Raw genomic sequence first — 104,325 nt, forward strand, 5'->3', positions numbered from 1 at the left:
GCCGCGGCTGGCGCGCTGAGGCCAGTGCACCGCGCTGATCCAAAGCCAGGAGCCAGGTGCTTCTCCTGGTCTCCCATGCAGGTGCAGGGCCCAAGGACCTGGGCCATCCTCTACTGCACTCCCTGGCCACAGCAGAGAGCTGGCCTGGAAGAGGGGCAACCAGGACAGAATCCGGCGCCCCAACAGGGACTAGAACCCGGTGTGCTGGCGCTGCTAGGCGGAGGATTAGCCTGTTGAGTCACGGCACCGGCGCACAGCTCTGCCTTGTGTCGCTGGAGCCCAGCAGATCTGGCTCTGAGTCTGCCTAGGCCTGCAAGTCACACAGGCTTCCAGGATCAGCACCAGCTTGGGCAGTCCCCTGACTGCTCACATCCTGCGGTCCCTGTCCCCACTGGATGGGAGGAACGCTACCTCTTTTTAGGTAGGAGCTGAGGACGGAAGGCAGAGCGAGTGGCACACGTGGACCCCAGGGAAAACAAACTGTTGTTCCTGTAGTGGGCCAGAAGTCAGCTGACACATCACTCAGGGGTGACCCCTGACTCTGTTGCACCTGTTCCACCATGCAGGAGATCACCCAGGGGTGAGTGGGGTTGCCAGATTCAGAAACTGAAAACATAGGGTGCTCGGTTGCAGGGAAGCTCATCCCAACAATGAGAAGTGTTTCAGTGTGGTATGTCCCAACGAGTGCACCCACTGTACCAACACACTGTAACTGGACATCTGAAATGAATTTTTTCCTAGGCACCCTGAATTTTATCCTGGCTTGGAGGATTGGCTCCCACAGTCAGAGTCTCCTTCCCTTGCCCGGGATATTTCCCACAGGGACTTGTTTTTCAACTCCATGAATGAGAACTTCTATTTTGCACCTGTTTGAGGCCAATAGCAAAGAAATGGGTTTCACTCATCTGAGTTCACTGGATTACCAACTATAGTCAGTGCTAAAATACGAACTGTGGACAAATTAAACCTAGCAGAGTTTCACTGAAGAATGGCTCATGGATTGGGCAGTGCTAAGAATCAGGAGAGGCTCAGAGCACTCTGCCCAGCCACATGGGCAGGCAGTGTTGATAGGAAAAGGAAGTCACGCACACAAATTGCTTGATGGGATACAGCTCAGCATTTGCCTTCTTGTTTTTTGTTTTTAAAGATTTGTCTATTTTATTCAAAAGACAGAGTTATAGAGAGAGGGGGACAGAGTGATCTGTTGGTTCGCTCCCCAAATGGATGCAACAGCCAGAACTGGGGCGATCCAAAGCCAGGACCCAGCAGCTTCTTCCAGGTCTCCCATAGGGGTGCAGAGGCCTAGGGACTTGGGCCATCCTCTGCTGCTTTCCCAGGTGCATTAGCAGGGAGCTGGATCAGAAGTGGAGCAGCCAGGACTCGAACCGGCACCCATAGGGGATGCTGGCACCACAGATGGCAGCTTAACCTGCTGTACCACAAGGCTGGCCCCAGGATTTGCCTTCTATGGGTATGGTCTGATTGGTTGGTAGCCGTGATGAGCTGAATCTCAGCTGCTGTGATTGGCTGAGATTTAGCTATCAGTTACGAGACTATACTATTAAGTGAGGTTGTAGTTTATTACTACTAAGTTATAGTTCACAGTATAGGAGTGCAAAGTAAGGAAGCAAGTTTAGGCAATTATTTATTTATTCCAGATTTATTTATTTATTTGAGAGAGTTATAGAGAGAGGGGAGACACACACACACGCACACACAGAGAGAAAGAGAGAGAGAGAAAGAGAGAGAGAGAGAGAGAGTGAGCTTCTATCCACTGGTTCACTCTAAAATGGCCAAGGCTGGGCCAGGCCAAAGCCAAGAGCTTCCTCTGGGTCTCCCAAGTGGGTGCAGGGGCCCAATGGCCATCTTCCACTGCTTTCCCAGGCCATTAGCAGGGAGCTAGATTGGAAGTGGAGCATCTGGGACAGAAACCAGTGCCTATATGGGATGCTGGCTGAACGGGCGGTGGCTTTACTGACTTCGCCACAATGCCAGCCCCCATGTTTAGGCTATTTTTTAAGCTAATTATTTTTTCCTTGAAAAGCAGAGAGACAGATACAGATAGAGAGACAAACAGACAGACAGACATAAATGCACAGATTTTCAATCCGCTGGTTTACTTCCCAAATGCCTGCAACAGCTGCGGCTGGATCAGGTGGAAGCCAGGACTCAATGTGGATCTCACACATGAATAGCAGGGACCCAAGTACTTGAGCAATTGTCTGCTGCCTCCCCTGGTGCACATTAGCAGGAAGCTGGATGAGAAGTGGAGCTGGGACTTGAACCCAGGAACTTTGAGATGGGACACGGGCACCTCCAGTGGTGTCTGAACCATCGTACCAATCACCTGCTCCCTAGGCCAACTTAATTTAACATGAGTGGCAACAAAGACCTGGTCTTCAATTACATATAATTGTCTATGTATGTGAAGGGGCCGGTGCTGTGGCACAGTGGGTTAAAAGCCCTGGCCTGTGGCAATGGCATCCCATATGGGCACCAGTTAGAGTTCCAGCTGCTCCATTTCCAATTCAGCTCTCTGCTCTGGCCTGGTAAAACAGTGGAAGATGGCCCAAGTCCTTGGGCCCCTGCACCTGCCTGGGAGACCCAGAAGAAGCTCCTGGCTCCTGGCTTCAGATCAGCCCAACTTTGGCCATTGTGGCCATTTAGGGAGTGAATCAGAGGATGGAAGATCTCTCTCTCTCTCTCTCTCTTTCAAACAAATCTTTAAAAAAATACATAGTATGTGAGAAGCTGCCTTAGATAGGCTGCGGCTGGTATCTTGTCTCTGAAGAGTTTGGGTTTCTGATGCAAAAACAAATGGCAGAAAAATGGTGGAATCAGCGAGTTCATGAGGAGTGTTTTCAAAAGGGCGCATCCGTGGGGTCTGATGCCAGCTGTTAAATCCAAGCATGTGCACTTATTCTGTGTCTCACCCGTTTCTGTGCGAAGCACCTGGTCTAGCTGAGGGCTCCCCCTCTACCCCGCTATTTCTTGGCACTGTGAGGAGGAGCTGTCCCCAAGGCTCAGGACCCCTGAGGGTCTGGGCCCCCTGGGTCTCGCACACAGGTACAGTTTTCCTCTGGAGTCTGTGTGTTCGGGCTCTCTGCCCCTGGCCGGTCCCTGAGTTGGGAATCTGGTGGGAGAAGTCCCGCTCTGCCATAGGTAGAAGGCAGCTGGTAGCTGAGAAGGTTGGGGTGCACCTTGCAGTGCTTCTCAGGTGGGAAGAAGCGGCCTGGGGGCACCCAGCACCCCAGGTGCCTCCCACCCAGGGTCACATCAGGTCCTCCAGGCATGGGCTTCCCAAAATCCAGCTCCATGGAGCCAGACCAGCTTGGACAAGGTTGAGAAGCGCTCAGCATCCCGGCCCCACTGTACCCCACCCACACTGCCAGGGCATTCAGAAGGACCCCCAAGCCTCCTTCCTTTCTGAAGAGGTCCTGCTCCCCCAGGCCAGGACAGGGTGTCACGTGTGCCCCTTTGATGTTTAAAGACAATCTCTTTGGATGAACAGGCTCAGGTAAATGTGCTGGCCTCCCCGCCCTCCCTCCCCCAGGGAGACGGTGCTTAGGCTGTGCCTGGCAGATGTGGTGGTGTCCTGTGGATGGCCACCAGCCGGGCGCTCCTGGAAATGTCAACCGTGGTCTCCCGTGGCATTTCCTGGTCCCCTGGTGCCACTTGTGGGTGAAAGGGAAGGGCTGATGGAGTCCCGGACTAACTGATTCTGAAGATATATAAAAATATATATATGAAGGTACTTCAACAGTGTGTGGAGAAAATGGAATCAAAAAAAATTTTTTTTGCTGCAAAAATGTTTGGTCTATGCATAGTTTTCACATAATGTGCATTTTCCACAGACCTTTTGAAGACCCGACATATGCATGGATTTCAATTTTTTTGCACCAAAATGAATTGATCTTTTAATTCCATTTCCTGTAAAAAATTTTAAGTCCTCTTGTGTGTGTATACACATGAATGTGTATTTGCATAGCTGTATGCATGTACTTAAATCTATTTTACATATACTTATACATATAAAGAGCAAGTGAAGAGAACACATCCAGATACAGCAGGATAACTATGGGTTGTTATAACCAAACCGAGATGCGTCAGCCTGAGCGGCCTGTGCCTGTGGACAGGGTCGAGGTGACAAACACAGCCGAAAGCCTCGCTGCTCACTGAACCGTGTTCGGCAGAACTCCTGGCCACTTTGCAAGCGCCTCTGCCCCACGTGCTCCTGGGAGTTCCCAGAGGGCCATTCTTCAGTGGTTTGCACACCGTTCTGCCAGCTCCAGGCACTTCACGGTGGCCCTCGCCAGTGCTGCTCTTCTGAAGTGGTCACCAAAGCAAAGTGGGCTATGCTGGTTCTGTGCCCCAGGCACCACAACCCCCAAAAGACCCCGGGAAACAGTCGTCAGCACCTGGCTCTCAGTCTGTCCTCACAGAGACTCAGGCCTTGCTCAGGATTGGTTCCAGCCGTGGACCTTGCACCAAGAATCTTCCAACACGGGGCCAGCGCTGGGGTGCATTGGGTTAAGCCACTGCCTGCAATACTGGCATCCTGTATGGGCACCAGTTCAAGTCCCATCTGTTCCACTTCCAATCCAGCTTCCTGCTAATGCGCCTGGGAAAGCAGCAGCAGATGGCTCAAATACTTGGACCCCTGCACCCAGGTGGGAGATCCAGATGAAGCTCCTGGCTCCTAGCTTCAGCTTGGCCCAGGTTGGGGTCGTTTGGGCAGTGAACCAGTGGATGGAAGATCTCTCTCTCTTGCTGTCTCTCCCTATCTCTCTCTCTTTCAAATCAATCAATAATTTTTTTTGAAAGAAGCTTCCAACAGTTCCATTATACTCATGACATTTTATTTTTCAAAAGAAAAGTCATTGTTCAATTAAAATATATATGCATCATCCACGTTTCATTTTTTTCCTCTAGAGAACTTTAATTGCAAACATGCCAGGATGTAAAGGGGTCTAAGGGGCTGCTGTGAGCGTGGAGATGAAGGGGAGGAGCTGGCCTCTCGGTAGCTGTCACTCTAGAATCAGGTATGCGCTGAGGGCTTTGCTCCTCATAGTCTTCACCTCCTCCAGTACCCTTTCTCCCAGCTTCTCTGCTGGCTGCGCTTGGTCCTTTACCTCTCTGTGTATCAAAGAGCACAGGGCTGCATGAAGGCACTGAGTAGAACATGCAAGCTGGGGAGGGCACTGCAGCGCTGTGGGTTAAGAGGCTACTGGAGATGCCGGCATCCCATATCTGAGTGCCAGTTCCAGCTCAGCTTCCGATGCAGCTGGGAAGGCAGCAGAGGATGGCCTAAGTCCTTGGGCTCCTGCCACCCACATGGAGCTCCTGGTTCCTGGCTGCAGCCTGGGCCAGCCCAAGCTGTTGTGGCCATTTGAGGGGAGGGAAGCAGAGGATGGATCTCTGTCTATCTCTCTCTTTGTCACTCTGCCTTTCAAATAAATACATAAATAAATCTTTATTTAAAAAAAGAACATGCAAGTCACTCACCAATGCCCAGTACAGCCAGTGAAAACTGGAGGAGTTCACTCCCCAAATGCCTGCAACAGTGGGGCTTGGGGCAGGCCAAAGCCAGGTCTTGGAACTCCATCTGGATCTCCCAGGTGGGTGGCAGGGGCCCAAGCACTTGAGCCATCACGTGCTTCATGTTAGCAGGAAGCTGGGTTGGAAGCAGACTAGCCGGGACTCGAACTGGCACTTGGATACAGGATGCGGGCATCCCACGGTGCCACAATGCTCCGAACTGCACGTCGCTGGACAAATCTGACCCCAGGCCACCTTTCAAGGAGGAGACACAAGGCCGAGCACTTACTTCTCCTTCTTGGTGTCCTTGTGGTCCAGCAAAGGGAATTCTGCCTTGATCATTTCCGGAGTCAGCATAACCTCGATGTTCTGTTCACAGAGCTCGCTGAAAAACAACAGAGGAAGTGTAGTGGGAGCTGCCCTCCTTCCCAATGCAAAAAGAGAAGTTAATGCTGTGATCACTAAGCAGTTATGCAATCTTCGTGGCTTTCAACACTCGTTCCATCTCCTTTTGTTAAGTCTGTGTTCAAAGAAACGTAAGACTGATAAATTGCTTTCTTCCAAGAAGCAACAGCATCAATGGTTATTTATAGCCAGAGGAGAAAAAAAATTTTTTAAAAATGGGGTTACTGATTTCATGTTCAAGCACAGAGGGAACATTGCCCAAAACTGACCACATCTTGGGCCGTAGAGAAAGCCTGAGTTATTTCCAAAGCTGGAGACCACTCACGGGACGTTCTCTTGCCAAAGTGGAACTAGGGTGGAAATCAATAGCCAGCAACAACAGAGAATCTACGCTGGCTTTAAAAGGAAGCAATCAACATATGTCTAAATACTCTCTGGAGACGATTTTTGTCTTTCTGCACATTTCTATTAGAACGAGCGTCAGCAGTCTTTGTTCTCTGCAGACCCCGTGGGCCCTGTGGTCTCTGTTAGGACACTCAGCCCTGCTGTGGCGGTGTGAAGCAACCACAGAAGATACATAAATGAGCGGGAGTGGCTGTGGGCCTCGGTTGGCCAACCTGCGGCCTGGAGCTTCGCTGTTGGGTGGCTAAGGCTGGGTCACTGCCTCTTTGGATCTTTTGGATCTCTCCAGGAGCAAAGTGCAGGGGGGGCGGGGCGGGAAGAGTGTGCAGGGCACAGATGTGGCTGCTTAGAAGAGTCCTAGGCTCAGGAGATCTCTCTCGTGTGTTAACATCCCAAGCCAACAGGATGACTTAACTGCAAGGGAGGCTGGGACATTTAAACTCTGGTTGCAACAACTCTATGTTCTTTAAAAGGAAAAGGCAATGTATTTTTTTAAAAAAGAAAGATTTATTGAGAAAGAGAGATAGAGAGACACAGAGGCATCTCCCATCTGCTGGTTCAATCTGCCAATGACCACAACAGCTGGGGCGGGTCCAGGCCAAAGCTAGGAACTTGGAACTCCATCCAGGTCTCTCTTATGAGTGGCAGGGTCCAAGCACTTGGGCCATCTTCCACTGCTTTCCCAGGCCATAGCAGAAAGTTAGATTGGAAGTGGAACAGCTAGGGCTTGAATTGGCATAATAACATGGGGTGCTGGGGCTGCAGGTGGCAGCTTCACCCTCTGCATCACCACACTTGCCGGCAGCAGTCTGCCACACTCACTTAACCGGATACGCTTCCAGGACGGACCAAGGCAAGAGCGCTTCAGGGGGGTGAGATGAGGCTGCGCTCCCATCCTCCCCATGAGCATCATTTTCCTCCTTCGTTCTGACAGCTCCTTATACGTTACTGTTCCTGGTGGGCTGGGCCACCTGGGACTTGTTCCCTGGGAACCTGAAGCCAGTGTGTTCCACACCACCCACCCCCTTGCGGAAACACCCTCGGGCAGCTGGTGTGAGAAGGCACTTCCTTTCCAGAGCTGGACTCCAAGCTTTAGACACTCAAGTGCCACCGTAGTGGGCAGGTCATGAAGAACTGGACATAACGGCTTGGATAGTTGAGATTTCATTCATTGCTTATATGCATGGAAAAATGTGCTAAGAGTAGGTGTGAGAGGAAGCAATGGACACAGGGAGCCACAAATACTGGGGTTTCCCCGGACGCAGCCTGGAAGACCCCGCAGCCTGGCCAGGCAAGCCATAGACCAGGTCTTGCGATCACTCAGCCGGCGGGCGGGGGTCTTCACCTAACTGTCACCAGTGCCTAGGCTCTCAGGACCGCTTTGCTCCATTGCACCTGATGGTGCAACTTAGAACATGGAAGTCTGGAATGCTTGAGAACGGGAACGTTTTCAACTAACGAGGCCAGGAGTGCGAACTAGCAAGCAGGCTGCCAGAGAGGCCAGGTCCCTAGATGGCCTTGACCGAGCTGGCCCTTCCCCCTCTTGTTTGCCACCCTTGGGCAGGAGGCAGCAGGAGTGCCACCACCTGAGCTAAGAAGGAAGCGTCCAGAGCCACCGGGCCGTGTCCTTGGCACTGCCAGGACAGTGAGCCACGTGACGCCCAGGGTGTGAAACCTGCAGCAGAGTGCTTTCAGGGGCCCTCGGCTGCAGTGTGATGCCGACGTCCAGCCAAGACTGCACCCATCCCGGGGCTTCCCTGGGCCTTGGGGCCCAGCCCCTGCTGAGCCCTAAGCTTCTGTTTATTCTTGATGCCTGTCTGCGCTTTGCCTGATTCACCGAGCCTGAGTTCCATCTCACAGACTGCACCGAAGAACCCCTGCAGATGTCACAGAAGGGGTGCCGCATGGGGTCCTATAAAAAGCGACAGGACCTAAATCACCTGGCCACAGACAGACGGGGCAGCACTTCCTCTTCCTCATGCCCAGGCAAAGCAAGGCTCTGTAACTGCCCAATGGGGCAGGAGGCAGAACCAGACGCAGGGACGAGTGGGCAGGCCGGGGACGAGGTGCCTGGCCCGAATGGTGATCAGAGACCAGGCTCTTCCAGGCTGACTGAGTGGTCCTCCCCCCCCCCCCCTCCACCATTGCCATCCCCAGGCCTCGCTGGGTGCTCAGCCAAAACAGCAGCCCAAATCAGCCCCCTTTCCTTCGAGAGTAGCTCGTCTTAGCTATGTCCTTGTGGTACCGAAAGGCTGACTACCACAGTGGGGTTTCAGGGTTCTCGGGTCATTGCTCATGGCCCCACGCCCTCGCTACTTGATGGGAGCCAGACTGCACACGGTGCACTGATTCACTCCTTTGCCTTCACAGTCCCCCATGAGATGTGTCCTGGGGCTATTCTGTTTTAGAAGGGGGGATACGGAGGCATTGAGAGGTGACGTCACCTGCTCGGGTATACTGACAGTGAGTGGCAGGATGGGGGTTTGAACCTGCAGCCTGAACCCCTTCTCACTACACTGCACAGCATCTCCAGTTCTCCACAGTCATTCTCACAGGATCTAATTTTGTAAAAAGATTTGCTATTTGAAAGGCAGAGCATCAGAGAGAGAAAGAGATAGAGAGAGATCTTTCATCTACTGGTTCACTCCTCAGTTGTGGGCCAGGCTGAAGCCAGGAGCCAGGAACTCCATCCTGGCCTCCCACATGGGTGACAGCTGCCCAAGCACTTGAGTGGTCTTCCCCTGTCTTCCCAGGCGCATTAGCAGGGGGCTGGATCAGAAGTGGAGCAGCCGGGACTTGAACCAACACTCCAGTAAGGGAAGTCAGCGTCAATTGGTGGCTTAACCTGCTGTGTCACAATGCCTGCCCCATCACAATCTGGTTTGAATGAAAGATGGAGATGTGGAAAACAATGTTATATTGGCTAATTAAACTAGAAAGGTGGGTGTTACTTTTGTCTGGTGGTAAGTATGGCGCATTGTCAAAAAACCGGAGAAACAGAATTAAAAGTCAAGTGAGATCCATGCACAGGTTTTTCAAATGAATTTTCCATGAACTTCTTGAAGACCTCTGGAACCTTCACTGGCTCATGGATGCTGCTTTGTAAACTCAAATCTAAGGGGCTTATTTTGGGGCTTATATTTCTTTTAAGATTTCTTTTTATGTATTTGAAAGGCAGAGAGAGAGAGAGAGGAAGAGAGAGAGAGAGAGACTCTTTCATTTCTCAAATAGTTGTAACAGACCAGGCTGGGCCAGGCCAAAGCTAGAGCCTGGAATATAATTAGGATCTCCCGCACAAGTGACAGGGACCCCAGCACTTTGGGCCATCGTCTGCTGTTTTCCCAGGCACATTAGCAGGGAGCTGGATCAGAAGCGGAGCAGCCGGCACTCTGATGTGGGAATGCTGCAAGTGGTGGCTTAAGCCACTTTGCCACAGTGTGAGTCCGTGGGCTCCTCTTTCTTTTTGCCTGTCCAAACCCTCCCCACCCCAGTGCACGCAACCTCGGAAACCTCCCAAGCCCATTAGCACCACCTCTGCTCTTCCTTCCCTGGAGCTCCTGGGGCACTTAAGGGAGCCAGCGGCAGCCTTGGGGACTGCCCGACCTCCATCGGGAATTTAACCAGGGCGTGGTGTGGCTGGATGGCCGGCTCAGGCATTTCCGAACCCGCTCATGGCCGGGTGCATCATTTTGGAAAGAGATCACGGTAGAGGATAGAGGCAAAAGCCCTACCGCTCGCCAGTCTCCAGTCTGTCTTCATCTGGTAACGTGTCCAGCGGGGTGGGGACATCCACAGGGAGCATCACCGAATTGAAGGCGTCGGAGCTGTGGGAGAGTCACACAAGCAGCCCAGCATGAACGACCACCTTAGCCATCCTGACGTCTTTACGTAAGGTGCTTTGTAAAAAATTATTAGAGACACAGAGAGCGAGTGAGAGCCTGTTTCACTGCTCAAATGCCTGCAATGGCTGGGACTGGACCAGGCCCAAACCGGAAGCCAGGAACTCCATCTAGGGGTCCCTTGTCGGGGGCTGCGACTCAGGCCACTTGAGCCATCATTTCTGCCTCCCGGGGTCGGTGCTAGCAGGAGGCTGGAGCCAGGAGCTGGAGCTGGGACTGGTCCTCTGCTATGGGGCACGGGCAGACGCTCGGCCAATTGCCCAGCCCCTATAGAATCTTCCAGAGCATTCTTATGCTGCCACTGGTGGGGCCTCTCTGGCTCTGTCTTCCCTGCCCCCTGAAGCCCACCCCTGCTTCCTGAGAGGCATGGGCAGAGGCTGCGCCAGGCGCCCCACAACCCCAGGAGAAGGGGGCTGGATGAGACCTCTTCTGGGGTGTAGAAACAGAACCTGCAGCTGGTAGTGCCAAACATTTCATTTCCTGGTGGGGCGATTTAGGTGGTTACATCTTGGCTCTCAGAATTCTTTCCCCCACCTTTCTGCTCTTCTGAGTCATGTTGTTCCTCCCATGCCCTTACATGCTGTTTGTTGTTATAACTTTAGAGCTTTAGTGTGAGAGCTCCTGGGTATTAAATGAGCTGAGATCGGGAGAGAAAACATTCCTATAGCAAAAGCCAGCAGCAGGCTGTTTAAAGATGGAATGAGCATTGCTCTCCTGGTGCCAACTGCTTCCTCAGAGGCCTTCCAAGTGAGATGAAAGGAATACAGAACGGACTTGTGCAACGGCGAAGAGAACAGGACAAAGGATCTCAGTGGATAAGCATTTCCAACAGGGCTACGGGAGAAATCTCTAGAAGCCTGGGAGATCCAGAGTGCTGTCTCACAGCAGAGCAAGGGCGAGACCCCGGGCACCCATGGAGGGAGCTGGCCTTCGTGCCGAGCATGATGGCTGCAGGCCGGGGCAGGGATTGGGAACCCGGAGTCACCGGGGGCTCTGTTGCCTGTGCTTTGAGTGGAGACTCTTACCTTTGTTTTGTTCTTGTGCCAAAAAGCACTTGTTCAGGGCTGCTACTGTGGCGCAGCAGGTAAAGCCGCCGCTTGCCATGTCAGCATCCCATAGGAGTGCCTGCTTGCGTCCCAGCTGCTCCACTTCTGATCCAGCTCCCTGCTAATGCACCTGGGAAAGCAGTGGGAGATGGCCCCAGTACTTGCGCCCCTGCCACTCACATGGAAGACCCAGATGGAGCTCCAGGCTCCGGGCTTCAGCCTGGCTCAGCTCTGGTTGTTGCAGCCATTTGGGGAGTGAACCTGCAGATGGAAGTGCTCCCTCCCCACCCCCTTTTTCTTCTTCCTCCTCCTCCTCCTCTTCCTCTTCTTCTTCTAACTCTGCCTTCCTAATAAATAAATAAATCTTTTTTTAAAAATGCACCTGTTGGTCGCTTATGGAGATTGGCTGAAAAGTCTGGCACCATGGTGTTTGCAGATGGACTAAAACAGGGGGAACACAGGTGTGAAATGACAGAGTGATGAAAGGAGATATCACCGGGTGAACAAGCAAAAACAGAAAAGCCTCTCCACAGTGTCACATTTTGTACAAGAAAGAAGGGGAAAGAAGAAAAATCCACTGATTCTGCTAAGCTCCACAAAGAGAGACACGGCAAAGGCAAATTAGCAGATGCGGCCAGTTACCTACAAGAGCGAGAGGGGAGGGAGTTGGGGGAGAGAGCGAGCTGCTTCCCCAGGGGTGTCTTTTTGTGTAGTTCTGCGTTTGGGAAACTAGCGAGTGTCTGATATTTTATAAAGATCAAATTAAACCAGTGAGGAAGGAAACCAAATCAGAAGGTGAATTCAAATGGAAACAAATCGTATTTGGCCCAGACTCCATAATTACAGCGATAGGAGAAGAAAGAGAAGCAGAGAGTGAGACAGGAGGGAGGGAGGGAGGACAGACCGGGGTGGGTGGGAGGGAGGAGGGAGGGAGGGAGGGCAACAGTAGGGGAGGAAGGGAAGGAAAGGAAGAACCCAAGTGAGTCAGCTGGCCGCTGGCTAACGGGCTGGCTCTGTGTGGGGCCACAGCTCACTCTCTTGCTACAGTGCTACTGATTCTGGAGGTTTCAGATTCTGGAGATGCACTAAGAACAGGCTGGGTTTATTCTGAGGTGGAATCGCTTCTCGGCCTTTTGGCTAAGATCAAGTGTATTCTGAGGTGGAGCAGGTGAACAAGGCATAGATGAACTATTAAGAAAGGAGCTAGCCGGCGCTGTGGCTCAACAGGCCAATCCTCTGCCTAGCGGCGCTGGCACATCGGGTTCTAGTCCCGGTTGGGGCCGGATTCTGTCCTGGTTGCCCCTCTTCCAGTCCAGCTCTCTGCTGTGGCCCGGGAGTGCAGTGGAGGATGGCCCAAGTGCTTGGGCCCTGCACCCGCATGGGAGAGCAGGAGAGGCACCTGGCTCCTGCCTTAAAAAGAAAGGAGCTAATATGTTTGAGGGCCCATCATGTCCCAAATCCCATGTGCATATTTGAGCTTTTTTTTTTAATGTATTGATTTATTTGAGAAACAGTGAGGCAACAGGGAGAAACATTATCTATCTATCTATCTATCTTTCCATCCATCCATCCACCCACCCACCCATCCACCCATCCACCCATCCACCCATCCACCCCATCTGCTGGTTCACTCCCTAAATGCCTATACCGGGCTGGGGTGTGGGACAGACAAGCGTGTCCTTATCAGTGTCTTCCCTACTAGGCAAAATGCCCACCTTATATGCTGGGTGCTTTTTGTTGTTGTTGTTTTAAGATTTACTTATTTACTTGAAAGGCAGAGTGATAGAGAGAGAGTGAGAGGTCTTCCATCTGCTGGTTTAGTCCCCAAATGGCTGCAATGGCCAGGTCTGCGTCAGGCTGAAGCAGAGCCAGAAATTACATCTGAGTCTCCCACAGGGTGGCAGGGATCCAAACACGTGGGCCACCTTCCACAGCTTTCCCAGGCTCGTTAGCAGGGAGCTGGATTGGAAGTGGAGCAGCCGGCTGGGACTCCAACTGGCACTCATGTGGGATGCCAGCATCGCAGACAGCGGCTTAGCCCACTGCACCACAATGCTGGCCCCACCAGATGCTTTTTCTCTCCTGCGAACCTCTAGGCAAAGGAGGGTGGCAGAGCAGCACTAAGGAAATGACCCCAAAAGGAATATCACATGGAGAAGTTTCTGGAAGAACAGGTTGCACTCGGCCTCATTTTGGAAGTTTTCCCTGCTGGCACTGACCAAGTGAGAAGAAGGCTCCAGGGTCCCAAAGTGGGTGCCACCTGTCTCCTGTCAAACACCTGGGGAGAGGCAGGTGGCCGGGGAGGGGAGTGTGCCTGGGGTAGTTTTCGTACTGCTACTAAAATGAAATGTCACATCTGAGCAGCCCGGGCACAACATGCCCAATCCCCAGTGACAAGGGGACAGGCATGGATGGGCGACTGAGCAGCTCTGCCGAGGTCACACGGCCCTGCAGGGCGTGCGGTGGGCGTCCTTAAGTGGGTCTCCTGGTGAGAGCCTCGCGTTCCTGAGTCAGGCACGCAGGTGCACTAGTGGGAGTTGGGGCAGGGGAACAGTTACAGCAGCACCCACTCCCCCTCTGATTCTGGCTGGCGGCAGGGCTCAGGTTTCCTGGCTGCTCTTGGCCCTGCAACTGGGCTCAGACCCCACTCTGGGCCAGAAGATATGCACTCAAGGTGACAGCTGATGACAATTTGTTGTGGGACGCTAGCCTTGTTTGCTCGCCAGCTAATCAGCTGTACGAGAGCACTTCAACAAGTTGGTGGGAAAATGGAACTGAAAGAAAAGTTTGTTTGGGTGCAAACGATTTTTGAAGTCTATGTATTTTTTGGTAATATGCATTTTTTTCATGGACTTTTGCAAGTAGCTGCATGGTTATATGGCCACTGAATGCAAGGAACCCCCATGGGTCAGGAGCTGGCTAAATGAATGGCTCTGGGCTGTTCGATGCCTTAGGGCTCTGGAGGGATCTTAAGCAGGCAAAGCGGCAGAAGCAGGGCCACTCCAAGAGTCCTCTTGTCCCCCAGTTTTCTCGCGCACTTGCTCTGTGTCTCAGGGTGGCCGCAAGCCCACAGCCAACCACAGGCTTGGTCTGAGAAGCCCTTGGAATTGGACATGGAGAGCGCAGAGGGCTAATGTTGGAAATTCAGAAAATCTAAAAATTGACCCTGACCATTTCAGTGGAATTAACCAGATTGGTTGCCAGCTTTTACTGGGGAATTGCCAATTAGCCACGGGGGACGTTACTTTTGTGAGAAGCACTTCCATTAAGGTAAATTCAGAATAGGGAAGTCAGTTCCACATCATCCTATTTTCTGAAGAGCAAACCGCCCTCATGCTCAGAGACAGAGACAGAAAGACAGAGAGAGAGAGATCTTTCATTCCCTGGTTCCCTCTCCAAATGTCTGAAACAGCCAGGGCTGGGCCAGGTCAAAGCCAGGAGCTCAGAAGTCAATCCAGGCTCCCGCACGGCTGGCAGGGACCCAACCACTTGAGCCATCACCTGCTGCCTCCCGGGATACGCAGTAATGGGAAGCTGGAACGGGACGAGGAGCTGGGACTTGAACCCACACTCCAATACAAGATGTGGGCATCCTACCCAGTGGCTTAGCTACTACACCAGACATCCGCCATCTCCCCCTCCCCCGCCAAGCTTTACAGGCATGACTTGACATGTTGGCATCTGCCTCTGTGAGCCGGTAACCCCCGCCCCCTCTGGGAGACAGCCGGGCCTCAGCTTACCTCTGCGTCACCTCCAGCTTAGACCCATCCAGAAGGGAAGGGAGCACCAGCAGCGGGGACTGGAACTTCTTCCAGTGCATGACTCCGGGAATGATGTCCTGCAATGGAAGCCAGCACAAAGGCGCTGCACGGGCAGGAACTGCGGGCTGAGGTCAACGTTCGGGGGAGAGTTCCCTGTTGGGCAAATGGCGCCTCCTCAAGGTGTGCTCCAAAACGCACAAGGTCATTGTGCTTGAATTTTTCCAAAGCCAAAGGCCACTGACCAATGCAGAACAAAGGGAGGCAAGGTGGTCGGGCCCACCTGAATGAACACAGCTGGAATGAGTGCAGGGCCCGCGGGGCAAGCCAGGGAGCCCGGAGCCGCTCCCGCAGCAGCAGGCAGCCACCCAGGGTTTCCAGCACAAGATCAGATCTGTGTCGGAGGCCGAGGGCGACCCTCAAGTGGCTAGAATGTGAACAAAGGGCATTGGGCAGGGCCTTCCAGGGGAATGAGTGACACAGGCAGCCGGGAGCCCGAGAGGTGGGGATGGGTGGGATGCAAGTGGTGGTGAGCGTTTGGCTGAGGCGTGGGAACACTCGAAGTTGCTATGGCTATTCTTGCACAAGTCTTGCCCAGCCGTGCCCCTTTAGGGCTGGTCGTTGTCACCATTGGTGTCCTCGGTTCTGACCCGCCCCCTGACCTTGCCCCCTGCCTGCAGCCCAGGGCTGCCTGGAGAGGGCATTACCGTATGGTGGAGAAACTGCTTTTGGGTGAGAGGAATGCTGGACCCGTCGTGGGACTCCTTGGTGAACTTGTACTTGGGGTGACAGCAGAGATGGTAATCTATGAGCGTCTCCACGTAGCTCAGAGGGTGCATGACGGCAAACAATCCAGGGCTGGGGTTCTGCAGGGGAGGAAGTAAAAGATTCTTTTCTGCATAGTGGTTCCTAAGCCAGGCCCGACTCTGCAGCTCCCACTGGCACTAATGCTCCCGGTCGGCTCATAGGGGAGACAGAGGCAGGACGGCAAGATGGCAGTGCTTGGAGGTGTCACTTCCCGTGTCAGTGCCAGGTTTCTGGCTTCAGAGCTTCACACACACCGAGTGGGTTCACTAAACCTACATGGGAACACACAGGACCCACAGCGCAGCTTAAAATGGCCCAGAGCGTCTGTTTTTTCCAGCAGTGACGAGTTAGCAGGAACTATTAAGCAAGCATACTGGTTTTAAAGAGCAAACAAGCTTCTGGTTTTGAGAAAGAAAATAGCTTCTTCGGAACTACTTAAGAGAAGACAAAGGGGACAGTGACATCTGACATCAGGAAATGTCAACATTTAACTTTGTTTGGGTAATGCTTTTTAATTCAGGAAGGTTCCATTCGGATGTGGTGTCTGGTTTTAAGGGAGATGCCTTTTTTCAACTAATTTTCCAGCAGAGCTAATGGAGGCACAGAACAATTATATCAAAATATTAAAACAGAGAGCTTGCGCACCAAATACAAGTACTCTTGCCCCAAGCAACATAGCTTTCTCCCCACACACTCATTTGATCTTGAATGGTGAAGAACCACCAAGCTGAGACTTTGTTGTTTGAATGTTTGAGATTATTTTTTAAAGTTTATTTATTTGAGAGGCACACAGGGAGCGAGAGAGACAGACAGACATTTGGTGCAGACTTAGCCCTGAGAGTTTCACAGTGGGGATGCCCCTGCTCAGTGACGGGGACTGTACAACTTCAGTTTCAGATTGCTGCTGGTACAGGGATGGTATCCTGTGTCCTGCAATCTCATTAAACTCACGAGTTTTAGTGGATTTTTTTTTTATATGTTCCATTGTATGAGGGTATGTCAAAAAGTCTGTGGGAAGATGGAATTAAAGGAGTTTATTTTGGTGCGAAAATGCCTTACTGGGAAGGAATTCAGTCATCTGCCACTCAGTTTGATGTTAGCTCTAAGGCTTTAAAATAATATTCGTATTTACTGATTCGCTTTATTTAAAAGGCAGAGGGAGAGAAACAGAGGGGGTGAGGGGCCCTTGTATCTGTCCACTCCCCAAATGCCCACAATAGTGGTGCTGGGCCAGGCTGAAGCCAGGAGACAGACACTAAATTGGGGTCTCTCACATGGGTGGCGGGGACCCAACTACTTGAGCCATCACCTGCGTTGTCCAGGATACGTTAGCAGGAACAGGAGTGGAGCTGGGACTTGAACCCAGGTACTCTGATTTGGGATTCGGGTGTCTTAACAGCAGTTTCTTAACCCTTGCTCCAGCTCTAGCATTTGGATAAATGCCCTTTGCCAGGTTGAGAAAGGTCCCTTCTGCCCCTCACCGGCTGGGAGAGTTGGTCAGGAACAGATGTCAGAGATAATTTTCCTGTACCTACTAATATGATCCTACTGCTTTTCCTGTTTGGTCTGTTAATATGGGAACGGCACTGTCGGGGGTAGGGGGGGCTTTGAATGCTAACTTAATCTTGGAGTCTTGGCACAAGCCTTGGTTTGCTTATGATACATTGTTCTATTATCTGTTATGATGGACTTGACTTGTTAATACTTTGTTACAAACTTTTCATCTGTGTTTATGCAGGACACCGGAGTGTCCTTCCTTTTCCGGTCATGTCTCTGTCTGGCTTTGACAGCAGAGTAATTGTGGCTTCGAGAATGAGCTGGGAAGTCGTTTCTCTTCCATTTTCTGGACGAGTTTGTGTGGTCTTGGTATTATTTCTTCCTTAAATGTTTGGCAGAATTCTCCAGGAAAGTCCTGAAAATTTCTTGGTTGGAAGGTTTTCAACTACAAATTCAATTTCTTTAATAGACAGAGGGCTATTATTTGGATTATTTATCTCCTCTTGAGATTTCAGGATTTGTGCTTTTTATGGACTTTGTGCATTTATGCTGGTGAACTTACTGGCATCAAGGTTTTCACAATGGAAATTGTCTTTCGAATTTCTGCAGAATTTGTGGTGCCAACCGTCTTTCTCATTCCTAATATTGGCAATCTCTGTCTTTTACCCCGTTTTCCCCCTGATTAGTTAGGTTAAAGGGTTATCCATTTATTGATCTTCTCAAATAACCAGTTTTTTTCTCTACTGCTTTCTTGCATTTTCTATTTCACTGGTTTTCAATCTGATCTTTATTATTTATCTTCTCTGCTTAGTTTGGGTTTCATCTGCTCTCTTTCCTCATTTCTAAACTCTTTTAGAAACTCTTTAGCTTAGGACGTTAATTTGAGATCTTCTTGTCTAATGTAGGCATATGGTGTTTCACGGAGGCACTACAGAAAGTTCATGGAAAATGTAATTAAAAGATAACGATAAAAAAACACAAACTTTGTTTCTCAACATCAGCTCCATCCAGTCCAAGACGCTTTTGCAGGTGATGATATCAGCCACTCACACCATCCCAAAAGAACTGAGGGTCCTGGGAATTTAACATGTTGATGTAGCCTTATTCTTCTTTTTTTTTTTTAAAGATTAATTTGTTTGAGAAACAGAGAGGGAGGGAGGAGGGAGGGGGGTATGAGGAAGAGAGAGAGAGAGAGAGAGAATTGAGAGAATTGATTCTTCCCAAATGGCTACAATGGCTGAGGCTCGGCCAGGCTGAAGCCAGGAGCCTGGAACTCCATCTGAGGCTCCCATGTGGGTGGCAGGAGCCCAAGCACTTGGGCCATCTTCTGCTGCTTTCCCAGGTGCATTAGCAGGGAGCTGGATCAGAAGCGGAGTAGCCAGAACTTGAACGGGCGCCCATACAGGCTGCCGGCACTGCAGGTGCAGGCTTACCCTTCTGTGCCACAGTGCTGACCCTGTTGTGTCCTTAACGTCTAAGACTAGAATATGTTCAACTATGTTATAATGGGTTAGGAAGAGTTCATTTTAGTGCAGAAAACCAAGTCTGAAATCCATGCATAGATTTTTTTCATAGGAGACGTTTTCCCTAAACTTGTTGAAGAACCTATTGTAAATTCACCACAAATTTTGATTTGCCTTTATTTTCATTCAGTTAAGACCATTTACTCATTTCTCTTTTGATTTCTGCCTTGGCCTATATGTGCATATTATATATAATTAGAAAAGATCACACAGCTTTTGTCATAAAAACAAATGCTGAAATTGTTCAGAGACAGAAACATTGATATCTTCCAAACAATAGATATTGGCAAGCCATTTCCAAGGAGAAGCAACACTTAAAGCCTGCAATTCCAAAGGAAGGCATGTTCCCAGGGAAGGCTTCTGTTTCTTATAGAGTACCTGACAAAACAGGGGAGCACAGCCCACCAGGCCCTGGCCAGGCGCTACTTACAAACACGTAAAGTGGGTCATACTCCACGGACACGGCTAAGGCCTCGGGCGGCTTCATGCTCAGGACTGAGGGCGTGCCGGAGGGCGTGGCCGCACTGTCCTTCTTGGGAAGGGCTATGATGGTGGTGGCTTCGTCCTGCACGGGGACCAAGAGCGGCGTGTTGACCCCGGGGCAGGAAGGCAGGGCGGGAGCGGGTCTGGGTGCTGGGGGACCCCTCCTACCTCAGCTCCTTGCTTCAGGGCCCGCGCGAGCTTCTGAGACCTGTAGCTTGTGTAAGACTTGTGGACAGAGAACGGCTGGTAGCCTTTAATTTTGTAGAGTTGAGGAACCTGCGGGCCGAAGAAGATACGGGGTGTCTTTGAAAGCCTGGCTTCTACTTCTCAACCATGGCCTTCTGGGAGCTGTCTGGCGGTAAGAGTGCAGCACGGGCATGTTGGCAGTGGCGCTGGGCAGATCTCAGTGCCAGCCCTGAGCCCTGTTCTGGGGCCGCCCACACATCTGTGTTCATGGCTCCCCTCCCTCACCGGACAGCTTAGCTGGAGAAATACTTTCATTTAAGAAACCAGAAGTGCTCATGGACCTCAAGAAAGGCTGACTCTTGTTCACTTCCCCCTGGGTTTTTCTTGACGAGTCTAAGTGTGTTGCTCAGACAGCTTAATGCGTGTGCAAAATCTGACAGGTGCCCAGAGTAGAGATCCTGGATTCCATAAGCCACAATGGGAAAACGGAGTCGGCTGCACCTCCCACATTCCATAAAATAACAGTGCGCGTGCGCACACACACACACACACACACATGACCACGCAATCCAAGTTCAAGATTGCTCCCTTCGTAGGAAATCCAAGTAATTAATACTATGCAACAAGCCTGACCTGCAAATCGAAGAAGGAGTAACTCTGCTTGATTTGAATATCTGAGGACTTAATTGGGACCGGTCCAAGGCCATCAGGAGCCTACAATGTGCAAGTTGAAAGAAAAATCAAAAGGGGGCAGATGATCAACACGGGGCAAGGGCGGCCAGGCACCTGTTCCCGTTACGTTTTGAAACATTCAGGGAGCAGTTGTCTGCCAGCCGCCCGCAGGTGGCCTGGAGGCAGCCCCGCAGCCACACCCGCATGCCCTTTAGTGCATGTGAGTCTTGTTTTTTATTTTCTATGGCTGCGAACTTGGCAATGTGTCACCCAGAGCGCCCTGCAGGCTCAAAGGACTTGGTCCCCCAGCCGCCAGGGGTCCGCTTGTTAGAAAGAGCTCTCTCCAGGGGCTGCACAAGGTCATGGGCCCCTCCCAGGCAGACAGCAGTCAAGGTGCAAATGCTGGCTCTTCTCACGCTGTGCCAGCCTCACAGCGCCCCTGGGCTCAGCGGAGACCTTCGCCGAGATGGCTGCAACACTGCTTCTCTCTCTTGTCCATCCCACTCCCTCTGCTTGCTTCTAGCACCCTTCCCCAAGATGCTCCCTGCAAGCTAAGCTGCCTCTGACACCCAGGGCACCTGGCATAGGAGGGGCCCTCAATCCACACAGTACCCCACTGAGTGTGTGACATCACCATTCGGTTACTACGGGGCAAGGTCAGTTCTAAGTTCAGCTTCAAAGATGCTGAATGTAGAAGACCGTGCATCTTAGCAGTTATCACAGAAGTCAGCAGCTCCCCCCAACCCTGACCAGTGGGGGTGTCTCAGCGGTGCTAAGTGAAACACCGCGTGAAATGTGTCGGCTTCGCCCTATGCAGAAATACCGAGGCGGCCCCGGCAGCACAGTGGAGAGCTTCGCCCGTCACCCCCGGCTCCCTCCTCATTACCGAGTGTCAGACACTTAATCCTGCTGGGAAACCACAGGCTCACTAGTCCCCAGGGTCGGAATATTCTGGATGTCTTTACATAATTTAATTACTGAGAGCAGAAAACACACGCAATTTCTGAATTTGGGCCCGTGATTTCTGAATGGAGTAAACTGACATGCTTCACAAATACGGTAGGACGTGAACGGCAAGTTTATTCTTTGAAGTTAGCAAACTCGTTTTGCTTGCAGTCATGATTTAAGCTGACTGGGTGCACTGAGTGATACTTTGGTATTACCGCCTTTTTGGCCTTGTGCCTCAGTTTCCCTATCAGTGAAAGAGTAAACCTTCTTACTGGCTTATTGAAGACTAAATGGGATGATGCAAGGCGCTGCCTGCTTTATGGTAAATGCAATGTGAGGGTTCATTATTATTTTTATTAGCATGCGCCCTAAAGCACATAAGGATGAGCTGTTACATGGAGAGAGAGAGAGAGAGAGAGAGAGAGAGAGAGAGAGAGAGAGAGGTGGAACTGTGAACCCGATGGGTCAGGTAGTCAGATTCTGGGGCGCACTCCTTCCCTCATAGGTCCTGAGGAGCTCTGAAGATGGCACGGTGTGAGAAGAGTCTGCATTTGCACCTTGACTGCCATCGGTCACTGGGGTCGGGCTGCCTGGGGGGGCCCGTGACTTTGAGGTCCTGTGCCACCTGGAGAGGGCTGTATCTAACAAGGGGACTCTTCCCGGCTGGGGGCCAGGCAGCAGAAGGCCCAGCGGAGCAGCGCCTGTTTGCTGCCTGCCAGCGGCCAGCCCAGCCCTCTGGGTTCACCTCTTTGCCCTTCTGTTCTCAGGCACAGCTGCAGAGTGAGGGATGGGGCTCAGCACTCGGGCTGGCCCAGGCTGGAAAGGGCCCAGCCCAGGCTGCCAGGGAGTCCCACACAGGTGTGCAGCAGGTGCAAGGCAGGTGGAAGAGATGAGCTCTGGCTTCCCACCCTCATAATTCCCTCGGCCCAGGACTCTCCTGGGAGTCTCTAGGAGGAGGTGGGGACACTGAGTAATACTTCCAACAGCCCCATGCTGGCGCCCAGCCCCGCCCCACAGCCTGGCGGCACCCACCAACTCATTGGAGTCCTGAGCAGGGCTGTAGGCCGGGAAGGCGAAGGGCAGCACCTGGTGTGGCGACACCGAGAACCGGCTGCAGTAATCGTCCTGGCCCAACCCGGGCAGGGACTTGGGGGGAGTCCTGTCTTTGGGAGAAAAACGAAACAGTATTTTAGGAGGCTTGTCAGGGATTTTTATGTAAAAATGCCATCTTTAGTTGCAGGTCTGCCTCATGTCAAGTCAAAAACAATATTCATCTTCACACACACACTGGAGCTTCAAAAGGTTCACGGGAAAATCACATTAAAAATAAGTTTATTGGGGCCGGCGCTGTGGCACAGTGGGTTGAAACCCCAGCCTGCAGCGTCAGCATCCTATACGGGCGCTGGTTCATGTCCTAGCTGCTCCACTTCCAACCCAGTTGCTTGCTAATGAGCCTGGGAAAGCAGTAGAGGATGGCCCAAGTGCTTGGGCTCCTGCACCCACATGGCAGATCCGGAGGAAGCACCTGGCTCCTGGCTTTGGATCGGCTCAGGTTTGGCTATTATGGCCATGTGGGGAGTGAGTCAGCAGATGGAAGACCCTTCTCTCTACCTCTCTCTGTAACTCAAATAAATTTAAAAAATTGTTTAAAAAATTAGCTTATTTTGGTGCAAGAAATGTTGAAATCATGCATTTGAGGGGTCTTCAAAAAAAACTCACAATAAACACTTCTGAAGAAGTTATGCCTGGATTTCAATTTTTTGCACCAAAATAAATGTACCTTTCAATTCTATTTTCCATGAGCTCTTTGAAATACCCCATTCCCATATTTAGATATATATCTCTATTTTTTAGTTTCTTACCTCAATCCCTTCTCCAGTTTTTTTCCCCCCAAAGGTTTTCTTTATTTGACAGGCAAAATGACAGAAAGAGAAAGGGAGAGAAAGAGATGTTCTGTTCCCTGGTTCACTCCATAAATGCCCACAACAGTCAGGTGCAGTCCAGCTGACGCCAGGAGGCGGGAGCTCCATCTGGGTCTCCCACATGGGTGGCAGAGACCCAAGCACTCAGATCTTTCTCTGCTGCCTTCCCAGGTGCAATAGCAGGGAGTTGGACCAGAAGCTGAGCAGCTGGGACTCAAACCGGAGCTCCAACGTGGGATCTTGCCACCTCAAGGGGCAATTTAACCTGTTACATCACAATGCTTGCCCCCTTGTCCAGTTTTGAAAATTTTGTTTCCTTTTTGCCTCTGAAAAGTTATAATTCCTAATTCAAACACTGCTGATGAATTCAGCAAAGGCAAAGGTTGACTGAAAGGAGCCAATGAAGATGCTAGAAATGTTCTGGAAAAAACAGGTGGGGGAGGGGCAGAGGGAGTGCGGGTGTTGCTTGGGCAGGTGCTGGCTCAGAGGCTCAGCCAGGGAGGGAGGCTGGGCCCCAGGGGTGAGGCTCGCCTGGGGACCTGCATACACGCCTGCAATGGGAGAGGAGGAAGACACGGCTTTGAGGCTCCTGGAAGCTTCCAAAGGCCCCGGCCAACCTGGGGGACTGGAAGTCTGGGATTTCTTCCAACAGTGAGGTCAGTGCGAGATGAAAAAGTGTCCCCATCCCCCTAGCCAGAACCTGTGACAAGGACTTGGCAGGTGTGGCTAGGTCATGGGGAGATGGCTCTGGGTTGTCCAGGTGGGCCCAGTGGGGTCACAGGGTCCCCATAAGAGACGGAGAGGGGGGACTTGGAGTCAGGAGGGAGATGTGTCTGGGGGCTTGAACCTCGGGATTGCAGTGATGTGAGGGAGGGGCCACCAGCCAAGGAGCACCGGCTGCCTCTGTCCCCCAGCTGCCCGCACCCAGGCAGAGGTCAAGACCTTTGACCTGTAACTGTGAGACAGACATTAGTGTTGGTTTAGGCCATGACCAAGTGTGATCGGGTCCTGCAGTACCAGGAAGCTGAGGCATGCGATCTGTGAGGATGTTTTACTTCTCCCCTGCTAACTTCCTTATAAAAGACCCCCGTGTCAGGGTCAGGGCTGGTCCCAACCCCGCTGCCCTTCCCAGCCGGCTGTTACCTTTGTCTAGGGAAGCTTTTTTATCGCTGAGTTTTCTTATGATGCTCTCCTTGTCCATTTCACGAACAGCGGTCAGCATGCAAAGCAGTCGTCGCTGAACCATGACCTGCGGGTGCACGGGAGAAGGACTTCCGGTCATGGGCTGGTATAGGCTTAGTTGGGCCATCCCTCTTATTCTGTCCCCACCCTTTGGCCCCTACAAAGGGTTGAGACCACCGCTCTAAGAATTCACAAGGCGGCTGGCATGCTGCCTGAGAGCCAGCCTCAGAATAATAATAATAATAATAATGATGAGACCAGGTTGTCATCTGGCCTTGTCCCCACCCAACTATGAACCCTGCTTTTCTCCTATTTCTGGAACAGAGCAATCTGTTCTACGCGTGTTCTTCTGGATCTCTGAGGAGCAGTCCTGTTACCGCTGTGCCATTTCAGGGGCTGAAGGACAAGCAACAAGGGCTGTGGACCACGGGCAGTGCCAATGCACACCATTGAGCTTGGCGCTCATGGCGACAGGACCCCAGGTGAGTGCCACGGGTACACAGGGCTGCGGCTGAGGGCCTCATTCGCTATGGGAGTCACATCCTTCTCCACGGAACAATGGGTAGGGGCTTAAAAAAAGACTTCACGGCAAAATGGAATTCAAACGTTTATTTTGGTGTGCGAACCTTTGGAAATCCACGCCTCGTTGGTGTTTCATAGCGTGCATGTTCCACGCCCTCGGTGAAGACCCCGTTTGCACTATGAAGTGGCTCCCCTGGGCTCAGTGCTGGGCGGGACGCTGCACACACAGAGTGCGGAGCAGACACGCACCCTGCCCGCAGCAAGCACCCAAACGAGTAAACAAGGCAGACTGTGTGAAGAAACAAGGGCAGAATAAAGGCACGGGGGCAGGGCGGAATGGGCTAGAACTGCCCACCTCTGCAAGGAGGAAGAGCGAAGGCTCTGAGTGGTGAGCTCCGACCTGGACACCGAGTGGTGAGGCGCCAGGTCGATGATGGAAAGGTCTTGGGTGGAGACTTTCAAAGACCCTGGGGCAGGAGTGAAGGGGGTGTGCTCACGGCAAAGAGGAAGGCAGCGCCCTAGCAGCAGATCTGTGCCTTTTGCCATCAAAAACCTTTGGAAGGTTCCAGACTTCAAAAAAGTGTGTGGAAAGTGGGAGTCAAGCTAAGCTTATTTGGTTGCAAAAAAATGCTTGAAATCTACGTGTGCTTCCCCCCCCCCCCCCCATAATACATACACATTTTTCATGCGATTTTGAAGACCCCTTGTGGGCATGGATTTCAACCATTTTTTGGCCAAACAAAATAAACATCTTTAATTCTCTCTCCCAGGACATTGTTGAAGTCCCCTCGTGTGGACACACAGGACGGACAGCCCTTGCCGTGGCATATGAGGAAGGGGCGGGGCCGTTGCTCAGAACCACGCCCATAATTGCTGACAACGCTTGCTCCTGGCTGCAGGGTTCGCCTGCCCATGACTGCACGTTGTCAACAGCTGTGCCTTCCTCCCTTGGAACGCAGCTTTGTGCCACCTCCTTCACCTCGTTCACCCCTACCCTGAGCATCTTGGGGCTGCCCCGCCCTGCCCATCACCAGACCATGGGGGCAGAACCTCAGGAGGGGCACTGGGGGGTGGTGAGAAGGAAGCCCCCAGGTGCAGTGGCCTTGGATGGTGCAGGCTGGGAGGGCTGCTTGAGGCGTAACCTGGACCCCACACCTCTGCTCACTCGCTCGCTCTTCACAACAGCCCTAGCCGACAGCTCTTATCGGTCCCTCTCAGTGCCAGACAGCCAACTACAGCACGGGGGCTACGTCACTGCCCAAGAGCGGAAGGGTCGTAAGAAGCCTTCTCAGCGCAGAGGGCAGCATCTGGGGAGCCACACTCGGGCAGAGACGAGAGATCGGCAGGCGGCATGGGGCGACAAGGGCTTCGAGGAGACCCCCGGAGCACTACAGCCGACAGGGATGGTTTCCTGGGGGAATGGGAGCCTTGAGCCAGTGCACGGGACAGGTGTGGACCCAGGGAGCAGAAATGGTGGGAGGGCAGCAGTTGGAGGGCGAGGAGCAGGAACACAGGGTCATGGTAGGAAGCGAGTATGACATGTTTAGGAGACGACAAGGGTTGGGACAACCTCCAGGACAGTGGGCAGCTGGGGAGGCAGGGCCGAAGCTGGTCCAGGGGGTCACCGTGCCCTTTACTGGCACATGAGGCCCAGGAGTCTTCATCGGATCCTGCGGTCACCAGGCCTGGGATGGTATGGGCGGGAGAGCAGGGGGGCAGCGCCTCCAAGAATGGAGCCACGAGCCCCCAGGAAGCCTCAGCATCTGTCTCTGGCAAGAACTGAGCAAAATCCCCTGGCCTGGGAGGGAGCCTGTGACCCAGCAATCCCGCTCCTCGGTACACACTCCCAAGGGAATTGCAAACTTGGGTACCAGCACTCACAGCCAAAAGATGCAAGTGGATGCAAGTGATGTGTAGATAAAGCCAACGTAACACATCCAACAACGGAATCTCAGCCGGCCATCAGAGGGAACAGGGGATGGATGCAGGCTGCCATGCGGATGGACCGGGAGAATTTGTGACGTGAAAGAAGCTGGGTGTTGCATGATTGCATTTTATATGAAATACCCAGAATAGGCAAACCCTCAGACACACCACGTGGAGTGCTGGCTGCCGGGGTCTCGGGGGAGGAGGGAACGAGGAGTGAGCGCTGATGGGAACCGAGTTTCCTCATGAGGGGTCATGGTGGCACCGCTCTGTGAAGACCCTGAAGATGACCGGACTGTGCGTGTCACAAGGGCGTGTCGTGTGAACTGTTTCTCAAGAAAGACGTTGCTTCAAATGCCCTGCTTATCGGATTTGCTTGTGCTGATAGCTAGAGAAATCCAGACTTCGGCCTGCAGCGGAGACTCACCTTGCGTGCTGCCTGCTGAAAGCGTCTCCGTGCCCGGAACCTGTTGGCCCAAGTATTATTAATGAGCGGATCGAAATTGGGATGGAATTCCTTGGCTTTCTGTGGATACAAAACACAGGCACATCACGCACTGACACATTAACCTCTGGCATCACCGTTTAATAAAGGCCCGTTATGCTTTCATCCCTAATGAAGCCAGCATTTATTTGTTCTGCTGTTTAGTGAGCACTTACTAAGCACGTTTAGTGTACCTGGTGTTATAAGGCATGTTTCTTGAGTTGGGGAACGGAAGTGAGAGATGCCAGTGTTGGGGCAGTGCTGTGGCGTAGAAGGTTAAGCCTCTGCCTGCAGTGTCGGAATCCCACAGGCTTTCCCTGCTAATGCACGTGGGAAAGCAGCAGAAGATGGCCCAAGTGCATGAGCCCCTGCACCCACGTGGGAGGCCTGGATGAAGCTCCTGGCTCCTGGCTTTAGCCTGGCCCAGCCCTGGCTGTTGCAGCCATTTGGGGGAGTGAACCAGCGGATGGAATCTCTCTCTACCCCCCCCCCCTTCTCTCTGTATCTCTGTCTTTCAAATAAATGAATGTTTAGGGGAGAGGGGCAGGGGAGTGGGAAGGCTGCCCCAAGGTGCAGGCTCTGTGGGATGTTGGGCATGGGAGGGGCGTGAAGAAGCAGGGGTCAGAAATGAGTCAGGCTCACGGCGGCCCGCGCAGGGGGCCAAGGGGAAGGGAAAAGGAGACCAAGGGAGAGGATGCAGAGGGGGAGAAAGGAGGAGGCAGGGGCCAGCGCTGTGGTGTAGTGAGCTAAGCCTCTGCCTGTGGCACTGGCATCCCATATGGGTGCTCATTGGTGTCCCAGCTGCTCCTCTTCCCATCTAGCTCTCTGCTATGGCCTGGGAGAAGACCAGAGGATGGCCCAAGTGCTTGGGCCCCTGCACTCACGTGGGAGACCTGGAAGAAGCTGCTGGCTCCTGGCTTCAGATGGGCCCATCTGGGGAGTGAACCAGTGTATGGAAGACCGACCTCTCTCTCTCTCTCTCTCTCTCCCTCCCTCTAACTCTACTTCTCAAATAAATCTTAAAAAAAAAAAAAAAAGAAAGGGGGAGCCAGTGAACGAGACATTCTCAATTTCCAGAGGCACACTGTGAGTTTCAAATATACAATAAAAAACAAACCAAACCGTTCTGAAAATGTAAGCATACTGCAAACTATTGGTTATCTCTTGGCAAAAAGATTTCTATAAAAATTTTTAGCATTAGAAAAATAAGCACTGAAAGAGCTGCCAATAACAGGATTCCCAACAAAGCCAAGTCACCCACCTCTTGTAGATTGTGCACCACCCGTCTCGGGCTCACTTCCGTCTTGAGTCGCTGGAATTCCTCGTCCAAAACGGGATCTCCTCTATCTAGCTGAGGTTTCAAATCATCAAAAGCATTAGAGTTGAATACAAAGGCATCGAACTTTCTCTTTAGAACTGGTAGAGAGCCGCGGAGCAGGTGTGCAAGCTGCCGACAGGGTTCCGGCCGTGAGCAGGGCACGTAGGCAGGGCACGTAGGCAGTACAGGTAGCCCAGCAAGCTCAGGTGATGCTCAGCACGCTGCCTGCTTACACACAGGGCCTTGCGTGGCAGCACCGACCCCACGTCCACTTTTTCTAACTAGAGGATGGAGTACATGGAAACCATTTTCAAGGCATTTAAAATCCACAGACAGGATTTTAGGGTGCCAAGAAACTATAGCAGTCTAAAGAGATAGGTTTCATTGGGAAGGAATTTAATGTCCCCCAGGGAAGCTCTGCCCAGGGTTGGTCATCTGAGCGTCAGGTGGTGATTCCTCCCCACCTCCTGGAGAGGCTGTGGGGTCTTTGGGGCCTGGAAGGCAATCTGTCCCTTCCCTGGAGAAAGTGTCCCCAGTGCCCTCCTTCCCCAGCCGATGCCCCCCGGGGTTCCCTTCCCTCTTCCCAGGAGCCACTGAGAAGCTGTTCTGGATTTAACATTATCGGCTGAATCCCTTCTGAAAAAAGCACGTCATTCTCAAGGCTTCGAAAGGTTTGTGCAACAAAAATGGAATTAAAAGATCAGTGTATTCTGCTGCAGACATTTTTGAAACCCAGGTGCAGTTCTTTCATAAAACTGCATCTTCTGTGCACTTCTGGTAGACCCCTGGTCTGCAAGGATTTCCCAATGTGGGGCAGCAAAATAAACTAAGTTCCTCGCATATTCTGAGGGCTATCTTCCCGTAACAGGGACCGGCTCTTTCCCTCTGTCCCCAGCTCCGTCTCTCAGCTTCCGGCCCCGGGCCTCATGCCTCTCGGGTGCTCCTTGCCACTGTGTCACCTGCTCAGACTCAGCCACCGGGGAAGTCCCCTGGACACACAGATGAGGGTCCCTGCAACCTGTGACTGCCCCTGTCACCCAAGTGCTGCTACCACAGCCCCCACGCTCACGTGGACCTGGTCCTGGGCATGTGCACGGCCACTCCATCTTCAGAAAGTTAGGAAATAGCATTCCATGGTGGGATGGACAGAAAGTTCTTGATACTCTGGTCTTTAGGTAACCTGCAAAGAATCTGAGCCCACTAAATCTAAGCAGCAACCTGACACCTGCCTTTTCCTAAAAGCAAAATTACCAACATAATGACCTCACATTCTTTGGTTTGACTTATGGAAGACAAACAAAAAGGAGACCGATTTATTCAAGTTTTTGGTTTGGGCTAGAAGGAAGAAAACTGTATCCCACGTGCGAAACACTCCTCTCTGAGGATTCTGCTTCCATCCAGCGCCCCCTCCGCACACAGCTCCTAATGAAGCCGAGAGACCTGTGGGATGGGCTGAAATGTGTCTGCCCCCAGCCCAGGCATTCAAACGTGGAAGCCCCACACCCCAGTACCTGTCTCGGAGTGGAGACAGGATCTTTACAACGGTGAGCAAGTTAAAAAGACAGTGTTCCAGTGGGTTCTAATCCCATGTGACAGCTGTCCTGAGCCTAACAGGAAATTTGGATTCCGAGACACACACACACACACACACGTAAGAAAGCGGTCATCTGGAAGCCAAGAGTCCAGCCTTGGAAGAAACCAACACTGCCCACCACCTGCTGACCTCTGAAATTGTGAGATTACTAAGTGCGAGCTGTTTAAGCCTCCTGGCCAGGGTGTTTGCTGCAGCAGCCCGTGCTGACTCCAGTGTGATGATTCTGCACGTTGTTGTCCAAACGCCCAAGACGCTGAGTCCTGGCGCTGTCCTAGCTCCTCAGCTCCTACATGTCTCGTGCTTCGGCCTCTACAGACTTGGCCCTGGTGCCCTCTGCCCTAGCCCTGCCCGAAAACATCCATCAGCCCTCAAGCCAGGGCCAGGCCATGGGGTTGCTCAGTGCCACAGTTCCCAGCCCCGAGCCTGCAGGTGCTGCCACGGTGTCCCAGGGCCAGCCCGCCTTCCCCTGCTCGGCTCAGCCCCTTGGAATGTCTCTGACACGGGACTGGGGCTCCCATCTCTCTTCACTTCACATTCAGCAGACAGTGGGGCAGCAGCACAGCCATTCCAGAATCCCAGCGGGAATCTGAGCCACTCCCCGGGCGTGAATGCTCTCTTCCTCTTTACGACTTTCCCCATCACTTCAGGGGCTCCTTGCTGGCTTCTGGGTCCTCAGGATGCCGAGCACAAGTCTCAGCCTTGACTTGTGGGTGGCGACTGCAATTCTCATGGCCGCCTCCCCTCCCAACTTACCTCCAAGCTTTCTCTCTCCTGATCTCGCATTTTGCCTATCTTAAATATTTAGATAAGTAGGTGGCAATTCTTACCTTATATTTGTTGTACGCTCTCTGCCGCTCCTCAGTAAGCTCTTTTCTAAATTTAAAAGACATATGATCTTTCCCAAGGTGCACCTGCCTGGGGAGAAAAAAGAAAAAAGCGACTTGCAGAAGCCATGGGAATACCACCGTTCACTTTGTCTCCACAACCTAAGAGGGACGCTGAGATGAGAAGGGACTTCCAAAAGTTCATGGGAAAATGGAATGAACAGCTACACTTAATTTGCTGCTAAGAGTTTTGAAATTCATGCACTGTTTTTTCCCATAATACTCATTTTCCATCAACTCTTTGAAGACTCTTCCTGTGGGAGGAAACACGATGAGGGAAATTGTGGAGACTTCAGAGAGATACCTAAGACGGGCCATGTGCCCCTCAAGACGAAGCTTAACTTCCAGGGGTACACGTAAAAACATTTTAAAGATTTATTTATTTATTTGAAAGTCAGAGTTACACAGAGAGAGGAGAGGCAGAGACAGAGAGGTCTTCCATCTTCTGGTTCACTCCCCAATTGGCTGCAATGGCCGGAGCTGTGCCTATCTGAAGCCAGGAGCCAGGAGCTTCTTCCGGGTCTCCCCGTGGGTGTAGGGGCCCAAGGACTTGGGGCATCTTCTACTGCTTTCCCAGGCCATAGCAGAGAGCTGGATCAGAAGTGGAGCAGCGGGGACTCAAATTGGCGCCCATATGGGATGTCGCACAGTAGGCAGTGGCTTTTTTCACAGCACCAGCCCCGCCAAAATGTTTACAAACAAAAATATCTGGATGCACAGCACCATCGGACATTAGGGGAAAGCACCAAATAAAACGTCACACCTACTAGGTAGGCTGTGATGATGATGATGATGATGAAGATGATAGTAACAGAGACTAAGAGGCACTGCTGAGGGTGTAGAGAAATGAAAACCCCCACATATGCTACTGCTAGGCAGGTAAAACGGTGCAGCCACCAGGAAAGACAATTTAACGGCTCCTGCAAAAGTCAGAGTTTCCCATGGCCCAGTGATCCCACTTCTATACGTAAACCCGAGAGAACTGAAAAGACAGGGTCCACAAAAACCTGTCTCCACATGTTCACAGCAGCACTGCTCATAGAAGCCAAACAAGTGGATTCTACCCAACGTCCATCAGCTGATGAGTGAATAAACCAAATGTGGTCCATCCACACAGTGGAATATTATTCAGGAACAGAGGACAGCTGGCCCTCGGCACCCACTGGGGACTGGTTCGAGGACCCCCTGATATACCAAAATGCAAGGCCGCTCAAGCGCCCTAGTTGCAGGCAACCCCTGCACGTCTTCCTGCATATGTTCAATCATCTCTACTGGCTTACAAGGCCTCAGCCAACGTACCTGCCACATGAGCAGCCATGAGACTGCACTATTTAGGGCAGAGTTTCAAGAACAAGTCCGGACAGCTTCAGGGCTGATGGACTCTCTTTTTCTCTGAATGTTTTCTGGTTGTATCTGCACCTGAGAAACCCCCGGGTGTGGAGGGCTGACTGTACTAGGATTAGGGTATTCATGGAAAATGGACTCAAAAGGTAAGTTTCTTTTGTTGGAGGATCTTAAGATCTGTGCACAGTTTTTTTGTAAGATGTCCTGTGGAGCTTGCGAAGGCCCCTTGTCCATGCTATGACGTGGGTGCGTGCAAACATGGTAAGGGAAAGAGGTCAGCCACGGAGACCGTGCATACACACTTCCGTTCTTATGACACATCTGGAATAGGCGAATCCATGGTGACAGCAAGGACATGCGTGGTTGCCAGGGCCTCTGGGGAGCAGGGAACAGTGGGTGACTGTGGGTGGGTCTGAGGTTTCTTTGTAATGAGGATGGTGTTCAGGAATTCGGAGGTAGTAAGAGTTGCACACACTGTGAACACACCAAAAACTCTGCACTACACACTTCAAGTTGGGTAAAACAGTGAATTTTAACAGAATCTTAAAAAGAATCTGCTATGAACGTATCCCTCATGGAACCCAGCTCATGTCCCAAGTAAACAGTAGCTGTGACATTAAAAGTGGGCAGTGTGTGTGTCCGGAGAACCACTTTAGATGACAGGAGACTCAAGAGACAGAAAAACCAAGTACAAACTGCAGGATACTTCATCCGACCCTGGTCCCTGGGTCTTAGCAAACCAAAAACCTCAGGGTACAAAAGACATTCTCACACACCTGGGTAAATCTGCGTGTTGACTGGCTCAGTGTGACATCTCATGGCAGTGAGGACGGTAACACCAGACAATGTCCTTGTCCTTAAGAGCCACATGCTTAAGTGCTTGGGGGTGAAGCTTCCTGACATCCCCGGCTTGCCTTCCAGGGGCTCAGGAAGGGTGTACATGCATGTGTGCACACATATGTGTATATCCATGTATACATGGGTGTATGTATTTGTGTATGTATGTTTGCCCGTATGTATATGCGTGTGTTCGTGCAAGCATGTGTATGTGTATGTATGTTTGTTTCCCGAGTAAGCAGAAGCACCTGGGGCCTAGTGTTAAGTGGTGAACCTAGGTCCACCATATAAGGGAGTTATTGCAGGTTTAAAATCTTTCAACATGAAAAGGAAAAGATACTCAGTGAACACCATTACATTCAGAATGGGATTTAGGAGGCGATTCGGAGTACGTTACAAAGAGAATGCAGGAAAGACACCAAGTTAACAGGGGGTCACTGCGGAGTGCTGGCATCGCAGTGCTGTCTGTCCTCCTGCTCTGTGCTTGAAAAGCTATCATCATGGCCGGCGCCGTGGCTCAACAGGCTAATCCTCCACCTTGCGGCGCCGACACATCAGGTTCTAGCCCCGGTCGGGGCACCGGATTCTGTCCCAGTTGCCCCTCTTCCAGGCCAGCTCTCTGCTGTGGCCAGCTGCGGCGGCCATTGGAGGGTGAACCAACGGCAAAAAGGAAGACCTTCCTCTCTGTCTCTCTCACTGTCCACTCTGCCTGTCAAAAAAAAAAAAAAAAAAAAAAAAAAGCTATCTTCTCAGGTTTCCTGCAATGGCAATGGATCGGTTTTTCATGAGGGCAAAGGCAATTCTAGAATCTTCAGTTCCTTGCATGACTTCTCACTTACCAGAGGCCAGACCAGGAACACACAGAGGTGAGCCGACATGGAACTGTTCTGTGCCACAAACACAGCCCGTCTCCCCAGTGGCACAGGGCAGCACGAGGTGGCCCTGCTTGGGAGCCCTCCAAGATGAGGCCGGGCCGTACCCTGGTGTGCCTAGGAAGTGTGGACAGAGGGCACAGAGCAGGCGGCTGCCAGGGACACTCTCCATAAGCATGTTTTGCAGCTCAGCAGGGGGCTGCACACACGTTTACACCTGCTGTGTCCTGGCTAAGAATGAAATTATGCAAAGGGTTCCATGTTGATCCCAGAAGCACGTTTGAGTCTGAACACCTTCGCTGGGAGGCCTCTGGGGCCGACAGAACAGGCCATGGAGGCTCACGGTGGGGTGAGAGGGGCAGGGGTGTGTGAACCTCTCAGATCTGCCCGGCCTCAGGTACATCAGAGGCAAGCAGAATGCGGGGGTCTGGGTTCTGCACTGTCTGGCTGTGCTTAGGAAAGAGTACGGCTCGGTCATATTTGCTTATTCCTATCAGGAACCTCATTCTGAAATAGAAATCCGACTCTCCAAAGGGCCTAAGTTATTACATTGCATTAAGAACAGCCGCCCTGTGTCTCGCTGCTGACCGCTCCAAACTTACCACTTCAGGTGGTTTTCCATCTCTTCGTAAGCGTCCTGTCTCACTTTCTGCTCGAAGAGTGCCTCCTTCATCTGTCTGGTTTTTGAAATATCAGTGCCTTGGTCCAGAACTGAAAGCAAGAGCAAACCGTGATTATACTCGGTAATCCAATCAGAGTCGCCGGCCGAGAGAAAAACACATTCCTCATGGCAGAGCACAACCTCCATCTAAATGAGTTTTGTGCGACGTAAACAGTAACACGACAGCAGTCATCTTTCATGTCCTGCCCGGGGCTGGCCTGAGGTCTGTGGTGGCTCGGTTACCTTCTCTTAATTCTTTGATCTTCAGCTTCCCTGGTTCCTGGTTTAATACAGTTGCCACCGCAAACGGATTTGACAAATCTACTGGAAATCTCAAGTTCTGGTACTCGATTTCCTGGGAGAGAAATGAGCAGGGGGTTTCGTTAGCTTGCTGCTCTGTTGTTCCGTCTGGCACGTGGGGGACACTGCCCGTTTACCTTGATCTTCTGAGGCTGCTTCTTTGCGGGGAGTCGACAAAAATGTCTATGCATGTTGGCTTTTTCTGGAGGAGCGTTCACCTTCTTGGAAAGGGTATTCAATCTTTCAAACTCTTCCAATCTATAGTTTAAAACAGATATTAAATTAGTAGGTAAGCCAATAATTTAAGGTTCCTATTTTTTTTAAGATTTATTTATTTGAAAGACAGAGTTACAGGGAGAAGTAGAGACAGAGAGAGCAAGGTCTTCCATCCGCTGGTTCACTCCTCAAATGGCTGCAACAGCCAGAGCTGGGGCGATCCAAAGCCAGGAGCTTCTTCCGGGTCTCCCACATGGATTCAGGGGTCCAAGCACTTGGGCCATCCTCTACTGCTTTCCCAGGCACATTAGCAGGGAGTTGAGTTGGAAGCGGAGCAGCCTAGACTCAAAGTGGCACCCATATGGGATGCCGGCACTGTAGGTTGAGCTTTAACCTGCCGTGCCACAGTGCCGGCCCCAAGATTCCTATTTTTATGTTCTTTCTGATCATCTCCTGATTTTCAGTACGTTTTTATATCTACACTGAAAATAAATCTGTGTGTCATAACAGTATCTACTAAAATAAATACAGCATCATATTTTATAGTATATTCAAGTATAGTCATATATATACACACACACACACATATATATACAGAGAGAGAGAGAGAGACCAATAGTTGTTCTTCCTTGCATTCTTAAAGAACATAATGAGTGATACTCTGAAAAATTCTAGACCAGGAAAGCATTGCTAGCTCGTTGGTTTTCAATGGCTAAATTTACTACATTTAACAAACGTAAATGATGTTCTTTCTAGTTAAAGAGTGATTGAGGGCAGTAGGCTAAGCCACACCTGCAATGCTGGCACCCCATTTCAGAGCACCAGCTCTGCTTCAGATCCCTCTCCCTGCTAATGCACCTGGGAAAGAAGAGGGCTCAACTGCTTGGATCCCTTGTTACCCATGTGGGAGAGCTGTATGTGGTTCTTGGTTCCTGGCTTTGGTCTGGCCCAGCCCCAACCATTGCAGCCATTTGGGGAGTGAACCAGCAGATGGAAGATCTCTTTCTTTCTTGCTCCCTAGTTCTGCCTTCAAATAAATAAATCTTTAAAAAAAATGATTATGCCAACTGCTTGTAGCAAGCTCTTTCAAAAACAAATCTACACCAGGGTCTGGAATATTCTCTGTAACTGAAAACTGCCTCTGGCCATGGGGAGGTAGAGACCATGCAGCTAAAAGCTGGCGGAAGCTTTCCAGGTTATCTGATTGAGATGTAGTACGGCTGTGGCATATTCAGCAACGCTACCTATGAAGCACTGCATTAAGAAACAGTGAGGGCACGCTTGTTCTACATGGTGCTCCCTTGTTTTCTAGGATGTTTCAGGAAAAACGTAAGAATACAGTAATATCTTTGCTGTGTGACAGTCAACATGCATTAGCTGAGCACCTGCTGGACGGGCCAGATGCGTGACCTGGAACATGTGCTAGCAATCGCAAAGTTAACAAGGTTAACAGCCAGCTCTGCATGAGCACCCATAGAGGCCCATGGCATGGTACAACCTGGCCTCTGGTGAGACACACTGGCTGACTGCTCTCATGTGCAAGACCTACCCTCTAATTTTTTTTTTTAATTTGAATAGCAGAGTGGAGATAGATAGACACACACACAGAGAGATTTTGGGAGATCTTCTGTCTGCTGGTTCACTCCCCTGGCTCTCAAGGTTGAGCCAGGCTGAAGCCAGGAGCGCTATCCTCGTCTCTCATGTTGGGGGGCAGGGACTCAAGTACTTGAGCCATCATCTGCTGCTTTCCAGGCGCATTAGCAGTGAGCTGGACTAGAAGCAGAGTAGCAGGACTTGAACCGGCACTCTGATGTCGGGTGCCAGCATCCCAAGTGGTGGCTTAACCTGCTGTGCCACAATGTCCACCCCCACCATCCACTTCTTATAAGAGTCTTTGTACCCTTGCTGTAAATATTAGAGAACAAAAAATTCTCGGAGACGAGGTGCTAGAAACGTCTCCTGAAGAACACTAATGGTTCTTGTGGGGAATGGAAATGAAGAAGTCTAAGAAAATTGTAAACTGGGGCCAGTGCTGTGGCGCAGTGGGTTAAAAGCCCTGGCCTGCAGTGATGGCATCCCACATGGGTGTCTGTTAGAGTCCCAGCTGCTCTACTTCCAATCCAGTTCTCTGCTATTGCATGGGGATACAGTAGAGGATGGCCCAAGTCCTTGGGCTCCTGCACCCATGTTGGAGACTCGGAAGAAGCTCCTGGCTCCTGGCTTCAGATTGGCACAGCTCTGGCCGTTGAGGCCATTTGGGGAGTGAACCAGTGGATGGAAGACCTCTCTCTCTCTCTCTCTCTCTGCCTTTCCTCTCTCTGTGTGTAACTCCAAAATCTTTTTTTTTTTTTTTTAAAAAAGGAAAGTGTAAACTAAAGCCTTACACATGCAGTTTGGCCATGCCAAATTTAGGACAGGAGTCAGTCTCTCACAAAGAAAGCAATGGAAACAAAACTTCAGAAAGCCCTTCCTTTGTGGTGGAATTCAAATATGTTACTGTACTATTTGTAGCTTGGGAAGACTTGCAGGTCTTGAGACATATTCTCTCAAAGGGGCGAGAGGGCAGTAAAGAAGGCACTGGGGGGGGGGGGTGGCAGTGCTGTGGCACAGTGGGTTAAAGCCCTGGCCTGAAGTGCCGGCATCTCATATGGGTGCTGGTTCTAGTCCTGGCTGCTCCTCTTCCAATCCAGCTCTCTGCCATGGCCTGGGAAAGCAGTAGAAGGTGACCCAAGTCCTTGGGCCCCTGCACTCATGTGGGAGACCCAGAAGAAGCTCCTGGCTTTGGAATGGTGCAGCTCCAGCCATTGTGGCCATCTGGGGAGTGAACCAGAGGATAGAGACCTCTCTCTCTCTCTATCTCTTTCTCTCTCTCTGTGTGTGTATGTGTGTGTGTGTGTGTGCAACTCTGACTTTCAAATAAATAAATAAATCTTTAAAAAAAAAGAAGGCACTGGGACAGAGATGGCCATCTTCCACATGTTGGATGCCCTCATTAGCTGAGGCTGGGCCAGGCCAAAGCCAGGAGCCTGGAACTCAATCTGGGTCTCACACGTGAGGCAGGGACCCAGATGCGTGAGCCCTCACCTGTTGCCTCCCAGGGTCTGCAATAACCAGAAGCTGCAATCGGAAGCAGAGCTGGGACTGAAAGCCAGGCACTCTGATTTGGGGATGTGAACATCTCAGCCAGCGCCCTAACCACTGCACCAAACATCTACCCCTTAAATAACTTTCTGCTGGGGTTCTACATTACCACGCAGAGAGAGAGAGGAGAGAGAGAGAGAGAGAGAGAGAGAGAGAGAGAGAGAGAGAGAGAGAATGGAAGAAAGACTCGGATGCTTGAAAACGTGTTTCGGATAAATGAGGCCATTCCAAGGGAGGCATACGGCAAGGCCATGTTGGGGTAGCAGGTTCCGGTGAAGACACACTGGTACGGCTGAGAGTTGAACTGTGAAATCCACAGCTGCATTTTCACTTGGGCGGTCCCGTACTGGAAGGGTGTGAACTTGACCGTCACATTCATCTTCCCGTTAGCTGGAATTATTCCTGGGAGGGGAGAAACGAGAAAAATGGATACTCTCCCTTCCTGCCACCCCGGTCCAAGAGGCGGTCAGCTGCATGGACACACGCTTCCCACCGCAAGCAGGGGTCCTTCTGCCATTCTCACGCAGGCTTTCATCAAACACACCTGAATCAACCTCCTGCGGGTTCACACTCATCTTGGTTATCAGCTACGACACTAAGCCTTTAGAATAATTCTTTGGTTGTGTCAGGTGCATAAATATGCACACGTCGATCTGCATTAGCAGCTCAGGGAATTCATGACCTGTAAGCCACGCTTACCACGATTACCAGATGTCAACACCTTCGCTGTAAGCAGCAAAGAAGAGCAGTCTCTCTCTCTCTCTCTCTCTCTCTCTCTCTCACACACACACACACACACACACACACACGTTTGTGCCTGAATAATTCCGTTCCTTATATGTTTGTGTAAACTGGATTCTCTCTTTGGCTCTAACGCCAACCAGCACCTGGTACCTTATTCTTCCTTTGTGCCTCTGGTGCCGGGGGGCTCAGAACATAGAAAGTGCTCCACAAATGTGGAAAGAAGGGCAGTGGAGAGGGAGGGTGGGTGGGTCGGTGTGGTCAGGGCAAGTGTTCTCTTTCACTAATGACTCTTTGGTTTGCTTTCCAGACAAGACCTTCTACCCCGGGGTACTTGGTCTTTCTGTTGTCCCTGCAGAGGCCTTGCCCAGTACCCCTCCGGTGTGCCCTGCACATCCTCCTCCCCATGTGCCCCTCTTCTGACCCCCCCCCCCCCGCCGTGTGCTCAACCACACACATTGTTCATTCACGCAGACGTCCAAGCATCTACCGAGCACCCACTGTGTGCCAGCCGCTGTTTTCAGCAGTGAACACAAGCACTTCCCGGATCTCCCAGAGCTTGCATTCTGGTGAGGGATGGCAAACAGAAAGGAACGAACAAATGAATATCACCCATGAAGTCAAGTCGTCACTACGCACAAGAGACACTAAGTGGGACATGGGGAAGCAGGTGGTGCGCGATGTGCCAGCTCAGACAGGATGGATGGGAAGGCCCCCTGGTGGAGCCACAGGTTGGAGGGGAGGACTTTTGCTCCTGTCCCCAAACGCTGGCTCCTGCTGCCTCGGGGTCTTGGTACTTGCTGTTCCCTAGGCCTGGAAAGTTCGCTCCTGATATTGTAGCTGCCTTCCTACTGCTCACTGAAATGAGCCTACTGTTAGTAAGGAACCCAAACTGGCGAGTCCACATCAACCTATGCACTGCATGAAACTCCTTGCCTTTGCACCTGCTGTGGCAGGACTACTTGGTCCTCAAATGCAGATAGGAGTTTAAACTCCAGAGGCAAGAGTTGATGGCACTAGGAGCCTAGAAAATTCATCCAGTTCTGGTGGACAGAGGTGGGGCCTTTGGAAGTGATCGGACTGGGTTTCAGCAATTGGATGTGGCAGCTTTGTAAGGAAAGAGATGGACACGGAGACACAGGTGCTCCCACCGTGATGGGGTGCAGCCCAGCAGGACCTCACCAGAGCCTGTGTCATGCCGTTCCAACTTGGAACCCCAGGACACTGAGTGCTAACAAACCTTTTCTTCTCCTTGTAAGTTAGCTGCCTCAGTATACCAAAGCTGCCCTGAGCCCCAGGACCATGCACTACCTGAATTGCTACCTTGCAAAGTTTACTGTAAGTCCCGTAGCTTGTTTACCTTCCTGGGTATTTGTCAATTTCCAGAGACCGGAAGTCACAGTCTTTCTGAGGCACCTGCTCAAGCCCGCTGCTGGGAAGAGTGAGTGGGCAGGGAGCTGGGGTCCAGCAGCCCACTTAAGGTCCGCTGAACAGAAACCCTGATTCCCCACGAGGCAGTGGGCTCCAACACCTTGCCCACCCACTTGGTTTGACCCCATAGTTCAGGAAGGGCTTTAGATGAACATTCTGTTGCTTCTGTTCCGGTTCATTAACTTAAAATAAGAGCAAGCTCTGGAGCCAGGATCCCTGTTTGCCTTGATCTTTGACCTGGCTGGTTTATGTTCCAGTGTCCAGGGCTAATACAGAAGGTGCCCTGTGGAGGTGCAGTCTGGCAGCCAGAGTGAACCTCCGGTCCCCTGAACGGGGATCCCAGCTGACATCACTGTTAACAGAGCAAGGGCTGCAGCAGGTGGAAACACCCACAGCTGTCCCAGGGCTGCTGGGCACTCACAGCCCACTGCTTGGCAAAACTAATAGTGATGCCCGGGAGAGGATGCCCCACATTTTAAAAGAGAGAATAGCACCTGGAAAAAGACTACTTTATAAAAAAGAAAAAAAAAAAAGCCCAAACCATTTTTCTGTGGCCTCAGTAGAATTTTCTGTGGGATCAATGTCAGATCATTACCTTCAACATAACCGGGGAAAACATTAAAGCCCAGGGCAAGGAGGGGTGGTGGTGAGCAGGAGGTAGGGAGGAGAACAGAACGTAAAGAGAAACTAACGTCTAAGAACATTCTAGTTTGTCAGTAGAATGTGGATCCTGAGGACACGTCTCAATGCTGAAAACCACTCTAGTGGTAAGTGAAGTCAGCCTAGATTTTACGAGGATGCAAGACGTGCTTAATGATGAGCGGCCTCTGTAAGGAGATGGAAGAATCAAAGCACATTGGGGACAGAAAGGTTCAGGATGGGCACGATTTAAAAACATTTCTTCTTTCCCACATGTGGGTACAATGCGCCTACAATATTGTCAGAATGTGTCAAAGTTTTACTTTACTTTAGTCGACACATAGTAATCGCACAGATGGATAGGGTGCCATGCGATGTTTCCGTGCGTGGATCAGATCCGAGCAACTGACGCATCCTTTTTTTATATGAAGACACTCAAAATCCTCTTCTAGCTACGCTGAGATAGGCATTGCTGTCAACTACAGCACCTCCCTGTGCAACAGAACGCCAGAACTCACCCTTCCACCGGGACTGCAACCTGCCCCCAGCCACCGGCCATGCCCGCCTCTCTCTGCCACTCCCCAGCCTCCGCACCCACCATCCCACCTCAGGGCCCAGCTTCTCCAGATTTCACAGATGGCTGGGATCATCCCTGTCGTCCTAACTTTGAAGCAGCCTTTTCTCTAAACAGCTCAGAAGGTGGAGTTCATTCCCCCCGAAATGGTCACTGAGCCATTTAACCGACGCGCCGGCAGTGTGAGTGAGGACTAGCTTTAATCTTCCAGGATTGAGGGTTCCACGAACTGCGCAGCTTTGGGTAAGCTGCTTAAATCCCATCTAAGCTTCAGCAGGGGAACGAGAAGCCTCACAGTTTAAAAATTACTCTTGCCAAATCCTAACAATGCTTCTGCTTTGCCAGACTGCAGAAGGGAGGGTGACCATACACTCACAGCGGCAACAACCACCAGGCGTCTGCCCAGGGGTGAGGGCGAGAGAAAGGCCTCGACCTACAGACCATGACTCACACCCCTGTCTGTCACACAGGGCTCAGTGCCTTACCCGAGCCTTGGTTTTCTCATCTGTCAAATGGGAGAAGGTTTAAAGGAGAAAACAACAGACAAGGTCCGGGACGATGCTTGGTGTGTAACAGTATGTGTCCTACATGTGTGGCCTGTCCACTGTTCGTCCTACACAAAAGCAAGGGATAACTTGCTGTGTCTTAAATTCTCATTCAAAAGTCTGAAAGAGGGAACCATCTATACGATAAACTTACACTTGACCCACTTGAGTTCTTGGGGCAACTGCCTCCCCGGCTGAGCCCAAAGGCCAGGTCTTCACAGAAGAGCCAAGTGCAGGTGACAGGACAGGTCAGGGAACCAGGCCTGCAGCCCTTCTGTGAAGTGAGATGGGAGCCCTGAGGCTCACTGCTGGCTTTGCCAGGCAGAAGGGATTTCTGTCCAGCCACAGCAGGTGGAGGCTCGTGGGCTACGGGCTGTAAACCCCAGCACTCACTTCAATCTCCAATCCTACTCTCCCTTCAGCAAGTTTGACTGGAACTGGAAATAAGTGGTCAAACTCATTATTTTGGAATGGAACACCTTTCCTTTTTGACCCTGTGCATCAAACATCGCAGACATCAGGAGCAAGACCGGGGCAGCCTGGGGGGCTCTGGCTGAGCTACAGGGCGGTCGAGGAGAAGGAGTGAGGAGAGAGGGTGCTGGGGGGAGCATGCCAGGTCAGCAATTCGATTTCCGGCAAGCACTTGACCTGCTGGCCAGGCATGTATGCAGCACACACACGCTCTGTGTCCACTGCGCCAGGCACTGTGCCTAGCCCTGCAGAACTCCTGGGGAGGGCGGGTGACTGCAGGAAGCACAGGGTGGGGCACGCCTGCCATCCACTGCCCAAGCTGGAACAGGCCAGCCTCACCAGACCTTCAGCAAGGCTCATCCACTCCAGCACATGCCCCTCACCATGGCCAAGGCCACTGACTGTCCAAGCCAACTTGAGCTCCCTTCTTCACTTCAGGGTGCTGCCTGCTTCCACCCTGTGTTCCTCCAACCCACTCTCCCTTCAGGAGCCACAGAGCTCTTTAAAAACATACATTAGGCCGGACCACCTCCTGGGTCAAAGCCTGCATGGGCTCCCACCCTACTCAGACTCCCATTGGGCCTCTCCAGCTGGAGCTTGCACCCTTCTTCCCTAGCTGCACCCTCTAGCCATGCTGGGCAAGGAAGCTGTGTTGGAACACACAGGAAGGAGCTGAAAAGAGCTGGGGAAACAATGGAAACAAATGATTGGAGACAAGAGATGGAACCATCACCAAGGTAGACACTGTATCAGGAGGAGCAACAAAAAACTCATACTTATACATGCATACACATACCACACACGTGCACACACAGACACATACATCGCAAACACAAGTGTGCATGTAGCAGGCAGAAGTAGGGATTCCACACAGAGTGACACTGCTTTTTAAAAAGATAACAGATGTTGGCCGGCGCCGTGGCTCAACAGGCTAATCCTCCACCTTGCGGAGCCGGCACACCAGGTTCTAGTTCCGGTTGGGGCGCTGGATTCTATCCCAGTTGCCCCTCTTCCAGGCCAGCTCTCTGCTATGGCCCGGGAAGGCAGTGGAGGATGGCCCAAGTCCTTGGGCCCTGCACCCCATGGGAGACCAGGAGAAGCACCTGGCTCCTGGCTTCAGATCAGTGTGATGCGCCAGCCGCAGCGGCCATTGGAGGGTGAACCAACGGCAAAAAGGAAGCCCTTTCTCTCTGTCTCTCTCTCTCTCACTATCCACTCTGCCTGCCAAAAAAAAAAAAAAAAAAAAGAAAGAAAGAAAAAAAAAGATAACAGATGTTATGAGCAAAGGACAGCCAATATGACCAATATTCCTAAGGATATGCCTGAGGTTTTAATAATAGTTTCCTAAAATAATGGAAGTCATTTTGTCCCAGATCAAAAGGACATGTTCTTTTCTTGGGGGGGGGGGTAGAATGAGAAAGAATTGGGCCGGTGTTGTGGCACAAGGGGTTAAGCCACCACCTGCGGTGCCAGCATTCCTCATGGGCACTGGTTTGTATTCCAGCTGCTCCATATTCCATCCAGCTCCCTGCTAAGGTGCCTGGGAAAAAAAGCGGAAGATGGCCCAAGTGCTTGGACTCCTGCACCCATGTGGAAGACCCAGATGAAGCTCCTGGCTCCTGGCTTTGGCCTGGCCCAGCCCTGGCTGTTGTGGCCACGTGGGGAGTGAACCAGCAGATGGAAGATTCTCTTTCTCGAACTCTGCCTTTCAAATAAATAATTTTTTTTTTTAAAGATAAAGAACAACACCAATCCATATGCTGGTGAATTACTTAACTTCAAGACTGAAAAACAAATCCAGAGGCACCCAGAATTCACCTTTGATGGGAAACTACTCATTCCAGTCTCTGAATTCCTAGGAAACTGAAGCCAGAGGACAATCCACAGTGGGCACAGGGTTCTGAGGGAGGTGGAGGTGCAAACCGAGACTTTTATAACCAGCCGAGCTGTCCTTCAAGATCGCAGGCAGCAGGGGGCCATTCTCCGGCAGGCAGCACGCGGCCCCTAGGCCTGCTGGGAAAAGAACTGCAACACTGCAGACACTGCAACAAAGAACTGGCGCATGCAGAGATCTTCGCATGGAAGCAAAGGCTTTGGCTCCACTCTAACAGGTACTAAGTAACTGTGGTATTCATGGTCACGCACCAGAACATCTACCCAAAGACCCAGCCAACAGAAAATAATGTAACGGAACTGGGAGTTGTTGGGGGCGTGCCTGTTAGCTGTTTCTCCCATCTTCTGCTGCCAAGGCACTGGCATGAGTGCAAGCATGCAGTTAAAGATGTGGCTCTGGCCCCTTAATGCTTCCAGGGTATCTTTTCTTAATTTTCGCAGTAAATTCTGCAGATGAATTTTGCTTGTATCAAAGCAGCTTTCCTATTCATTCAGCTTCACTCACTTATCTTCAGTCACTATCAAAGAACAACACAATATTTTTACGTATTTTGTGATCCCATTTTCTCCCAATAGTTACACTTGTGTTCACATCATTGCACATGTCCGGCCCCACCCTTCCTTCTTTGCACAGAGGTGAGTCTGTGACATGGAGGTGAGTCTGTGACAAAGTTCCTGATGGTTACTCCTGGGTTGCTGAGATTCTGGGTACTGTTTTCTCCACTCGGACTTTGAACTTTCTTAAGTATTTCCATTTCTTATAATGAACTTGTTTCACTTTAGTAAAGCTATTTTTAAACAAACGTTTATGTTTGCTTGACCCATTTTCCCCCACCAGTGTGTATACCCAGAGCAACTCACTTTTTCCTCTATTGTTGGTGTTGCCTGTTTGAAGGTATAACGTCTGCCCCAGACCATCCGTAGGGGACCCACAGAAAGGGCTCTCTCCTGAAATCACGGCCAGCTTTCTCTTCTGCTCCCCTGGAAGACAGATGTTCCCAGCAGGGAGAAGGACTGGGACAAGCCATTCCCACCTCCTCCCTGGGCCTCTCTGGGACCAAGCCCTCCAGGATGGACAGCAGAGGCATGAGTTTGGTCAAGGTCGGCCACTGTGTTCTGGGTTAAGCTCACTGATCACTGCTATGGTGGATGCCACTCAACCAGTCCAGACTGGTTCCTCACCAAATGGTCTTCTTGGATGGGAAGCACCTAGGTCCCCGGAAAATGAGAAGAAACATGAGATTTGCTTAAGAGCCATTGCTGATTTCTGTTCCCTCACAAGACAGAATTTTCCTGAACTCTGTGTCTGGGAAACTATTCTGTTTGTTCCTCTTCCCTAGATCTTTTTTTAAAAAATGATTTTATTCATTTACTTATTTTTAGGGGGGCAGATCTTCCATCTCAAGTTTCACTCCTTCACTGCCTACAACAGCTGGGGCTAGGCCAGGCCAAACCAGGAGCCAGGAACTCCATCTGGGTGTCCCAAGTGGGTGCCCAAGCACTTGAGCCATCACCTGCTGCCTCCTGGGTGCAATAGCAGGAAGCTGGATCTGCAGCACAGAATAGTCGGGTCTTGAGCCAGGCACAGTGATAGCAGATGCAGGCAGCCCAAACGATGGCTTAACCCACTTGCACTACAATGCCCGCACCCCTTCTCTCCTGTATCAAGGCATCCTGGTAGCATCACTTCACAGTGTGGCATCGTGGTTGAGGGTTTGAGCCTGGAACCACACAGACCCTGCTGTCTGGCAGAGGTCACCTGTCCTCCCCAAGCACTCACGGGCCCCTCCCTCCAGGGTTTCGGGGTTAAATGAGACAGGGCGTGTGATGTGCTGAGTGCAGCAGCCAGCATGGGGCCATCCCTCAGCAGACAGAGGCAGTTGTTGACATTATGCCAGCCACATTGTGTGCAAGCCCTGCCTCCCTCCTACCCAGGATACACCGAGTGCCAAGTAAGACGGGCCAGTGTGCCGCTGCGACGGAGCTGCTCTACAGTCTGTGCACAGAGAACTGCTACTCTCCCGTCTAGTTTTTCCTGCTTCTTCTATGTGCTGTTACAAGTCAGTTAAACCCAGGAAACTCACTCCCATCTAGTACACGTGAACTGTCTCTCATTGTTCTTCCTGCCTTAGGTGTGGTGCTTTAGGAAATTTTTTTAAAGTTTCATCTCTTGTTTTTGCTTCTCATGAGCACTCTCTTCCAACTGGGCCCCTGGCCCCTGGTTATTTCCCACCTATGGGGCTTATGAGTCAAGCCGGATGCCTGAGAAATCAGGAAAACCAATTAGCTCAGAGCCCATCCAAGCTGCCTCTGGTCACTGGTCACCGGCTTTGGAATCGCAGGTGACACGAGGTGGTCATACAATGCTACAGACCCCAGAGTACAGCAGCCAAAGGTACTCTGGGGTCTGTACAACAAGGTGGGGGAACCAACGCAGCAACATTCCAGAGATCAGCAAATCCAGAGATGCTTGAAGCCTCATAAAATAACTACCAGGAAAACAGAAGGCTCCAGCCCACGAGCTGGGTGGGAAAAGCCAGGCCAGCAACGCCGTCCATGGAGTGCAGATCACTTAAAACAGCCAAGGAGGGGTGCACAACCCCCAGGAGCCCTGGCTTGCCTTTAACTGCTCGCTCACTCTCGCACACCCTCTCTCGCAGCACACTCTCCTGATGTTCCTCCTGGGTCTCTGTCCCTTAGCCATGTTCTGAGTGTATGAGTGCTAGGGGCTCGGTCCTTCGTCCACTTCTCATCTGTGTCCAAGCAGCCTTCCTGGGTGACCTCATCTCCTTCCCCTGGCTGTCCACTCCACCTGTACCCACGTGATGCCTACATTGCCAACCCTCTCTCTCACCTCCCTCTCGACTCCAAATGATACTGCCATTTAATTTCAGTCTAAGGAAGAATTTAAAACACGAGCAAGGAACCAAGCACCAGAACACCACAGAAAACTGTCCAGTGGATCAGACCAGACACTTCACGTGTCATGCGTGTGTCCAAATATGCTGACTACAATTTATCATCTGAGTACTTAGGGAGAGTACTTTTTAAAGTACTTCATGGATGCTGTTAGTGAAATCTGCCTATCTTTACTGTGCCCGGGATTTGAACAGGGCATGTTTCAAAATCCCTTTGTTAGACCGGTGCTGTTTATCACAGGACGCAGGTTTCCGCAGAGGCATGGCCAGGCCATCCACTCTCCAGCTTCTCTGCTTTTCCTTGCTGTGGACACCGGCTCTGTGCGAGTTCTCAAGGCCTGCATTGCTTCGTTCCAACGCCATGGTTTCCTGGCCTGCTGTCCCTACCTACCCTGGCTACCCCTGCACAATGCAAGCTATGTGGACCTGCCCACAGAATAGCACCTGTCAGAGCTGCATAGAAATCTTTTAATTAATTAATTAATTTTATTGAACAGGTAGAGTTACATAGTGAGAGAGAAAGACAGAGAGAAAGGTCTTCCTTCCGTTGGTTCATTCCCCAGATGGCTGCTATGGCTGGTGCTGCGCCATTCTGAAGCCATGCAGGTGCAGAGGCCCAAGCACCTGGGCCATCCTCCACTGCACTCCTGGACCACAGCAGAGAGCTGGCCTGGAAGAGGAGCAACCGGGACTAGAACCGGCACCCAAATGGGATGCCGGCGCCGCAGGTGGAGGATTAACCAAGTGAGCCATGGTGCCGACCCTGCATGTAAATGTTAACAGTTCCCTTCTGTCCCTGGAACTTCACAGAGTTACAGGTCATTGGGTGGGCGGGACCCACGATCAAAGCAGCCTTGTGCTACCCAAATGCTGCTCCGAGGAATGTCCCCATGAGAACCACTATTCAAAGTACAGGCAACCAGGCCCTTCCCAGACTTGCTAACTCCCAGCCACCAGGGATGGGCCCCTGGGCTTTTTTGCTTTCCCAGTTGTTCAACATCTTGGGGCGCTGAGCCAGTCTCACCCCCTGTCTGGTGCCAGACTCCTCCTTGCTAAATTCCCACCAGTCTTCAGCGGTGGTGAACTAGCTCCTTAAGCAGCCAAGCTCACCTGCGGGCGTCTCTGCCTATGTGTGGGTCCTAGCTCTTCCCTTTGGCCCCACGTCCACTCCTTCGCCACGCCACAGGACCCGAGTGCTGCCCCCATGCCTTTCTCTGTTCGAGGCCTAGCATCCCCGACCCTTTGCTGACCTTCACCACGTCCATTCATGAGGACTTATCTGGATCAGTCTTGGAGATCAAATCCCAGACCTCCAGGGAGGACAGGAGGGCATGATGGGGCAGGAGTGCCTCCACTTTCTTGCAAGGTCTCTATTTCCCCAGACAGAGCCTTGGCGAAGACCAAAGAGCCAGCTCGTGCTTCCCCCACACCGTGTAGCACCCATCTCTACAACCTCCTCCGAGCCAAGCTGGAAACTCGATTTGTGCTTTATGCAGTGGTGCAGAGGCTTTGAAGCCAGGGTGGGTTCGAGTCCCGCCTTTGCCATGTACAATGGCATGACCCGAGACAGAGAGGTAAGCCTTCTGTGGCTCACTTCTATGTCAGCGAGATGGAAACAATCACTGTGCCTCCTGCTGCGGTTGTGGTGCAGATTAGGGTGCATGTATCCCACGTAGAAGAGGGGCTGGTGTACGACAACCTCTAAGTTTTATTCTCATTATTACAGCGAAAAGTCTATTGTGAGAATACCAACTACTCTTAAAGTCTGAAATATTATCTTGTTCAGTACAATTTTAGTAACCACTTATGTTCCCTTCTTTGTAAGCCCCAAACACCTGAAAATAATAAACCTCTTCTCTCTGGAAAGAAAATGAAGCCCTATTTTTTTTTTTTTTGGCAATATAAATAGTGGTTACCTTCTATTGAAAAAAATCTCAGTAGAGCTCCTGGTTCTCCAGAAAACAGTCTCTCTGCATTTCACAAGCTAGAATTAATTCAAAATTTCTGCTTTGAACATTTGTTTGGCAAAAATATGTACTCGCAAAGATGTGAGAGTTATCAATAAATGAATATCTAGACTTAAAACACAACAAAACTGCTTTCGCATCCACTGTGGATATTTAAATATATTTCAATATAGATATTTAAATTTGAATCCCAGACCTAAATATCAAGAGACTGTAACTGGGAGGCAGAAATCAGTTCAGGTGTACAATTTCACTTTCAAATGCAAAGGGACCCACTTTGAAACCCCAGGGACCTGTGTGTCCTACACTGTGCAGGAGACAAACTCACTAGAAACACCACTGAGATTCTGAAAGCTGGGGAAGGAAGGATATTTCTATTATCTCTGAGACGGAATTAAAAGGCAAAAGAAAAACCAAGGACACAATCAGGAGCCCAAATTAGAACAAGACTAGATTAATTTCTCATTCCAAGTTTTGACCTTGGAAGAAACTTACCTGGACATTATTATAAATGATCTGCACGATCCAAATGATTCCGAAGTACCCTTATCCCCAAGTGTCCAATTCCAATTCACATTACGTCAGATATGTAAGACTCGCTATGCTTATACATTCCAAAACACAGCAATGCAGTCAAATGTGGCTTACTCTTTCTTTAGGACTTGAGACCTACTTTCCCATCCTCTCTGTGATCCGAGAAGTGACAACACCTGAGGCGCTGCCTCTCCTTACCTGACGTTGGCTCGATCACAAAGGCTTGATGAGACTCGAGCAAGGTGATGTGGAACTCAAAATCCACCGGGCAGCTGCACTGCAAAGGAATAACATAGGTTTTGCTGCAAAAGACACAAACAACAACAACAAGAAAAAACAAACAAAAAAAGTATTATTTTTCTTTATAACTAGCTCCTTTCACTAGCAAGGAACAGAGACTCAAGTTCTATAATGAACAAAAAGGGGCAGCATCCACCTTGGACCCAGCACTTGCTGTGTGCCAGGACTGTTTCCTCCGCATCTCTAACTGTTTGACGCCTATGAGGTGGTAGAATGCTCATCCCCACTTACAGAACTGAGGCCCCAGAGAGGGTAAGTGTCTCACACAAGTGGCTGGTTAGTGGCAGAACTGAGACTTCATGCAAGTTGGCCATCGTTGGTGTCTCTGTTACCACACTAGGGGATCTTCGTTGCGGCCTCTTCAGCATTGGTAGGTTTATTCTGGAGAGACTCATGGTGATAAGGAAGAGGTAATCCCTACCACACAAGTAAGCCTCCGAGGTCCTAGGAGATGCTGATCGACCAGGCCTGGGAAAGCCGTGGACTTCACGGAGCTTGGAATGGGACAGTGTAGAGGAAGCCACACTCTGGGCTGTGTGTGACTGAAACACGCCGGAGACCGTCTTTGGTTGGAAGCCCAGCAAGCATGAGAGAACCAGATGGTGTCTGTGTGTTCAGCAGGCCTGGGTGGCCCTCAAGGCCACGCCAACTTCCAAGCAGGCTGGAGGCTGTCACTCCTGGCACTGCGAGGCTCCTGCAGCGGGAGCACTTTTTGGAGAGTCCCATGCTTGTTCCATCTATCAAGGCAAGCCCAGGCCGGCCAGAGTCTGTAGGATGAGCGAGGCCTGGAGCAGTGGAGCTCTCCAGCCATCACTCGGCGTCCTCCACTGCACCTCACGCAGGATTTCTGGCTCCCCGTCAGCAGGGGGAAGTGGAGCCCCTTTCTAGTGATGCGGCCACTCCCTGCACCTGCCTCGCGTCCTTCCCCTCTGGCCACAGCTGGCTTCTTCATCGTCCCCCTGTATTTCTTCTCTACTCTGTAACTCCCGTGCCCCCATGGACCACCACAGCCCATCTCTGCCCTCCTGCCTCATGGCTGGTGGTCTCCCTGCCAACTTCTCATCCCCTCCCATCCCCCTTCCGCTTCTCACTCCTGGGAGAACCCAGCTGTCATCTGGTTTGAGCAGAGCTGCCAGCCCAGCCAGTCTCCACCATCCAGGGCCCCCTACCCTGCCCTGACCATGGACTTCTCCCATCAGGGCAGGCTTCCTTACCTGCCTGGCATCCCTGGGGGACTCTGAGCTCAGCAAAGGCCAACTCAGAATTCACATGGGCGTGGGTCTCCAGCATGGCCTCAGCACAGACTGAACGTTCAGCAAGTATTTGCTGGAACAAAGTACAATACCTTTTTTGTTCCAGTAACAGATACAGTGTAGTTCAAATGGGATTTTAAAATAATGCCCAAAGCATGTTTATTTCACTTTAAAATTTGCTTTTGGGACCAACGTTGTAAGTACAGTGGGCTAAGCTGAGGCCTACGATGCTAGCAACCCACACTGGACCACCAACTCAAGTTCTGGATTCTTCACTTCTTATCCAGCTTCCTGCTAACAGGCCTGGGAAGGCAGCAGGAGATGGCCCAAGTGCTTGGGCCCCTGCCACCATGTGGGAGACCAGGATGGAGTTCTTGGCTCCTTGCTTCAGTCTAGCCCAGCCCTGGCTGCTCCAGGCATTTGGGGAGTGAACCAGTCTTTGGAATCTCTCTCTCTGTGTTTCTTTCCTTCTCTCTCTCTCAGTCTGCCTTTCAGATAAATAAACAAATCTTTAAAAAATTCATTACCTTAAAAAATGTGAAATATTTTATATTTAAAGAAAAACATAAAACAAAAATTCCTTTATCTACTATGACGCTGTAGCAAATCTTTTGCTTTGGGTACATCAGTGTTATAGTTCATCCTCTTTTTAGTTTTGAGAGGTAGAGAGACAGAAACAGAGAGAGAGAAAGAGATCTCCCATTCTCTGGCTCACTTTCCAAATGCCCACAACGGTTGGCACTGGGCCAGCAGGGAGCTGGGAGCTGGGAATGAATCCAGGTCTCCCTTGTGGGTAGCAGAAATCCAATCCCTTGAGCCATCAGCACTGCCTCCCAGAATCAGCATTAGTAGGAAGCTGCAGTCAGGGGCCAGAGCTGGGATTTGAACCCAGGCGCTCTGATATGGGATGTGGGTGTCTTAACCAGTGCCTCAACCCCTAGCCCAAATGCTCGCCCCAACCAGAGCTGTATTTTTAAAGAAACAAAGCATAGCAGAAGACTTGAAGCTCCCCTTTCATCACTCCCCCACCCTCCATCCATCATTCCTTCCTCCCCAGGGTGACTCCTTTCTTGTATTTCCTGTCTCTCACAGCTATGCAACTTAATATCATTTGCATATTTATGTACTCATGAAATACATGTATCCGGCAACTTGAGTCTGCAACTTGCTAATTCTTGATTGACACTATGCTTATGTGATTTATCCGATTTATTCACGACGACACGTAAAGTTCTGTCCTTTCATTTTAACTGGGGGACAGCACCCCACAGCTCCACCACACTGCGTGCACCTTCTCTCTTGCTGACGGGCACTTAGGTTGTTGGTGCTTTTTCACTACTTCGATGTGGCCAGGAACACACTTGTGCACCTGTCACAGTGCTGCTCTCCAGATACAAGAGACATGTGGAATGGCTGGGTAATGGCAAAGTAAAATGACAACTTTACCGTCTATCAGCCAAGGGATCTTGAAAGCCCTTCCCCTGGCACCCTAGAAGAGTTTCTGCTGATCACCAGCACTGAGGATTTTCAGACACGTTGACCTGTCCCAGCCTCATGGGGGTTAACACAGCATCTTATTTTATTTCAGCGCCCTGTTCTTACAGGTTGAGCTTCTATTCCCGGGTATTCATTTGGGTTTCTTCTATGAATTGCCTGTGCATATCGACTGCCCATTTTCTATTGGGTTGCTTTATTCTCTAACTCATTAGTCAATTTTAATATCAATTTTGCCATTCTATGCATCGCAACAATCTTTTCTAACCATAATTTATCTTTTGATTTACTTATAGTGTTGTTGGTTGAATCAAAGTTTTACATTTTAAAAGTCAGCTTCGTCAATCTTTATTTTGGAGACAACTGGAGTCTGTTTCAAGCTTACAAACATGACATGTCTCTAAGTTATTCACGTTTAATTTTACACCCTTCAATCAAATTTTCTAAGTTTCTGCATAATAAGCTTACACTTTTTGGTTGCTTTTCTCCCCGCTGCGTGGCTTGGTATGTCTGGGCTGCTCTAGCAGGATAACCCAGTAGCTTACAAACAGCAGAGGGGTTGGAAGTCCAAGATCATGGTGCTGGCTGGTGAAGGCTCACTTCCTGGGTTGCAGACAGCTGTCTCCAGGGAGCTATTTTAGGCATCTTTGATAAGGACACTGCCACTCCCACTCAGAGTGTGTTCCACCCCAGGCCTAATCACCTCCCAAGGGCTCCACCCCCTAACACCACTGCCTTGGAGGTTAGACTTCAACATTGAATTTGGGGTGCAGAGTGGGGAGCTAAACATTCAGACCGAAGCACCAGATATCTTATAGCTTCTGTTACTAATGTGAATAGGATTTTTTTCTTTTATAATTCATTACTTACTAGTGTGTTGCAATGCTATTTTTTGGAGGTTGATCTAAAGCCATGTTAAAGTCTCTCAAGGGTTGTAAGAGCTTATCTTTAATGGGCTGGCGTTGTGGCTAAGCCTCTACACTACAGTGCTGGCATCCCATGTGGGCTCTGATTTGAATCTCAGCTGCTCCTCTTGTGACCCATCTCTCTGCTAATGGCCTGGGAAGGCAGCAGAAGGTGGCCCAAGTGCCCCCAAGCACTTGAACCCCTGCACTCACGTTGAAGACCCAGCATTTATGACCACTGTGGCCATCTGGGGAGTGAACCAGTGGATGGAAGATTTCATTCTCTCTCTGTTTTTCTGTAACTCTGCCTTTCAAGTAAATAAATACAATCTTTAAAAAAATTTTTTAAAAAGAGCTTTTCTGTAGATTTTCTTAGATTTTTTTATAGGTAAAAAATGTTACAGTCTGAAAAAGGCAAAGGACCCTTTCCTGTTTACTTTTCTAGCCCATGGCTCATATATTCCTTCCTGGTCGTTGCACTGGTGAGGGTTCCAGGATGATGCCGAATGGAAGTGGTAACAGAGGGCGCCCTCTTCATGTTATGATTCTGTTGGGAACACTTGAATGCCTTACCACCAAGAATGATGGTTCTGGGGTTTCTGACAATCTTTCTCAGGTCAGGGAAATTGCCTTCTATCTCTAGGCTGCTTTTTTTTTTTTTTCCCCATGCAATCATGACTGAGTTTTCTTTTTGTTACAATTTGCCTGGTATTTATAATTCTTCTATTGCTTCATTTTCAAATTTTCTGGTAAGTTTTATGTTATGTGTGTTTCTGGGAAGCACTGAATAGTTGCATTTTTAAAAAGACAAGTTGATAATCATTTCTTTTTACTGGGTGAGTTTAATCAATTTCCATTTGCTGTGATGAATGGTAGATATATTTAAAAATTGTTTCTGCTACCTTATTTTGTGTTTTCTAAAAATCACCTTTGCTTTTTTTTTTCAGCTTTTACTGAACTGGTTGCTTGTATTTGTGTACTTTTTTTCTCTGCTATGATTTGACAGCTATTATTTTAATTATTACTCTTAAATTTAAAAAATCACTAACTAGAAAATTTCCAAGAAAATCTAATGTATAGTATTTCTACTCCCATTCCAAACAGTCTGTGTGCCTTATGGGCCCACTGAAGACTGTCACCCCTCTGTCTGTATATTACTCTGAGTTTTAGTTTTAATTTATCTTACAGTTGAGTTAAACCAACAGTTAATCACTAATTAAATTTTCCAACCTATAGACTCAGTTTTGGTGTCTACCATGGCCATGGCCTGGGTAGTTTCTTCTTGGAATATGTCTTTTAAAATTTGTTTCAGTGTAAGAGTCAACATAGGTAATGATAATGTGCTGTGTATTATTTTTAAAAGCCAGAAGAGAGGATTTTGAATGTCTTTACTAAAAAGAAAAGATGAATGTCTGCGGAGAAAGGTGTGCTTACTCTTCTTGAACATTACACAATGCATGCACGTTTTAAACATCACATGGTGCCCCATAAATATATTGGTTATGTCAATAAAAAATAAACAGGAAATTTCATAAAAAGGGCTGTGTGTGGTAAATTTTTGTTCAGTAAGATTTTTTTATTTTCTTCCTTGGACATTTTTTAGCTGGGAGAAGCTTTAGGGTGACTATTTTCCTTCAGCATTTTGAAAATATTTATGCCAATATTTATGCTTGGGTGAGATCTGGCCCCTGAAACTCTTGCAGATACATAACCCCAAAGTCACAAGTCAGTGCTATCAAGAGGGTGGACATGCAATCCAGTGATGGTATTGAGAGGGGGACTTGGAGGGTATTAGGTTACTGGGGCAGGTGTGTGGGCGCGCATGCACTCAGACGGTCATTCCACAGAGGGGTGGTTATGAAGGCCTCAGGTGGGCCCAGCCGTCCACTCTGCTTCCTGACTCACCATGGGCTCTCTCCCCAGCAAATGCTCTACCACAGCTATCCACCGCCCCCCTCAGACACCCAATCCATGAGGCTTGGACTTGAACTTCCAGAGCTGTCAGTCAAAATAAACCTCCTTCCTGTCTCGGGCATTTCACCGTAGGGATGCCAAGCTGGCCAATGTACTCCTAATTGTTGATGACGAAGAACTTACCACTTCCGGCTACTTATTCTTTTCTCTCTGGTAGCTGTTAAGGATTTCTCTTTGTCCTGATGTTCTGCAGCTTGACTCCTCTGTGTCCAGGCAGGAATTTATCTTCATTTGGCTGGATATTTGAAGGCACTTAAAGCTTTACTTTATTTATTTATCTTTAATTCTGGAAAATGCTCAGCTATTAACTCTTCAAATATTGCTTCTCAGGTATTTCCTCTACCCTCTTCTGGCCAAACCCTTATTAGATCCATGTTGGAATCTTTTGGTTTAGCATCCTGCCTCCTCCTAATTTCAATTCCTTCTAAATGTAACCTCTCTATGATATATTCAGGGTGAACTCCTAAGTATTATTTTCCAATTTACTAATTTCTTCTTCACCTGTGTCCAGTGTGGCTTTCTTATCAATTGAGATTTAAAATTTCAACATTTATGTCTTGATTCTTTTTAAAAATACAGAGTAAACATTTTTAAGAAAAGTTTATTTATTTATTCCCATTTGATTCTAAGGCAGAACAAGAGAGAAAGAGAGAAATATTTTCCATCTGCTGGTTCATTCTCCCAAATGCCCAGAGCAGCCAGGGCTGGGCCAGACTGAAGCCAGGAGCCCAGAACTTCATCCAGGTCCCTATGTGGGTGGCAGAGAACCAAGTAGTTGAACCATCATCGGATACCTCCCAGGATGCAACAGCAGAAAGCTAGATCAAAAGTGGAGTAGCCAGGACTCAAACTGGCACTCCAACATGGGACACAGGAGTCCCAAGCAGCAGTGGAACCTGCTGCACCACGCTGCCTGCCCCCTAACTGGTTCTCATCTACTGCACCATTGTTTAATTTATGCCCACTTTTGTTTCATAAAGTGCAATTTTAAATAGAAATTTGCTTACTTTATCTCATTGAGGGTCTTAAGTCTATCTATTTTAAAGTCTTTATCCAAATGTCCTAAAAAATCCATTTCACTCAATTATATTCTGATGGATGGGTTTTAGTTGTCTTCTTAGCATAACATTTATTCATGTGTTTTGAAATTTGGATTTTCAAGCTCATTTTGAATAAAATTATTTAATCTGTATTGTATTTGTTTGTTTTGAGAGGTAGAAAGACAATGAGAGACAGACAGGCAAAGAGCTCCCACATGCCGGTCACTCCCCAGATGCCTGCAATGGCCATGGCTGGGGCTGGAGGTCAGTTCGGGTCTCCCAGTGGGAGGCGGGGGTCCAACCACTTGAGCCAGCACTGCTGCCTCCGAGGGCTGCATCAGCAGGAAGCTGGAACTGGAGCGGAGCTGTGGCTCGAACCCAGGCACTCCAGTAGGGGAAGTGGGTGTCCAAAGCAGCACCGTGGCCACTGTGCCCAGTGCGCCCCTGGTACTGAGTGAAGGTGGAGCCATGGAACTGTCGAGGGCTCGCGTCCTCAGTCACAGGCGTGGCAGGTGACGTGGTTCATCGCTTTGTCCGATTCGGCCAGGACTGCCTTCTTTCCTGCTGTCCACACGGGGCTCAGTGCCCAGGCCCAGCTAGCGGGTCATAGAAGTTTTCCAGCTTCCCTTCACATTGAGTGTAGACGCACAGCAGCTCCCCTGGCTGCAAGCCCAGGCAGGTGCCAACGCCCTCAGTTACTGCGACACTGGGGTCTCCTTTCCCTGGGGAGTGAACGCCACCCCACCCTCACCCCCACTGCCTGTTTCAGAACGGGAGCCTGCAGACACCTGGCTTCCCCTGCTCGTCGCTCCGCAGTTCCGTCTGTTCCTGCCCCACGGAGATGCTCGCCTGTTTCCGAGGCCGGCTGTGTGCATGTGCGAGTCTCTGTTCCTGGGTTATCTGTCACAGGCAGGAGGTCAGGGCAGAAGAGAGGCCCTGCAGGCTGGATCAGTGCTTCGTCTTCACCACGTTCCTCAAGGCACAGAGCTCCCGAGGCCTGCCACGTGGTGCCCTAGCTCTCACTTGTTTTCACAGGTCCTTGTAGTTAAAGCCTCGCTCCTTGCTGTCATGGTCTTTGTGGGAGGAAGAGGCTGTTCTGTCAGCGCACACAGACCTGCCCGGACTTCACACAGGCTGCCCCGGGCCTGCCTGCCTTCCTCCCTTCCCTCCCCCTCCCTCTCTCCTCCCGTCCTTTTATTGGAAAGGTGCTGGGACAGAGACCTCCCATCTACTGGTTCACAGTGCAAACGCCCACAGCAGACCTCAATCCAGGTCTCCTGCATGGGTGAAATGGGCCCAGCTACTTGAGACATCACAATGATCATTCATTCTCTCAAAAACTCCTTGGAAAAGGACCTGAAAGGACCAGAATGATCTTGCTTCCCAGGCTGTATGTTAACAAGAAGCTGGAATTGGGAGCGGAGTCAGAACTGAAACCCAGGCACCCCAATGTGTGTCTTAAGCAGTGTCCTAACCTCTAGGCCAAACACCCACCCCTGGCTCCATGCTTCTGATATACATCCTGGCTAAGGGCCACACCCCACAGAGCAATCCCTTCAGCCAATAGTGAGTCAGCGACTGTATGGGTTTTTCTACTAAATGCATAAAGCTGTCCCACATCGGGTTCTGCTTGAGGTAGCTGGTCCACCTCAGTCTGGGATGCTTCCTCATTTTCTTCATGAGGGGCCATCAGGTCATCAGCGCAATGCAAGCTAACAGACACGTGGGCCTCTGAGCATGAGCTGCCACCATGCATGAGCTGGCATGTCAAACTAAGATTATACTTTCCATAGGCACACCAGCTGCACACGCCCCCTAGGCTGTGAGCCAGCGCGGGTGACGCTCAATGTGAAGAGTTTAACTGTCCAGACAGGGCCTCATAGGCTGACCACGTGGGCCGGGCTGCTCTCAGGCCAGAAAGCCCAGGGGTCTTCTCAGAGCTGTCCCAGAGAGGCACGGCCTGCCGCTCAGGGCTCTTCCACTAATTGTCTGCATTTTCCTGAACTCAAACAAACAAAACCCACCTGGGGCTTGGCCTATTGGTCACACATACTGAGTTTTCAACTCGGCTCACGGCTCTGATAATTCCCATAGAAAAAGTGCCAGGATATTTGTTTAGTGGTGATTACATGAAGCCGACTTCCTGATGAATTAACCAACCTGGAAAAGTACACAATCCACTAAGGGCAAAGGATTCCCAGTACGGGGACTGGGAAGAGCCAGCAGAACCAGTGACAGAGACCTAGGTGCTCACTCTGTGACCCCATCTCCTAAGTCCACAACGGTCTCCATGAGTTTGGATCAAATTTAGCTAATACAAAATTTGGTTTGTTTAGAAGTTTTGCGTCATTGGAGAGCAGAATCCCACTGGCTTCTAAGTTGAATTAAAAGTGCTAAGCTAAATTCCCATTGCTAACAACCACTAGAGCTGAAATAGGATGAAGACACACGGGTGAATGTGCATATCTGATGCTTGCCCTTCCTCAGAGGCGAGCAGGAACTGCAGTCAGAGTTCTTCCATAAAACCTAACAGACAATTAGAACAGCAACGCAAGCGCAAGTTGGTACTTTTAGAGGAGATCACCACTTTTAATAGGCTTCATGTTACTTAAACATTTTTAAAGATATATTTACTTATTTGAAAGGGAGAAAGAAAGAGAGAGAGAGAAATAGCTTCCATCCACAGGTCCACTCTCCAAGGCTAGACCAAAGCCAGGAACCTGGAACTCCATCCGGGTCTCCCAGGGGTGGCAGGGGCCCAGGTACTTGAGCCACCACCTGCTGCCTTCCCAGGTGTATTGGCAGGCAGCCCGCTCAAAAGCAGAGCAAGCAGCTGGTGCTTGACCTGGAGCTCTGGTGTGGCATGCCAGTATGGCAAGTGGTGGCTTAACCCACTGCGCCACAATGCTAGACCCATTGTTCAAGCATTTTAGCCATTATGCTAAGGCCAGGTATAAACTTTTCATGAGTTACTTTTAAAAATTATTCCCTATTTTTAAATAAAACCAAAATCAACACCTTTTAAACACTGAACTTTTATATTATGAACATGCATAAATTGCATGCATTTAGAAGAAAGCACACATTTTCTTGCAGGAAGTAAATAAAATAAAATAATAATACAACCTAAAATTTCTTTCTGGTCCTTTTCCAAGGAGTTTTTGAGAAAATGAATGATCTTGGGAGCTTTCTGTAGATGACACAAAATCAAATATATTCTATCATTTAAAAATCTCAATACCCATGCCACTCTACCACACACAGGTTTGGTTTCTTTGTCTGGAGAAGGAAGTTTGATTGACAAGAAGCACTACAAATTTCTGGAATCCAAAGGCACAAGGAACACACCCTTGGTGAACGTGTTTATTGAAAATCCAAGGCAAGGGCTGGTGCTGTGGTGTAGTGGGTAAAGCTGCTGCCTGCAGCGCCGGCATCCCATATGGGCGCTGGTTCGTGTCCTGGCTGCTCCACTTCCCATCCAGCTCTCTGCTATGGCCTGGGAAAGCAGTGGAAGATGGCCCAAGTCCTTGGGTCCCTGCACCCGTGTGGGAGACCCAGAGGAAGCTCCTGGCTCCTGGATTTGGATCAGTGCAGCTCCAGCCATTGCTGCCACCTGGGAAGTGAACCAGTGGATGCAAGACCTCTCTCTCTCTCTCTCTCTCTCTCTCTCTCTCTCTCACTCTTTCTCCCTCTGGCTCTGCCTCTCTATAACTCTGCCTTTCAAATAAATAAATAAATCTTAAAAAGAAAGAAAGAAAGAAAGAAAGAAAGAAAGAGAGAGAGAGAGAGAGAGAGAGAAAGAAAGAAAGAAAGAAAGAAAGAAAGAAAGAAAGAAAGAAAGAAAGAAAGAAAGAAAATAAAGAAAAAGAATTCCGAGGCAAACACCGTCAGGATCAAGGGACGCCTTCTCCCAGAGGTGGGTGGGTAAGGCCCACTCTAACACAGGCAGTAGTGGGTGGTGGTCCTCACGCCAAGCGCAGCCTGGGATTAGTGGCCCAATCATCTCATTTTAGGATTAAGAACACTTAGGAGGAGTCTTCCTTTGCCAAGTACTCATTCACATGGGAATTGTTTCTAGATCAAAAAGTGTGGACGACCATGACGAATCTGTGCATCACTGTGTCCCTCCATAGGTAGGGAAGGGGGCTCAACAATCAACCCTGGGTGTGGGCAGGCTTTGGGGTAATGCACCCTGGCAGCTCCCCATCGAGAGGTGGGACCTTCGTCTCCTACTGCACAGGCAGAATACAGTGGAAACGTTGCCGCATCGGATTTTTAAGGCCAAGGTCTAAGAAGCGGACACTGGGGCAGGCACTGTGGTAAGCTTCCTCTTGGGACTCCCTCTTCAGAGTGCTGGTTTGAGTCCCAGCACTTCCGCGTCTGCTCCAGCTTTCTGCTAATGCATCCTGGGGGCAACCTGTGATGGCTCAGGTGCTAGGGCCCCTGCCACCCATGTGGGAGACCCGGATGGAGCTCTGGGCCCCAGCTGCTGTGGCCATTTGGGGAATAAATTGGCAAATGGAGGATTTTGTTCTCTGTCTCTCAGTCACTCTGCCTTTCAAGGAGATGAAAAGAAACAAAGACAAGACACGACACTGGTGTCTTCTGCTTCTCCGGGAATACTCACTCTGGCACCTCGACGCCACGTTATTAGGAAGCCCAAGCAGCTGTTGAGAGACTACAGGGAAAGAACTCAGGCTCCCGGCCCTTAGGTAACAGCCAGCATGCGCATGTACCACCTTGGAAATGGATCGTTCAGCCCCCAGGCCGGCACTGCCGGCTGACTCCCCGTGCAGCCGCCATGAGCCTTACCCATGAAGCTGTGCTCCTGGGGTAGATTTGTGAGCTAAATGAAAGGTGACTGCTATTTTAAGTCACCACTTTTTTAGGGGGCCTGTGACACAGGAACATACCCCATTTCTGGGTACGATCTTACTTTGGCAAATGTAAAGGTTTTTTTTTTTTTTTTTTTTTTTGTAGTATCCTTTAATGCCTATCAATGACCAGGCTTATTATATCTCAGCGAATCCTATGAAGTAAGAGTGATGACTATTCCCATTTTATGGATAAGCTGACCGACAGAGAGGGCCAAAGCCACAGAGCTAATAAAGGGCGAGGTGGGGTCTAAAGCCAGGTGCCCAGAGCCGCAGCTCCTGACTGCTGTGCTGGGTTCTCTCCTAGGTCTACTGCCGGGGGACGGCTGACGGCAGCCCCCCGTTTGCAGTTCTCCTCTCCATTCACACCGTCTTTGACACGGATCCCTTTCCGCTTTATTTGTTGAGCAGTTTCATGGGCATTTCCTTCAACCTGCTGCCATCAAAAAGGCCTCGGAAACCCGCTATGGCTGTTAGTGTCTCTCTGGCCCCATCTGTCGCAGATCTGATTCCTGTGATGCGGGTGGGGACCTTGGCAGGCAGTGAGGTCTAGTCTTGATGGCATTCGTCTTTAGAAGAGGATGGGGCTGGAGCCCCCTCCTCCCACCCCTCCTGTGCGAGGGAGCTCAGCCAGCCCTTGCCAGCAGCAGACCGAGTCGGCACGGTGATCTCAATGGTGTTGAAGCCATCCAGCCTGCGGTAATTTGTTCTAGCGGCTTGAGCTCAGAGAGATCCTAGGACAATTCCTCAGATGTCACCAACCTGCCCTCCAGTCCTGGCGCGCACAGAGAGGAAGGAGGAGATGTGCACCCTGGCCGGTTATCTTCAGGGAAGCTTTAGATGTCAGTGCAGAGTGTAACCAACCAAACACAGCAGGGGCTAAGACACAGCATTCGTTGCCTGATAAGCCAGACTCCCTGTCCCTCCAAAGAGATGGGCAAAAATTTCAAAAGACATAAAGAGCAGAGCGTAGCATTTGCTTCCAATGTCAAAGAAGGCTCCCTCATCTCAGATAACGTAGGTTCCTTGGAGCGTCCCTACGTGGCTTGTCTTGTTCCAGAAGCACTCCAGACCCATGACTCTTAATGAGGCAGTCAATACAGATAAAAGCAGACTGACATATGGCCGCTCAAGTCACAGGCATGGAATCCATTTTTTGCACTAGAGAACCAAACGCCACCCTTGTTTAACACTAGAATTAGACCCACGTGCGAGGCACAGGGACCAGAGCCTCAGGGAGCTCCATGGGCTTCCCTCTCCGGGGCCTCACCTGAGCTGTCCCCTCGCCCTTAATTCAGTCCCTCCTTCAGCCTCACTCAGTCCTCCCTGTTGGTGCAGCTGCCTCCCCTCGGCCCATAACCCCTGCCCCAGGAGTTGATGAAAACACCAGAGAACGTGTGTTAAATGAGGTCACTTCTCCAGACTTGGCGTGAGAAATTCAGGCATCTCTCCGGGGACTGGAGAGATACCGAATTCAGGAAAACTTAACGACATGATATTGTCACCTGGAGGGACACACATACGAGGGGTTCCTGGGTTCGAGTCCTTGCTACACTTCCTGTTCCAACTTCCTGATAACACCCTAGGAGGCAGCAGGTGTTGGCATAAGTGGCTGGGTGCCTGGTGCCCACATGGGAGACCTGGAGTAAGATCCAGCCTCGGGCTGGCGCTGCAGCACAGTGGGCTAAGCTTCTGCCTGCAGCGCTGGCATCCCATATGGGCGCCGGTGTGGGTCCCAGCTGCGGGTCCCAGCTGCTCCTCTCCTGATCCAGCCTCCTGGTTGCAGCCTGACGCAGTCCTGGTAAATGACAAGCATTTGGGGAGTGAACTAATGGATGTAAAATCTGTCCGTGTGTATGAAGAGTCTTGGGAAATTTCATGAAAAATGTCTACTATGAAACAGCTGTGCATGGATTTCAAAAACATTTTTGCACCAAAATAAACTAGTTGTTGAATTCCATTCTTCCACGAATTTCTAAGTACTCTCATTATTCTATTCATATTTCAAAAATGCCCTTTTAAGAAAATAGTAGTACAAAACACATAACATAAAAATGACTGCCATAACATTTTAAGCGTACAGTTTGGCGGCATTCAGCATAATCAGACTGTTGGGGAACCATCACCCTATGCAGCCATAGAGCTTTGCACAGCTGGCAAGACTGATGCTCCTGCCCATTAAACCCCGCCCCCGCCCCCTAGCCCCTGCACCCACCATTGCACTTCCTGCATCTGTGAATCTGACCACCCCAGGTGCCTTGCACGAGTGAACCACACAGTAAAGCATACCTTTTAGGAATTAAATAGTAGATTCACTTGAAATGAGACTATCAATATAAATAGTAAATGTGACGGACAAAAGCTCCTTACGGCTCCCCAGAGTGGTAGATAATGTGGGGTAAAGGATACAATTTGGGGTGGCTCGGTGCTGGTGGGCTGGGGAACAGAGCCTGCGGCTGGAGCCCAGCTGGCAGCAGGGAGGAGAGCCAGTCACGGGCAAAGCAGCAGCTCAGTTGGATGTCAAGGGAGATAAAAAGCCCCCTGCAGACTGATTGTGTTTTCTGTTGAGAAAAGCATTTATTGGGAGTCTCTTTTTGTCACAGAATAGGGGGTAGGAGACGCCACATGCTGACTGTATGCAGGCCACATTTCCGCCAAGCTAAATGATCTGCTATTATGATTGGCCAGAAAAGCCAGTGAGACACCCAGCTGTCAAGTGTACAGTTCCCCATAGCTTTCCACCAGCTCTGTGAAAACCGAAGCTCACCAAGCAGCGGAATCAGAAATGAATATTTTAAAGCAAAGCAATTTATGTTCACATCATTTTGGTCTTGGCATTGCCACATATTAAGAATTTGAGAAGTCTGGGACGTATGCACTTAACAGAAAACTCTTCAAGTAGTTACAGCCACAATTCAGTTGGCTGGTTGCTAGTTACACCCCTGTGAAAGTTGACAAGAATTCAGTAATTATCTTCTATAAACCAACTGAAAGTGTGTGTGCATGTGCCTATGTGCAAATGCGTGTGCATGTGCCTATGTGCAAATGCGTGTGCAGGTACCACAAATCTGCGATGCTGTAGCAGCCGCAGTGTGTACAGGGTTCAGTATGGGATCTGACAGCCATATACACAAAAAAGCAGGAGGGGCACCCAGAAAGTTCTCTCAATTTAGGGGACTGCACAATCCTACTTTCTGTTGCCATGTACAAAATCCTTGAGGCTGGGCACGTAATAAAGAAGCGAGGCCTATTTAGCTCAGAGTTTTCGAGTTCAAGAGCCTGGTGCCAGTATCTCCTTGGCTCTGGGGAAGGCCCCGTGGCTGTGTCACCACAGGGTGTGTTAGAGGCAGAGATCACACAGCGAGACAGGAGGTCAGAGAGACTCAGGGGTTAGGCTTGCTCTTTTATTGCAATGCACCCTCCCAGGAACAAACTGGGGTCCAAAGAGAACTGCACTAACCCCTTCCAAGGGCAGTGCCCCCGATGGCCTAAGTAACTCCCACTGGGCTCCACCTCCCACAGGTTCCAGTGCCCGTCAACGTGGCCACACTGAAGACCTAGCTTCCGGAACACCAGGCTTTAGGGGACATCCTCAAACCGTGACTAAATCTGTGCAGGGTGAGCCTCAGCGAATGACAACTATCCATCATTTTTGCAGTCGGTGCTTGGGGTAGACATTAAAGTTCATTATGTTATATTCTTAAATATTAAAGTTGGGGATTCATCCATGAATAACTTCTTTTCCTTGAAAAATTTATTTATTTACTTGAAAAACAGAGTTCCAGAGAGACAGGGAGAGACAAAGAGAGAAATCTTCCATCCCTTGGTTCACTCTCCAAATGGCCACAATGGCTGGGGCTGGGCCAGGCTGAAGCCAGGAGCCAGGAGCTTCTTCTAGATCTCCCACCTAGGTGCAGGAGCCCAACCACTTGGGCCATCCTCTGCTGCTTTCCCAGGTGCATTAGTAGGGATCTGGATTGGAAGTGGAGCAGCCAGGACATGAACCGGCGCCCATCAGGGATCCAGCATTGCAGGTGGCGGCTTCACCCACTACACTACAATGTTGCCTCCATGAATATCTTTTCTAACAACAGTGTGAAGTCTCCTGTTGCTTGTCCTTGTTAGTAACTTGGTAACTTCATATAAGCCACAAAATTTGTATGCTCTTGAAGGTAATGAGTTTATACAGACTAGAAGACCACGAATGAGAAAAATGTCCCCCCTTTCACTACTGCCCCTGATCCAAACATTCATTTGCTCCAGATGCTGATCATGAACTTGGGCTGCTCTACCCCAAAAGGGCAATATTGCCTCCCCTGAAATTGACACTTTGAGGTGCAATGACATTGAACAGCCCTTGTCTCCATTGTTGAAGAACAGTTTATTTTTTTTTTCATACTATTTGTTGAACTCTGTACTTAGCATAGAGTTAATCTTATGTGTGTAGAGTTAACTGAAATTAGATCTTAGTAAAAAATAAGAATGGGAATGGGAAGGAAGAGGAAGAGGGTGGGAGGGTGGGTATGATGGGAAGAACAGCCATGTTCCTAAAGCTGCACTTATGAAATGCATGAAGTTGGTGTATCTTAAATAAAAGGTTTCTGGGAAAAAAAAGAAATATTGCTTTCCCCATTTTTATGTTTTTCAGTCTTTTCACAACTTTATCCAGGAGCCAGAAGTCCAGAATTTAATATCTTGTGAAAAAAAAAAAATACACAGTAAACACGAACTCAGACCTTCCATGGAAAGTTCCCTTTGTTGACTATTCACATTGGTACCCACTTGTGCTAAATGAGAGGGAGGAACTGATGCCCTCTCATTATTATGAATGCAGATTCTCATAGTTTAGAGTTGGATAACTGTTCTTTCCTGTTGATATTCATAAAAGAACTGGCTCACAATGAGTAGCTATATTGTTAATAAGTCAGCATTGGGGTGTCAGGTTGTGGCACTGGCTGCTCCTCTTCTTGTCCAGCTCCCTGTTAATGTGCCTGGGAAAAGCAGTGGAAGATGACCCAAGTGCTTGGGCCCCTGCACCTGGGAGACCCAGATGGAGTTCCTGTCTCCTGGCTTTGGCCTGGACTAGCTTTGATTTTTGCAGCCATTTGGGGAGTGGATGGAAGATCTCTCTCTCTCTCGGTCTTTCCCTTGCTCTGTCACTCTGCCTTTCAAATAAACAAAAAGACTCCTAAAAAAATAAGTCATCAGTGGGATATTAAATGAAAGAAATTTTTAACTACAAAGTATGGGATAAGTTTTTGTATACAAAAAATTCAGGCTTTTGGTAAACGAAGGTGATTATTTTATCCAAACATCAATTTTAAAATATAGGCTCATTCAATATACCCAGGTAGGGGCTGATGTGAAGAATAAGGATGTTGGCAAGTACATGGCACTCTTGCCAGCTTGTTTCCATAAGATTCTGCTGCTCTTTCAAACCAACTGCGAATTTGGGAAGCATGAAATGAGTCCCTAGCCTAAGTACAGCACCTGCTTCTCCTGATGTTCTCAAAGATGCAGGGGGAGGCGGGGGGGGGGGCTCTCTTCAAGCCAGGGGCTTCAAAGAATCCTCCTCAAGATCAACTTTTAAACTAAATAATTAATTAATTTGAGAGACAAACAGAGCTCCCATCTACAGGTTCACTTCCGGAATGCCTGGGACAGCTGGGGCCCTGGGCCAAGGTCGAGGCTTTGAACTGGGAACTCCACCCCAGTCTCCCATGCACATGGCAGGAACCCAAGTACTTGAGCCATCACCACTGCCTCCCAGGGTCTGCGCTGGCAGGAAGCTGCAGTCAGGAACCAAAGCCAGGCACTCTGATGTCTAAACCCAACCAGACCAAGTGCCTGCCCCTGAAGATCAATTTTGTGGTGTCATCCTGACACCCTGACTTAGGTCCAGCTGATATGGAGTCTCTTTATCGGCACAAGTCAGGACTGGGCTAGTTTGTTGTGGATGTCGGGGCGAACTCCCAGCACCAGTCTTCCTTCCCGGTGCTGGTGTAAGAACACACATTCTCATGTGGCCAGGCACTTTAAGACCCGGGAGCGGTGAGAGGACTTGATAGCATTCAGACGTCCCACTCTGACCCTGGTTATCCTCACGCTTTCTAAAATCAGCCAGGAGGGTAAATTCTAAAAACGGGCATCCTTGGGTGAATTCCTAAACATAGGACTTAAATGCTCCAGAAGCGCCAACATCCTGGCTCTGTCCCTGGGTGTATACTTCAGACATCCTGCCTGCTCCTGTCCCTGTTGCTAACATGACCCTGTGGTGCACGGAGCCTTGGCAGCCCTGAGACAGGCGTGTGGCCCACTTGCTGTGGGAGCCCACTGCTGCATGGCCCACAGGACCACGTCCAGAATAAATGCTCTCTGCATTTCCCATTACTTCTCCTGGTGACTTTTTTTAAAAATATATTTATTTTCATTTTATTTGAAAGAGAGAATGAGAGACAGAAAGACAAAGATCTTCCATCTGCTGGTTCACTCCCCACATGCTCACAACAGCGAGGGCTGGGCCAGGCTGAAGCCAGGAGCCCAGAGCCCTATCCTTCACTGCCTAGGAGTTATCCCTTAATAAACCCTGTGCAATGAATCTTGGTTTGGGCTTCGGAGGAATCTGACCTAAGACCCTGCTGCTACACGTGCTGGCAATTCCGGCCTATTGTGGAAGTGTCCTGGGCCCTCCCGCCTTGTACTGGCCCATGGAGGCAGTCTTGGCACCCCCGCCCTTCTAACTTTACACAGCTCCTCAAATGCACACGGGCCTGCACCATTTCTCGGCTCCACTCTTGCAGGGGTGGTCTCGGGGCAAAGGCGTACCTCCCACAACGTCAGCGATGCCTTTCTCACTCAGCTCTGCCACAGCCCTTAGCAACTGGTGCAAATGACGACACAGTCCCGGTCCTGGTCTTGCTTTCACCCTGGGTGGTGTTCACCAGGCATCCTACATTCAGAGTGGGCAGAAAGCTACAGCCCAGGCCCTGCAGATGCCCCTTCGCCCCCCAGACTGCTAGGTATTAACGGCTTAGTTGCTGAAGTCACTGAGAGGGGGTGGTAAGGGAGGGGCCCGGCAGGTGGCCTGGGGGGTGGCAGACTCAGGCTCATCTACATTTTCCAGCCGGTACAGAAGGATTCCAGTCTGTGACAACCGGCACGGCAGCTCTAGGCTGGTATCTGGCTGCTCAGCATCCACCTTCTTTATACCCCCGGGGACAGCCAAGCCTGGTACGTGGCATTCGATAAGTATTTACAGAAAGAACACGGCTTATCATACAGGACAACTGGAGTCATGAACCACTTTCCCAACAAGAACAAGGGGAGAATCTGAGGTTTGGCTCCCATAAGTGAATTTCTGTTGTCTTTGCCTTCCCTTCATCCAAAAGCAGACTGGCTAACGGATGGGTGTGGGGTCCGCGTCAGTCCAGTAAGACTCAGCCCTGGGAGTAGCTGGACATGCCCAGCCCCTGCAGCCCTGCAGTCACCCCCACTGCCAGGCTGTGGCACTCTGGGCAGCTCTCTTGTCCCTGAGGGGGAGGCTGCCGACCGGGAAACACAGGGCAGCAGAGCCAAGACATGCAGAAAACCCAATTCCTGCAGCTTGATTGCAACCCCTAGACTGAGCTCTGTCTATAGACAAAGATTGGCTCCCCCCTTTAGTTAAATGATCCCAATAAATTGTCTTGCCTGTTCTATTTATAAAAAGATTTATTTACTTGAAAAGCAGGGTGACAGAGAAGGAGAGGAGAGGAGAGGAGAAGAGAGGGGAGGGGAGGGGAGACAGGGAGAAAGACAGAGATCTTCCCATCTGTTGGTTCACTCCCTTAATGCATGCAACAGCAGGGTTGGGCCAGGCCAAAGCCAGGACCCAGGGACTCCCTCTGGGTCTGTCATGTGGCTGGCAGGAACCCAAGCACTTGGGCCATCACCGGCTGCCTCCCAGGCGCATTAGCAGAAACCTGGGGTGGAATTGAGGACTGCCCAGCACTGGGGCCAGGCAGCCCGACATGGGAATGTGGGCGACCCACATGGAAGCTTAACCCTCTGCACCACAACACCTGCCTGCTTAAGATATTCTGATAGGGGTTTGTTTGCTTTTTTCAACTCTAAGTCTTGTCTAACCCAGGTGGAAAGATAAACTTCCATTAGGAAAAACACAAGCCTACGTGTTAATATATGTGATTATCTCTAAACTTTTCACATTGAATGACATTTTACTTATTCATTTTGGCAACTCACCTTTCACCAAGTAGAACGTTTGATAGATTTATAAATTTGGGAAAGTCCAGTGAGTTCATGACAGGATAGGCATGGATGGGAACAAGCAAAGTCTCATCTCCCTAAAAGTGATGAGAAAAAAAGTCATTTCACCTTCTGAAGATATAATCTCTAAAGAGGAACTTGTAGGTGCTTTTTTTATTATCCTAGTCTCTATCATTAAACTTTTTCTTTTTAAAAAATATTTATTATGGGCTGGCACTGTGGTATAGAAGGTAAAGCCACTGCCTGCAATGCCAGCATCCCATATGGGCGCTGGTTCGTGTCCTGGCTGCTCTCTGCTATGGCCTGGGAAAGCAGTAGAAGATGGCCCAAGTCCTTGGGCCCTTGCACCCTCGTGGGAGACCTGGAGGAAGCTCTTGGCTTCTAGCTTTGGATTGGCCCAGCTCTGGCCATTGAGGCCATTTGGGGAGTGAACCGGTAGATGAAAGACTTCTCTCTCTCTGCCTCTGCCTCTCTGTAACTCTGCCTTTCCAATAAACAAATATTAAAAAATAATTATTTGAGAGGCATAGTGACAGAACAAGTAGGAGAGTAAGAGGGAGAATGAGAGAGTAAGAGAGAGCATGCAAGAGAACACGTGTGAGAGAGAGCTTCCATCTACTGGTTCACTCTGCAAGTAGCTGCAACAGCTGGGGCTGGGCCAGGTTGAAGCCAGGAGACAGGAGTTTCACCTGGGTCTTCCACATGGGTGGGAGGTTCCCAGGCGCATCAGCAGGGAGCTGGATTGGAAGTGGAGCAGCTGGGACTCTCTGGCACTCCAATATGGGTTACTGGTGTCCCCGGGAGTGGCTTGACCTGCTGTGCAGTAGAATTTTTAATATTTTAATAAATAAATGATATTTAATAAAATTTTGTTTAAAATAATTTCTTATGAACTTTTTTCTTAAGTACTACATTAGAAACACTGAATTTTCTTAGCATAAACAAAATATAGAAAATGTTAAGTACACTTGAGTGAAATAGCATTTATTGTTACCCACAGAAACTACAGATAATGGTGCCTTCACACGGACACAGAGAGAATAATCTATCTGGCTCTATTTCGAAAAAACTGTGAGGAACGATCTTTGGTGGCCCAAGGGAAGAGACACCAGTATTAAGTCATGTGATTAAGACAGCATGGAGGACTAAACAATTAAGGGCAACAGGGCACAGACTTCTGCTTATAGTCCTATATGATGTGCGACCTTTAACCTCTCCAGGCCTGGCTTCTTCCTTTGCAAGGTGGAGATAATCATGCCTTTCCTTAAAGCTGTTTTAAGAATTAATGCAGATGATGGGCTTAAACTGTCAAAGGTTCCGCATAGGGGTGAGGGTTTGGCCTGGTGCTGGGGATGCTCACTGGGACACCTACATTCCATACTGGACCAGGTTCAAGTCCCATCTCTGCTGCTGGCTACAGGTTCCTGCTAATGCACACCCTGGGAGGCAGCAGGTGGTGGCTCAAGTACTTAGGACCCTGCCACCCACGTGGGCAACTTGGACTGGACTCCTGCATCCCGGCTTTGGCCTGGCCCAGCAAGCATTTTTTGGGAATGAACCAGTGGATGGGAGCTGTCTGTCTGTCTGTCTCTTTTTCTCTGACTCTCAAGCAATTCATTAAAAACAATTTTAAATACTGCACAAATGTGGAGTATTGTTATTAGTGTTACCACTAAATAACAGGAAACATACCTGGCACTCTACACAATGCCTGTTCTAGGGATTTTTCTTCTGATTAGTATAGCATGTTCTTTATTTTTCACTTTTTTAGAGATTTATTTATTTATCTGAAAATTCAGAGCAACAAACAGAGAAATAGAGCACTCCACCCGCTAGTGCACTCCTAAAATGGCCGCAGCCAGGTTGGGGCCAAGCTAAAGCCAGGACCTAGGAACTCCATCTGGGTCTTCCACACAGGCACAGCAGCAGGAAGCAGGATTGGAAGTGGAGCAGTCGGGACTGGAACCAGCGCTCTGATATGGGTGCAGGCAGAACCTGCTTCACCACAATACCAGTGCAAGAATATTCCTTCTGAAAGTAAAATTCTGGTTTTATTTTCAGACTTTTCAAAAATAAGGCTGTTTCCCTCCCCTTGCGGGCAAGAAGCTCTAATATGATAATGTGAAATAATAAGAAGAAAATGTATATTTAAAAAATCAGGTTTGTAAAACTTTAGAGCTTTTTCTATAAAAAGAAAATCAAAGTGTAAAGTCTTCAGGATAAATCACCTTAATGTATAGACTGTAAGTAATGAAAACACTTTTGAAAAAAAATTAAAAAGGAAATGAGTTTGTTAATAAATAATACTATTCCATTTTAGTTGTATTTTTCATATTTGTGAGAGAGAGAGAGCTCTCCCCATCCACTGGTTCACTCCCCAAATGCCCACAACAGGCAGGGCTGGGCTGAGCTGATGCTGGGAACCAGGAACTCCTTCTAGATCATCCATGTGGGTGGCAGGAGCTCAATGACTTGAACCATCACCACTGCCTCGCAGGGTCTGTCCTGGCAGGAAACCAATCAGGAATTGGAACTGAGAATTTAACAGGCACTCCACTATGAGGTGCAGGCATCCTAAACAGCATTCTTTTTTTTTTTTTAAGTTTATTCATTTTTATTTATTTTAAAGGTGGTGAAACAGAGAGAGAGAGATCAGATCTTCCATCTGGGGGTTCGCTCTCAGATGCCCGTAGCCAGGGCTGGGCTAGGCTGAAGCTAGGAGTCAGGAGCTCCATGCAGCTCTCCCACATGGGTGACAGGAGTCCAAGGACCAGGGCCGTGCTCTGCTGCCCCAGGCACAGGAAGCTGGATGGGGAGGCAGAGGTGGGACTGCACTCCAGGCACACGGATCAGGAATGCACGGCAATGATGTGGCCCCTACCTGGCCACATGCCAGGCCAAACGCCTGTCCCCTCCATCTAGTTTTGAAACTCTGAATTTAGCTAAGCTTAAGGCTGCTGGATTGGGCCTGGAATGTGGGGCAAAGGGGGGTGGATGTGACAGGTTTCAGGGGATTGACAACACCTGGCGTCGATTCTGACCCAGGGCAGAGGGTGAATCAGCTGACCTAGAAGAGGCTCACGAGAGCTCAAGGTGCACAGTGCCCGGGTCAGGCTGCCAGAGGTCTTCAGGGGGCTGCCTCTGCGGACACCCCCGGCGCCGGACACAGGACAGCCCTGGGGTGGATAATCGCACCTCGGAGGGAAGGTTAACCTGGCCCAGCACCTGGAGGGGTACAGCAAAGCTAGTCAGAGCCTTCACCGCCTTGCAGCCGCCTGTGGTAACCGAGGCTTCCGGCATGGGGCAGTGGGAAACCTGCAGCCAACAGGGTTTCCCGCCCCTGCCCAGGCTCTTGGCTGCTGACCCTTCCCAACTGGGACCCATGTCACCGGGACCACGAGCCTCTCTGCCATCAGCCTGTTGACCTGGGGCCGCCAGGCACTGGGCTGAGAGAGCGCTCCCTGGCCATTCCATCTCTCCCCTCTCTATCCTGGAGGACATAAGTTCTGACCTGCCATCCAAAAAACAAACAAAAAGCAACTTTCAGAAACGTACGTACCTTACAGTGAATACGGACGCAGTCATAATAATACCGCCACTCATCTGGAGAAAATATGATGGTGACCTTGAGGGACAGGCCAGGGACAAGGTGGTGCTCCTGGAAGACAGGCAGGCTGCGGTTGGGATGAGCCCCCCTCCCTAGACCAGGCAGACAGCAGCGCTGTGTGTGACCACACAGCACACACCGTCCCAGGCAGGCCTGACACACAGAGGCCCACGGCTCGGCCAAGGACCCTGGGGTGGGGGGGACAGCAGGTGGCCCCACGCTGCTTACCTTCTTCACATAGCTGATCTGGAAGTACTTGGTCTGCGGAGGTAAAATATGAATGTGGGTGTCTTCGTCGGAAACGTTGACCAGGTGCTGGGGAGAAGAGACGTCAGAGGAGAGTCACCGTTGTGCGTATGCCAAAAGCCATCTCCTCCGTTCCTCATACCCCCTCCTGTTAGGCAGGTCTAATGCACTTTTAAAAGGTTTTTAAATATGCCATACACCATTTGCAGACTAACAAAATAAATACAGCAAATATTTAAAGACTAATGCAATAGGTCCCCTGAACTTCCAGACCCCCTTAAGAAAAATATCAGAGCCTGCAGCTCCCAAGGCCCCCTCCCAGTTACCAGCCTTTCCACTGCCCCAGTCCTGGAGCTCCACCACCTGCTCTGGCTCTGGACTTCCACTCAGTCCTGTGATTGGCCTGAGCTCAGAAACTGGCCCCTGGGGCCGGCACTGTGGTGTAGTGACCAAAGCCGCTGCCTGCCTTGCCAACATCCTATATGGGCGCCGGTTCGAGATCCAGCTGTTCCACTTCCGATCCAGCTCTGCTATGGCCTTGGGCCCCTGCACCTGCAAGGGAGACCCGGAGGAAGCTCTGGCTCCTGGCTTCGGATCAGCTCAGCTCTGACTGTTATGGCCTTTGGGGAGTGAACCAGTGGATTGAAGATCTCTCTCTCTCTCTCTCTCTCTCTCTCTCTCTCTGCCTCTCCTTCTCTCTCTGTGTAACTCTGACTTTCAAATAAATAAATAAATAAATCTTTAAAAAAAAAATGGCTCCAGCTCCTACAGGTTCCCCACTTGCCAGAGGACACCCAGGCTGCCAGAAAATCAGGAGAGAGACAGTGGCTGGGCCCGCCTCCTGCCCATCCCCAGGGAAGACGACCAGGGATATTGCCGGATGGTAGCAGGAGAGCCAGGAGCCCCTGGGTGGCAGGATCACTGGTGGGTGAACTGGCTGGGGCTCCAGGGACAGAGGGGAGATGGGGGCAGGAGCTTTGGGTTCCGGGGATCTGGGCTTGGCCCGGGTCAGGGCATGGAGAAGAGGACACTGATTTCCAATGTTTAGGCCCGCGCAGGGCCGGCCACAGGGTCTCCGCGTCCCACGTCCACTGAGGCCCTGAGATTTGAGGCGCTATCTCCTGCAAAAGGCACGCTCGCGCTGGCACGTGTTGAAAGGTCTGACTTGTGTACATGCTAACAACAACTTGCTGCCACAGTTCTGAGCCTATTTGGGTACATCTTCCCTTAAAAAAAAAAAACCTGAAAAAGCAAAAACTAAAGGTTTCCCAGGTCTCTCTCTCCCCCCCTCCCCCCCTCCTGATTTTATTTATTTATTTGAGAGGCAGAGTTACAGACAGGGGAAGAGAACTTCTATCCACTGTTTAACTCCCCAAATGGCCACAATGGCCAGAACTGAGCGGATCCGAAGCCAGGAGCCAGGAGTTTCTTCTGGGTCTCCCAGGTGGGTGCGGGGGTCCAAGTACTAGGCCATCTTCTGCTGCTTTTCCCAAGCCATTAGCTGGGAGCTGGATGGGCTTGAACCCGCACCCATATAGGATGTCAGAGGCTTAGCCCACTACTCCACCGCGCCGGCCCTTCCCAGCTCTCTCTTGTCCTCCCAAAGACCCTGCGTAGGAGCGGACCTGGCGAAGCACAGGGCTCCCTGGGGCCCGGCCCACACAGTGGTCCTTCCAAGAGACCCTGAGAGGATAGGTGGGCTGGGCCTGGCACACTCAGAGCCCTGGGTTGGGGGGCTGCCTGGGGACGGAGAGGTGCCGCTTAACACAAAGAGCTCTGTCCCTGCGCTTCCCAAGGGTTGGGGCGTGAGGCCCATGAGGGCCTCAAGCTAAGGGTCCAGGTGCGACTGGGAGCTGGGGGCTCTGTCATCTGTCATTTACTTATGGTAATTCAGAAAGCACAGTGCAGCAAACAGGGGCGTGTGCACTGGGTTTAATGTGCACCCCGCGGGTTGGCTGACCTTGGAAGGAAACAGCTATGAGCACCCCAGGCATGCTTGGTGAGCTCGCACAGATCCCCAGCCAGTGCCCACGCTCCATAATGGCCGCTGGACAGCATCTATTACGCTCCCCTAAGTGGCCGCTGCAGGGTCTTTTGAATCAGTGGAAGGATAACTGGATTAACTGGAAATGGTACCTAGGCATCTCTCCCTCAAACAAGAGGAACGAGAACCCAGAAATCCAATATCATGTCATTATTTTTTAAAATTACCTGCATCTCTTTTTGGTCTATTTTTATTTATTTGGAAGGCGGAACAACAGGTAGGGGTAGAGGGGGGTGGCGAAAAGGGGAGGGAGAAAGAGCGAGCGAACGAGCTATTGAGATTTCCCATTCATTGCTTCATGCTCCAAATGCCTGCAACAGCCAGGGCTGGGCCAGGCTGAAGCCAGAGCCCAGGAACTGCACCTGGGTCTCCCATGTGAGGGGCAGAGACCCGAGCTCTTGGGCCGTCATTTGCTGCCTCCTAGGGTGTGCAATAGCAGAAAGCTGGATTGGAAGCTGAGGACCTAAGACTCAAACCAGGCACTCTGATGTGGGAGGCAAGCACCTGCCCTTCCCCACCCATCATCATTCAGATATAAGTCCCAGGACCTCCCCCCCTCCCCCCCCCCCGCCTTGGGCCCATATTTATCCTGTCGGCCAGCTGCTGCACCTGCTGCCTGCAAAGCTTCTGTGCCAGGAGTACACTGGAGACATCCTGGAGATGACAACACAATGACCTTTACGCCTGCTGGCCAACACGCCTCTACGTGTGTAGCAGAATTACTTCTCAGAGCACGGGCTAGCAAGGCATGGCAGAGGAGGCGCAGGCTCAGTGTCCACCTGACAACTGGAAATAATTTCACTGGTTTTGGTCAGTCTGTAACACGTGACGTCATGGGTGGAAGACCTGTGACCTGGTCTCCAGGCCGCTGGGCTGGCTCAGCTACTCCCGTATCCCAGTTTGCTCCAAAGGAAGACAGGAACCAGAAATGCTACGACTGGAGACCCAGCCTGCACCTGTGGGCAAGGGGCTGACCCAGATCCTAATGCAGGAAGAGAAAGGAACCTGACCCTTCCTCCACGCGGAGCGTGGCAGAGCAAACCCAAATATACCCAATACTCATTTGAACACGAAGGCCGCACGTCAGAGTTCACGAGACGACATCTGTATTGTCCAGTGAGGAAAACACTCAGCAAGAAGAAAATACTAAATTATCTTGTTAAAGAGTAAAATGACATGGAGGCCATTTGTGATAACAAACATACATTATTCGGATACCAGGTTCCCATATTCACCTTTAAAATTCTTGATCTAGAATTGTTCATTTGGATCAACGGAGAAGTAAGAAGTAACAAACTCAAATAACAAACAAAATAATGCAGCTACTTAGGTTGAAGGCGTGCAGGAAGACAAAGACGGTTTTTCCCTTCTATGGAGACGCCAAGGCCGAAAGGCCACACACGGGTTCCCACGTGCCAGTCAGCAGAGAAGGCAGCCTACAGATGGCGGGGCGGTGGGACAGGAATCCTCCTTCTGACGACACAGCTCCGGGCGACAGGGTGTCAGGGAGCTCTTGCACTTGCAACAACAAAACTGAACACACGACAGCCAGAAATGAACAACTTGCTCTCTGCATCTTAGAAAACAAGGTCGCCGTCCCAGAGACTGACTTCCAAACGACATGCGGAATACTGGCGAGTCTGGTGATCCTCAAGTTCTCTTCTGATTACAGGTAATCATTGCTTGCGACAATCACCTGTGTTCTTTGTTCTTTCAAAGACTGTGTTGCAGGGCCAGTGCTGTGGCACAGCAGGTGAAGTCGCCACCTGTGATGCCGGCATCCCATATGGGTACCAGTTTGAGTCCCGGCTGCTCCACTTCTGATCCAGCTCCCTGTTAATGGCCTGGGAAAGCAGTGGAAGATGGCCCAAGTGCCTGGCCCCCTGCACCTGCATGGGAGACTTGGAAGAAGCGCCTGGCTCCTGGCTTCAGCCTTCCCTGGCCATTGCAGCCTTTTGGGGAGTGAATCGGCAGATGAATACCACTCTCTCTGTCTCTCCCTCTCTCTCTCTCTAACTCTGCCTCTCAAATAAATACAATACATCTTAAACTGTCATAATAATAATAATGGCAGCGGCCATTGGGGGGTGAACCAACGGCAAAGGAAGACCTTTCTCTCTGTCTCTCTCTCTCTCACTGTCCACTCTGCCTGTCAAAAAAAAATTGTATTTCAAAGTTTATTTAAAGATATAACAAAACCTGAGTAACGTGAGAAAAAAATGTTGAAGATCTTGTCCTGTCTTCCACTTATGGGGTCAGCAGACTCCTGATCCCATGGGATCTCAGTTCTCCTGGGGCCGACCCTGTGGGAGCCCATTTTGTGGTTTGGCCTCCACAGGCACCATATTGACCCTCCCCCCAAAATGAAAAAAAAAAAAAAAAAAAAAAGCACATCAGGGAAAAAAAAGCACCAACCACATACCAAGTACTCACAGAACTGACGGCCATTACTCAAGATCTGCAGGTATGTCCCCACAGGCCCACAGCTCTCCTGGAGCCCTGCCCGGAGGTCTCTGCCTCTCAGACTTCCCTTCCGTGGGCCTGGCAAGTCTCTTCACTCCCTGGAGCGAGCAGCAGAACTGCCCTCCGGGGACTTGGGGGTCTCAGGGCTAACCTCCAACCCCAAGCACCTACCTTAGCATTTCCCCAAACACAACCGCCAGCCTCCGAGTTGAGGGTCTTTAAGACCTCCCTCTCAGCAGCACAGCTTCTCAGTAAAGGGTGACACTTAACCTCCCAGGGATCTGGGGAAAATCCAAGCAGCCCTGTGAATTTCCTTAGAGTGTTTCAGCTTCAGAGGCATGCTTGCTACATTTCTGCACAACTGGAGGGGAAGGTGGATGCCCCAGGAAGATGCTGTTTGCGTGGTGGCGTCAGTTCCCTCAATCTCCACACACCGGGGAGAAGCCGCTGGGATTCCTGGCTCTAACTTTAAGAAGCAAGTTTCCGAGGCGCCCTACAGGCTGTCACAGAGAATGGAAAACTAATATTGTTATTTCAGAAATCCAGAGGGAACTGCTCATTTATTTAAGATAATGCTTCACAGGCTAATAATTTTGTTTTGAGCTGACAACAGCAATGCTAGTCGTCTCATGAGAAAATGGATGGATGATTACTTGATAAATATAATTTCCTAGGCAAAAATCATTCCATGGAAAGACTAAGGGTCTTGGTTTTGGGGAAAAAAAAAAACAACAACAGGAGACCATTATTTCACATTTTAAGGTAAACTGGAATGTTGATTTCAACATGAATTCAACCAAAATGTTCCAAATCCTCGGCCAGACCTGGATCGATGTCAAATGTTAATGAACAAGTTATCGTGGTTTTAAACACACAATCATTCCATTCACGGGCAATTTACCTTGCTTCCTGTAGCAAAACCGAGACAAAAGCAGACTTGTTGGATTTGCCCCCTTCTTTGGCAAGACTCCACTGAACCTCACCTGTGGAAACAGGAAGCTGCCTCTCCCAAGAGCTCCCAGAATGGCATTAAGGTGAAATCATTTTGTGCTTTTCATCTATTTCTGCTTGTTCCAGTGTCTGACAGTAGCGGTGTGACCGCTTAGACTGGACACTGTTTTCACTTGGGACAAGCGAGTCTGTGCCAAGTCACCCTCCTCCAAGAACGTGGCTTCCATGCCCTGCATGCACAGGTGTTTGTTGAGTTCCTTCTGCAGGTTTGGTGTCGCGCTGGGTACTCAGGGAAGCAGCACTAGGAAAAGACAGGCATGGCCTCCACTCCCCAGCAGAGCGAAGCTCCGCGGAGGCTTCATATCACTTCCAATCATTACATCTTGCTTCCTACGTATTCTCAATGGAGGTAGGACCACTCACGAGGGGAGGGAAATCTATTTGTGGGAGGACGAAATGATCTTAGCTGTTACTATGGCCTTAGGACCTTTGAAAGCTCAATCCAACCTTACAAAATCCTGCTGCTCTCCTGGGGGTGGGGGTGGGGGGATGACAACAAAAGGAAAAGGTGGAGAACCACAGCACTCCTCCAAAATTCCTTCCTCGAGTGCACGCTCCCTGCTCAGGAACACTGCGTTAACCGCCTGTTCCTAACCCGTGCTGCCCAGCCCTCCCACGCTGCCGCCCTGCAAAGCCCCACACCCCAGGTACAGCAGAAGGCACCACCCACCTGCTTGCTCTCCCTGAACTGCCACCCACGTCTTCCTCTGTGCTCTGAATGTCTTCTCCCGTCCTCCCGCTCTGCTTTTGGGCCATCCCAAATGCCTTCTCCTTAGCACAGGCCCTTTTTATACCCTTCCCTACGGGTAAGGTGCTCCCCTCCGCCAAGTATTTCCCTCTTACTTCTTCAGGCCACCTTCTTCTGCCGGCGCTAAGGTTGGAAGCCAAAGCTTTTTGGCTCTTGAAGGGGATGGAAACTTAATCCAGGGATGGCGTTTAGGGGGTGGTGGGGGGTCCAGTGAAACGCCCTCCAGGCACTTGGGGACTTCCCTGGGAAGGTGGCTCTCCCAAGAGGGCTGGTGCTAAAGCCAGTGGTGCTCAGGCTCTCTGCTGCTTCCTGGATTGCACGTGATCCTCCCTCTACCTGGGCTCGGCCATCGCCATCCACAGCCATCAGCAGATGCCAAGTCAATAGGACCACAGCACTGGGGATCTGAACCTCCGGGACTGTGAGACACAGTATCCTTTTCTCTTTAGAATGTTAGTTGCTTCAGGTGTTTTCATCACAGTAACAAAAAGCTGACTAAGCCATCTGGGATCATGTTCAAGTTGCTCGGCTGTTTTCAAATACCTTCTACAACCTGAAAAATTCCTTGCTTTTGTTCATATTGGTATTTTAATTGTTGTTTTAGTATTTATTTATTTGAGAATGAGAGAGAGAGAGGGAGAGAGGGAGCACGTCCATCTACCGGTTCACTCCCCAGAGCCCACAATGACCAAAACTGGGCCAAGTCAAAACTGGGAGCAAGGAAGTCAATCCCGGTCTTTCACACCGGCAGCAGGGACCCAAATACTTGAGCCATCACCAAGGCCTCCCTGGTTGTTCATTAACCAGATGCTGGAATCAGGCCTGGAGCCAGGGGACACAGACCCAAGCACCCTGATGGGGAACATGGGCAGCTCAAATGGTGTCCTTTTTGTTGTTGCTATTAAAAGATTTATTTATTACTTATTTGAGAGGCAGACTTAGAGAAAGAGGGAGAGACAGACAGAGAGGTCTTCCAACCACTGGTTCACTCCCCAAATGGTGAACCCTCTTCCCTGGCACCCACATAGGTGGAAAATAATGCAAAGCTAGGTGTACAAATTATAAAATCTGTCATGAACAAGAATTGTGACTTAATAAGATTGCAAGATTCCTTAAACTGATCTGTAGATTCAAAGTGATTCCCATCAATTCCTATGTAGAAATTGACAAATTGATCCTACTATTCATATGGAATTACAAGAGATCCAGAACAGAGGAAAAATAAATTGAACTTCACCAAAATTAAAAAATAGTCACACTGCAACGCACACTATAAAGAGAGATGAAGACCCACCCACAGAATGGGGAAAATACTTGCAAATCATATGTCTGATAAGGGTTATGTGATCAGGATACACAAATAACCCTCAAAACTCAACGATAAAAGAGTCAAATCACTTAATTACAAAATAGACAAGGGCTTTGAACAGATATTTCTCTAAATATGGCCTTCAAATGGCCAATAAGCTCATGAAAAGATGCTCAACATCATTACTCATTAGGGAAACTCAAAAGAGACTGCAGTAAATTGAATACTGGCTACAAAACCATATGCCCATATCCTAACCTTCGGAACCCATGAATGTGAAAATGTGGGAAAAACATCCTTGTAGATATTATTAAGTTCAGATCATCCTGGATTTTCCCAGGTGGGCCTTAAATGCGATGACAAGTGTCCTTAAAAGAGCAGGAGGGGGAGGGCAGGCATTACAGTGCACAGGTTAAGCCACCTTCTGCGACGCTGGCCTCCCATGCTGGAGTATGGATTCCAGTCCCAGGGGTCGTCTTCCAGTCCAGTTTCCTGCTAATGTGTCCCGGAAGGCAGTGGATGATGGCTCAAGTATTCGAGCCCCTGCCACCCATGTGGGAGACCCAGATGGAGCTCCAGGTTCTGGCTTTGGCCTGGCCCAGTCTGTCTGTTGTAGCTATCTGAGGAGTGAACATATGGATGGAAGATCTCTCTCTCTCTCTCTCTCTCTCTCTTTCAAATAAACAAATCAAAAACGAAAAAAAAAAAAAAAAAAGCAGAAGGGGAGAAGACACAGAGACAGATGAGAAGCCAAACGAAGATGGAGGCAGAGAATGGAATTAGCAACCACGAGCCAAAGAACACCTGGACTCGCTAGAGACTAGAAGATTCTCCCCAAGAGCCTCTGGAAGAGGTGCGGCCTTGTTGACACCTTGATTTCGGATTCCAGAACTAAGAAAACAGATTCTCGGTTTCTTAACAGTCTGATGTGGTCATTTATTATGGCAGCCACAGAAAAGTAACACACCATGCAAATCAAAATCCAAGAGAGCTGAAAAGGCGTCCGGACAAGAACCTGAACGTGAATATGTATAGCAGCATCTTTGTAACAGTCCCAGGGAGGAAACACCCCCAAAGTCCAGTAACTGATGAATGGGCCAACCAAACGTGGTCTATCCAGACAACGGAGTGTGACTCAGAATTAGAAAGGGATAGAGAACTGACTCACAGCGCCTATATAACACTTAGGCTAAGTGGAACAAGACAGTCTTGAAACAGCACGTTGTATGACTTCATTTCTATGCAATGTCCAGAATAGGTGAGTCTATACAGACGGAAAATAGATGCGTGGTTCCTTTGGGTGAGGCGCCTGCGTGTGGGTGTCTGGGGAACGTGAGGCAATGTGGGACAGGGAGTGCCTGAGGATGCGTGTGGGGTTTCTTTTAGGAGTGATAAAGTGTTCTCCCCCTAGGTTGTGGGGATAGTTGCACAACTCCATGAACATACGAAAACCGTTCAAGCGTACTATGCCAGAAACGTGTGAATTATACGTGACTTATATCTCAGTCAAGCTGTAGAGAAAGAAGACGGTAAAGAGCGAGCAATGGCATTCTACTTTAGCTTTTGGCACATGTCTCATTGCTGAACACCGGGTAACCAGGAATAACCAGATCTGCCCCACCCTACAGACTGGGAAACACAGGCTCCAGACGAATCGTTAACTTTGGTCTCCGGTGCTACCATCTTAGAAAGGGGTCCCTGGGGGCTTCTGGTGAAGTTCACACTCACAGTACTGAGCCTAGTCCTTTTCCTAAGAGGAAACACGCGGCCTCTGCCGCTTCCTTTCCTGGCCTGTTCTCTCTCTGCCAACTTCAGCGTAAGGACTCAGAGAACCAGTGTTCTCCTCTGTCCGCTGGGAACCGCATTTCCTTTCCTGACAACTCTACTGTTTACCAGTTTCCTCCAGGGGTTCCCCTCTCTGGACAGTGTAACACCATCATCAGAAGTCTTTCTTAAAATGACCGACTTAAAGACACAGTTCTTAAGAGTGTGTGTACACCTCAAAGTAGAGTATTGGAGTACTGGGTTGGGCACAGGGCCCAAGAGGGAACACCACCTACAAAGGTGGGGGCCTCAGAGGACCCAGCTGAAGACAGCTCCCCTCTCCCCCTGCCCAGTACATGCTCAGAGGTCACTGTGGCTCAGACCTTGCACCTGGCGTGGGGGTCTGAGATGGCCTGCCTGGTGGGACATCAGTGGAGGTCTCTGAGGTTGCAGAACAATGTTCAGGTCCATTTGCACACAGGTTAGTACAAGTGGGACCCTGCAGTCAAGCAGAGCCCACCCTGGTCAACCTCCAGGTCAGAGAAGGGGACCAGGAAGGGTTGGCCCCAGGACTGGGTATGTGTGTGTAGGGAGGTCCCCATGGGCTTTGCCTACTCTCCAGAACAGCATTCCATGTTTCTTCTGGAGCCTGGCCCCTGCTTCCTAGACAAATTCTGAGCTGGGTGCCTTAGCATCTGACCCAAGCAGCTTAAGTGGAAACCCTGTCCAGCAGCTCCCAGGAAAGGGAGGAGGAGTGGTTTGGAGGAAGGGAGCCTGAGTGAAACTGTGCCTCTGTTGCTGAGTCGGTCTGTACCCTTGAAGGAATCATATAACATTTTGACATCTCAGCTTCCCTACCTATATAATGAACGTTACACTACAACCTCCAAGGAGCTGGTCCCTGTAGAAGAACGAAATTAAGTCCTGTAAAACATGAAGGCCAGTAGCTGGCCACCCAGACGCAACTCTGCAGCGTGCTGGCAGGAGCCCACAGCAGGGCGGAAGTCACTTGTCCGAGGCCACGCACGCACCTTCGAGGTGTCTCCTGCTAGAACGACCTCTCTGGCCTCATTCACACGGGCGCTGTGGCTGATGACACCGCTCTTGGATGCGTGCGTACTACAGACCCAGAACACTCCTGTCACCTCATTACCGTGACTAACGATGGCACTGAGAAAGCACCTACCAGAGTTTGCTGGTGTTGCTTTTCCACTTGATAACCGCCAAAATGCACGATGCCCGGCCTTGCTTCTATGACTTTATTCTTCAGAAGTTTTGCGTAAACCTCTAGAAAAACAAAGCACATCAGTACCTGTGAGACATCAAAGGGGGTGTGACGTTCCAGAGGGTCCTATTAAATTAGGGCACTTTAAGCATGAGACAGTTTCAGATCACATTCTCGACAATTTTAATTCTCTGTTCCACGACGGCGTGACTTCTCCCTCTGTCTGCACATCACGTGGCAAGCGCTACCATCTCAATACAAATGCAGACAGTGCCAATTATTGAGTGAAGTACCTGGCTCTTCATGTGTTTGTCCCCGTCTTTGCCATCAAACACCGGCTCGCCGAGAGCACACTCGCCCTGTCTGCTCCAGCATTGAGGTTACTTACTGTGTAATGAACACTCAGTCCACAATACCCAACCAACCAAGTGTTGCTTTTATTACCGTGTATGTAACTTTCACTGTCTGATTTCCTCTGGATGGAATGATCCTGAAGCTCTAAAGCACCATCACTGTGGAAAGCAAGTCTCAAATTGCCTTTGTTGCAAGGTGAATACCTTTGCTTTTTTTTTTTTTTTTAAGGTTTTGAGAACAAGGTTAAAACAACGGAGCCCCACCAAGCGTCCAGGTCTGGAAAGCTGTCCCCAGCTCTTCCGTAGGCAGAAGCAGAGCTGTGTGGAGGAGGCACTGGGAATCCACTGTACCACTGTTTCTGTGCCTGACGGGTGCTTAGGATCCTCCCCCAACCCAATATCGTTTCCACTTTGCAGATGAAGGAGCTGAGTCGCTACAAGCTCGACCATGGCTGGGGCAGTCCAAAGTCAGGTCCAAGTCTGTCTGAATCCAGCCGCTGCCTCCCTCAAAAGGGACACAGAAATTTCCTACACGCCATTTGGACTTTGGCTACAGGCAAATGCTGGGAGCCACTCTCAGCCCATGCTTTCACCCGCTGAGATTCTGGGATGCACCTGAAGTGTGTGTGAACTGTTTGTTTTACTCTGCCCTCTCCATGAGCTGCCACCGTCATCCACTTTGCATCAAAATGAAGGCGTGGAGCTGGGTGAGGATGGTGGGTCGGGGAATGGCCCATCTCCATAGGTTATTTTCTGGCCATTTTTAAAGTGCCGGAACCACCATGATTCAGGAGCCATTTTAATGCTGAAAGATTCTGGGGCTAGTGGGGCTAGGGTGCACACACTGGATTAAGGCTGGCGTCCTTCCCGCCAATGCTCAGAAATGGTCAAGGGTGCCAATCTGCACTGGACAAGTGCTACAATGACAAGAGCCACCCCAGAATATATTTCTAGCCCCTGGCCTGAGGCTCGAAAGCCAAGCTAGGGTTAAGGAGCACACTGGTTGAGACTGGAACACAGGGCTCCACCAGCTCAGCACCCCTCTCCACTTACTGGGTGTGCCACTGAGGAGAATCACGTGACCTCTGGGTCTCGGCTTCTCCAACAGGGACACGGAAACACAATGTGTCGTGGGATGTTGCTTACTGTGTGTGGATTGAGTTAGCATCATAGAGGCCTTTTCTACAACAGTTGTGGGATTTCCCAGGCTCTCCAGGTTGACAGATATGCAAGGACAAAGGCAAGAAGACGCAAAATGCATGTGTTCTAGGGGAGCGGGGAGTAACTCGTGTGGCAAGAGCTGAGACTAAGTGGAGGCCCAGCATGGGATGGCACTGGGTGGCCGGCGTCAGAGCAGACAGCAAAGGGGACCAGATGCCGGCCAGGGAACTGCAACTGGATTCTGCACACCAGGGGACATGCGGGGGGGGGGGGACAAAGGTCAGCTAGGATTAGAAAGGAAAGTGGCAGGGGGCGAGCACGGCCAGCAGGCCAAGAGGAGAGTGATGTAACGGTTCAAGCCCCCCACGGAGGATGAGAAACCAGCCGTGGGGACAGACAGGAAAAGTCCTTGAGGAAGTGGCAGCAATAAAACTTGGTGACTAATTTCCACAGACATCTATCAGCTAAGTGGACAGATCTAAACAGAAGTGATTGTCCTTAATGATAAAATCTATAATGAGACTATCAAATAAATAAATCAGCACCAAACTCCCACTGCACTTCCCGGACTTTGGACCCTGGGGGCAGTCTGGGTTATAAAGCAAACCTGGTCTCCCCCACTCACTTGACTCAAGCAGGTGGTTAGGCACTTCTCTTCTCTTAGGCTCCTCCACCAGGCTCTGCAGGAGCAGGGGGGACACCTTATCCGAGGGGTCTCTGGCATCCTTTACTTCTCCACCAGGGCTTCTCACCGCTGCCATTTTATCATGAAAAACAGAGTCTATCTTCCAGAGCTCAAGGTCATTTCCTGGAGAGAACAGCAAGCAGTGTAGTCACCCACGGGAAACCATGCACGTTTTTCCCCCCTCAATCCTTGATAAATGGGCCTCGTCACCACACGGTTTACTGTGGTTGAGGCCTTCCTGCCTCCTGTCTCGGATGGCCACTCCGTTCCCAAGCGCGGCTGCGTCATTTATCTTCTACATCACACATCACAGCCTGGCATCACGCCACTGCTCCCAACCCTTCGGAGGTTCTTCTCAAGAGCTTTTCTCGAAACGTAAACTAAGATGCTCCTGGAGCTAGCTGTAGCGGAAGACAAAGGCTCCCACAGTCAAGCAGGGTGGGAAGAGGTTGAAATCAAGGGTCGCAGGGGACTCTTGGCTCTGAAACATCTCCTGATGAGTTTCTCAGCACGATGTGGCCACCGAAGCCTGGAACATTTGGAGGAGAGCCTGTTCGCAGGGACACTGGCATTGGTTAAGTCCCCTTCCTGGGCCTCTCTGCACACAGGGGTCGCCGGGAAGTGAAGAAACTACCATCAGCCAGGCGCACAGGCCTAGGGACGTTCCCATGGGTCTCAGGGGCCCTTGGATGGGTGGGGGCTGCTCTGAGAAGTCCCTGGAAACTGAAGGCAAAGTCACCAGTGGCTCTTTGCTGTTGTTTGCTAGACTCCCCCCCCCCCCCCCCCAGCGGAAGCCCAATAGTCTACAGCATCAAGCAAAACACAGAATACAGGAAGGACGTGCTTAATCTGGAAAGAAGTTACTATTTCGCCTCGCTGGCTTTCCCTCTCACTAGACTGAGCTCTCCTGGGCACCAACTCCCCGAGCACCTGCCCCATGGCTCTCCAGCCCTCCAGCTCCTACCCCGGTGCCCCGTCCGGCCTTCCAGCAGGCAAGGACACCCTGGCCAGACACCTCTTCCCTCTGCGACCTTGAACTCCGCCCTCCGCTGGGGTCAGGGGTTGACCCCAGACCCTCGCACTACCCCGACTCTCATTTACCCTTCTGGACCCCGGCCCCTGCTGACTTGCGGCTGGGCCCGTGCCAGGGACTCAGGCTGTCTCAGCAACGCGGTGGCCGCCCCTAGGCCGCGCCTGGGCCACCCCCGGCCCCAGGTTGCACGCTGCTCACACACGACCGAGGTGGTTCCGGCGCCCGCACCGGCGGGAGGCGTCGTCATGGCGACGCGGACGCGCTCCCACGGTGGGAAGCCGGACGCGACCAAACAGCGCCGGGACGTGGGGGGAGAGCCTGGCGGCCGGGCCACCCAAAATAAAGCTGTGGGTGGCTTCTGGGCGCGTGGAGCTGTCTGTGGGACCGGGGGAGAACTAGCGAGCGCGACAAGGCAGTCCCCAGGATAAACGAGGCGGTGGGAAACGCCGCGACCTCGGAACCCGCGGAGTCGCTCGCGGGCGGGGGAGGCCAGAAAGGGGCGGGGCCTCCAGGGCACAGTGGGCGGGGCCTCCCCGCCAAGCGCGCGTTCTCGGACGCACTTTTTGGGGGTTTGAAGCTTCCTATACGCCTAGGCGAAGATGGGCGGGATAACATAATAAGGGGGCGCTTCCAGCTGCTAGCTGGTCATGTCGTGGGCGCTCTGGTTTCACCTGTTACCGCGCCGCCGGCCTGTTCTTAAAGTCCCGTAGTAAATATTTCAGAATGTACAACGGGCTCCCAAAAATGACCCCATGCCAGCACCTTTAAAACTCACAGTAATCTCCCAACACGTTCACGTTCCCAGCAATGATTTGTCGTAAAATGTGTTTAGAGTTTGCCATTTTGAATCCGAATTCAAATAAAATTGACACATTAGGACGGACGGATGCGTCTTTGAAGTGTATTTGAATCAACAGGTTCACCATCTATCTTTTCTTTTTTTCCGATTTGTTTGTTGAAGAAACTTTCTGTCCTTTACACTTATGTGTAGGGGTCATAAGCATGGCACCGGGCCCGCTGCCCTGGCCTGCTCTGTCCACTGCACCCTGCCAACAGAGATGCTCCGGGCGCCGCAACCCCCCCTCGCCCCCCCAAGGCTGGCCTTGTCTTGCTTGCTCCTTGTGTGACTTCATGGCTTCACGTTAGTGACAGAGTACGAGGGTACTTGCCTTTCCTGTACTTTCCTGTACCTGTGCTAGATGTGTTGTACCACTCACCCCTGGAAATGTCCATTCTTTCCATCTTCCCGTCCTCCGATTCCCTCCCTCTCCCCTGCCACCGCCTATTAAAAGCCTCCCCACATTTCAAGTGGGTCGCCACAGGGGAGGGGTGCGACCTCTATCCCTCTCACAACCCTCCAGACCAGAGCAACGCCTCCCCCGCTCAGGACTTCCGGGATACCTTGCTCTACTGTCTTTATCCCTGTGTAGTTATCTTGTGCTGCACTCTGGGTACTGGTGTGTCTCGGACTGCAGAACTCTTAGGAGCAGGGGATCACCATTTGCCTTTGGATCTCACACAGCCTTTGACACAGTTCCCTGTTCACGTGATGACTCAGTGAGTGTTGACTAAAGGGGTGAAAAAATGCATGTGTCTGTATAAAAGCTTGCTTTAGTTCTTTCTGTTTTGTTGCCCCAACAAGGCTGTAGATTTCGGGAGAGCATGTGCTGTGTCTAACCCTAGTCCCTGACCTTTCAACCCCAGCTCAAAACATGAGATGCCTGCTTCCTTAGATTTTTTTTTAGTGGATGTTGGATAATAATATTTAACAATTATTTTCTTAGAAAAATTGCTGAATTCCCTAGTATAGTTAATACATAAGTTTCTATACAAGTAATTAATCAAATTGTACACCCCCGAGAAAAGGTTCTAAGATCCCCCCTGAATGCCTGAAACTATGGATAAGTTCCAAACCTTCCATACACTATGTTTTTTTTTTTTTCCTATTCACATATGCCTATAATAAAGTTTAATTTATAACTCAGGCACAGTAAGAGATTAACAACCACGATTAGTAGAACATAGAACAATTTTATATATTGTCACAGACGTTCTTTAAGACTCAGGAGTTGTTTATTCCTGAAATTTTCCAGTAGTGTTTTCAGACGATGGGTTGACCATTGACAACCAAAACTTGGGAAAACAAGTGTGTGAGATTGGTGGGTGCTGCTGGCTTCCTGTTTCCATTTCCTTCCAAGCAGAACCCCAGCAGGGCTCAGGATTCTCCCCAGATCCCCAGTTCCAGCAGTGGATTCTGATTAATTCTCACTTGATTGACTTGGAGCTGGGTAGGGAACCTGAGTCTGGCCTCAGAGACGTTATTAGGAAGGGCCTCCGGGGCCCTTCGGAAAAGGCTCTGTCTTTGCTAAGCAAGGAAGTACCTTTCTCTTTCTGGACTTTGGAGTGTGTGGAAGTGATTCCCGGGATGGCCACAGCCCTCAGAGGCCCGGAGAAGGTGGCGATGGAGACAGGTGGGAGACAGGAAGAAGCCCCTGCATGATATCATTAGCTATTTCTGCCAGCTGCAGGCCTCTGACATGTACCGATTTCTAGACACTAACTACTCAAGGTGAACCATGGTGTAGGAACTTGTTAGGAATGCAGGATTTCAGGCGATCCCAGGCCTACTGAATCAGCATCTACATTTTAATAAGGTTTGCCAGGAGATTCACAGGCACATTAAAGGTTGAGAATCATGGAACTCAAGGACGCCCTACAGTTATAGCTCTGTTAGGCCATCAGCTATTTCCTATACTGAAGTGCATATTCCACATTGACTTCACTTAGCATTTACAGTAGCAAAATCATCTCAGCTTCCACCAAATGAATGTAGTGAGAAGACTGTGGTGACAGGCATGGAAGCTATGAGCTATAGGCTTCGGTGGGATAGGGGGAGATGTAATTTCCTGGATTAAAACGTTCGGAGGTGGTGGGCCATTGTTGTGATGCAGCAAATGAAGATGCTGCCCACGTGACACCGGCATCTCATATTGGAGTCCTAGCTGCTCCAGCTCTCTGTTAATGCACCTGGGAAGGAAGCAAAAGATGATCCAAGTACTTGGGCCCCTGCCATCCACACGGGAGACCTAGATGGAGCTCCTGGTTCCTGGCTTCAGCCTGGCCCAGCTCTGGCTGTTGTGGCCATTTAGGGAGTGAACCAGCAGATGGAGGATCTCTCTCTCTTTCAAATAAATAAATCTTTAAAAAACTTTTGGTGGTAGGATGGGCATTTGGTGCAACATATAAAATGCTCCATACAATGCCTGCATCCCAATCAGAGTGCCTGGTTGGAGTCCTGGCTCCACTTCTGATCCAACTTCCTGCCACTGTGCTCCCTGGGAAGCAGCAGGTAATGGCTCAAGTTGTTAAGTTTCCGCTACTCACATGGGAGACCCAGATTGAGCTCCAGCCCCCTGGCTTCAACCCTGGCCCAGTCCTGGCTTTTGCAGGCATTGGGGGAATGAACCAGCAGATGGACGATCCCTCTCTCTCTCTCTCTCTCTCTCTCTCTCTGCTTTTCAAAAATAAATAAAGGAAGAAAGAAAGAGAATTTTTAAAAGCATTTCAGAGCCTTCAAACTATACAGAAGATGAATTCAAGATCCTTCACACTTTCAGGGCTCTGTAGGACCAGGCTGCCAGTGCCTCACTACTTCTCCTTCCACCCCTTTGTGGTGGGCCTGTGACTGCTTTCACTGCTCAACTGCACCCCACTCCAAATTTCTGCCCCCGAAAACTTGTGAGGTGTAAAAACGGGCTGTTGTCTCAGGTCTCTAAATTTGGGAGTAATAGATGACGCACAATGACAAGAAACTAATCCCTATTTTTCCCAGCTTCCTTTCTAAGTCGGATCCTGCTCCTTTACCCTCTCCCTTCAGAGCAACAACAGAAGCGTACTTTCCACGTTTCCAGAGCCTGGGAAGTCCAAGATCAAGTGTCTGGAAGGATACACTTCCTGCTTTACACACAGCATCTTCTTGGGCTGTGCTCACATAGCAGGCAGAGGGGTAGAGAGCTCCCTGGGGTCTCTTTCATGAGGCATTGTTATAAAACACCCCAGGGCTGGTTGGAGGGGTTGCTATAGAATGCCCAAAACTGGGTCTGCCCCTCCCTGCCACTGCAGTGGTGGAAGAAAGCATCTATTGATTGCCAAGTAGAAGGGAAGGAGCCTGGAAGCTTTTGCTTAATTCCCTGGCTCCTTGAGGGGTTAGGGGCAAAGAGTCCCATAGATTGGAGTGAGGGCCGAGAGGTTCATGTCCAGCTCACGTCTAGGCTCCTGATCGGCCTGCAATGCTCATGGCCCTCCTTCGATCGGTTGGCAATGTCATGTTCCTTAGGGACTGTTGATGAGTGAATGCTAACCAGTCTAGGTCTAGGTACAGGTGGTAGTTGCTTTGTGTTTGGAGACTGGAGTTCCTGGCAGAGAAGCTCCATGAGATAAGACCAAACAGCAAGACATTATCTATAGGGGAGAAGACTGGCCCCTTGAATCTTGTATTCAGGGACCCTGTAGGGCTGGCTACACCACCCCTTCCATGTGGTGAGTTAATTGTAGTAACAGCAATGGGAGGGGCCGGCGCTGTGGTGTACTGTGGTGTAGCAGGTAAAGCCACCACCTGCAGTGCTGGCATCCCATATGGGTGCTGGTTCGAGTCCCGGCTGCTCCACTTCCAGTTCAGCATTCTTCTATGGCCTGGGAAAGCAGTGGAAGATGGCCCAGCCCTTGGGCCCTTGCACCCATGTAGGAGACCTGGAAGAAGCACCTGGCTCCTGTCTTCAGGTTGGCCCAGCTCCAGCCATTGCAGTCAATTGGGGAGTGAACCAGTGGATGGAAGACCTCTCTCTCTCTCTCTCTCTCTCTCTGCCTCTCCTTCTCCGTGTAAATCTGACTTTCAAATAAATAAATAAATCTTTAAAGGAAAAAAAAAAAGCAGCGGGAGGAAACTGTGAGCTAAGGGAGGGAGGCTGGGGGCCTGGCACCTGATGGTTTCTGGCATCTGCCTCCAAGGCACTGCCTAGTTGTTTGGTTCCCGCACTAATCACATCTATGAAGGTCCCAACCTCGTGACGCAGTCTCATCCCGAGGGCTCTGTTGCCTACTGCCATCACCTCCGGGGTTAGGATTCTACCACATAACTAGGGGTGAATGCACATTCAGACCACAGCTGCTGGGTTTACCCCTTTGCCATCCACCTTCCTGGACTACCAGTCCAGGGAAGGCAGGCTGGGTCACCACTGCCGCCTAGAACATGCGTGGATTTCCGACGTATTTGTAGAACTGAGTCGTTGGTGAGTTAACAACAAATTATTTCTTTTTTGTTTTCTTAAAGACTATTTATTTATTTGAAGGGCAGATTGACATGGAGAGAGTGAGAGTTAGAGAAAGAGAAAGAGAGAGAGAGAGAGACAGAGAGAGAGAGAGAGATCTTCCATCTGCTCATTTACTTCCCAAATGGTTTCAAAGATCAGGTCTGGGCAAAGCTGAAGCCAAGAGCCAGGAACTCCATCTTGGTCTCCCACATGGGTGGCAGGGGCTCAAGTACTTGGGCCATCCTCTCCTGCCTTCCCAGGTGCATTATCAGGGAGCTGGTTTGCTGGCCAAATGGCTGCAATGCCTGAGAGTGGGCCAGGCTGATGCCAGGAACCAGAGACTTCATCTAGGTCTCCCACATGGGGAGCAGGAGCCCAAGCACTTGGACCATCATCCACTGCCTTCCCAGGTGCATTAGCAGGGAGCTGGGTCAGAAGTGGAGCAGCCAGGATTCAAACCAGCACTCTGATATGGGGTGCTGGCTTACATCACCAGGCCACCTGCATTGAATTATGTTCAAGCAAACGGCAATACAGAAAGATGAGTATGCTTTTTCCCGTTATGTGGAGGAAACTGAGGCTTGGAGGGCTCCAGTGACTTTTCCCGTGTTTCACATGGTAATTGGAGAATCGGTCAGGGTTTGAACCCCGGGTTTGTCTGTCGTCAATGGCCTTCCCAGGCTCTGGAAGGGTCTCTGAGAGGGGGTGCACTTGACTTTCTTTGCTCCACCCAGCAAGGAGAAGACCCTGGGCGTGCTAGCCACATTGTCTTTCCGATCTGGCTTTATTTGCTTTCTTTTATTTGGTCTGTGTTAACTACAATATTTCATATAAATATTCAAAAGGACGCTGACAGATGGAAGAGGAAAATAGAAAAAGTAAAGGAAATACGGCTTTCCTGAGAAAGCCAGCCTACATTTCCAGATTGTAAACAGTGGGCCTGGGCCATAAAAACCTCATTAAAATGTCAGCGTTATGCTTTTGTACTTGAGGACTGAATAGGAAATCACGCTTGCCCCATTCTTTATGGCTCATCAATAATACATTAGCTGGGCTCCCAGGAAAGCTGCCATTCAGGAGGGGACAGCTCTCTTTGTTTGGTTTATTCAGTCCTCAAAGGGGCAGAGCAAGAGCCTTGCATTTACACAGTCATTTGGTGAAGACCTGAGACCCAGATACCCAGGGGTAGCCAATTTCTCCCTCTTTCTCTAATGTTCTTTTTGCTCCACTCCTCCCATTCCACCCCCAACCAGTCCCTCCGGCTCAAATGTCAAGTTCCTGGGGAAGACTTCCTTAAGTATAAGTCAGGGATTCTTCCGTTAGAAGTGATGGAAACTGACTCACACACACCCCACATTCGGAGAGTCAGAGGCGGCAGGGCGGGGGTGAGGGAGGGGCTTCAGTAACACCTGTGTCTAGGAGCCAGGTGCTGGTCTCAGGGATTTGTTGCTCCAGCTCTTGAATCTTCCCCCTCCAAACTGGCTTCATTCTCACCAGCACCTCCTCATGCTGTGGAACAGGCTGCACCTTTCAGTTAGCTTGATCCTACTGCCCACCCAGGTTTTGTCTGTGGCACATCCATCACATGCCCATTCCTGACTGATGGCTGTGTGGTGAGCTGCACGCAGGAGGGTAGATGGGCTGAGTCTCTTTGCCCAGGTCCGGGTCTTGTGCCACCTCCTGGGCTATTCTTGGTGAAAAGTCTCCCCAACTACCAGCCACATGGTCTGTGAGTGAGGGTCTGAGAGATTCTTCTATCAGAAGGAAAGAGGACGGAGGTTAGATGGGTGAAAACCACATTGACTCTTATAAAATGCTCTCACTCAAATACATCTGACCCACAAGAATGGTGACTGACATGAGCCAGGTTTGATGACTCCACCTGCTCTGTCTGGTCCTGTCCAATACGCTCTCAGAGAATGTATCGCCATTTGTAGTTTCATGTTTTTGTTTCTAAAGATTTATTTATTTATTTGAAAGTCAGAGTTACACACAGAGAGAAGGAGAGATAGAGAGAGAGAGGTTTTCCATCTGCTGGTTCACATCCCCAATTGGCTGCAATGGCCGGAACTGTGCTGATTCAAAGCCAGAAGCCAGAAGCCAGGAGCCAGGAGCCAGGAGCTTCTTCCAGGTCTCCCACGTGGGTGCAGGGGTCCAAGGACTTGGGCCATCTTCTACTGTTTCCCAGGCCATAGCAGAGAGCTGGATCAGAAGTGGAGCACTAGGGACTTGAACTGGCATCCATATGGGATGCCAGCACTGCAGGCAGCGTCCTCACCCACTACGCCACAGCGTCAGCCCCACGATTTGTAGTTTCATCTGGTACACACTGTAGTTGCTATGTCAGCCAGCCAGCAGGTCTGAGAAGTGTGTGGCTGTGGCCATCTTGCAGATCTTAGATGCCAGCCCCAGTCACCTTCCTGCGCCTTTGGGAATCGGGTGCACTCTCAGCAGCACAGCTTCCTGCATGGGCCTGAGCTTGCTGAAGGTAACTTCCCCAGGCCTCTGTCGTCTGAGCACAGCACCTGCAGCAGAGCAGGTGCTTGGGAAATAGTCAACGATGAGCCTTAGTTTCCCAACAAGTGTTTATTGCCTTTAGAGAAATGCAAAATAAAGAAATAATTTTTTAAAAAAACCCAAAATATAAAATATGGTTGGAGAAGTAATTACAAGTAGCATCTCCTGCTACATCCTGAGTGTTCTCCATAAAAGGAAGAAAAGAATGGCACAGCTCTACTACTGAGTCAGCATCGAGCCAGACCGCATCGTGCACCCTCGGTGATCTGGAAGACTGCAAAAACAAATAAAAATCACACCATTTTATATGGCCAGGCGGATGCACTCCTTCATACATGGTAGCTGTTTATACCCGATGGAGAAAGAGCATTTGTCAGATCTTCTGCACAAGTGTGCAGTTACAGCTAGGAACCAAGAGCCTTGGCTAAATGGCCCCCAAACCCTGCACCCTGGATACTGTCCACCTCCACATTCACATTTCAGTAGAATGGGTCCATTTCAATGGGGCATTTCTGGGTTGCAGAATTGGCCTGAGCCTTGCTTAGCTTTTATTTTTTTAAAAAGATTTATTTATTTATTTATTTGAAAGACAAAGTTACACAGAGAGAGGAGGCAGAGAGAGAAAGGTTGGTCTTCCATCTGCTGGTTCACTCCCTAGTTGGCTGCAATGGCCAGGGGGGCTCCGATACGAAATCAGGAGCCAGGAGCTTCTTCTGGGTCTCTCACACTGGAGAAGACTTGGGGAAGACTACCATGTGGGAGACCCAGAAGAAGCTCCTGGCTCCTGGCTTCGGATCAGCACAGCTCTGGCTATTGCAGCCATTTGAGGAGTAAACCAGTGGATAGAAGACCTTTTTCTCTGTCTCTCCCTCCTTCTCTCTCTGTAACTCTGCTTCCCAAACAAATCAATCTTAAACAAACAAAAAAAGCAAGTGAGGCTGGTACGGAGCCTAGCGGATAAAGCCTGCAGTACCAGCATCCCATATGGGTGCTGGCTTGAGTCCTGGCTGCTCTACTCCCAATCTGGCTCTCTGCTATAGCCTGGAAAAGCAGTGGAAGATGGTCCAAATCCTTGGACCCCTGTACCTGTGTGGGAGGCCCGGAAGAAGCTCCAGACTTCTGGCTTTGGATCAGCCCAGCTCCGACCATTATGGCCATTTGGGGAGTGAACCAGCAATACCTCTCTCTCTCTCTCTCTCTCTCTCTCTCTCTCTCTCTCTCTCCCTCTCCCTGTCTGTAACTCTGCCTTTCAAATAACAAATACATTTTAAAGAGAGAGAGAGAGAACATGAAAGCAACACAAATGTCTGTACATACACATTACAAGTCCGTATCACATGCTTACTGATGCACATTTAGGGTGTTGGGGTTTGAAGGACATTGTTTTTTCTTTCCATCCTGAATGCATCTTGGACCAACTGAGAAATAAGATTCAGACAGACAAGGCCGAGTACCACTTCTGTTAGTGATCAAGTTGGCTTTGGAGAACGTGATTTATGCTTATGGGCAAGAAGGCTTTCTAACAGCACACCCTAGCTGACATAGAACACCACTCTCACTGGTAGGACTGGGCCAGTGTAGGGCCAGCCTCGCCCAGGGCTATCCTCCCGTTGGCTCTGTGTAGGGGACGGGGTGAGCTTGTCCATGGAAGAAGAGAGGAGGGTGCAGAACTCACACCCGTTCCTTATGACAAGGGCATCAGCCATGGGGAGCTCACCTCAGGGGTGTGTGTGTGTGTGTGTGTGTGTGTCTGTGTTCAGAGGCAGAAAAAGGATCAGACTAATGGTTGCTCACTCTGAGGAAGGAACCATCAAGGGCAAGCCTCGGGGTTCCCTTGACCTTGTCTGCTTCTGTAGGGGTGTTTCCACAGCCTCCCCCCCCTCCCCCACACACTCCATCAGTCCCTTTGGTGAGTATTTGTGTGGAGTACATTCCCAGAAGGAGGGCTAACATTGCACTTCAGCGGTTAATCACTGGCAACCCGTATTGAAGCACCAGCAGGAGTTCCCGCTGCTCCACTTCCAATCCAACTTCCTGCTAATGTGCCTGAAAGGCGGTATGGGTGATGGCCCAAGTACTTGGTCCCCTGCCACTCACCTGGGAGGACCGGATGGAGATCCTGGCTCCTGGCTCTCGCCATTGGGGCCATTTAGGGAGTGAACCAGTGGTTGGAAAGTCTCTCCTTCTCACTGTCTCTCTGCCTTTCAAATATAACATAGTCTTTTTAACAAACCTTCCTAGAAGGGAGTCGGTGGTTATGTACACTTTGGGGGGGATGTGTACCGAGCTTTGATTTTGGACTTAGACGTTGAAAGTGTCCTCCCTTATCCTCTGTTGGGATGTATCAACCTCATCTACAGTCTCTGGGACGCAGCGGTACTAACAGCTGTGATGGCACAACTTTTACAGCTGCTCTCACGCCCAAGTCAGCCACAGAGGCTCAGGCTTAGCCATGCAGGTCTAGACCTGGGCTCCCTCTTTGAGCTTCTGGGTTGTATGACTCCGGGGTGGTGGGGGTGTTGGGGAGAGGGCGGGTTGTGGCGTCGATGGCTGGGCAGAGCCTGCGGGCGCCGGCTCCAGCACCGCGCCCTGCCTCCGCCTCCTCCCCAGTCCGGCCCCAGCCAGCCTGCGCTGGACGGAGGAGCGCCCCCAGCGCAGCGTCGTTATCAATGGGCCCCGAAGCGCAGAGCGCGCAGCGACCGCGTCTGCTCAGGATGGCTCCTCCAAGCTCTGCGGCTGCCCGGGACCCGGGACCCTGCACCGGGCCCTGAGCTCACAAACCGGTCGAGCACTCCTGCCGGCGGCTGTCGAGGGGCGCGCGGGGAAACATGTGTCCCCGCCCGGGGCCGCCGCTGGGGCTGTGGCTGCTGCTGGGGTTCGCCTGCGCCGCGCACTCGGTGAGTACGGCGCGCTCCGCCGGCGTGGGGCCCCGAGTCCTACACGAGATGGAGGTGACGGGGGACAAGCCTTGCCTCCGCCCCATCCCAACAATAGACGGTCTGCTCTTCAGGAATAACAGTGGCTTGTGCGGCTTGCAGCAGGCGGCTCCGGGACCCCCTCACCCTCCGCCCCACCGCTGCCTCCTGCCCGCGCGTCCTAGACGGAAATCTCTCAAGCCGCCGCTGGCCGCTATGCCTCCAAAGTGTCCTAGCATCCTCATCGCTGCTTTTCCCAGCGACAAACCAGAGCTCGGCACGGAAAGACAGAAACGTGCCCGATGCCAGGAAAGGAGGGTGGGAACGCACAGCCGTCCGCGGGGACCGCCCCGAAGCCTTGACATTTCCCCGGGGCTGTGGCCGCTGCTCCAGGGCTCGCGATGGCCGCTGTGGTGCTGCCCCTCCCGGGTCCTGGGCGCTCGGGTCCTGGATGGGTCTGGCGGCTCCCGGGAGCCACCACTCCCCACAGACGGCCCACAGACGCGACGGGGTGAGAGGAAAGAAGGGGCGAAGTGGGGGGAGTTTGCTATTCTTGCCCACGGAAGCTCCTGAGAGTTTGGGGCTTCTGAGGTCTTAGTGAGAGAGTGGCTGCTTGCAGGCGGGCAGGATGGAAGAGCTGAGGACCAGGGCTGGGGGGGGGGGGGAGCAGATTCTAGAACCACCCCTCCTCCCTGGCATTCCAAAGGGGCCCCCAAGGGCTTGGGGTCCCACAAGAGCTTGGGGACCCGATTCTGAACCTTCCATCTCTGGCTCCTGGGATCCTGGCTCTTTGTCTTCCAGAGCCTACTCCTGTGGGATTTTTAAGGGGAGTGGGTGACAGCCATGGCACTTGTGGGGTGCCCAGTCATCTGGCAGCTCCCTGACGTTCTAGTAGCAGTAGCTTGAAAAAAAAATGCAATTTGGGGCTCACTCCCAGCTCCCCTGCAAGCTCCAAGCCTCATCTCTCAAGTGCATCCACCGCAATTTGGGGGGCTGCCCCCCTGGGGCCCTAGGGGCAGCTCAAAGCCAAATACAGCCAGGAGATGTGTTACTCAGTGGCTAGGGGGGGGAAAGCTGTGCGGCCTCTTTCAGAGTCACCCCGACTCCTTGCTGAGTGCTTGCCGTAACCCTCAGGGTGTCTTACCTGGCACCTGGGCTGCAGGACTGAGGATGAGCCTACGTCTCAAGGCGACCCTCAGGGGCTCTCAGGGATAAGCAGAGGGGAAATCAGACTTTTCTCCATGCACATCTTCAGTGTGCCTCGCAAAGATGCTTCCTTAGGCTCTGGTCCAGCAGCCTCATTTTTCAAATGAGCAAAGGGAGACTCACGGGGAGAAGCAAGCTACCTGCCTGAGATGCGCACGTTTAGGAGCACAGCTGGGACTTGAACCCAGATCCCGTGATTTCCCAGCCACCGGGGTTCTGTGCGTTAGGCCCTCTTGGATTTCCGTGACATTTCCACACACTCACGTGTTAATGCCATGTATTACTACAGGACGAGTTCCTGTGTGTAGGTTGTGGTCCTTTGGCTTATGCAGGACAAGGGTTGTGTCTCACACATCTTCACAGAGAAATTGCTTTAATGACTAGGAGTGGAATTGACCTACTTTCATTGGCGTATTCGCCAGCCTTTGAAGCTCTGCGTTCCTTCTGTTTCACCCTGGGTGGTGAAATATCTGATCTCAAAATTTAAGGGGTTCAAATGTGTTTAGGATAAATTTTATTTATTTATTCCTTTTAAGAGGCAGGCAGAAAGACAGACAGAGAAAGCTCCTATCCACTGGTTCATTCCCTAAATATTCACAATGACTGGGGCCAGTCCATGGCCAAAGTCAAGAGCTAGGAACTCAATCCGGGTCTCTCGAGTGAGTGGCAGGAACCTAATCACGTGAGTTAGTACTGCTGCCTCCCGGGGTCCAGTTAGCAGGAAGCTGGGGTCAGGAGCCAGAGGTGGGCACTGAACCCAGCCCCAGTTGTTGCAGCCATTTGGGGAGTGAGCTAACTGATGGAAGATCTCTCTCTGTGTCTCTCTCCCTTTCTCTCTCTGTAACTCTGCCTTGTAATTAAATAAATAAGTCTTTTAAAAACCTTTATGTATTAATTTTTTATTCTAAAGGCTGACAGAGAAAGAGAGAGAGAGAGGCAGTAAATATCTTCCATCTGCTGGTTAAATCCCACATGGCTGCTAAAACAGCTGGGGCTGGGCCAGGCTGAAGCCGGGAGCCAGGAATTCCATCCAGGTCTCCCACGTAGGTGGCAGGGACCCAAGTCCTTGTGCCATCACCTGCTGTCTCCCAGGGTGCACATTAGCATGGAGCTGGACAAGGCACTCTGATGTGGGATACAGGCTTCTAGACGGCGGCTTAACCCACTGCACCGCGGCACCTGCCCCAAGGGGCGGCTTCCTAGGCTTCCCATAAGGAGCACTGAGCACACATCCCCGTGCCGCCTCTGCCCCCATGCATCTCAGGAATAACAAACGTTATTCTAATTATTCTCCAACACATCTGTCCCCACCACACACCCTCCAATACGCTCACCTTGATCTTGAGCATTGTCTTGTTTATCCCTTATCCCTAGGGCCTGCTGTGGGGTAGGGGGAGCTCAGCGAGTGTGTTGAATGAAGGAAATGATGACACCCCGTGGCAGCCCCGTATGACAAGGGGTGAAGGGCCACATCTTGAAAGCAACCTCTGCTTGCTAAATTGTACATACATGTGTCGATCAGTAGAAAAACAGTCACTTGAATCCAGGCTTCTTAGTCCATGGCGCCTGGCAAACAGCCAACTTGGAACTCCAATGAGTGAAGTGGGGTGCGTGGGCTGTTTCTTTCTCCAAGCAGGTTTCCTTCCTTCCTTCCTTCCTTCCTTCCTTCCTTTCTTTTAAATATTTATTTATTTATTTATTTATTTATTTGAAAGTCAGAGTTACACAGAGAAGGAGGGCCAGGGCGGGGGGGGGGGGGGTCTTCCATCCGCTGTCTCACTCTCAGCTGGCCTCAGCAGATGGAGGTGCGCTGATTCGAAGCCAGGAGCTTCTTCCAGGTCTCCCATGCGGGTGCAGGGGCCCAAGGACTTGGGCCATCTTCTACTGCTTTCCCAGGCCACAGCAGAGAGCTGGATTGGAAGTGGAGCAGCTGGGACTAGAACCGGTGCCCATATGGGATGCCAGCACTGCAGGCAGTGGCTTTATCTGCTTCGCCACAGCACTGGCCCCTCCAAGCAGGCTTCCTTGAACTGGACACAATGGGCCTTGGGAGCCAGATCATTCTTTGCTGAGGGGGCGGTGCTGGACGCTGGGCACTGCCTGGCGGCACCCCTGGCCTCTTCCCCACCAGAAGCCAGGAGCGTCTCTCCAAAGCAGTCACAGCAGGAAACGCCTGCTGGCATTGCCAGGTGTCCTCTGGGGGCAGGGAGGCAACTTGTCCCAGCCTGAGAACCACTGCTGGGTGTCCGAGGAGGTGCAGTCATGGCGCTCGTCGTAGGGACTTGTGTTGGGTTCACAGCTGTGGGAGTGGTGACTGGACTGGAGTCCAGTGACAGAAACAGGTGCACCTGATGCAAACCTGGAAGCCTTCTGTGAGGGGTGGGTTCCTGGATCATTTCTGTCTTACCTTCCTCCTTCCACCCCCAACGCAGTAGATGGTTCTAAACAACCAAACAAACCCTCTGACTATTGGTCTGGTGCATAGAAGCCTGTGGGCATAGTGGCCCCTGTCCCTGTCTGTGGTGCTGACCAGGCCTGTGGTGGTGCAGTGGGCAGCCTGGAGGAAGGCCGGTAGGGATCCCAGGGGAGCTGGGGAACAGGTCATGGGTGACCCTTCAGAAGAAGGTCCCTGGGGATTCTTTTATATGCCTGAAAAAATCACTTACTACCTTAAAAATTATTTATTTATTTGAAAGGCAGAGAGAAAGAGAGCAACACTCACACACACACACACACACATGCACGGTGTGGGGGGGGAGGGAGGGAGGGAGCTCCTGCCTGTTGGTTCATTTGTCCTCCAAATGCCCTCAACAGCTGGGGCTCACCAGGCTGAAACCAGGAGCTTGGAATTCCACCCGGGTCTCCCCTGTGACCCCACTACCTGAGCCGTCACCCACTGCCTCCCAGGCTGCGCGTTAGCGGGAAGCTAGAATCAGAAGCAGGGCCGGCACGGAAACCCAGGGCTCTGATATGGGCTGTGGGTGTGCGAAATGCTACCCCGGATGCACTTTGAAGGAGTATTTGTGGATTTCTTTTTATGCTTTTACTATCCCTAAACGTTTGGGATGAGTGATGATGATGGTGGTGGTGGTGGTGGTGGGGGAGCCGTGTGCTTGGGGCCGCTCAGCCAGACGCGGTGGCACAGGACTCGGGTCCCAGTGCTCTTCTCGGGCACATCCTCCGGCTGCTCCAGTGGAGAGCGCTGCTCTGTGTTTCTCACGCACAAAGGCTTTCATAAAAGTCTCTCCCCGTCCTCACACCGACATTAGTGCCTGTTTCACCAGGTCACCTTGTGAAGGGTAAAACACATCACCCCACACTTACTGAGGGGCTGGAGTGGGACTTGGGGAGGAAGGGTGCCAAGTGGCACAAACAGGAGATACCGCGTCCTGCGTTGCTTGGGGGAGTCCATGTCTTGCCTCGGCACCTCCTTTTGGGGTCCCACAGAGCTCCCCTGCCTCCACCCTACCCCCAGTTACAACCCAGATTCCCTCCCGCTCCCAGGGAGAGGATAGCCTCGCTTCTCGGCAGCCCTTGTGGAATGCTCAGATTTCATATCTAGCATCAGAGCTCCACATGGCAGGGGAGCCGTCCCTCCAGCTACCCCAGCCTCACTCCCCGCCTCGTGCCCTCCACACACTGAGAGTTCTCCCAGCTGACCTGCCCTCGGGCTCCCGGGATGTGGTGCAGCCCAGGTGAAAGGCACAACACTCCGATCCTAGCTGCTTGGTTACATGACAAACAGAAGGCTCCGTGTTGTGTGCACTTGGGAAATGAGACTACCCTCAGCGTGCTAGGTCTGATGGATGCTGAGGGGCCTCTGTGGAGGCTGACCGCAGCCTGCAGTCCACCGTGCTGCCAGGAGCCCCATCCAGCTGCCATGGCCCATCTAACTTCCTCACCCAGGCTCTCTGAGGTGCTTCAAATTCCTGACGGCCCCCTCCCCTGTCATTTTCAATACAGAGGGGTTGCCTCCCACTTGCTGAGGGTCAAGGGCACCTGGCTGTTTCCTCTGACCTACATGTTGCCCTGGTCATTGGGCCTTAACGGTCCCCTCTGCCCACTTCCTTCCTGTTTGTCCCACGCCATCATCACTAAATGCTAACCTGGGAGCTGACACTGTAGAGGTTGACTTTCTCACAGTTCTGGAGGCCGGAATTCAAAAGTTCAAGATCAAGGCCGATGGGGTTCAGTGTCTTGTTGGTGTAGGGCTCCTTCATGGCTAGCAGGTGACTCTGTCCCCAGCCGGCCTCTCCTGAGAGGGAGCTGGGCTGCATTTTCTGGTGTTTCTTCTTACAAGGACCCTGGGGTCGGGGCCCTCCCCTTACGTATAGCCCCAATTCCCTCATTATGGGCCCTACCTCCATGTGCAGCTGTGCTGAGGGTTCAGGCTTCAACGTGTAGATTTGGGGCAGAGGGGAGGGACACAAGCAGTCCATTGCACCCTGCCCACTGCCAGTCCCTGTGCCTACCCCACCCCACCTTCATCTCCAGGAGCTTCCTCCGGAGGTGACAGCGACAACTATGCCACTTACTCTGCACTC

The 104,325-nt window shown here is 50.7% G+C and overlaps 1 protein-coding gene across 1 annotated transcript; it reads right to left on the reverse strand.

Annotated features, from left to right (window-relative positions):
• Positions 1-5,027: 5,027 nt before the first annotated feature.
• Positions 5,028-86,877, reverse strand: CFAP221 (cilia and flagella associated protein 221). The gene is made up of 23 exons (XM_062199161.1): positions 86,742-86,877; positions 84,564-84,664; positions 74,021-74,107; positions 73,745-73,843; positions 70,162-70,262; positions 50,279-50,382; positions 38,610-38,769; positions 35,148-35,268; positions 34,954-35,065; positions 34,652-34,760; positions 30,940-31,027; positions 28,462-28,551; positions 27,144-27,242; positions 24,192-24,335; positions 22,197-22,289; positions 20,178-20,258; positions 19,527-19,634; positions 19,306-19,440; positions 15,756-15,914; positions 15,031-15,128; positions 10,077-10,169; positions 5,828-5,923; positions 5,028-5,136 (listed from the first exon to the last, which is right to left on the reverse strand). The coding sequence occupies exons 1-23, from the start codon at positions 86,875-86,877 to the stop codon at positions 5,028-5,030; spliced, it is 2,523 nt and encodes an 840-aa protein (XP_062055145.1).
• Between the last annotated feature and the right edge of the window lie 17,448 nt (positions 86,878-104,325).

The sequence above is a fragment of the Lepus europaeus genome, chromosome 1 (genome assembly GCF_033115175.1).
Source record: "Lepus europaeus isolate LE1 chromosome 1, mLepTim1.pri, whole genome shotgun sequence".
Classification (NCBI taxonomy): Eukaryota; Metazoa; Chordata; class Mammalia; order Lagomorpha; family Leporidae; genus Lepus; species Lepus europaeus.

Coding starts and splice junctions, on each gene's coding strand:
- CFAP221 (XM_062199161.1), bottom strand. CDS start 86,877: ATGGCAGCGGTGAGAAGCCCTGGTGGAGAAGTAAAGGATGCCAGAGAC. Junction 70,263..73,744: donor GCGTCCGTATTCACTGTAAG/GTACGTACGTTT, acceptor CATCACTTTTAG/GGAGATGAGACTTTGCTTGT. Junction 5,137..5,827: donor AAGGACACCAAGAAGGAGAA/GTAAGTGCTCGG, acceptor TTTGATACACAG/AGAGGTAAAGGACCAAGCGC.